The following is a 144179-nucleotide window of genomic DNA, read 5'->3' on the forward strand; positions in this document are numbered from 1 at the left end:
ATCTCACATTGAATTGAGATTTGAGAAGCAGTCGTCAGTAAAATGACATTTAAGGGCAGGTCAAGTTGTTTAAGGCCGGACAACGTACAACATAGGCATTATGCAAACGTTTTTTCTAGTGATGTAGAACCGAAAGTTTCTCACTGTCAGAAGGGGAGGGAATATCACATACTTTAGAGATGTTTCTGAGGTGATAATAGCTTTTAGTAACAAAGCTAAACTGTCACTGTCAAAAATGATTCCTAAGTTCTTGGCCTGATTACTGGCTTTTAGTGATAGTCTAAATGTGGAGCATGATGTTCTCTGTGCGTTGTTACCGATAACAAGTACCTCTGTCTTTATCTTTCGCTGAAGAAAGTTCTGAGACATGGATAATTTTATGCTCTCTATGCAGTCCAGTAGGGTGGAAATTTAATTGTGGGCATCTGGTGCAAGTGAGAGATCGAGTTGAGTATCATCTGCATACTGGTGAAATGAAATATTGTACTGATAAATTACACCAGCTAAAGGAAGCATGTATAGGTTAAATAATAGAGGACCCAAAACTGAGCCTTAAGGAACACCACAAGAAATGACATAACCAACCAAATCTCACGGCAATTCATACATATTTTACGAGGTGGCTAATTCGTACGAATTTGTACGACCTCACTCGTACGAATGTGTACGATTTTTGCTAATTCGTACGTATTTGACGAGTTGCCAAGAGTTGACAAATTCGTATGAATTCTTACGAATTACCTCAAACCCCGCCCCTAAACCTACCCGTCACTGGGGTTTAGACAAAACGTACAAATTTGTACGAGTGAGGTCGTACAAATTCGTACGAATTAGCCACCTCGTAAAATATGTACGAATTGGTCGTGAGATAGCGTTGACATAACACCTGGAGATGTAGATAGCCAGTGTAAAATAGTATTCCCTGTTGCTGAAGTAGGATCTGAACCAGTCTAAGATAGCACCGGCACCTTATAGACAGACCCAGGTCTGAAGTCGGTTGTGTACGCTCTAAAAAACCTGTAAAAATAGGGCACAATATACTATATTAATTTAACAGAATTTTTCTTTTTTTACAGGTGTTTTCCCTGCATTTAGAATTTCAAACTTCATTGTGTTGTGTTTTAGGGTTAACTGAAATGTCTGTAAAATGACTGGTCCAGGTAATAAGCTTCTAGTACTTTTTCTGTTATTTTACAGATTTATTTTTTACAGTGTAGAATCTCATGATCAACGATGTCAAAAGAAGCACTCAGATCTAAAAGAACAAGGATTGTCAAGTCCCAAATAACTCAGGAATGTCTCATTGAGTGTAATGGCATTGAGATAGTTATTGAGCAGTATGGATACTGTTTTTTCAATTGTTTTACCAAGAAATTGCAGATTAGAGATTGGTCTGTAGTTACCGTAGACTGTAAAAAAAGGTTACTGAGCACAGAATAATCAAGATTACTGGAGGCCTAATGAAGGAATTGAAAATAATTAAAGATATTTGATATTTGAAATCCAACAAAGAAATTTGCTTTACTGTTGTCAACCCACATTCCTTATCAGAAAGGCCATTTGGAAGACAAAAGAAAGGCCTGTATGCCAAATGGGTGCCACATCTTTACAGTGGGGGAAGTTTTGTCTGATTGGTCAGTTTAAATGAATACATTTGGTTTCAGTCACATGGTCAAGGAGTAGATAAAAGAAGATTGGAACTATTGCTTTTTCTCTCTTATTCTCTGGCTCTTGAGGTCATTGGGGCTTCTCTTCTTTGCTCTTCTTCTCTCTCTCCCCACTCTCTCTCTCTCTCTCTCCCCCGCTCTCTCTCCCTCTCCCTCGCTCTCTCTCCCTCTCCCTCCCTCTCTCTTTCTCTATCCCTCAGGTAACATTTTATTCATGTTGTGTACGATTAATGGAATACATTTATCATCTCCTTTTTGAAACTATTTTAAGTGTAATCATAACCATAACATCATTAAATCCTTTCTATTACAAATACTGTATTATTTATTTATTGTAATTTGGTATTGACTTTGAAGTGCTCCCTATTGCAATACAATATAGTCACATTATAGCAACGCTCTCCCACATATTTTGCTATTGTAACCGCACTTATTTCCGTCGTTGGTATAAGTTGCAGTGGGTGGAAATAGACGAGAAATGTACAGTTTTCTTCCATCTTTCTGATAACGTTTCTTTAGTCGTTCGGTAACCCTCCACCCTGAACACCTGGAGGAGTCCACTCTTACACTAACAATTTGCAGTTTTTTTTTTTTTTTTTCTTGCTGTAGGATTTCTGGTAACAAGCAGTTCATAACAGTTTTGAGAAATTTAGTGGGTAATAGGTTTAGAAAGCATCTAGAGGATTTCATATGTGATATGACCTGTGTAAGTTTACTGGGGCTAACAGCTGAGGAGGAGGATATTAAAGGATTAGCTTGGAGACCAAGTAGGGCAAGTGCTGGCAATGTTTTGTCTTATGAAAATAATTTTGTCATTCTTAAAATTCTGCAAACTCCTTGCACTTTACAACTTGTGAGAAGTTCTGATGATATTTGAGCTGAGGGGTTAAGTAGCCTATCGATAGTGGAGAATAAGAATCTAGGGTTGTCTTTGTTGCGGTCAATTCAACTTCAAAAATAAGATTTTCTTGCGGACTCTTATTGCATTATTTAACATTTTCAGATGAGTCTTATTATAGATATCATGGTTAACTATAAGACTTGTGTGCTTCCATTGCCTTTCTGCTCTTCTGGAGTCTCTTTTATAATTTTACGATGGATGTATTTCTCCATAGGCTTTAATTATCCCAGAGACATGAACTCCATGAAGGTCGCAGGCAGCAGAATCAGCAGCGAGATAGCGCTTATTGACAGTTCTCTTATCATTCACAGTTTTGGAACAAATTTCAAAATATAGTGCACATATGGCAACATCTACAATCTGTGGGTGGCTGACAGTCAAGCCACATGAGATCACCAGATCTAGTGTGTGACCAGGTTTGTGCGAGGGGCCAGTTATATGCTGCATTAGGCCAAATGAGTTTAGTAACTCTGTGAAATTAACAGTCGATGGATCCGGAATTACATCCATCTGGATATTGAAATCACCAGAGATTAAGACATATTCAAAGTCGGTTAAAATCTTAGAAAGCAGTTCTCCAAGATCATCAAGAAAGCCTTTTTTGTGGCAAGGAGGATAATAGAGAACTAATAAAATAACAGAATGTTCAATCTTTAGATGCACTGCAAGGTATTCAAATGCTTCAAAATCCCCTAGAGAAATATGTTGACAACTTGACAGCACAAAGTAGTTGCAGAACAGGCAGGCAACTCCACCACCCTTCTTATTAAGTCTACACTATACTACACTCATAGCCTATTTGTTTATAATATACTTACAATATCGGAATTAAAATGGTTGTGTAGTTTAAAAGATCATTCTAATAAATGTTTATTAACTTAAATGGTTTCTATTTAATGATGCACATACTAACGAACGTCTTCCGCTAGTTGACTCGACACCACCATCTAGCGTTTTGGCTGCGTAGTGAATACTCGCTGAACGACAGAATATGTTGAGGCTACGGCGTCCACAAACGGTCAATAGCCACCTTTGTCATACGAATTTCCTTGTTAGGTACAACAGAGTTGCAGGAAAATACAACATGGACTCATAAAGGGAATATTTCTTCTAAATGAGTAGGATGGGTTGCTTTACACTACTTTTATATACTAGCCATAGTTCTCTGTGGTTCTTTTAATTGGTCTCGATATTTAAAATAAACTAGTCATAAAGAAAAGGCAAACATAATTGAAATGTAAGTTGACAAACTGGATTTTAAAACTGAATTCTTTTTAAAAACGTTTTAACCTGAATTCTAAAGAACGAGTTATTCAGGTTGGACAGAATATGGGTTAGATGCCGAAGTACATACCTTTGCGCTGCCATTAGTCAGCCGAGTCTAAAGTCTAGAGTAACCGTATTAAATTAGTTCGGCTGTGGCAAGGACACCAGGTCAGATTTTTTTTTTTAAGATAGAAAGTGATCAAATGATAGATTGCTGATGTGGTGTTCTGAATAACAATAATATTTTTCTACACATTCCTAGGGATCTACAGCTTCTGTGAGGAGAGCCGAACATACGATTTCAGTCATGATATACTTTAGAAGAGGTGGGTTTTGCTTCTCTTCTCTGTCTCTCCCCGTCTCTCTCTCATGTTTCATGTTTATGTTGACATTTTTATTTCTAGTTGGTCCCCTTATGGTACACAGGAGACAGAGAGACAAAAGTAAGTTATGCTTTTGAAGACATGCTAGGTGTCTCGTTCAGTGCAGTGTTTACTTTCCTGGTTACAATGTATTCTAATTACAATGCTTAGAAGCATTTGGAAAGTGACTGTGAATGCAAATGTTTCTTTACTTTGCATAGTTGGCAGACTATAAAAGCTTTATATTCTCAGCCTTTAAAAGGTTTTGTGATGCCACAGCCCTTTCTTGACTTTATAGCAATGTTCCTACTGATAAAAACATGTCATGTCTGCTTAAAGAGGTCAAACGGGGTTTGCACCGTGATAGCTGCTGTTTTGTTACTGGTCCAAGGTGGTCTACAAGATCTAAACAGCTTAATCAACCAGGGCGATTTCTTCCCCCAATGACCATAAATGATCAAAATGGTCCAGAAAATATGAAAAACCAGCTACCATCTGAAAAGTATCTTAATACATTTTGAAACTTTCTGCGCAAACATAAAATCTACTTACAAAGAAGGATATTACAAGAATTATTTTTAATCACAATTGTTTTCACAGAAAAATTGAAATTAGTTTTTGTGCTGGCTGCCCTCATAATATCCGTAAGCCTTGTCCTCAAGCTCCTGCAGATGAATCCTGAATTAACAGTATCAAATTTAGTGGGTGAGTTACTGAAATAAGGAATATTTTATTTCATTTATTTTATTTTTTTAATCAATTTAGCTTCTATACAATTTCTACTGATATATACAGTGTATATATATATATATATATATATATATATATATATATATATATATATATATATATATATATATATATATATATATATATATATATATATATATATATATATATATATATATATACACACACACACACACACACACACACACACACACACACACACACACACACACACACACACACACAATACATACAATGTATGTTTTATAATAATTTGTTTTTCTCTCAACCAGAAAGGTCAATGCAGGGAGCAGTCCAGTTGAAACCTGATCACAAAGATGATGGTAAGCAATTACCGAACAATCTAGTCTGGTACAGTGTACAAAAGGCACACATTTACATGTCTATTTCTTTATATTTTATCAGGTCCTAAAAACAAATGTGGCCTCCCAGAACCATGTCCTGGAAAAGATTTTGCCTTTAAAATTCACAGCGGTGCAACAAACAGCGTTGGGCCACAAATATGCTTTGAGGGGAAAATGTAAAGGCTTTGGAGTTGTCAAATTTACGATCAAACGATCTATACTTTTACTGAATATTTAAACCAACACCAAAAGTGCTATATGACAGAATTTAAACCAGTTCTACCATTTTGTTTTAGGATAATAAAGAAAGAAACACGCGGTAATTGGCTAGGAATTAATATTGCTGTTATCAATGGTAAGTGTGTTGTGCTCTTTAAAAAAGAATAATAATAATTCTATAATTGAATATGATTTTTAATTTAGTTCAATATTATTTTATATTTAATATTATTAATATTTGGAAATATATTAGCAATATTTATAAATATTAATGTACATATATATCATTAAAAATTCAGGAAAAACAGGTGAACACATCAAGACTGGCAGCTTCAATATGTGGACCGGAAGTATGTTGTATCTTGACTTCACTGAACCATGTTGTTCAGTATTTCTGCATTATAAATACTTATTTGCATTTTCAGTTCACATGTATGTAATAAATAAATATTTTGTTGTTGACAGAGGTTGAGGATTTGATAGAGTTTCTGAAGTCAATTGAGGATGGTTCTCTTGTGTTGATAGCAACTTTTGATGACCCAGCCACAAAGTAGAGTTTCTTTCTCTAGTTTCATCATATACTACATGCACAGCTTGTGATGGCATTGTCTCATCGTGTCATGATTTGTATGATTCCTTTATTATAGACTTAATGATGAAGCAAGGGCACTAATTGCAGAGCTTGGTAGTTCATATATTTCCAAAATCCAGTTCAGAGATAACTGGCTCTTTGTGGGAGGGAAGAAAACCATGACCCAAGTCTCTTTTGAGCAGGTAACGGCATTCCCAAATTCACCCATTCATGTGCTTAAGTTTATGCAATGAAAATACTTTAATAATGTATGTCTCTCTATTGTCTGTCTTTTTCAGCACATGAAGAATGACAGGAAAACTAATAAATATGAAGCCTGGCCAGAAATGATTGAGATGCAAGGTTGCATACCAAGAACAGACTAATATTATTTTTAGTTGCCAGTCATTTTTAAACCAGGCATCGGAAGCATTACTTGTCTTCGACAATGCAACAAGCTGAACCACAATGCGTTTCTGATGTAATTTTTTTTTTAGTCCACTTTTGTGGGCATATGTTTATGTTACTATCATAACTATGGAGTCATTTTTTACCAGGTTATCCTGAATTTCATAATGTAATACAATATAATTTAGATGTAATAAATATTATTATTAGGGTAAAACATTTTTTTTAAATATCATTGTAAATTTAATAATTATAGTTAACGTTTATATTGTGGTATTCATATGGTTTATTTATGATGTTGCAGTGTTTTTGTTTGTCTGTATCCTATATAAAACATTACTGTTGTGTTCAGTTTTGGGTGTTTTTGCTTTTAACACTACTTTTGCTGATTGGTTAGGTCAGGGGTTTTCAAACTTTATGACGCCAAGGACCCCCAAATATCATGAACCTTTTATGAGGGACCCCCTTCCTAAAATCCATCTATATATTTTTATGTATGAAAAAACATTTAAACTGTTAGATAAATAGTAAGAGTGACATTATAAATATAACATATTGTTTCCAAACTTAAATTGGCTTTACTTGATGTTGGATGTATAAACCTGAGAAGAAAAAAAAAATATTTGTATAAAGAATATTTTAAATAAAAAAATGATTTGTATAAACAACTTTCAAAATAAATGTATGTAAGCCGCTTAAATCCTGCGTTAACAATACTGCCTTACAACACCAGTGAGCTAGATAAAGGGGATTATAGTGAGAAAAACTCACTAGAAAGAAGCAAACATACAATTCTGGAAATATAGGCCTACGGCAATAAAGAAGAGAAAAATGTAGAAATGAAACAATATTCAGTAGACTTGAAAAATTTTAGTTTGAACTTTTTATTGTCTGCAATTTTCTGGGGATCCCTTAGAACCTTCTGGAGGACACCTGGTTTGAAAACCCCTATCTTAGGTAAAACGCAATTTAAATCGCAGTATAACGAGAGAGAGAAAACAAGCAAAACAACATATGCGTAAATTGTGCGCATCGTTGAACTCCAAACCACACGAAGCCACTCCCATCACCTCATCGCAGATTCGCAGTATGAACAACGTCAAGTCATGGACCAAAATGGTGAGCTACAAGCTAATGTAACGAAGTATTTTACTGCAGCTTCACGTTTTAAACACCCCATATGCTTTCGAGTGAAAGGTAGTCACGTGCCAGTAAAGCAGCGAGGCCTGGTGCTATTTATACGACGCTGTGTGTTGACAGTAACGCATTAATGGATGTATCCAGCTAGCCGCTGACATGAGCAACTAGAGCTGCGCGCGGGTCCAGCAAGTGCCAGATTCAGATACACACAGGAGAAATTAACATTGGACTTCCAATTATCTTTTTAAACACAGTTAAACTCAGTTACTATGTAAAGTTGTATATAAGCTTTATAGTAAGACTAACTCTCTCTTCCTTTTAAAGTCACTGCCCCTACTAGAGTTTAGTTTACAGGTCTCTATTCCTTTATTTCATAAATTACATCACAATACTAATATCTGTCTGCTTGAGTAAATTTGTCCATTTCATCTTTTTATGAAGTGTTCATTTCTAATGTAAATGTTGTGTGATTAATGTAATATTATGTATCAGTTTTAGCATTGTGCTTGCTGGTGTGTGTTTTCTTATTAATGATGTCTTGTATGTTTCCTCAGATAATGACCTTCAAGGAACTGATGGTTCGGGATCCCTTGGAGGTCTTGATGTTCGCAGACAGATCCCAATTAAGTTACTGTCTAAACAGACGATAAGAGGCAAGCCGCCCACCCGCCCTCAGCGTCCCACCACCAGACTGCCCTCGAAAAGCGAAGAAGGTTGGTCTTACTAAGTGGATGCAGTACAGTGCAAAAGAGTGTGTTATCACCTTGTTCACACTACATATAAATCTGATGTGTGATCGTCTACGTGCAAGTGATAAAATTATATGTAGGTTAAGGCAGTTTTTTAAATATCTGGTATATTTACATATTGGATAGTTATTAGTGCATGTTCATTTATCATATTTTACATTTACAGGATCTTTGTCTAATGCTCACTTAAAATGATTTTTTAAAACATCTGTAATTTAATAACAGTTAAATGTATATTGAGCCAATCTCAAAACGAATACATTATTACATTGTGATGCCTTCATTCAATTGAAGCATTTACAATTATTTATTACTTTAGTTTTCAGGGTTTTGTTTTTAATTTGTTTATACATAATAATGGTAATTTGTCAATTAGTCATAACATGAAAATATCGGCTTATCGCATCAGAAAGAATTTTAATAGCAGTGCGTCCCTGTTCATGTGTTTTTTACTTTTTTGGACTATAAAAAAGTTGTGGATTTGAGTTGGATAAACCAATAAATCATAATTTTGCTTGGTCTGAATAAAACGGTGGTGCTGACTGAACAAAAATAGATTTGAGTTTTTCTTCATTTATAAACTTAATTGTAATCTTCAGAGCCTTTCAGCTATAACCAAGAGGAAAGATTTGAGTGTAAATCTGGAGATGCTTATGGAAACCAGCGCAGATTCCCTCAGCCGATTTTCTGGGATTATAAGGTTACACATTTCTCATAAATTATTTAAAAACATTTTTTTTATATTTTTTGTAATGAAGGAAATATTGAATGATGTGCTTATTTCCTTAGCTCAACTTGGTAGGAGTAAAAGATGACACTCCAGTTCATTTCTGTGACAAGTGTGGCCTGCCCATAAAGCTCTATGGGCGAATGGTAAGAAAGATGTCCAAGTCCCTAAAACACACTTTATACTGCTGGATATCTTGTTTTGACACGTTCTTCTTTCAGATTCCCTGTAAGCATGTTTTCTGCTATGACTGTGCAGTGCACTATGAGAAGAAATGCGACAAGATGTGCCCGGGGTGAGTTTCTCCATACAACAGTTTGTTTAGGTGGATTGTATCTCGTTTTTGGGATGTTTGAGGTTCAAGTGATGCTTTTAAAAACACACCATGTCCTTCCATGGTATATAAAGTTTGGAGATAGTGTTCCAGTCTAAATGTTGCCTGTAGGGTGCAAGCAAATCAGAAAAATGTAGCATGTTTTGTTTCCTTGGAAACATCTGTAGGCTTAAGAATTGGAGTATGTCAGCTGACTTTATGTGGTTCAGATGCACATGCTTGTCTTAAACGTCCAGTGTTGTTGTGGGAGTTATGCTATGAAGAGTATCTATTTCTATACTTAAGAGTGGACAGATGTTCACTCTAGCAAGGAAAATTGGAAAACCAGACGTATTCATTTTTCATTAGAGACTGTATAGTCATATACATTTTAATTTATATTATTAATATGTAACCCTGGACCACAAAACCAGTCATAAGTCGCACGGGTATATTTGTGGCAATTGCCAACAATACATTGAATGGGATAGGGTAGATTTCTCAAAAGGATAGATTTTTCTTTTATGCCAAAATAGGATATTAAGTAAAGATGTTCCATGAAGATGTTTTGTAAATTTCTTACCGTAACTATATCAAAAATGTATTATTATTAGTAATATGCCTTGCTAAGGACTTCATTTGGACAACTTTAAAGGCTAATTTTTAATTTCCAGTGTTAGTTGATAATATTGAGAGCAATTTAGTTTTGGTGCACCACTCGCGTCTAGGGTTGGGCATCGTTTTGATTTGAACGATTCTGATTCCGATTCCGATTCTTAGTTTCGATTACGGTTCTTTTCGATTCTCGATTCCGATTCTTTGAGGGGTGGAGTCACAACATGTCACAGGCTCATTTCACAGAGGAAAATTGTATTTTGATTCAATAATGAGTTTTAGTTTTGGGACTTTCTCCGCTGGCATTTCCACTTGCTTTGCTGCAAAGGTGAATGGAGTTTCACACAGAGTCCCGACTTAACAATAGCATTAACAGCAGTCAGGACTGCTACTAGCGTGGGCAATTTATATCTACATTTATCTACGAGGGGGGAAAATAATTTCGGTAACGTTGTTGTTCACCACAATTCGCAATTTGGTCAAGGGCTTTGTTATTACACTACAATCACTTACCTGATTATGACGAGGTGGGATAATGTTAGTTCACCCTGAAATGAAAATAAAGCCATCTTTTACTCACCCAGCTGTTGTTCAAATGCGCGTGTTCCTGTGTGTGCGCACTCCAAGCCGCAGTAGCCTCGTGCAATATTGTCATGACAACCGGTACACAATATTCACTTAAGGAGGTTATATTATTAGTATTATTTCTTATCATATACGTTATAGAAAAGACGAGAATCGCGTTTTTTTCTATTGAGCTTGATTTCTCAAAATGGTTATGTGTGTGTGTGTGTGTGTGTGTGTGTGTGTGTGTGTGTGTGTGTGTGTGTGTGTGTGTGTGTGTGTGTGTGTGTGTGTGTGTGTGTGTGTGTGTGTGTGTGTGTGTGTGTGTGTGTGTGTGTGTGTGTGTGTGTGTGTGTGTGTGTGTGTGTGTGTGTGTGTGTGTGTGTGTGTGTGTGTGTGTGTGTGTGTGTGTGTGTGTGCTTATCGTGGGTGCAATGACAACAGTGCGAGTTATTATAGTAGGCATGAGCGCCTCATAGTGCACACAGAGGAGCGCGCTCAGAATAACGGCCGAGCTCAGTGTTTTGACTGAATAATACGGGTTCGTTCCCGCAAAACCTTATAGTGTGCCCCTGAACACTTTCCATATGGCACGCGTCTCCCTGTATCGTTGCGTGATACATTTGTTTAGTTTTTGTAATGTTTTAGCTGATCGCCATTCACTGCCATAATAGGAAAGAGCGCGTGCAGGAACATTATTTTAAATGTCATAGGACATAGGGCACTGGGACAACATCAGGGTAAGTAAAAGAAGGCTTTATTTTCATTTCAGGGTGAACTCTCCCTTTAATAACGTTGGTTAGCGCAGGGTTGCCCGAGGAGGACAGACCTGCGCAGCATTTCAAATACGCTACACTCGTTAATTTATACACCACATATTTGTAGTGCATCCTCCCGTGCAAGAAATAAGTTTGTCATATGTGTTGCACTGTGCCGACCCAGGCTTTTTTTTTTTAAAGTGAAATAAAGCCACACTTTTGAGCGCCGCTTACCGTGTTCCATGGCTGCAACAGAACAAACGGGCGCGGCAAGCACTTCCGAAAACTTGCGCGTTTGGAACCGATGATCGGAATCGAAAACAAAATTTCTAAACGATTCCAATGGCATCGTTATTTTTTAAACGGTTCCAAGTTGGAACCGGTTCTCGATGCCCAACCCTACTCGCGTCTTAGGGGCTGTTTACAGCACACGTTTCAACTAAAAATAGGAAATGTCCATTCATTTACACAACAACAGCGTTTTGGGGGCCTGAAAACACAAACTTTTGAAAATGGATTTTAAAGTGCAAGTTATTGAAAACGATATCGTTATAATCTCTGTGTAAACTACAAAATTGCGATTTTGTCAAAACTGTATTAAGTGTTCAGTCTACAGGCGAGTAGTTTTTATTCGTTTTTGCGGATCCATGTGAACGGGTATCATGAATGTGGCTCATCCAGTTTTCAATGTCCATTACATAATGTAAAGCTGTTTTTGTACTGATGCCAGACATCTCATTTATTTGTGGTTTAATGTTATTTTGGGTTTTATTCACTGGATTATTAAAAAACAGGCATTATTATGTGTTTATGTATATAATATTATATAATATAATACACTTTTAGATAACATTTCCAGGGAAGATGTCATGATATTTACCATTTCTGAGATTTTTTTTCCAGGCCATGATTTTATCATTCAATTTCTTTTGGTCATAATAGAGTTTTGGACAATATCAACATAGATCTTTTTTTTTTTGTGATGACTTTAACAAAACAAAAATCTGTGAAATCAGAACATGCTAAAATATTATAGTATCCCTAAACTGTGTTTTATTTGGTCTGTTGTGTACTGATCTTAATTGTCCATCAATCAGTAAAGTTATGTACAGTCATGGCCAAAAGTGTTGACAGTTGACACCCCTGGTAAAAATGATCAAAGATGGCTGTAAAAATGAATCTGCATTGTTTATCCTTTTGATCTATCATTCAAAAAAAATGCCAAAACCTAACCTTTCATTGAAGTAAAAGAATTGGAAGTGGGGGGTAAATCACGTTATAAAATAAATTTATTTTCTCCAAAACACGTCCGCCATAATTATTGGCACCCATTTATTAAATACTTTTTGCAACCTCCTTTCCTCAAGATAACAGCTCTGAGTCTTGTTCTATAATGCCTGAAGAGTTTGGAGAACACCTGACAAGAGGGGTGTTGATTAGGTTTTGATTTTTTTATCTTTTGGTATTTGTTAGAATCCATGAAACCATGTATCTGAACAAGATGTCCGACCTCCAGCAAAAACATAGGCCCACAACATTAAAGATCCAGCAGTATTTTTAACCGTTGGCATGGGGTACTTTTTATCCCTGTTTACACCAAACCCCTCTGGTGTGTTAGCTGCTAAAAAGCTCTTTTTATAGTTTCATCTGACCACAGAACCAGGTCCCATTTTAATTTCCAGTTGTGTCTGACAACTGAATATGCTGGAGTTCGTTTTTGGATGAGCGAGGAGGATTTTTCTTGAAACCATCAAACATTTGGCCTTTGTGTTTCCTCATATTTATAATCCTGTGGAACAGGAAGTCATAGCTAGACAATGACAATGTATTGCTAGATAATGATTCTAGTCACCCTGGTGTGCTAAAAAATGTAAATATTAATGGGAATATACTTCAGAGATATTTTACTCATAAATAATTCTAGGGGTGCCAATAATTGTGGCCAACGTGTTTTGGAGAAAAACATTTATTTCATAATGTGAGTTTCCCCGCACTTTCAATTCTTTTACATCAATGAAAGGTTAGGTTTTTGCGAATTGTTTGAATGATAGATCAAAAGGATAACCAATGCAGATTTTTTTTTTTTTACAGCCATCTTTGCAGTCAAACCAAAAATTATTCAGACACCAGATATAATTGTTTTACTATTGGGTGCAGGACACTATAGTTCATTTATGTAAGTGAGGATAGCAAAATAAATTTAACTGTGACATATTATACCCAAAAATTCTTAATTTTACCAGTAAAATTGATATTTGGACCAAAATTATTCTGACACTTGACCATGTTTTGCTTAAGTGTTTTTCTTTTGCTAATGCGATCTTTTACACCACAGACAAAACAAAATGAAACATTGCTTGGTAATTGAGCTAAATTGGTATTATCTAATTATGTACTTAAGTTTAACAGCTGATTGGTTGATTGTAATCCATTACATTAATTTCTATCAAAGTTATCAAGACATTATCTAGATTGATTTGTTCTGATGCCGTTTAACTCTGAGTTCTTGTCATATTTTATTTCCATTTTCTATTATACAATAATAATCTGTGATAATCAAAAAGAAGTCATTATTGCTGGTCTTGTGATAATTATGGCAATAAATAATAAGGATTTATGTTGAGATCGTCCAAAATTTTGCCTAGGGTGTTCCTAAACTTTTAGAGGGCAATGTAAATAGCAGACCCTTTGTTCGTTCTTGATATAAATGTCCTCAAATAGAAATAGAAATCAGAGTAATGTTTATGTGTATCTGAGTCCACTTCCCCTACTAAATCCTAAGTTCAGTTTGTCCCTCTACAGCTGCACAGACCCTGTCCAGCGCATCGAGCAGTGCCAGCGTGGCTCCCTCTACATGTGCAACATTGTGCAAGGCTGCAAACGCACCTACCTCTCACAGCGAGACCTGCAGGCCCACGTCAACCATCGCCACATAAGGGCCAGCAAGGCCGGAAGCTCTCGCCCGGATCCACCACACCCGACGCTGGCCTCCGACCCACCAGACCGCTTCCGGTTGCCACCACCTCCCCACCTGTCTAAATCACACCCTCACATTCCTTCCCCACTGCAAGGCCACGATAACTACAGCCATCCACCTCCATCCTCGCCCTCCGATCTGGGGCCTTCCCCACGGCCCCTCCCCCCGGAGACCTTCCGGATTTCCACAGTGACCACACGGAAACATAGCAACCTCATCACAGTGCCCATTCAAGATGATTCGGGGAGCTTGGGCCCCTCTCCCCGTGAGACCCACCCACAGACACCTCCCGGCCTGCCTCCACACCATCTTCCTGGTGATTACTCCAGCCAACCAGTGGTGTCCCACCCGCATCACATAATGCCTCCACCACAACAACCACATTACAGGCCTCCGCCGCCCCCACCCCCCCCTCTCAGCATCCCCATGCAACACCCGCCGCAAGGCTCGGCCACACCTCACATGGTATATAACCAGGCACCTCCCATGTCAACACCCCCTCCACCTGGACACATCATCAGCCAGATGCCCCCCTACATGAATCACCCTCCACCAGGGCTGATTCCCCCAGTCAGTGCCCCACCTCCACACCACTACAACCCAAACTCAGTGCCACAGGACCAAGGCACTCTTAGCCCACCTTTTACCCAACCAGGTGGCATGAGCCCGGGGATGTGGCCCAATCCACGAGGACCCCATCCGCCTCGTATGCAGGGGCCACCACCACAGGGACAGATGCCAGGGCCTCACCACCCCGATCAGTCACGATATAGACCTTATTACCAGTAACACCATGCCTGTGTTGGCTCTATCAGACAGTTTGAGCATAGATAGCATCATTTCCAACTGGATACGGTTGACCAAGCTGTGTGGGCGGTTTGTTTTCTGATATAATCATCCCCATTGCTGGCCATTTTTGTACTAATGTTCCTCATTCAGGTTGGTTCTGTGGAATTATAAAGATGTTTTTGGTTGGAAGAATTTAACAGTTTTGTTTGAAACGTTTACATAATGTTGTACCCAGCAACTGCAATAAATTAAACTTGAACACATGAATTTTATATAGATTTTTAGTTTAGTTCACTTTTGGGCACAAAGATTGAAGCTAGTTAGAGGGATACACCCTCATGTCATTCCAAACCTGTGTGGCTGACTTTCTTGTGTAGAACACAAAATAAGATATTTGGAAAATATTTTGACAGAATTGTTGGTGAAATACTCCTTCAACAATTGTCATTTGGATTTGTAAGTCAGTATTTATTAAAAAATAAGCACTATGTAAAGAAATATATTGTTTGTGTGTGTTTACCGAATATACTACTAGTTACACTGAGAAAAAAAAAAATCACTTTGTGAAAGTCTATTTTTTTCATTTAAACTAAAGGCCGTTTTAATTGTTCTAATTCTATGAGAATGGAAGCCCAACAGTGGAATGATATTGTTGGAATCATTTTAAGAATGATTTTTTTTCAACTGATGAACAACAATAAAACCATTGACAACCAATCAGAATCCACCCACTGCATGTGCTTATAATCAACAGAACGTTATCTTGGTGTGAATGGGCCTTAATATTTAAAGATTGTGGGGTTTTTTATGTTCAGAGAACGTGTATTCTAAATCACCTTTTCTTTCAACCTTGATTTGATTGGCCACTAATAGCAAATCAATAATTCTAGACCTTTTCTCCGAATTAATTTTATTTAGCCAGTTTCCCCCAATTACTCTTACTTAACTTTTTTTTTGTGTGTGTGTGTGTTTTAAGACATGAAACGCTTTTGAGCAATGTTATGCTTAAAGTGCTTTTAATATTTTTCTTTACAATAATTGCTGTAGCAAATACTTTTTGTGGCTGCTTTATTCAGACCAGAAGATGTACTAAATAACTTGTTTCCACAAGGGGGCGTACTCAACCAAGATCTGCCCTACATCACTACTGTCAAAGGAAATAATGTTTTATCTTCTTTGGATGTAGATATAAACTAAATTCCATTTCATGCAGTTTTATATTGTGGAACGATAAAGAAGAGTGGAACATGCATTTCCTTGGGATAGACAACAGGTATTTCAGCACTTTTTATTTTTTCAAGAAATCATATTTTAATAATTTGAGGAAACATGTTATTGGTGTTCATTTATGGTTGAGATGTTTAATGTATGTAATAATGTACGGTGAAAAAGGTACATAGAATGAACAGACTAAGGCCTACAGCTAAAAGTGTTTAAATAGATTATGGAAATTTTAAGAATAACCCAGGCCTGTGTGTGTATATATTACATAAAAAAAATTTAATTATTATTTTTAAATGTATAATTGAAACTTTAAATTATTTTAAAATGTGAAATTAAAGAATTATAACGCAAACTTACATTTTGGAACCAAGAAAAAAAAATGTTTTAATCAATTTTTAACTTTAATCTTGTGTCTCAGTATTTAAAAATACATATCCTTTATCATACACATTATCCTTTATCATCCTTTACATTAACGGGGAAAAAATTACAACGTGAAAATTTGGATTGATTCAATGTCTAATGGTTACATTTAAGTTTAAAACTTTGTTCTTTAATAGCCACGAAAGCTGAGCTCATTGGATATTTCCAAAGCACAATGCACGAGCAGGTCCATGCAAATTGTTATGGGAGGGGAGGGAGAAGAGCCGTCTTACTCATTTAAACTTATCAGTGCAGCTCTCTGGTCCCGGCTGCTCTGCACACAGAAACATGCCTTGACCCAATGTGCACTTTCAAGTTACAGGAATGGTTGGAATTTTGCAGACTGCAACCGTTCTGGATCGTTTGGACTAATTTTCTCAATGAGATGCGCGTGAGCCATGGAATTACCAGTGGTGTGGATGTGCTTTGGATTACTTATTCATCTCCCACCGTTCGGATGCTTGGATTTACATCTATCGGAAGCCCTTCAGCCTGGTGCAACACTGGCAAATGTATCAATCGGACCAGAGTGGACGTACAAAATCGACAGAGGTCTCACAGATAAGTCTTTACGGCACTTTCTAAAGATCAGGAGAAGTGATGGGCTGGTGTCACTCGCGCGCAAAGTTGACTGCACTCGTTTACCGAGAAATCCCGTGCCACTGTATTTGCGGATTCAATCTCTGCTTTCTGAAAACTTCATTCTGCTTCATTTCAATACATTCGTTCATGGGCATAACTGCTTTAACAAAAACAAAAGAAAACATTATAACCCAGATGCCTATGTTTATCTATTGACTGGTTATGAGACATGTTTTTCTTTGGATTCCTTACCCATACACATTTACGAACGTTTACCTGTCTCCATGCGCAATTCTCAAATGTTTCGTGGTAGGTGCGTGGAGAAAGTCCAGCGGCATGATATTCCCCTCGCGAGCGCGAACCTCTGTTTACCTCATAAGCAACGAGGTGACGCGAATTTGCTTTGTTTAATGCCTAACTCACTGAATAGCTCTTTGTTTGTCAATGTTAAGCTACATTTAAGCAGAAAACACACTGGAGGTGAATTAGACCCGTGGGCTAAACGTCAAAAAAGAAACGTGAACTCTGCTCCTCAGTTCCAACTGCCAAACTACCAGGTATCAGTGCCCGAGAACGAGCCCTCGGGAACGCGCGTTATTACCCTCAAAGCCTTCGACGCCGATGATGGAGACGCTGGTGTTGTTCAGTACGATATGGAAGCATTTTTTGACAGCAGATCTAACAATTTATTTCAAATAAACCCTGAAACTGGCGGCATAACTACTCTGCAACCTTTAGACCGGGAAGTTAAAGACACTCATGTGTTCAAAGTGACTGCTACAGATAGGGGAACCCCTAAAAGATCAGCTATCGCGTACCTCACGATCACAGTCAGCGACACTAACGACCACGCGCCAGTTTTTGAACAGAATGAGTACAGGGTTAGTATTCGAGAAAATGTTGAAGTAGGCTTTGAAGTGATGACTATTAGGGCTACAGATGGAGATGCCCCTTCTAATGCCAATATGATTTATAAGATTGTGAATAATGATGAGGTGAACACTTGCTTTGAAATTGATCCAAGGAATGGCTTGGTCAAAACCAGAGTCAGACCAGACAGAGAAGTCAAATCTCAGTACAGGATTATTGTCGAAGCCAACGACCAGGGCAGAGAGCCGGGTCCACGTACCGCAACAGCCACAGTGCACATCTTCATAGAGGATGAGAATGATAACTACCCTCAGTTTAGTGAGAAGAGATATGTAGTTCAGGTTCCTGAAAACATAGCTGTGAATTCACAAGTAGCCGAGGTGAAGGCTACAGATAAAGATGCCGGGAATAATGCAAAAGTGCATTACAGCATCATAAATGGGAATATAAAAGGCCAGTTTTACATACACTCCCCTACGGGGGTCATTGATGTTACCAGCCCACTAGATTATGAGATGATAAGAGAGTACACACTGCGAGTGAAAGCACAAGATGGAGGGCGACCACCTCTTATTAATGTCACAGGTATGGTTGTAATCCAAGTGATGGATATTAACGATAATGCTCCCATGTTTGTCAGCACACCCTTTCAGGCCTCAGTGTTAGAAAATGTTCCTGTAGGTTACTCAGTGATACACATTCAAGCTATCGATGCTGATTCAGGTGACAATGCTCATTTGGAATACAAGCTGACTGACACATCACCTGGTTTTCCGTTCACTATCAATAACAACACTGGATGGATTACGGTTAGTTTCGAGCTGGACAGGGAAACTACAGAGTTTTACAGTTTTGGTGTTGAGGCCAGAGACTGCGGGGTTCCTACAATGTCATCTTCAGCTAGTGTAAGTGTCACTATACTAGATGTAAATGACAATGTCCCCACCTTCACGCAGCACATGTATAACCTAAAGGTCAATGAGGATGCAGCTGTGGGCACGAGTGTGCTTACCGTCACAGCTGTAGACAGGGATGTAAACAGTGCAGTAACATACCAAATATCTAGTGGGAACACACGGAACAGGTTCGCCATCACCAGCCAGAGTGGAGGGGGACTTATTACTTTAGCACTACCTCTGGACTACAAGCAAGAAAGGCAGTATCTCCTAACAATCACCGCCTCAGATGGTACTCGCCATGACACAGCTCAAGTCTTCATTAATGTGACTGACGCAAACACCCATCGACCAGTATTTCAAAGTGCGAACTACCAGGTTTTAGTGAGCGAGGACCGGCCCGTAGGCTCAACTGTTGTGGTCATCAGTGCCACCGATGAGGACACTGGTGAAAATTCCCGTATCACTTATGTAATGGAGGACAATGTGCCACAGTTCAAGATTGATCCTGACACTGGTGCCATCACGACTCAGATTGAGATCGACTACGAAGATCAGGCCTCCTACACGCTTGCCATCATTGCCCGTGACAACGGCATTCCCCAAAAGTCAGACACCACCTACGTAGAGATTATCATTCTTGATGCCAATGACAACGCACCCCAGTTCCTCCGGGACATATACCAGGGAACAGTGTTCGAGGATGCAGCGATATACACTAGCGTACTCCAGGTATCCGCTTCAGACAGAGACTCAGGATCTAACGGTCGACTGAGCTACACCTTCCAGGGAGGGGATGACGGCGAGGGGGACTTTTTTATTGAGCCTTACTCTGGGATTATCAGAACGGCCCGCAAGCTTGACAGGGAAAATGTTGCTGTGTATAACCTCAAGGCGTTTGCAGTGGACAAAGGAGTGCCCCCTCTCAAAGCAGCCGTAGACATTCATATATCCGTGTTGGACATCAACGACAATGCCCCTGTGTTCGAGAAGGACGAGTTGTATATATACATAGAGGAAAACAGTTCCGTAGGGTCCACTCTTGCCCGTATAAGTGCCACAGATCCAGATGAAGGTACCAATGCCCAGATCCTCTACCAGATTGTTGAGGGCAATATTCCTGAGGTCTTCCAGCTTGACATCTTCAGCGGAGATCTAATTGCCCTTACTGACCTAGACTACGAGACCAAGATGGAGTACATAATAGTGGTCCAGGCCACTTCCGCACCACTTGTCAGTCGGGCCACTGTACATGTCCTCCTAGTAGATGTCAATGACAATGACCCCGTTCTACAGGATTTTGAGATTATTTTTAACAACTACATTACCAATAAATCCAGCAGCTTCCCCACAGGAGTTATCGGGAAGGTGCCTGCTCGTGATCCAGATGTGTCTGACAAGCTCCTCTACACATTTGTTGAGGGAAATGAACTCAGCATGCTGATTCTCAATCAAGACACAGGGGAGTTAAAGCTGAGCAAGGACTTGGATAACAACAGGCCACTTGAGGCAACAATGAGGGTAACGGTTTCAGGTGAGACTCACATAATACTACATTATTTGGGAACAATTTCTGTTTCAAAAAGTTAAAAGCATTATGTGGCGAATTATTGTGTGCAGTGGTTTGAGGATTTCCTAAATCTGCTTTGTGAGTTGCCTTGTCATTATAGAAGTGGATTTGTGCAAGCTTTATTCTTTTCACGGTGTGTTAATTGGTTTTCTTTTATGCTCTTGGTGATAGTGATCTTCCTCCTTGTGTGCTCTTCACTTCTGGTGGTTTCTCCGTCCCTGAATATCTAAATTATTTTTTACAGCCTTACTGTTTCTCTGCTTCTGCCCTATTGTGAGCAACTGAGCATATCCATAACAACTATTATGCATTTTTATTTGCAGCAATTCTGAAGCGGCCATCCATTTATAAGTTTCTTGTTTGCAATATATTATTCATTGAATATGAGATTGTTTTTAAAGCCTGTTTAAACCTCAGAGTCAAAAAGGTACTTGCAACATTAGCTCATAATCACAAATTTATTTATCCGAATTTGCCTTATATCTACCACAATTGCAACTTTATAATTCATAATGTGACTTCAAATATAATCATTTAACTTTATTTCTTATTTTATTTCAATTCATGCTGCATATCACATTAATGTCACATAGTTATCTCTCTTTTTAAAAACTGTTGTACCTGGGCCTATGAGTGATTCTATAATTGAAGATGCATTTTGACTTTCAAAAAGTTAAGGAAAAAAACTGTTCAGTAACAGAAATTCTTTCCAGTATCTTATCGAAAACATATTCAATTTTAATAATTTGGTGCTTGCCAAACACAAAATACTTCCTTTTTTTGTTTTGTTTTAGGCAATGTGAAGAAATAACATTGGTAACAGAGTTTGACGGTAAAAGGATTGACCATTTAAAACTTTTTAGACAAAAACTTGCTAGCATAAATGCTTAGAGCACATGGCACTAATGAAATCATGATTAAAAGACTTTTAAACAACCCACTGTGTGATCAGTGATAAATTCTGTTTTCCTTTTGATATTGTGGACAATTTTGACGTTTTACAAAATAATTCTTGGCGTAAGAACTTTTTAGATTCAAATATTTTTTCAGAGAGAGCACCCATACCTTTCAGTGCTTTAGATCTGATCAGTGAGGGAAAGTGACATCATTTCCTGTATCTTACATAGTTATAATTCCACCAATTTAAAGGCACAGTGACTAACAGAATTGACGCAAGATATGGACACACATTTTTATAAGATAAAGGTTATTTTTATACTATTTTTAATGTTGTAGAATTAGGAAAATTACTATTTAAGGCTTTCATAAATAAAATAAATGAAATATTACCAAAGGAATACATGATGATGATAGGCTACATGATGGAAAAAATACACTGACTAATTCGGACAAGAAGAAATCATGGTTTTCAGCTATGTAAGACACTTTATTACAGAAAATATTATATTGTTATGGCCTGTAACATCCTGTGATCCATGACAATGAGTAAAAAATTATTACCATCCATCATCTTCCCCTTATCCGGGGCTGGATCTTAGTATGTTTTACTTTTGACTTTTTGTGACAAATTATTATAAGTAAAAATATAGCCATTTGAAAAAAGCAACCAAAAAAAATGACATTTTGGACACCAAATGTACTTGCAATTCTAGAATCACCCAAATGCCACACTCACACTCTATCTAAGTCTCTTCCACTCGGTACAGCAATTGTGGTTTTATAGTGAGATGTAATTGTTTCTAAATTTGGTACTCTCCAACAATTTTCAAATGAACTTTTGTGGATCTTCCCCCAAATTCCTCAGATCCATCCTAGAACATATTCCTAACAACTATCATGCACTAACATGAATAAAAGTTAGTGAACCCTTCTCCCTTTGAATCTTGTAGAAATCAAATGTCATTCTTTCTTGTCAGGTTTGTACATTTCATGTACATTTTCCCAGGAGCCAAAGCTCACAGAATATCCTGCCTATTAGACAGTGACTGATTATGTGTCAAAGGAGGTTTTGACTTGACTTAGGATTTTAAGTCTTTATTCGCATTCTGCACCCCTAGGTTGTATCATGCCCCAAGATTAATTTAAGAAAAATGAAACAAAACAAAAAAAGCTAAATTAACTGAAATCCATCCATAAGCTGAAAACCATGTTGCATGTCCCTACAAGATATCACGTGATATCAGGATTAGAACTGATGTCCATGGAGTGATAGCTTTTCATAGATTCACAGAGATAAAACTTGTTTGTCTCGTTGAAGATGTCACATTTGACAAGAAAATTTTGGGGGATTAATTGAAGAGGCTTTAAGAGCACTCCTATGTTGGCAGGGTACAACTAGAGTTTGCTTTGTGTTGTTTTGATTACTTCTGTTTAATTGTTGTCACAGCTTACAGAGGATCAGGATCAGCCAGTTAGTAGAGATGCCCCTCTAACATGTAGTTCTAGTGACACATTGCCACTTAATTTGATTCTGAGGAATGCCATGTGCCGCTGTTTAGTGGTCAGGAAAATATCTTCCTAGTACACAATAAGAGTGGAGGGAGAACACAAACATCCTGCTTATGATGCATAAAATCCTGCTTTTGTTCATTATAAACATTATGCATATACTTTTTTTAAGCATGTTTTCTTTGTAATATACATTTTATAAATTTCATTTAGTACAGTCGGGCAGTGGAAATATAAATATGAGGAAATATGTTTGTAATGAACTGGAAAGAAATGTTCCTTCCATAAATGTGTCCATTTTCAATTCCTTTTTAAAATTTGGGTTAATTTTGAATAAATTGACACTTTATTAAATGTGCAAAAAAGAAAGAAATCAAGAGCAGTATCATGTTAATCTTATTATTATTCCCTGAAATTGTTCTCTAAAATGAATGCAGCTTTAAGCAAGTACACTGTAAAGTTTTTAAATCTTAAGTATTTATATGAATCATTGCAGCATCTGCATTCATGTTGAGTCAGTGGATCTTCTCTTTCCTATCATAACGCCTCATCTCTAGTGTTATTTTGCATCATTTTACATTCAGTCAATAAACTTGACTCAACCCCAGCGGTGCATTCCATTCGTAACAGTGCATCATGATAACTTCATAAGCCTTATCTAGAGCGCTTTTGGATTTTGAGTGATAATTCGATATCTAATTCGAGGGAGTGAGCTGCCAGGGAAGGACCATCTGTGGTTAATTCTTCAGTCAACTTTTGATCTACAGTTTTACTTTAAAGGTAGGACACTTCTCATAATCTTTGATCTTTTCATCTTTATCTTTTGAACCTTTGATGTATTTCATCCATCCCCTTTTCGTCTAAGTGAAATCTCACGCAGCGGCTGATGCAAAGCGTGTGGTGCACACATTTCTTCCATTGATGCCAGTGCATACGTCTTTATCTTTATTTCAGCACGTTCTAAATCATCTTATGTATGAAATCTTTATCTCATATCAGCGCTTCGAAGCATCTAAACCATGCATGGAATTTGTGAACTTTTCAGGGATCAAGCTGTTGGTCAGGTCACTTTTAATGCTGACATAGACCAGCATTGTAGGTCCAGGCTGGTTTATGTAGGTTAGTGCTGGTCTTGGTGGTGCACCAAAACATGTTGCTCAACTAAGAAAGTCTTGGATAAAAAACTAAATATGAGGCAAAGAACAATTCCAATTTGGCCATTTGTCAATTCCTTTAAATTTTGGGGGGTTGATTTGGAAGGAATTGATAGCTTCTCTAGACCAGAAAGAACAAGAAAGTCTTGCTGGTTAATCTAGTTAAGAAGCCTGGTGGGGACCAACATCCAAAACACAACATATGCTGATCTTTTCAGCCGGGTAACTTGCGCTAAGCAAGCTGATCTCCTTCTTAATCCTCTGGTAATGGAACGAAGCATCCCATTGGGTTCCCTCACGGACGTCCTCTGAAGGGAGTCTGGGAAAAAGAGTTTTGAAAAGCTCTGGCTCTCCGTTGTTGTTACCATGGAGAATGGGGGAGCATTGTGAAGCGTTTTGCGCCAAGCTGGGGGTTGAAGCACGGGCCCCTTTTGTGAAGTGGGGTGAGAAGGAGGGTAGGGGGTGAAATGTGGGGGGCTTCTTAAATTCGAAGAGGAGAGAGGCATTGTCCACATGCAGATTTCTCTCATTGAAGACAAAGCTGTTTGTGTGTCGAAACCTTAAAGGAAGGACACAGCTGAAAGAAGAGAGTTTTTTGCTCTCACTTGGTGTCTGTCTGGTGAAAGAGCAGGGATCGGACATGGATCAGAACAAAACTTGTCAGTCAGGCACAGTCTGTTGTGACTGGTGTACCTGCGTGACAGTAAAACAATATTCCCGATCACATCACTTGCCTGAAGTAGATTTTTTATATCAAAAGACAATGCGTGGTAATGATTACAGAGCTTGTGTTACTCATAAAAAGAGCTTAGGAGTGCTGTTCTTCAAGAGCTGTTCTTAATTTCAAGACACAAGCCGTTGCCATTGGACACCAAAGACTATCTGACAAAGAGTCAGGAATGGTGTATGGAGGTTTTTCATTGGACTGCACGAGTACAAAGGGCAAACTGGGCATTATCTTCTCTAACGCTAAGGCTTTGCTACTGAATTCCTTCCTTAACAATGAAATGAAATGATGATGCAATCGAGGCAAATTCTTTGTTTAATCTTAAGAATTTTATACAGCTATTACAGTTCTTTCAAATCAAAGTTTTAAAGCTTTTTTTTTTTGGAGTAGAAAAGGAGAAGTTCAGAAGAACATAGAAGCTGCATTTTTACAAGCACACAGTGACCAGGATATGGCTCCTAAGCTCTAAAAAGGCCAAGAAGCATTATAAAAGTGGTCTATGACTTGCACTACTGTTGAAAATGTTGAGGTCAGTAAGTTGAATGAGCTCATCTAATGCAGAGTGATGAAGGCGGAAGCTTCCAAGTTCTCAGTATTTGGTGGTATCTGCATTTTGCTGCATTTTTAAATAAAGGCTTTTAAAGCATATAAGGTATTAATATTTGATATAAGTGCTTCAGTCCTCGATACAGATGCTAATGCGTAACCAAGTAGAAGCACCTTCATGTGCCTCTTGGCCTTGGGCAACGTTAACAGTTCTACCCATAAAATCCACACCTTGCAGGGCTCCTTTTCACTATGCACCCCTCTGTTTTATGTATGTGTTTGGAGGGATCAAAGCAGACCTGCCACCGATGATGTTAACAAGAATCACTACAGATTCATGAGGGAGGCTGGCCGAGGTGTGGTCTCCATTATCAGGCACTTAGACCATGCACTCTCTAGAAAGAAGCTTTGTTCATTAACTTCTCAAAGTGCAACTTATCACATTCCGCACAAGCCATGCCAGGGCAAAAGCTTTTAATAGGCCTTAAGAAGGAATGTAGGGCTTGAATGGAGGATAGATGTGTTGAACAAGCAAGAGACAAAAAAAACTGTAAACTGAAAAGTTTTAAGCGACGTAGAATGTTGATGTAGCATGCTGTCATTGATGACCACAGAAAAAAAAAATTCTGTATAAAGTAACAAATAGCTATACAGTACATGATGAATATACATGAACACCCATGAATATGTTCATGGGACCATATCAGTTATCAAATAATATGTTTTTTTAATTGGTTATCAGTTGATATTGAAATTTACATTGTATATGTGTCATAATTTCATTTTTATATTTCTTAATCATGACGTGGTATGTCTTACTTTTGACTTTTTGTGATCATTTCAACTGTAATCAATTATTAAATCATTGTATATCATAATTATAGCTTAATATGTCATTATTTTTATGTCATAACATAATCTTGTCCTTTCTCATAAATATAACTTGGTATGTTATCATTTTGACTTTGATCTGATGCATTTGTCTGTTTATCTTCTGATTATAACTTATGTCATAATTTGACTTTATCTCATAATTATGATTTACCAAAGCATTATGTGGTTGACTTCCATATGAAGTCCTCTCAAAAACTTTGGTGAATATTCAAAAGGGGACCGAGCCCTGCCCTCACTGTCTTGTGCACTCAGTAGCCCCTCTCTCAGCTGTGCCTATTGTGCGATGGGCACCAGTTGGCTCGGCTTTGCAAATATTTAGGTCAGCCATTAGCCGTGATGTTGCTGTGGCCACTGCCAGTGAAGCAGGACATGTGTCTTGGCGTTGGCTAACTGATGCTTTGGCAGGAGTTTTTTGTCAGTCCCTGCTACTGTTGCACCAGCCAACTGCCAATCAGCTGTCCAACTGAATGTTCCCACATGCTTTTTGAGAAGCATTTTAGGACAGATGACTGAAAAGAAACAATTCAGTCTGATGTGTTTGCATTCTGTATTTTGTATTCTCACACCATGACACTCCATATTTAAAGCATTAGATCATCCAGATATGACAATGCATGCCATCCATACCCGTATGGCTTCCTATCATCCGTTTAGCAGAATGTTCACATTGGTCTTTTCCATACCATCAACCATATATTTAGTCCGTATGACTTTTAAGACTTTTAAGAGTTATTTGCTGAAAAACTTTCGGTTACCCTTTATGGTCACACTTTAGCTTAGGGTCCAATTCTCACATAACTAAATAAATAAATAACAAACTATTAACTATGACTTTTGCCTCAATAAACTCCTAATTACTGCTTATTAATAGTTAGTAAGGTAGTTGTTAAGAGTAGGTACTGGGTATGATTGAGGGATGTAGAATATGGCTCCTCTCAAGCATTAATATGTGCTTTATAAGTACTAATAAACAGCCAATATCCTAGTAATATGCATGCTTATAAGCAACTTGTTAATAGTGAGAATTGGACCCTAAACTAAAGTGTTACCCACTTTATTTTAAGATGACGTAGTTACATTGCATTTACTCAAATAAGTACTGAGTAATATTATTGAACTGCATGTACTTAGTATAGAGTTATGTTTAGGGTTTGGTTTAGAATGAGTTATTTGTAATTATGCATAATTTATTGTTATTGCTATTTTAAGTACATGTACGTCACCTTAATCTCAAAATCTCAAATCTCATTCACATTCAGACGTGACATACTAGGGGTTAAGCACATCGTAGTTCATCCGTGATCCATACGGACCAGGCCCCACGGTTCGGCGTGCATGTGTTTCGCTGATTCATTTCTAAGTTTCACCATCGATTCGGTACTTGCGCTCTGTTATCTGTGTGCACAATGATTCCTCTTTCTTATCTCCATGTGCTTGAACAGACACATACACATCAAATTGTCAAAATACCAGTCTCTGCAAGTATTCTCGATAACTTGGTCTTAAAGGGATAGTTCACCCAAAAATGAAAATTACTCCATGATTTACTCACCCTCAAGCAATCCTAGGTGTATATGACATTCTTCTTTCAGACAAATACAATCAGAGTTATTAAAACATTTCCCGGCTTTATAATGGCAGTGAATGGCAGCCCAAAATTTGAAGCCTAAAAAGTGCATCCATCCATTATAAAAGTAATCCATACGGATCCAGGGCTTATGTTAATAAAGGCCTTCTGTAGCAAAGCAATACGTTTGTGCTTTTTTCGTAAATTGAATACAGAAGGCAGTCTAGTATAAGCTAGATATCTTTACATTATAAAGTTTTAAATATGGATATTTTTCTTACAGAAAAGCATCAATTTGCCTTTATTAACCCCTGGAGCCATGTGGATTACTTTTATAATGGATGGCTTCAAATTTTGGGCTGCCATTTCCTGCCATAATAATGCTTGGATTAGCTAATATGGTTTCTTTATAGTTATATTCAAAGTTATCGTTCTATTGTAAACGGATCAGATTAATGTTAATCAAATAACAAAACAGAGATTAAATAAATCTATATTTAATGTATACAGTTAACAATATAGGGTTATTTTACATTTAGGACTAATTATTACATGTCTGTACCTGAATACATACACAGTTACACTATAGTTACCATGATTGTAATAAAAAAAGTTGTACTTATCATTAAGAGCCAAGTTTCATGATATCATACAATATTGCAATCTCATACAAATTATTAAAAGCTGTCATGAGTGTGCATGGAAATTGGCCTTTCGACTCATGCCATCCGCATAGTAGTTGGTAACCAGGAAACCGAGGTTGACATTAGCTGTAGAACAGTTTAAAAGTCAGGTGATAACCTCTAAACTTCCCACTGTGTTCGTTTGCAGGTCATCTCCTGCGAGTAAGTGTCTTTAGAGTGCGTGTTTAAACTACACTGAAGTATTATCTTTGCACAGACGGTTTGGCCTTTTCCCTCGGAAAACACAGTGCCGAAAAGCTGCTCTGTGTGTTTGCCTTCATTCTCAGACTGTTCGAAAAGAAAACTGAACATGACACTTGCTCTTTACAGAGGCTGTAAACACTGTCGCAGCTCAGTGGTCTTGCAAAGGAGTTTGTTGCCAAGTGAAATTGTGAGTTTACTTTGCTAGTGTCATAATCTCCGCAGTCAATTTCGAGGGATTAGTTGAACCTGGATTTCCTGTGACGTGGTGCTATCTAAGTTTTTCCATTTAAGCGAATGATCGTGCAGTGTTTTGCTTTGATTTCTTGTTCTGCAAACTCTGGAATCAGTTGGTACAGTTTCTGCTCTGGACCACCCAGACTTGTGTATGATATTTATATTAACACAGTGATTCCTATTTGATTGTATAGACAGATTTTATAGACGTATCATTCTTTTGTACAAGCTTTTTCATGGAGAGGATCCAAGATTATATCTGTGGGCCTATTTAGTATGTGTGTGACAATTTTAAGAACGATCTGCTTCACTTTTTCTGGTGGGAATAACTAGGTTTTGATGTTTGTTTCATCAGATATTTGATGACTATGAAGCTTTAAGGTTTGATTTCAATGACATTTTCACTTTTGTATGATTCACATTTTAGTAGTGATGATAACTGCAGATTTAAAAATGAGCTACTGGAGTGCTTTCTGCAAATTTAAAGTGCTTGGATCACTTTTCATCTGTACTATGGTTTAATGTAAAGTGTCTCTGTAATATTTTATTATATGCCAGAGTGTTTGTTATGTATAGCAATTACTGGTAAGGGAGTCAACAGAGAGAGAGAGAGAGAGAGAGAGAGAGAGAGAGAGAGAGAGAGAGAGAGAGAGAGAGAGAGAGAGAGAGAGAGAGAGAGAGAGAGAGAGAGAGAGAGAGAGAGAGAGAGAGAGAGAGAGAGAGAGAGAGAGAGAGAGAGAGAGAGAGAGAGAGAGAGAGAGAGAGAGAGAGAGAGAGAGAGAGAGAGAGAGACTTAATGCATTTCAGAGTGGCCAAAGTTGGGATTTATTGCACACCTCATTAAAGAAAAGACAAAAAAAAAACAGGAAACCACTTAGCATGTACATTACTGCCTTCGCCATATGAGGATCAAGTTTCTGACATGATTTTGCAAAGTTTACTAAGCATATTAAAAAGAAACTTAGTTAAGTAGTTTATGGGATTATTGAGTATTATGAACACAATGGCGCAGGATGTGACCTGTTATAAGCCGTTCCCCTCACAGAAACTTATGGGAAAACTGTGCGGTTAGTATGTGACACATTTGTGATTTGCCAAGATTGCAAGCTTGGCAGAACACCACATATGTAATAATGCATAAAGATAGGAGGAAATTATTTTTAGGCTGTCAATCGATAATCAAAATCATTAGTGACAAAATATTTTCTACAGTAAAAAGGGAATATATTTTTAAAATTAACAATGCCTAGTATGATCACTAATATTGCAAATTTTTATTTGCAATGATATTTAAAAATTATTTTATCTCCTCAGTTATAATATATAATGGGAATAAGAAAGGTGACATTTTTTAAACTTTAGTGCATGCAAATTATGAATAAATATAATTTAATGTGTATGCGTGGCATTTTTGTGCGCATGTGTAAATGCGTGTGCGTGCAGAGAGGGAAACTCCTTGTTGTGTCTGCAACTGCGTGTCTGGCTTAGCTTGACAGTATGTGAAAAGACAGTGTAACAGAGTGGAAACATGTCCTTATTGTCCTGCAATTATAGCTCTCTCCATTCACATGGCATAGGGGCCCTTTACACTAGGAGCCCGCAATTGGTACTAGAGAATACACTGGGCCATGAACAATGCTTGTCAAACAAAAGGGCAGAGCAAATGTGACACAGTGGCCAGATGTACAACACAACGCTTAGACACTTTTGCTCTTAAATATTTTGTAATGATAAAGGGAGGATGAATGAAAAGGAAGGTGGATTTTTTTTTCCCCTGCTGGCCCAGTCGGCGAAGTAGTTCAGTTTTTTTTTTATTTGCTCTGCCCACATTTTCAATGGCCCCACCACAGACACCACACCACAAAAAAAATCAAAATAATAATATTAACAACAATTATATACATTTTTATTTTTTTAATTATTTATTATAATTAAATTTTCATAATATTATATATATATATATACGGTAGTAATAATAATAGTGTACTTTATTTGTTGCTATTTTTATAATATCAGATATATAAAAGTAAGTATCAATAAATAAGTATCAGAAGTTATTCATATTTTTCTTGTAAAAATAGATATAATATTTACAACATTAGCAATCATAGAATTCATTCATTTGTTTATTTATCATAACATTATTATTATTATTATTGTTAATACTACTACTATTACTAATAATAATAATATTAATAATAAATATACAATCAGTATTAAATATAATTTTTGTAGTATCAGATACACTATATTTCCAAAAGTTTTGGGACGTTTTGCATCAAATTTTTGACCGTTCTTCTAGAAGCGCATTTGTGAGGTCAGACACTGATGTTGGATGAGAAGGCCTGGCTCGCAGTCTCCGCTCTAATTCATCCCAAAGGTGTTCAATCAGGTTGAGGTCAGGACTCTGTACAGGCCAGTCAAGTTCCTCCACACCAAACTCGCTCATCCATGTCTTTATGGACCTTGATTTGTGCACTGGTGCGCAGTCATTTTGGAAAAGGAAGGGGGCCATCCCCAAACTGTTCCCACAAAGTTAGAAAATGACAAAATGAAATTGTCCAAAATGTCTTGGTATGCTGAAGCACTAAAGAACTAAGGGGCCGAGCCCTTCCTCTTAAAAAAAAATAAAATAAAAAAAACTCACACCATAATCCCCCCTCCAACAAACTTTACACTTGGCACAATGCAGTCAGGCAAGTCCCGTTCTCCTGGCAACCGGCAAACGCAGACTCGTCCATCGGATTGCCTGACAGACAAGCATGATCCTTCACTCCAGAGAACACATCTCCACTGCTCTAGAGTCCAGTGGCGGCATGCTTTACACCACTGCTTCCAACGCTTTGCATTGCACTTGGTGATGTAAGGCTTGGATGCAGCTGCTCGGCCATGGAAACCCATTCCATGAAGCTCTCTTCACACTGTTCTTGAGCTAATCTGAAGGCCACACAAAGTTTGGAGGTCTGTAGCTATTGACTCTGCAGAAAGTTGTTGACTTCTGCGCACTGTGCGCCTCAGCATGCGCTGACCCCTCTCTGTGATTTTACATGGCCTACCACTTCATGGTTGATTTTCTGTTGTTCCCAATTGCTTCCACTTTTTTATAATACCACTAACAGTTGACTGGGGAATATTTAGTAGTGAGGAAGTTTCACGAATGGACTTATTGCACAGGTGGCAAGACTGGCAACCTGTCACGGTACCACGCTTGAATTCACTGAGCTCCTGAGAGCGACCCATTCTTTCACAAATGTTTTTGTAGAAGCGTCTGTATGCCTAGGTGCTTGATTGTATACACCTGTGGCCATGGAAGTGATTAGAACACCTGAATTCAATGATTTGGAGGGGTGTCCCAATACTTTTGGCAATATAGTGTAGCTATATTCTATTATTGTATTCAAATAAGTAACAGAATAATATATTTATATTTTTCCTTGTAAAAAAAAATAAATCCACAAACCTTCCACTTTTTGAGGTCACCACTAATGTATTGCTTTTCTTGACAGGAAGCTGAATATATTGCTGTTCAAACAGCGTGAATAGTGATCATAAAACAAGGTAGAAATGTTTGGTGAACAATCACATTGGAACATGAATTGAGCTCCATGTTCAAGCATGTTCTCAAAGTGCATCTCACTCACAAGAATGTAAACTTACCACCTGCCAGCTCCCGCTATGGCATTCATTTCGGGTTAAACATTAATCGAGGCCCTTTGTGTCTTCACAGATGGACTCCACCAGGTCTCAGCCTTCTGCACCCTACGTGTGACCATCATTACGGATGACATGTTGACAAACAGCATCACCGTTCGTCTGGAGAACATGTCTCAGGAGCGTTTCCTCTCCCCTCTGCTCTCACTCTTTACTGAAGGTGTAGCCGCAGTCCTGTCCACCAGCCCCGATGGCGTCTTTGTCTTCAATGTCCAAAATGATACGGACGTTAATGGCAGCATTCTCAACGTCACTTTCTCGGCCCTGCTCCCGGGTGGAGCTCCGGGACGTTATTTCCCATCAGAGGAGCTGCAGGAACAGCTGTACCTTAACCGCACCTTGTTGACGTTAATCTCAACTCAGCGCGTCCTGCCGTTTGATGATAATATCTGTCTGCGTGAGCCCTGTGAGAACTACATGAAGTGTGTAGCCGTTCTGAAGTTTGACAGTACAGCTCCCTTCGTGGCATCCAACACGGTTCTCTTCAGGCCCATACACCCCGTGAACGGGTTACGGTGTCGATGTCCAGATGGTTTCACTGGAGACTACTGTGAGACAGAGGTGGACCTTTGTTACTCAGGCCCGTGCCAGAACAACGGGAAGTGCCGCAGCCGAGAGGGGGGATACACGTGTGAGTGCCCGCAAGATTTTACAGGTCAGTATCTGTTAATTATGCTCTTTTTTTTAGATTATTTGATAAAGTGTTCAAGAATAAATGTCAGATTCTATTTTCTAACTGGATTTGTTATATTTTAGAAGAAAATCTGAGTGGTGCCACAATGCTAAAGTGTTGTGGGGGGTTGCTAGGTTGATGTTATGTGGTTGCTAAGGTATTCTGAGTGGTTGCTAGCTGGTTGCTAGAGGGTTCTGGTAGTTGTTCAGTTTGTCTATCTATCTATCTGTCTGTCTGTTTGTCTGTCAAGTCAAGTCAAGTCAAGTCAAGTCAACCTTATTTATATAGCGCTTTTAACAATGCAGATTTTTTCAAAGCAGCTTTACAGTGTTAAACAGGAAAATAATGCAACGTAATTTTATTCAGCCGTCTAGCCATTCTGGAGGAAACGGTGATGTCATCAGTTCATTTCAATTATCATACAGTGACAGTGTGGGCTTTAGATCAGTAATTATATCAGTAATTCAGTTTATATGGTTAATTTAGTTTAATAATTTGATTTATTTGGATATTTAGCTGAAAAATTTAGTGTCCCCAACTGAGCACGCCAAGCCAGAGGCAACAGTGGCAAGGAAACCAAAACCCCATCAGGTGACCTAATGGAAAAAAATAAACCTTGGGAGAAACCAGGCTCAGTCGGGGTGCCAGTTCTCCTCTGGCCAATTAACAAACAGCGTATGATTATTATTCTGGCAACTTTACAGGTCAGAGGTCATAATAGATTATTCGAAGGATCGGAGGCAACACGGCGGAGACGGGTTTATTGAGGATGATGTGTTGATTAAATAATTATTAAAGTGCAATATTCGAAAGATCGGAGGCAACATGCTGGAGACGGGTTTATTGAGGATGATATATCGATTTAAGAATTATTAAATTGTAATATTCGAACAATCGGAGTCTATCCGTCTGTTTGTCTATCTGTCTGTCTGTCTCTCTATCTATCTATCTATCTATCTATCTATCTATCTATCTATCTATCTATCTATCTATCTATCTATCTATCTATCTATCTATCTATCTATCTATCTATCTATCTATCTATCTATCTATCTATCTATCTATCTATCATCTGACTGTCTGTCTGTCTATCTATCTATCTATCCGTCTGTCTATCCATCTGTTTGTCTATCTGTCTCTCTATCTATCTATCTGTCTGTCTGTCTGTCTATCTATCTATCTATCTATCTATCTATCTATCTATCTATCTATCTATCTATCTATCTATCTATCTATCTATCTATCTATCTATCTATCTATCTATCTATCTATCTATCTATCTATCTATCTATCTATCTATCTATCTATCTATTCATTTAAAATATTTTTTACATTCAAATTCGAACTGTATCCGGTTGGCTACTTATATTCAAATTAAATTCAAATTCAGGAATTTAATTCAGAAATAAAAGTCTTTGTCAAATAAATTCTGAATAATATACACTTTTTTACCCATTTCATTTCAAGTGAAAATTGCAAGTCTGATTGCCCCGAAAAGTAATACCACACATCTTCTCAACAAACGGCATGATTTGAGGTATTATTCATGTCAAAAGTTGCTTGCTGAAGTTTAATGCTTAGGGCTAGGGGTTTGGCCCTAACCCAAATCCAAGCAGTAATTGGGCTAAAAGTGATGTGTGCCTTTTGTTTTGATATAGTATGGATGATTCCAAATTGGTTGCAAATTGTCGTCTTCTCAGTTCCTCAGACTGGTGGGAGCGTCATTACTTTTGCTTCTGTCATAACTTGAATGGAGATACACTCTTGTTGGAAGGAATTATCCTGTGTAAGTCTGACAGCAGGAATTGTATCCAGACCCTTAGTCCCGAGGTTCGGAGTTCCCGCACTGGATCATTCACTTTGACAGCTTCTTTCTGTTTGCCAGCTCAGGTTTCTGAACTACAGTAAAGAGTAGTGAACCTCTGCCCTCTCAAGCCCTCAGGTAGTATGTGGTCATAACTAGAGGTGTTGACAGTGGCCTCTGTAGTTCCTCTCATGGGTTTCTTTCATTACAGAGTAATGTATCCCTGTAATTCCTCCGAAATGAGGGATTATCTGACCGACATTTGGATCATTACCTCTTTGGAACCTCTTTTGTTAGTCCCAGTAGACATAGTTCCTCTGGGCCCAGATCTTGTCAAGGTAATGGCAGGTACACAATAGTGTGCACATCGAGCTGGCCTGGAATCAGAGATACAGGATTACAAGCGCAACAAGGTAAAGTCCTCCAAGCAAACCTCAGATGTTTGTTCCGCAGCTCCTGCATTTGTCAGGATAGTGATGGATTTTTGGAAAGATTGTTATCGGCTTGTTTCTGTGTCCTGTGCTACGGGTGTGTCTATCTCAGGTGAAAAGATAGCTTAGAAACAAAATTGTTAGGTTCAGTTGACTTTTATTGCAATATAGAGTTAAGCAGTCTTATCTTTCAGCTGCTTGTTTTTCATGAATGTAATCTTAATATGATGCCCCTAAAACAATCTCAGAATCACTTATTGTGATCAACATCAAAGGAACCCTCTGGCAAACATCTACCTGCAACAATGTGAATGATGTCACTTTTGCTTGCAGCATCTTCCAATAGCGAGCCGTCATCGGTTCACCCCAGATCTCATGTCACTTTATGAAGCTAGTGGAGCATAACAGGTGTCTTACAGACCACCAGGGCTCTTTCATTGTTCTTCTGTTGCTTGGCTGTGGTCCTGTTTCTTTAGAGTATGAACAAAGGTTAGTCAGGGTCAGTGAGCACAGCGGCCTGCCTGGAATCACTAAGCAAAGAGGACGCGGTGCTCAATGCTCTCTCTGATGCCTTCTCGTTTGGACAGAACTGGAAGCCTTTGTCCTGTTGGAACTAAAACTAAGCTTACTCAAGTGAATGGGTTAGAAGGTTGGGTTAAGGGAACAAGTTTCCAATTAATATTTGAAATTGAGTTTCATGGCTGCATTGCACTTAGTATGTGTCAGTGGACGTATGAAATGTGGGTTTGTTACCTCATTTAGCATTAATGGAATGACCAATCAGCATCCAGGACCTGAACTGTCTATTTTAATAAAGAATTCGTTCAGCCAAAAATGAAAAGATTCACCATTTTGCAAACCATAATGTGGAATATTTCAGAATTTAACAACTTGAAATTTTGTCTGCAAATTCTGTCACAGTAGAGTCTTGTACATTCTGTATATGATCAATAAGTTGTGACAACACATGATTCAACTAATTTTTTAAGTCAGTTTCATGTCATTTATGTTGAAATGATTTAAACATCCAAGTTGATTGTACTTAAAAATGTACAGTGTCCTTTATTGGCATCTATGGTTCCACGAAGAACCTTTTACACCCATGGAATCTTTTCAATGCACAAAAGGTTCTTTATTGTGGAAAAAGTTTCTTTACACTAAGAAAAAAATGCTTCTTTTAAGAACTGATCCCGAAAGGTCTTTGGGGAACCCAAAATGGTTCTTCTGTTGTATCACAATGAAAACCTTTATTATTAAAAATGTGACCCCACAAATAATTTTAAGGTTGAAATTCAACAAAGAATTTTTGCTACTTTCACCTGCCACATTGACAGACTTATGCTCACACAGCAACACCTTGGCAACAAAACCCTAGAGTCTTGACAATCAACTTTCACACCACTCATATTTTCTTCAGAAAACATAAAAAGTAGTTTGCTGTAGTAATGTTCCTCGGGTATTTTCTTTTCAGGAGAGCGCTGTGAGGTGAACACGCGCTCAGGCCGCTGTGTCCCAGGTGTATGTAAGAACGGAGGCAGATGTGTGGACCTGCTGGTGGGGGGGTTCCTCTGCCAGTGTCCTGACGCCGAGTACGAGAAGCCCTATTGTGAGATGACCACACGCAGCTTCCCTGGCCAGTCCTTCGTCACCTTCAGAGGCCTGAGGCAGAGATTCCACTTCACCCTCTCCTTCATGTCAGTAAACCCTCTAGAGTTCATCTATCACTTCATCCACCTACCCATCCATCCATGCACTTACTTCTCTAGTCAATTATTTTATTATTACTATTAAATACTGTTAAAATAAAGATCTGATAATAAATAATATGGTAACACTTTACAATAAGGTTCATTAGTTAACATTAGTTAACATGAACGAATAATGAACTGCACTTATAAAGCAGTTATATATCTTTGTTACTGTTAATTTCAACATTTACTAATGCATTATTCAAATCTTGCTAACATTAGTTAATGCACTGTGAACTAACATGAACGAAACATGAACAGCTGGATTTTTATGAACTAATGTTAACAAAGATTAACTAATGCTGAACAGAGGTGTTTTTCATGGTTAGTTCATGTTAACTAATGCATTAACTAATGTTAACCAAAACAACCTTATTGTAAAGTGTTACCAATAATATTAATGTTATTAATAAAATAATATTATCTAAATACTATTCAAATAAAAAGATATTATAATAAATAAAACAAGGATAAACGTTATAAATAACATAATATTTTAATACTTTTAAAATGAAATATCTTATAATAATTAATAATACATAAAACACTTTTGTTTAATACAAATATTTTTATTTTAATACTATTAAAATATCCCATAATAAACAATAAAATTATACTTTTAATAATCTAAAAATAAACATATCTTATAATAAATAAAAAATAAAATACATGTTATTACAGTTTTTCTCAGTCGCTTTGGTACATTTCTCAGATCAGAATTGAAATTCTCAAAACTACCTGTTCAATCTTCACATCATTGTGTCACTTGTGCACATCAAAAAAGCAGTTTCTCATTTCTTTGAACAAGTTGCAAATGTTTTGGTACATCCATGCAAATGATTATGTACAATTCTCTGCTGTTTCCTACATTATCAATTGCTTATGTCATGTTGATCAAAATGTATTATAATGGGTCTCTGTTGAATAGTCTTACCCCCCACAACATTTAGCCATTAGTTCATAGCATAAGTCTTTTCATGCAAAATGGTTGAACAAGTTGTCATAATATATCAAGCATATTTCTATACATTTCCATTAGGCGTTCACATTTCTACTTTTGTTTTTTTTTGTTTTTTTCCCCTTGTGCTATAGTGCTGTCTTTTCCTTTCTGTTTCGCAATGAAATGGTCTGTCAACAAATTACAGTACAAACAGTAAAAGCGTAAATGTGAATCTTGTCCAGTCTCTTGCAATCAAACTCCCACATACACTAAGGTTTAACCAGCAATTTACATTAATTGTCATCAAAACTTTAGCCATATTTACATCAGAACATCCCTCCAGTGTACACGGTTATATTGACAACATGACTAAGCAATTTGACTGTCTTATCCGCACACAATGACACAAGGCCTTGTCATTCTGATGGCACTGACATGTTCATTGACACAGATATTTACTTTTGAGAGATGAACTAAGGATTTTGAGCAAGAGACTGGCTTTTGCAGGTAATCCATGGTGTTTTGCTATTTGTACGAATCGTTTTGAGAAATGCTCTTACTATTTTGCAAATGTCGAGGATGATTCGAGAAATGTACCAAAGCGACTGAGAAAAACTGTAATATGAACAATAAAAAATAAATCTATTAAAATAAAAAATCTTATAATAAATAAAATTATACATTTTATTAATAACATTTTTAATACTATATTCAAATTAATTGTACATTTTAGTTCAGTTTTAGTTATTTGGTTTCAGTTTAGTTTTTATTATTCTGACAAATTTCTATTTCGTTTTATATGTATTTTTATGTCACGTTCAGTTTATTACGCCTTATACGCGTGCGAATCTTGTGCAGTTGTGTCCTGGGAAAATGTTCTGCAGGGAAAATGTTCTAAGGGTAAACACCTGTTTAACCTCTACCACGTCACCTCACTTTCCCATTATGGCATTTATTAATTACCATGTAACCGATCTAGCAAATTAAGCAGCGATGCATACCAACCAAACAAGTTCTTCTCATGCCAAACATGAAAAAACAGGATGCCGCGTGCGGTGAGGCATCTTTGTTCATACTTCCTGTGAGTCTGCCCCTTTGCCATGTGCTATCTGACACCTCTCCCTGCATAAATCCCAGGTGCCCTCACCACAGGGCCAACTCAGATACCAGAGGTTGGCAAACATCAGAGTATCAGTTTCCCCCGTCCATTACAGCGTCATTACCTCTAGCTGTGTCTCTTGGCAGCTTTTATCACTTCCTTTTCCTCCACTCCCTATCTTTTTTTATTCCTCTGTCAAGCATGCATGTTTTTGTTGTGAGTGATCTTAGGATGTTCCTGGGCTCTTGATCTGTGGAACTGAAAGGAATATTCATGTCTGATAAAAAATATAATACATTTGGTGTAGTTTAAACCTACTTAAGAAACTTTTTGAAATAGCCTGTGGATCTTACTTTACACTTTGAATTGAACAAGCTAATTGTTATGCATTAAGGGTTGAATTGAACAAGCTAATTATGATGCATTAAGGTTCTGAATATAATTTTTTTATTATTATTATTCATAGGTTTGCTACCAGGGAGAGAAACGCCCTGCTGCTGTACAATGGCAGGTTTAATGAAAGGCATGATTTCATTGCGATTGAAATTGTCGAAGAGCAAATCCAGCTGACCTTCTCTGCTGGTAAGTAATTGACTTTCATCTCTAAACAGCACCATTCAATGACTTTGTATTTTCCCTCTAATTTATTTAGTTTCAATATAACATTTATTTAAAAGAATTTATTTTCGCTTGTTATGTTTGTTTTGTTTTGTTAAAGGTGCACTATGTAAAAACAAATTCAGTAAAATAGCCAAAAACCACTAGGCCAGTGTTATATATTTTGTTCAGTTGAGTACTTACAATATCTCAAATGTTTCCAACTATTTGTAAATTGTGAGAAATTTGCTATTTTAACAAAGGAACCGGGACGTGTGAGGGAGTCGCCTGCCGATGGCGTCATATCTGCGTTCCCCTCGGTTTCCGGATTTATTTTGCAGAAACGCTTTACTCTCACTGCAGTGTGCAACAAGTGTTATAGCAGCCGCTGAGCGAACGCACAGAGTAACGTCATAACATCATTTTCAACACACTAAGATGTATCTAATATGATAAACAGAGCTGCGTTACCTCATACTCATGACCGGAAAAGCAGAAGTGGCGCCGGCGACCGTGTCATAATAAAAGTCCCACTGCTCGGCGTGTGTTGTGTTCATCTTATTAACAATCGCTCCAGCGGCCTTGCTCAGCTCCACAGCACTCTGTCCTGCTCTGCTTCATACTACAGTTACGTTAATAATCACATCCATGAACATGATTTCTGCCCGAGTCCTATCCCGATTCTTTTCCACCGGCTGTGAGGTGAAGACCACAAGCGGACGGAAAAATTACATACTGCACCTTTAATGAAAACAGATGAAATGAAAGTACCCAAGAAACCAATGCATGTTTAAAAATAATTATATGTTTGTTTGTTTTTATTTGTGATATTAAACTTGTGATATTAAATTACAAAAAAATTTCTATTACATCGAGTTTGTAAAAATCTGCTTTGTTTTGTTGCTCAAACTACAAACAACTAACTGGTTTTCAATCGATTTGAATCTCAACATGCCCTGGATATCTACTTTTTTTTTTGAGTGTCAAATCTCAAACATTAGTGCGTATTTGTGCATCCAGAGCTGTGCCAAAGGAAGCAGGTGGCCAAAGAGCATTAAAACACACTTCCTCTGTCTACCTGTTCCTTTGTTTTGTTAAATCTCACACATCAACAACAGTTACTGTCTAGTCAGTGTGCGTGAAATACCATGTCCCGTCTTTTTAACAGGTCAGAATTGTTTCCAAAGGAAACACGATAGTGGAATTCATCCCTAGAGTGTCCTAGTATGAGCAGATGCTTGTTACGTCTTACTGCAACATTGAGGGTCACCCGTCCACATGAGCTGAGAATAAAGACAGTGAAAGGCATTTCCTCCACTGTCCTGGAATGTAACACATCAAACAACACAGTGATTCTGGTAAATTATGAACCCTCATCGGTCAAAGGTCCGTCCCGGCTTACTAGCCATCACTCAACTTAATTAATTTAGAGGGAGATATAAACAAGTAAGATATTTAACAGTGTATATGCTCTGAGGGAAAGCGCTGTCATGGGAGGTCCTGACATGCCATTATCTCCTTGATAATGATTTACTTATTTTGTCCACTAGACTGGAAAAAATGCCACACATATTAAAATACTCAAGGTGCTTTGGAGCCATTTAGTTAGTTTGGAATTTAGTTATTTGGGAATTGTATTGTATTGCATATTGTGTTAAATGCGATTAACACTAGCAGAATTACTGAAAAAAAAAACGGTTTCCTCTTCCCTGTTATTTCTGTTTAGGAGAATCTAAAACCACAGTGACTCCATTTGTAGCTGGTGGGGTTAGCAATGGACAATGGCACACAGTACATCTACATTACTACAACAAGGTAAGTCATTTGTACTGAACACAATGAGAATGGGCGGTAGTACATGTAGTTCATGTTTGGAAAGTCAATGGACCTAATTGATGAAGCAATAGCAAGATAAATTGCTGTTTACTTCATTTTTAAATGCATTATTAAGTACATAATTGCACTGATTGTGCAATGCATTATGTAAGAATGGTTTTACGAAGAACAGTATGAATTTTTTGGTCTTCTGCCAGAGAAAGTCAAAGTCTCAGAAGTCGCGTGTTTCTTGATGAGATCATTGCTTCTGTGTCCATATTTCATGAAAGAAGACACATGATATCAGCGGCATCTCTAGCTGTATCAAAGTTCACAGCATCTCCTAAGAACTCCGGTCAAAAGAAACATCTTGTATTTCTATGTCTTTTATCCTGTTCAGTTTTTAGACCCTCATATTTCATTCATCACTGAAATGCAGCTTTTATGAAGTTTGGTGCGTGTGTAACACGTCATGTGTCATGTTTCACGGCCAAAAGCTATTTGTGTCTTCTCTTTTACCTGGGTGTCTTATTGCACAGCGTCTCGTTTTTTAAGAGTATTTTGTAACCCATAGTGTTAGTATTATTTAATAAGGTATGCCATTCTTGTTCATGTATTGAATCAAGTAGTTCTCAAGTTTTTTTGTTATTGTTTGTTGTTCCTGAATACCTCAATATATTGTAGTTACACGCGCAATTAATTCTGCTTGAATGCATTAAGCTCTCATTAACCCCTTCTTATGTTCCTAAGTGACCTTAGTAACCTTATTTACATGCTGCCTTGGTAATGAGTATCTACATCTAATTGAGTCTGTGTTTCAGTATTCCTGGATTGAATCATAATGAAGCTTTAGAGAATCCCACTGAAGTCTCTTCAAAAAGCAACATCCGTCCCTTAATCAATATGCAATGTTTCTCTTTTTGATGGTCCATCATTTCTTCGTTTTTTTTTTTTTTACCTCAACCCAAGTTGCACTAAACGGATGAAAGGCCGACACAAGTTTGAAATCTCACTGAGACCAATGGTTGCATCAATATAATATGCAGTATGCAGGTTAGCGAGTGTATTATTGGATTGGAGCACCATTTATCAGACTCTATAGCCGTCTATTTAGATTCAATGCCCTTTTTCCCCCATGCGTATGTCGTGTTTGCTCCATTGTGGCTATATCTCCCCCTTAACCTTGTCATTTAACAAGTCCAAGTTCAATATAGACTGATCAGGAACGTAGACAATAGCAGACCCCCTGTTGAGTTAATCTGGGACTACAATGACACACTTGGAGTTTCTAAAAGCGCCAGATGGCACACGTTTTTCTCTGCGGCACATAAAAACACCCGGCATATTATTGTAAATTTCCAGAATGCCAAAAATAAAACCATGAAAGATAACCTTACCATATGATAAGGTTGTGGTGAAGTAAACTGTGGTAAAAGTACTTGATATAACAGAGTTTGTGTTGACCCTTGATACTGACATCTGTTTCTTTTTTGATGTCCGAAGGTTTCTAACAAGATTTGGTTGAATTGTCTGCCACACCATATTGTGAAATGGTGTCTCAAAAACTATGTAAATCACTTCTGTTTGACCCAATTGGTCTTTGCTTTTCAAAGTTCAACCTATGTGTTATTTTGTCTATAGACTCGAGTTGTCTTTGAAGACACTTTCAGATATTTACCTTGAGTAATAATAAGCAAACACGACAGGGCGCAGCTGTAATGCAGTGATGCTTTGAAGTCTCTTCATTTTAAAGTGTCTCGGCTAGTGACTGCCTACTGCGATTTTTACAAACAATTACAATTTTTGAATGGTTTTTAATGGTTCTCACCAAGACTGCATTTATTGTATCAACATTTGAATATATCTATTTTCTGCATCATTACTCTAGTCTTTAGTGTCACATAATCCTTCAGAAAACATTCTAATATGCTGATTTGCTGCTCAAGAAACATTTCTTATTATTATCAATGTTGAAAGCAGTTGTGCTGCTTAATATTTTTGTGGAAACCGCAATAAATTTTTACAGGATTTTTTGATAAATAGAAAGAAAAAAAGAATTGGGTTAAATGTTTGGGTTAAATTTGACCTTGGTAAATGCTCATGGTAGATAACCAAATCAATTGGCATCAGTGTATTTCTACACTTTGTACACCAGTAATAAAAGTTTAGCATTTAAAAATCCACTGCCATTATACATATTTTGTAAATGGAGGACATTTGACGCGTGATAATCAGATGACATTTGTTTTATAGTCCTCATACTATTAAGAAGAATCATAAAATACCTAACTGTATTTAAAAAGTATATTTTTTGAACTATTACAGTTGCTTTAGGTTTTCACTGACCCCAAACAGAACTTATTGTTGCCTAACCTTTTTTTACTTATAATACATCTGTTTTTTTTTAAACTGAATAGCACATTTGGAGGGAAAATCTCACGTTTAGGCCCCCGGAATCCATTAACCATTGTTTTGAACTTTGAAACAAAAAGGCTGATGAGTTACAAGGGTGGAGGTTAATAACCGTTGTCAGGATTTGTGTGCATGTGTGTTCCTGAGGGCATTGAGCTTGTCATTGAGTTCATTTTCGTCGTTGGACTCAAGACAGGATTTCGGGATCATCAAGACATTACAATGGAAGCGGATCCTTATTATGAGTGGCAGACGGTTGAGCTGCGGTGACTACCTAAGGGTCGTCGACACTCTGATCCTGAATCAGTTTTCTTTTCGTCATGTTTTTTTTCTTACAGATTGGCGTGCACCTGATAAAAACTGTAATAGAGACGTACGTCCACTTCAATAGCAGTAGAAACATGATATGTGAATGGTATTCGGTCTGTTAAAGGTGTCTCAAACTGTTTTTTTCAGCAGGTTTTCACACCGTTTCTAAAGCTAATTGAGAGCTGTTGACTGAGCAGTCAGCTTTAGGCAATGAACAGTTGGATTTATTCCATGACACTTGCGTCACAGCGTAGGAATTCTCCCATTGACGGATTTCCTTGTTGACCAGTTTACCAGTCCAATAATTTGTAGCAAATTTATCATCGTTGTTGTTCTGGTTACATAGACAAATACTTTAGAAATGTTACTCTGTTTTTGCTCTCTTTCATCAGCTACACAGATAACTAGAGAGACAGCTTGAATGGTGAAACGCAGCGCTCTAATGAACTGTCTTCAGGAGCGAGTGATGTTCATATCACACCAAATGTCGCTTGGACATTTTTTAACACCATAGGGCAGACATCAAAGATCAGCTCAGCACATCATACGCACCACAAAATCAATTTTAATGAGCTGAGAAAATGTCAAAAAAAAAAACTCCTGCATGGGGGAAGGGTGTTGCCAGATGATAGTACAATTTTTTGCTGTTTTGTGGAAACCGTTTGGGTCTCTGGGGAGGTTTTACATGAGCTGATGTACTCTCTTTGTCTGGTATCTCGTCTGTGCCAGCATCTCGTTGGCATAATCCAATTAGATGAGCTGAGAAGGCCAGAATGTCACTGAGGGGTAAACAATCATTGCATGCTGTGTGTTAGAGATTACAGACAAACAAGACCTATTATCTGCAAATTCACAAAGGTGTGAATGGAAAAGTTGCTCAGATCCACCAACTTTGGAATTCTATTCCAGGATTTTAGACAAAGATTTAAGACAAATGTTTAATGAGACGTGTGATCTTCATTACATCAGATGATGGGTTTTTAATTTACAGATTTACTTGCGAGGGATCCCCATTCATTAAATATGAATATGAAAAATAGCAATACTGTAAATATACACTCACCTAAAGGATTATTAGGAACACCTGTTAAATTTCTCATTAATGCAATTATCTAATCAACCAATCACATGGCAGTTGCTTCAATGCATTTAGGGGTGTGGTCCTGGTCAAGACAATCTCCTGAACTCCAAACTGAATGTCAGAATGTGAAAGAAAGGTGATTTAAGCAATTTTGAGCTTGGCATGATTGTTGGTGCCAGACGGGCCGGTCTGAGTATTTCACAATCTGCTCAGTTACTGGGATTTTCACACACAACCATTTCTAGGGTTTACAAAGAAAGGTGTGAAAAGGGAAAAACATACAGTATGCAGCAGTCCTGTGGGCGAAAATGCCTTGTTGATGCTAGAGGTCAGAGGAGAATGGGCCGACTGATTCAAGCTGATAGAAGAGCAACTTTGACTGAAATAACCACTCGTTACAACTGAGGTATGCAACAAAGCATTTGTGAAGCCACAACACGCACAACCTTGAGGCGGATGGGCTACAACAGCAGAAGACCCCACCGGGTACCACTCAATTCCACTACAAATAGGAAAAAGAGGCTACAATTTGCACGAGCTCACCAAAATTGGACAGTTGAAGACTGGAAAAATGTTGCCTGGTCTGATGAGTCTCGATTTCTGTTGAGACATTTGGATGGTAGAGTCAGAATTTGGCGTGAACAGAATGAGAATATGGATCCATCATGCCTTGTTACCACTGTGCAGGCTGGTGCTGGTGGTGGTGGTGTAATGGTGTGGGGGATGTTTTCTTGGCACACTTTAGGCCCCTTAGTGCCAATTGGGCATTGTTTAAATGCCACGGCCTACCTGAGCATTGTTTCTGACCATGTCCATCCCTTTATGACCACCATGTACCCATCCTCTTATCATTTCAAATTAGTTTCTTGAACATGACAATGAGTTCACTGTACTAAAATGGCCCCCACAGTCACCAGATCTCAACCCAATAGAGCATCTTTAGGGTGTGGTGGAACTTCGTGCCCTGGATGTGCATCCCACAAATCTCCATCAACTGCAAGATGCTATCCTATCAATATGGGCCAACATTTCTAAAGAATGCTTTCAGCACCTTGTGAATCAATGCCACGTAGAATTAAGGCAGTTCTGAAGGCGAAAGGGGGTCAAACACAGTATTAGTATGGTGTTCCTAATAATCCTTTAGGTGAGTGTATTTAACATAATTACTCTAGACATTCTAGAAGTGTTTTTTTTTTCTGGCATTACAATAAAATAATATGTGATCTCTTGAATTTCAATAATGTTGGGTCCCACAAATGAACTTTGTATGACAATTGAATTTTAACTTAAAATTTAAAGACAAATTTTTTTTTATTCAAGCCCAATATAGGCCATCTTGGCATCCCTCATGGCCCCTCTGAGGAAAAGGTTGCAGTGGTTGCCATTGACGACTGTGATGTGGCCATGGCTCTGCGTTTCGGGGGACAGATTGGGAACTACAGCTGTGCGGCCCATGGTACCCAAACAGGCCAAAAGAAGTAAGTGTTTTCGTAAAGTAAACATGAAACTGCTTTTACAACCCATTTTACTTCCAGAGTGTGGCATATTTAGTGAATCAAAATATTTTAATAAATTAAAAAAAAAATTTTAATTATGTTATTAAATTATTTTAATAATATTATTTTATTTTTAGATTATTGTTATGCTACTTTGCTATAGAAGCTTGTTTCCACCATGGAACAAAAAAGGTCATTGCGACTTGCAAACTCGCATTTGCATAAATAAAGTCAGAATTGCTATATCTCGCAATTGTGACATTATAACTTGCAAATGTGACTTTATATCACACAATTCTTAGAAAAAAAGTTGTGGCATACATTGCTTTATTGACAGCAGCAGTCTAATGATAGTAATGATCATTGTGCCCATCAAAAATACATTCAGTGCTGCACCTGGACACATTTTGACAACATAGATAAATATTTTCTTAAAATCAACATGAAACTTACACAATACTTACGTAGTGTGGCGTATTCAGGGTTTTCATCAAGAAAAAAAATATTATATATATACTAATAATACTTTATTATTGATACTAATAATATTTGTTTTGTTTTTTTTTTTTAAGTACATGTCGAGTGCAATTTCTTTTCTTGGTTGGCGTATTTTCTTTTGAAATAGAAAATCTAGTCTGGCCAATACCTACATTCTTGTTTAACATGCTGTTTTGGAAATATGTGACATTGCAGAAGTGAAATGGGTTGCAGAAGCCACAAAACATTGAGTTTTTAAGGAACTGTGATTTCATGTAGAGTTTTCATGTTTGTTGTGATCCCTCCCTTATAAGTTGCGCTCTCCCTGTTTCTCTCCTTCTTCTCACACTCCCTCTGTCTCTCACATTCATTCATGTTTCCACCATCTAAAGTCCTCAGGGCATGATATTGTGTGCTGAAAGGGAGAGTGTGACGGGACAGAGGAACTTGAGTACACGAAGGCATGCTAACCACCGACGGGTGTTGAATAGCTGATCATTATAGCAGATTACACAGCATTCTGCTTCTCCCGTTACACTCCATTTTTTCCCCCCTAATCTCCATCAATCTGCACTCTGTCGCATGTCAAACAAGTTTTATGGGCTCTACAATGGAAACACACTCCCGGCTTATCTGCGGCTGGGATTTGCCATTGTAGGCTAATTGTCTCTCTGTGAGGAGAACAGAGAAGTAGGAGATGGTGGAGCTCCATCGGAGATTAGTGGAGATATGGTCCGTAAAGCCTCTGAAATGCAACTGCTAGGGTCAGACCATATGCTTGCAGTAAGTGCTGACCCATAAACCTACAGATCTATGTGGATTTATGGGTCACAATATGAATTGTAGATTAAATGCACTACAGTCTACTACAATGTGAAGCCCAGATGCTGTAATGCAAAACCACAGCATATCTGGCGACAATAAAACAGAAAAACAGTCAAATAAAACTAAATGATGTTCTGAATAAAAAACATGTAAACACACTCCTAGCTATGCACTTTGGTTCTTTTTTTTTTTTTTTTGTTCCTTTGAAAACACAAGATTATTTCCATAATCTGATAGCCTTTCTTGATAGATTAAGATGGATATGATCATTGCTGCCAGATGTTGACGTGATATAATACTGGATAAATATCTATTTTAAAAGAAAAAAAGGCTATGAAGGGCATTAAACGCAATTTGCTTCTGTCGAATATTGCAAAAACCTGTGTGTGTGTATATATATATATATATATATATATATATATATATATATATATATATATATATATATATATATATATATATATATATATATATATATATACATATATATATATATATACATACATACATTAGTGGTGTCCAGCCTAGGAGAAACGTATTCACCCTTTATTCAAATATTATTAACATTTGTTAAAGATTTTCCAAGCATATTTTGTAGTTGTGCTTGGAGTCACTTGTTTTACTTGTGTTAATGCAATGAAACATAATTTTTGGCCAGACTGTCATAAAAAGAACACATGCAAAACAAGAGAGAACCAACAAAATATTAATAACTAATAATGTTGTAGTAAATGTATGCTTTTTCTTGTTTGCCGTTTTTGCCAAATACATTTGTCAGATAAATACTTTAACCAAGGCAAATCTTATTTAAAAATTATAAAATGTAATTAATATATATATATTGTGTGAACAATACCGAAGCAATAGCTCACCCAAAAAAGCAAATTCTGTCATCAACTTGTCCATATTTTTATCCAAACCAAAAGGCTTTTTGTTTTCTTTAAAATTAGATGAATGAGGGTTGAAAGGATGGGGACAAAAAAAAAGTGCAAAAAAAATAGCCACTGAACTCATTGTCGTCTATTTTTTGCCTAATGAGAAGGTCTATATCTCAGGTTTGAGCGCCCATAAACATAATTAAATTTTCAAATGTTTGGAATAATCCCTGTAATTTTTATGAATTAATTTTTAATGCAACTGTATTATTCCATAATGGAGAATGTTTGAGACTGTTTTTTCTATGCTTGGTTTCAGGAATATTTCTGTTTGTGTGCAGGTCACTGGATCTTACCGGACCTTTGCTCCTGGGTGGAGTTCCAAACCTCCCTGAGGATTTTCCCATACAGAACCGAGACTTTGTGGGTTGCATTAGGAACCTGACTGTTGACAGCAAGCCCATAGACATGGCTGGCTTCATTGCCAACAATGGCACCTCAGCAGGTTAGAAACTATATAACAAGGGTTCATATCATGACAAATCATATCTACGGTACTTAGATTTTTTTTTTGTACATTTAAGAGTACTATAAAACAAACTCAAAACTTCTTCCTCAACTCTCCAAAAATTTAACGTTAGAAAAATGACAAAAAAAAGTGCATATGACCTCTTTATTTTTATTTTTTTTACAACACTTTTTTTTTAAAGAATGTTTTTCTTTAGCTTTTCTAAAGTGGTCCATTAAGTTGTCAAACTCCAACCCTTAATATTTAAAGTGCATTTTCCCTTTCTATTCAGGTTGTGCAGCAAAACATGACTTCTGTAGCCAGATTGTTTGTCACAATGGAGGCGTATGTGTGAATAGATGGAACACCCACACCTGTAACTGCCCATTAGGCTATGGAGGAAAGAATTGTGAACATGGTAAGATAATCCTCTCTTTACTAGTCTTTTCTATATATCATTCTTCAGACTTGATTTTGCTTAATGGACACAAACACACAGACACGCCTCCCATCTTTTGCCTGGATTTGCCCTTCGCCTTTATAACATACCAATGTGTACACAAATCCAGTGACTCATACCTATCTATCTATCTATCTATCTATCTATCTATCTATCTATCTATCTATCTATCTATCTATCTATCTATCTATCTATCTATCTATCTATCTATCTATCTATCTATCTATCTATCTATCTATCTATCTATCTATCTATCTATCTATCTATCTATCTATCTATCTATCTATCTATCTATCTATCTATCTATCTATCTATCTATCTATCTATCTATCTATCTATCTATCTATCTATCTATCTATCTATCAATCTATTATGTCTGTCTATCTCTCTGTCTATCTGTCTATCTGTCTATCTATCTATCTATCTATCTATCTATCTATCTATCTATCTATCTATCTATCTATCTATCGTCTGTCTGTCTGTCTGTCTGTCTGTCTGTCTGTCTGTCTGTCTGTCTGTCTGTCTATCTATTGTCTGTCTGTCTGTCTGTCTGTCTGTCTATCTATATCTATCTGTCTGTCTATATCTATCTATCTATCAGTCTGTCTCTCTGTCTATTTGTCTGTCCATCTATCCTTCTCTCCATCTATTCATTCAAGTTTTTTACATTGTAAACCCATTTGAGTAAGTGCATTATAATCACAAAGAGTCCCCCTTAACAACGAATGAATATTTGAAAGCGAATGGGGTTGCAAATGGCTTAACATTTTCAGTGAGCTTAGTTTGACCTAATTTCTTGGAAGGAAACCCGGTTGAACCCGCATTTTCTATTTATTTTTGCTTATCAATTGGATGGAGGGATCACACCATGTAATGAGCCTTCAAAAGAACATAAAAGTCATAATACCGCCAATGGAAGTAGATCTAAATCCCTCATGTCACCCCAAACCTGAATCACTTTCTTTCTTCTGTGGAACACGAAAGCAGATGTTTTGAAGAACAACCAGGCGACTCTTTAACACACAATGAAAGAGATCAGGGGCTCTCAAACTCCATAAAGGACACTGAAAATCTTCTTCCCCGCTGTAGGTCTAAAATCTCAATTGAGGAAAACTGAAGAGAAGGCCCAAATATGAGTATCACTAATATTATTGTCACACTCCCAGGGTTGGGTCTATGATATACTACTTTTATTTCCATAAGTTCAGCCCTCACATAGAGAAAGTAAAATATTTGCCCTGAGGAAACTGGTATGAAAGAACGTTTCACATTCCTGATTAAGAAATCTCCTGAATGACTGGGAAACATTCCTCCCTGAATGATAGTTATTATTTGTGCTTCAGGACAGGAGGGAATGTCTGAGCGTTTCCCCAAGTGTGTGTTTGTTTAATTGAACAGATTTCAGTTAATAAAACAACTTTGTCTAGTCTGGATGTCATCTAAACTGTTGTCTAATGTTCTTCTTTCCGCAGTTATGCCCGCCCCCCTGCAATTCGATGGCCACGCTCTGGTGTCATGGAGCGAGACCGATATTACCATTGCCATTCCCTGGTACGTGGGTCTTATGTTTCGCACCCGAAAAAGCACAGGCGTTCTGCTACAGGCCACTGCAGGAGAGTTTTCCAAGATTAATCTTATGGTGAGTATTGTGTTTCAGTAATCCACCATGTTCAATCTTGTTTCCCATGATATATCTGTTTTAATAAAGCAGATAAATCAGATAAATGCTCTCATCCTTGTTTGTCTTAAGTTTCTCAACTTCTTACTTTGTTTTCCAGGTGAGCAACAGACACCTTCGGTTCCAGGTGTTTCTGGGTGTTAGACGTGTGGCCCTCTTAGATTTTCCTCAGGTTTGCGTAGACAACGGTGAATGGCACCATGTGCTTGTCGAGCTCAAGAGTGGAAAAGATGGCAAAGACATCAAATATATGGCTCTCGTGTCTTTGGATTATGGCATGTTTCAGGTATATTATCTCGATATTTATTTATAGACCACCTAAGTCTGGTTCAAACACAAATTATGTTTATTCAACTATGGGAACATGGTGCTCTGTGGACATAGATAAATTAAATTCAAACTGTTCATACTCCCACTAGTTTTTTTAATTTGTCTATTCCCATTCTTCAACATTGGATATACATGCATTGTGTGGGAATTTTTGTCATTTTTGTTTCTAAAGAGTAATTCACTAATCATGTCCATCAAATCTTAAATTATTTAATTAGTTTGACCACTTTCTGTGGTGGAAAAGGTGGTGATGGTAATTATATTTTTAAAATTTTTTGGAACAGGGTTATTATACTTAACTAAAACTAAAACCATGAAAAAAAAACTTGGTACTTGAAATAAAATCAACCTTAACTGAAATAAAATGCAATACAAAAATATATATATATTTTTAATTTAATCTAATTTCCAAAGCAGCATTTCTCATTATCATTTAGATTCACATGATGTACTATTATAACTTCAACTTTTTTTAACAGTAACTAATAAAAATGACAAAAAACTATATAAATTACTAAAATGATAACTAAAATGAAAATGAAAAAAAATTATAATAATAAAAATACTAAATAACTACATACAAAAAACTATAATAGTATCTCAATGACACTAAAAACATTATTTTGGAATAAAACAACTTTTAATTGTATTAAATACTAAATACAAGCAATAATATAATATTTTCACACACTTTACATTAATTTGACAAATTATTATAAATGATGCACCCTAACAAAATGACAAAAAAAATCATGCATAGAAAATATTGCACACACAACTCTTAGTTTGTGTATATAAAGGAAGTTCATGCTATGAAGAACTATGTTTGAATAAAAATGCTTTTGTGTATTTTATTATTTGTTATTATATTTTTATGATATATTTTCTATGCATTTGCTGCAAATGTAAGTGATGAAAGAATGGGATTGTTTTTTAATGTGACCTTCACAATACAAATAAGAAAGGGAAAAAAGTGTGAAATCAAATCACCTTAAATGAGTGTCTCTAGTTGAAGAAACACCAATAAAGGCATGTGGTTGGAGCTCTGTTTGCATGAGTTTAAGATATGTATGATATTGTTTTGATGTATAGAGGACAGTGGAGATCGGTAATGAGCTGCCCGGGCTTAAACTGAGGAACTTGTTTATCGGTGGACTGCTTAAGAAAGACGGCACTGTGCAGGGAGGATTTACTGGCTGCATGCAGGTAAATCTCACATACAAGACACATTTACATTGTTTAAAGGTGTGTATTGTCTTATTTATATGGTTATTATATGTGGTTATCTCAAAGGGTCTGCGAATGGGTGAGACCTCCACCAACAGTGCCAACATTAACATGCGACATGCGACACGAGTCCGGGCTAAAGACGGATGTAACGTACCTGATGCCTGTCTATCCAACCTGTGTCCAACACACAGCCACTGCAGAGACAACTGGGCGTCTCACACGTGTGTCTGTGAGCCAGGTAACACCAACAGTGCTACAAAGGGACTAAAATATGTTTTAGAGTAGTCATATAGTCGGGTCTGAAAGGTTGAGACCACATTTAATTTGGAATTAAATTCTCTCAGTTTATCATTACAGCAAAAGGAAGACATACACTATTTTGCCAAAAGTTTTGGGACGCCTGCCTTTACATGCACATGAACTTTAATGACATCCCATTCTTAATTCGTAGGGTTTAATATGGAGTTGGCCCGTTCTTTGCCGCTAAAACAGCTTCAACTCTCCTGGGAAGTTTTTCCACAAGGTTTAGGAGTGTGTTTATGGGAATTTTTGACCATTCTTCTTGAAGCGCATTTGTGAGGTCAGCCACTGATGTTGGACGAAAAGGCCTGGCTCGCAGTCTCTGCTCTAATTCATCCCAAAGCTGTTCTATCGGGTTGAGGTCAGGACTCTGTGCATACCCGATAGAACACCTTTGGGATGAATTAGAGCAGAGACCTCACAAATGCGCTTCTAGAAGAATGGTCAAAAATTCTTTAAGTTCCTCCACACCAAACTCGCTCACCCATGTCTTTATGGACCTTGCTTTGTGCACTGGTGTGCAGTCATGTTGGAACAGGAAGGGGCCATCCCCAAGTTGGGAGCATGAAATTGTCCAAAATGTATTGGTATGCTGAAGCATTAAGAGTTCCTTTCACTGGAACTAAAGGGCCAAGTCCAACCCCTGAAAAACAACCCCCACACCATAATCCCCCCTCCACCAAACTTTACACTTGGCACAATGCAGTCAGGCAAGTACTGTTCTCCTGACAACCGCCAAACCCAGACTCATCCATCGGATTGCCAGACAGAGAAGCGTGATTCGTCACTCCAGAGAACAGCTCTAGAGTCCAGTCGTGGCGTGCTTTACACCACTGCATCTGACGCTTTGCATTGCACTTGGTGATGTAAGGCTTGGATGCAGCTACTCGGCCATGGAAACCCATTCCATGAAGCTCTCTACGCACTGTTCTTGAGCTAATCTGAAGGCCACACGAAGTTTGGTAGTTTATAGTTTGTAGCTATTGACTCGCACTGTGCACCTCAACATGCGCTGACCCCGCTCTGTGATTTTACGTGGCCTACCACTTCGTGGCTGAGTTGCTGTTGTTCCACTTTGTTATAATACCACTAAAAGTTGACCGTAGAATATTTAGTAGTAAGCAAACGTCCCGAATGGACTTATTGCACAGGTGGCAACCTGTCACGGTACCATGCTTGAATTCACTGAGCTCCTGAGAGCGACCCATTCTTTCACAAATGTTTGTAGAAGCGTCTGCATGCCTAGTGCTTGATTTTATATCCATGGAAGTGATTGGAACACCTGAATTCAAGGATTTGTCCCAATACTTTTAGCAATATAGTGTACATAAGATATTCCTAAATTCATGTACATTTTTAATTAGACTTTTATAGCCTTGTGTATATAAGTTAAGATTTGAGTGTCTAGTTTTATGAATCTGACACAGACCCATTTTCTCAGTCTTTCTCTCTTTTCCTTTCCCCAGGTCACTTCGGCAGGGACTGTGTGGATGCGTGCCTATTGAACCCCTGCGAACACACTTCCTCCTGTGTTCGTAGGCCCAGCACCAAACATGGCTACAGCTGCGAGTGTGGACACAATTACTACGGCCAATACTGTGAGCACAAGTGAGTATCTCTCCTTCTCTTTGGTTCATTCATTCATTCCTTGCTTATGGTTTAGGGCTCAAAACAAATCCCTAACCCTAAAAAATTGCATGTAACTTGTTTGTCGGACATGAATGATGTCTCAAATTATGCATGTTATTAAGCAGACGTGTGCTAGTACTTTTATAAATGATCAGATGTACCAATTTTGTCTGATTGATGATAAAAAGGGGTCCTGTTAGTATTTGAATATACTGTATGGTTCACCCAAAAATGAAATTTGTATAATCATTTATTCACCCTCATATTATTCCAAACCTGTATGACTTTCTTTCTTCTGTGGGAAGTGGAATATAAAAGATATTTTGAAGAATGTTTCAACTGTTTTTGTCCATACAATATAAGTCAGTGGGGTTTAAAACAACATTGAACCCCATTGACTTTCATTGCACGGACAAAAAAAATAAAAACACTGGGACATTGTTTAAAATATCTTTGTTTGTGTTCTGCAGAAAAAGGAATGTCATGCAGGCTTGGAAATAATTGCAGAACATTAATTTTGGGTGAACTATCCCTTTAATGTTTAGATTTGGTTAGGATTAAGAAAATCGGTGGACTTTTAGTTAAAGCTCGGTACATGCTTTAACACGCTGACTGACAACAGCTTTATTGTCTGATGGTCTGTTTCATGAACTGCCAAGGTTTTATAAGTGGCGAAAGCTGTGATAGCAGATGCTGTCAGTATTTGTGATGGTATTGTTATGATGATCCTTTAAATCTGGTCTTTCCTTTAATTCTGGTAATTCCACATGTCCTTGACGCCCACACTGTAACGCTTTTATTTGTAATGCACTAAAGTAAAGTAAAACTCCAACTGCTGGAATAATCCAGTACCTGGTGAGTCTTTTATCCATTAAAGATAAACTGTTCTTTAGCAGAATCTTTTTTTTTTTTAAGAATCAGAGTTTTGAAAAAGTTAATTTTAACTTTTTCTTTTATCAAAGTCTTTTTATTGTCATATCCTCTATCCCTCTGCATCATTATTTTCACATCATTTTATACACATTCTTAATCATTCTTAAAAACTCCACACAAAAAAAAATAGATAAAAGAATTTCCTTGAGAGGAGAAAAGAGACTAAAATAATAGGATCAAATATGTTCAAAATGATTTTGTTTCTGTTCCTTTCTTTAACCATGAAAATATTCTCTTTTAAATGATCACAAAGGAAGCGAGCTTAGAATGATGTATTGCTTTCACACAAGCAATTTTGTGTTTGCCTCGCAGTCAGAATCCACTGCTTTGATTTTACAGCGAAATTGCATGTCCAATTTCAAAGCAAATTCTTTTTTCCCCACTCTTCCAATCAGTCTCATCCCCAATTTATGCTGTTTTGAGTCTCATTCGGTATAGTTTGTAGTTTAAACTGCACTATTGCATTATTTTATTTTTCTCTGTCTTCTTTTTCACTCTTACTTTGACATGTGCGCACACACACAGAGGAGATCAACCTTGTGCCCACGGCTGGTGGGGATACCCGACCTGTGGGCCCTGTAACTGCGATGTCAGCAAAGGCTTCAAAAGGGACTGTAATAAAACCACAGGAGAGTGTAGCTGCAAGGTAAGCTGCAAGTGATCGCATGCTCCAGATTTTCAATATAATGCGCAGGAACTGAAGGGAAACCACTGACTTCTAGTTTTTGTACAACAATATGAATATAAACTGGACCATGTGGCTTTTATTGTATTAAGCAGACTATGTACAAAATTTTGGAATCTGTAAGATTTTTTGTTTTATACTCACCAAGGCTGCATAATACAGTAAAAACAGTAATACTGTGAAATATTATTACAATTTAAAATAGCTGTTTTCAATTTTATTATATTTTCTCATTTAATTTATTCCTGTGATGCAAAACAGAATTTTCAGCATCATTACTCCAGTCTTCATTGTCACATGATTCTTCAGAAATCATTATAATATGTTGATTTGCTACAAAAGAAACATTTCAATGTTGAAAACAGCTTAATATTTTTTTTGTTCAAAAGAACAGAATTTATTTGAAATACAAATCTGTTGTAACATTTAACGGTGTGTTCACACAGTTCAGTTTGCTTGGTTTGTTTGGTCTGCTTAGCATTCACATGGGCATTTTAACACAGAACCGAACCTAAAGACATAGGGATATGTTCACAACCTGATTGGTTGGCTTTTATAACGTATATTTTGAGATGGGAATTGCCGAACATCCAAAACAATGCTGTGTGCTGGGCTAAATGCACTCGTTGTATGTGTGTAGCCTGAATTTCATGGTATTTTGACTAGATGAGAACTCGTGAAGAGCTTATGAAATGTGTGAAAGAGTCAAAACAGCGACAGGAATCCCTTGGTCACACACACAAACAAAGATCTGCTGCGAGAGAGACACGGAGACACGGTTCTGATGCCTGTATCGAACTGTGATGGGTAACATTGCGGCTATGATGAGAAAAAACTGGGCATTCTGTCCTTTGTAGGGTCGCATCTTGTGACATCAGGTCCTGTTTGCATTGTTTTGGTCCGTGATGCATTTATATTTAATTTGATTTGCATAGTATGTTTAGAAGTGGACCGAGACCGCTGAAAAGATGGGTCTCGGTCCACTTCTAAACATACTATGCAAATCAAATTAAATATAAATGCATCACGGACCAAAACAATGCACCAACGCTTGTTTGGTGCGCTCCAGGGTTCGGATGGCATTTATTCAAATAAACCGCACTAACAGAGCAATCTCACTGGGGTTAAATGGACCAAACATGCCAAGTTTGAACACTCTCTAAATGTCTTTAATGTCACTTTTGATCAATTTAATACATTCTTGCTGAATAAAAGTATTAACTTCTTTTAAAAAAAAAGTATCTTAGTGTACATTATTATACTTTGATCTCAGGTCCATGCTCACAAGATACTTTCCTCCTCAATGTTTCAGGACAATTACTTTCGCCATCTTGGTGGGGACACTTGCTACCCGTGCGATTGTTTTCACCTTGGAGCGCATTCGCGGACATGTGATCCTGTAACGGGCCAGTGTGCCTGTAAGATGGGTGTGGTGGGCCGTCAGTGCAACCGCTGTGACAACCCCTTCGCAGAGGTGACAGTCGGGGGATGTGTGGGTATGTGTGCTGTCACCTGAACAGGGTAGTAGTCAAAACTGGTTACAAAATGCTTGACAATGTCACGGATAATTGAATAAATATGAAAGCTGTTTACGCTTTTAGCTTACATATGCATGCACAGTATGATGAAATGTAAGTGTAATACACTCTAATCATAAGCAGTCGGCATGAAGTACCTGGTCCTGTACTGACTGTGGGATTTATTGGAGCAGAAATAATAGGCATTTGTGGCACCTTAAAGGGATAGTTCACCCAAAAATGAAAGTTCTGTCATCATTTACTCAACCTTAAGTTGTTCCAAACCTATATGAATATGAAAAAATATCTTCTTTTGTGTTCAGCAGAAGAAAGAAACTCATACAGGTTTGGAACACCTTAAGGGTGTTTCAATTTTGGGTGAACTATCCCTTTAAAAATCCTTATCATTAACACATAACCTTGTTAGTGACACTAAATGGCATCTGTTTTGCCATATTGTCCTTTCTCTCTCACACTCACACTCACATTTTTTTGTTATCTAGTGGTTTATGACGGTTGTCCTAAAGCGTTTGAAGGCAGTATCTGGTGGCCCCATACCACGTTTGGTGGCCCTGCAGCCACAAACTGCCCCAAAGGATCCAGCGGTGAGTCTAGATTATTTATACTGTCCTTAACTAAATCAAGAAGTTACATAAACAATCAAAAGTTTGGACACACTTCAATGAATCTGAAACTTTTGATTTTTGTAGAGAACTACAGTTATATTTAAATAATTTACTGTATATAATTTAAGATATAATTGTGTTTATAAGTTAAATTACAAAAGTAAAATATTTGTTAAAAATATATTATATATTTCATTTAAAATGTTTTAATTATTTTCTATAAAAAAATAAATAGATAGTTTTGGTTGATACATAAATCCCATACTTTCATTTGTGTTATTTATTTATTAATTTGAATGATTTTACTATAATTTGGAAAATAGTATTTACAATAACGAAGAAGATGTCTGCAAACTTTTGACTGGTTGTATATGTAAGAATTTTCATAATTTTATTTATTTATTGTTGAACGATTTATCGATATATCTTTGATATGTTGTTTGACAGGCACAGCTATCCGACATTGCAGCGATGATAAAGGTTGGCTTCCACCTGAGCTCTTCAACTGCACTTCCCTCAGCTTCTCAAAGCTAAAGAAAGAGGTTTGTGACTCTTTTGTCGGTTAATTCAAGCTGGAATTGTAGTACTAAATTATGGACTGGAATATTAAACATTCTACGACAGCTTCCACAATCCTAGAAGTGACCAGTGTTTCCTCTTTCATTTGTAACTTAGAGTGAGGATCTTCATGCTAATGCTTCTCGAATGGATGGAGAAAGATCAAGAAGCCTTGCGGGGGCGCTGTACACCGCCACCAACCACACGGATAATCTCTTTGGAAATGATGTGAGGACTGCCTACCATCTGCTGGCCAGTGTGTTAGAGCATGAGAGTCTGCAGCAGGGCTTTGAGCTCACCGCCACTCATGATACCGATTTCCACAAGGTATAGACCTCGAAGCCTTCACACACACTTCCAGAATTTCACAGTATCTTTCAGCGTCTTCAAATTCTAGCTCAATCTAATGGGTTCTGCACCTCAGAGTCCTTAATTTATAAGCTCAATTTTTAAAGATAACTTTATTGGAAGCAGATCTTAATAGCTTAAGTTGGTCAAGATGGTTTTTGGAACATTGTAACTGATTTGTTGCTGGTCAAAAGTGACTTACTCAAAATGTTTTAACCAAGATTGGTGGTTGGACCATCTAATGACCATAAATTACCAGCTTTTACTAGTTAGAAGGCATTTAAAACCACTCAAATTGAATATTTGAATTGTATGTCTATATTTTTATTAATTCATGGAGGGTGGTTATTATCCAGTATTAATGGACATTACTCTTGTTTGTTGTGGTAGAACATTATTAAAGCTGGAAGTGCCATTCTTGACCCAGTCAACAAGGAGCACTGGGAGAAGATACAGCGCTCTGATGGTGGGACGGCACTTCTGCTGCACCATTTTGAGGAGTACGCCAACACTTTGGTACAGAACGTGAGGAAGACCTACCTGAGACCCTTCACCATCGTCACTGACAACATGAGTTAGTATTGCGTTCTTGATCCTGTATCTCTGCTCTGCTTAATTTGATACATTTTTAATATTTACCATTTTTCTACACATTCAAGTTGTTGCTTTAGATTACCTGGACTCCACCGCAAACCAAGACAAGCTTCCTCGCTTTCAGGAGGTTAAGGAGGTGTTCTCAAAAGAGCTGGAGTCATCTGTCCTGTTCCCAAACCTGATTTCCATGCCGAAAAAGAGCAAAGGTTCTCACTTCGAAACGTATTTATTCCCCAGTTTCTCAGACAGGGCTTACATCTAGTCCCAGACGAAAATGCATGTTTGAGCTGTTTTGACTGCAAGCAACTTGCACTGACACATCTTAAAATACGTTCGAAGGCACGTATTATAAAAGATACTTAAATACCCTAATTGAACTAAGGCCTAATCCTGGCTTAATCTAAGCCCTGTCTGTGAAACCAGGCCTATGGTTATAAGTGATAGTCATGGAAATGATCTAAACTTTCTTATGTTGTATTACACTATAGATGCTTTTACAACAGAGCCTCCAGCCCAGATTGCACCAACTGAGTCTTTCATCAGCGAGGTTGGATCAGATATTGTTGATCTTACACCGTCCATTAAGAAAAGACGTCATGCAGAACAACTCGATCCACCCACTGTAGTCATGGTGATGATCTACAGGTCTCTGGGTCGGCTCCTTCCGGAGTGTTACGATCCGGACCGCCGCAGTCTTAGGTAGAACTTCATACAAACATCAGGTTTTTCTTGACCAGGACATGCAATGCTATCATATAACAATTCTTGTTGATGTGCTAGCTGATAACTGTTTTCATTCTGATAATTAGCCAATATTAAAATTCTCTTTTTGTTTAAATAGATTAAAAATAAAACACTAAAAACTTAAATCAATCATTTTAAATGCGACTAGTGAGATTAGACATTATAATGTACAGTATGTAAAATGGATTTTCATTTTAAGATTTGCTAAAGATTATATTCAGTGTTATAAAATTCTTCGTGTTTTAAAGATTACCTTTAAGTGAGTGTTAAAAGATGGTAAATGTAATTTGAATGAAAAAAAAAGGAAATGAACATTAACAATTAAATATCAAATATGTATGGAAGCCTGTGTTCCACCACATAGGAAAAAAACAATAATTAATTATATCATAAATAGTCACAATTTAGAGATAAAAAGTTGTATTAGTTTTGTATTGTACTAATTCATAAGATACACAAATCAAGGTTAAGATAAAACAGTTAAGTTAAAAATTGAAATTGTCTCATAATTGTGAGACAAGTCAAAATGACAGATAGTCAAAATTATGAGATAAGAAATCCAAATTATGACAAGTCATAATTATGACACAAAAGGTCAAAATTATGAGAAAAATGTTGAAATTATGCACTGTATTAAGTCATAATTGTGAGACAAGTCAAAATGACGAAAGTCAAAATTTTGAGATAAGAAATCCAAATTCATAATTATAACATAAAAGGCCATAATTATGAGATATAACGTTTAAATGATGTACTGTACTTAGTCCTAATTGTGAGATGTCCAAATTGTGACAGAAAGTCAAAATTATGAGATAAGAAATCCTAATTATGACAAGTCCTAATTATGAAACAAAAGGTTCAAATTATGAGAGAAAAAGTTGAAATTGTGAGTCAAAATTATAAGAAATCATAAGTATGACAAGTAATAATTGTGAGAGAAAAAGTCATAATTGTGACAAGTCAGAAAGAAAAAATTTTTTTGATATTTTTGTCATAATTTTTTTTCATAATTAATAAACCTTTTATCTCATAATTATTTCTTACAGTAGTATATACAATTTTTACTTTTTTATTTGTCATATATGGAAGCATATGGGTAGCAATATATTACATTTGCAATGCAATATGCAAAATGGCAATGCATTTCAGTATTTAAATTTACATTTTCCATACCATGTGTGCAACATTTGGAGCAAAATGATAATTCAAATTGAATAATATAACTTACATTTGCTATTTCCTACACTAGTTTTAACATATAATTTAAACATATATTTTAACGCTTTATAAGTTGCAAAATTGAAATGAAAATGTATTACAGAAATGATTAGATGTGTTTAACATGTTCAAGCTCAAATTGTAGCAAAATTATAATTTAAATGGTATTTTTCTTAATTACATTTACACTCACAGTTAAGATACTTGCGATTGCATTTTCATTAAATGTCCCGCAATGAATGTAGCAAAAGAAAAAAAGAATGTAGGTGTTGAAAACATGCCGCAGGCAGAGCTATTAGAGCGAGGCATTTACTGGCAGATGAAGCAAGTAGATAACCAATATGGAACCAATATAATGTGTGCATCAAGATATTGTTCATCTCAAATTTATTTGATATATTTCTTGCTGTAAATATATCTGGTGCTCTACACATCCCCAGACTGCCCACTCGTCCTGTCATCAACACACCTGTAGTGAGTGTGGTGGTCCATAGGGATGGAGAAGCCCTCCCCACACCCCTCCAAAGACCCATCACCCTGAACTTCAGGCTCCTGGAGACCCAAGAGAGGACAAAACCTGTATGCGTCTACTGGAACCACTCCATCCCGTGAGTCCTTAATGAATGAATAAATTAATACAAAATGTTAGGAAAGCTCTGCTTATGCTGTGATTGCAGAATACTTCATAATTTTGTATTTTTGTGTGTCTTTCCTGCTCTTATTTGATAGGGTTGCTGGTGGAGGCGCCTGGTCTTCTAAAGGCTGTGAGCTGGTCTTCAGGAACTCGACTCACATCAGCTGCCAGTGCAACCACGTGACCAGTTTTGCTGTCCTGATGGACATGTCCAAACGAGAGGTAGGACACAAACAGCTATTTTGATTTATATGAAATCGTGCTAGTATACAGCCAACTAACTCGTTTTTGAATGCTGTTATCTTACCTTAGCATGGTGATGTTCTTCCTCTGAAAGTGGTGACCTACACCACAGTGTCCGCCTCTCTGGTGGCCCTCCTCATCACCTTCCTCCTGCTGGCCATTCTTCGCAAGCTGCGCTCCAACCTACACAGCATCCACAAGAACCTGGTGGCCGCCATCTTCCTCTCTGAGCTCATCTTCCTCACTGGCATCAATCAGACCGACAGTCCGGTGAGCACCAGGCAGAGTTATATTATATATAATATCAATAACATCATTTTATTTGAATCATCTTGTTTCTGTGAGATACTAAACCTGTTTCTTGTCTGCTTTGTAGTTTGTGTGTACAGTTGTGGCCATTCTGCTACATTATTCGTACATGTGCGCATTTGCCTGGATGTTTGTGGAGGGGCTGCACATCTATCGCATGCTGACCGAGATGCGTAACATTAACCAGGGCCACATGCGCTTCTACTACGCCATTGGTTGGGGGATTCCTGCTGTTATCACTGGTATGATACTCAGGTGCTCATTAAAAATGTTTAGTATATGAAACCATCTCCCTAACATTTTGTTTTGAAGTTCTTTTGGATGGTTCAAGTGTTAAAGGTGCAGTAAGTGAAACGCTGTTGAAAGTGGATCGGTTGAAGCACCACAACGCATTTGTAGCCAATCAACAGTAGGGGGCGTGTCCACTTATGATGGGTGAAGAGAAAGAGTGAGCAAGAGGGAGATTTGAAGAAAGACTGTTGAAAGAGAGATGGCTGAGAGACATTACAAACGAGAAAAGGTCTGGAAAAAGAAGGGTTATTATGATCAGGCACGAGCTTTAGAACCCGCGTTAATATTATAAATGCTTTCCAGCACTGCAGAAACCTAAAGGCCCCGATATACTTCAAGTGAAATCGAAAAACGAATTGATGTGACGTCGTTCCGAAAAAAATCAGGCCGAAATAAATTTCAAGTAAAGTTCCCTTCCCTTCCATCGCCTTCCATGGAAAAGTGTTGAAAGTTGAAAGTGAAACTCAAGATGCGTACGTGACGTCATGACGAGCGGACCTGGTCGTGTTAGTCTTTCGATCGGCAGAGGCACTTTCAACACTTTTTCCATAAATTGAACACAGAAGGCGGTCGGCCGAAACTTTACTTTATAAAGTTTTAAATATGGATATTTTTCTTACACAAACGCATCGATTTGCTTCAGAAGGCCTTTATTAACACCCCGGAGCCACGTGGAGCACGTTATTTGACGGACAGATGCATTTTTTATGGACTTCAAAATCAAAACAACTATTACTGCTATAATTACGCTTGGATTAGCCTGGACTTTTGTAATATAACTCTGATTTTATTCGTCTGAAAGAAGAATGTCATATACACCTAGGATGACTTGAGGGTGAGTAAATCATGGGCTAATTTTCATTTTGGGGTGAACTATCCCTTTAAGTGGGAAGGCCTGAAAACTGACACCAAGGTTGCATTGTTTTTGCTCTCCACGTGAGTAACACTGGTTTTGCTGTTGTTGTAACGTCAGCAATAGTAACAGGACAGTTTTGAGTGTTGTTTGTCTGCAGCTGCTGTGCTGCTAGCAACTAACAACAAACTCTTGCTTTTACAGACTCTTGTGTACTGTTCATTTCTTGTTATTCGTCATCTTTGCTTTATTTTTCACGAAGCATTATTTTACTTTGCTTCAGCTATGATAAGGAGACATCCACTCTTGCATTGTGTGTTTGTGCATTTTGGGGGGCGGAGTAATGAAGTGAGGTGTGTGTTTGGGTTGATTTCAAATATCAACAGGGTTTCTCAGAAATCACTTACTCCGCCTAGACCCCCTAAACCCTGTAATTCACATCCTGATTGTACATTGTTGCTTATTATTTGTCTCTTGCCAGGTCTGGCTGTGGGTTTGGATCCTCAGGGTTATGGAAACCCTGACTTCTGCTGGCTCTCTGTCAATGACACTCTTATCTGGAGTATCACTGGACCAATCTCCGTAGTGGTGCTGGTCAGTTTAATCTTATTTAGCACAGTGGAAATTTTCGTTTCATTTTCTTCTCCAAACTTTGGTGTTTGGTTTTGACTAAATAATGAAAAACTATTTCTTAACAGATAAATGTAGTCCTTATTGTGCTGGCAGCCAAAGCCTCATTTGGACGGCGTCAGCGCACAGAAAAGCCAGGAGCAATGTAAGTTCAGTGAGAGTTTGGTCAAAAACTGAACAATACTGAAATACAGAAGGCCTGAAGACCTTTTTTTTTTACATTCTCCTTTGCTCTTGTGCAGCTCTGCTCTTCGAGTGGCCTTCCTCCTCCTGTTGCTCATCAGCGCCACCTGGCTGCTGGGTCTAATGGCAGTCAACAGTGATGTGCTTTCCTTCCACTATCTTTTTGCCACCCTCAGCTGCCTACAGGTACATATGGTCATGTGAATAACGTACACGGTTTGTCAGAACAGTGGGACTTCTTGTCAAAGTTTTTAGAATGCCTCAGTTGTATTTTTAGAAATATAGATTATATTCAGAGCCAAGGTAAAGTAAAAAATGCTGTATTGACACAATTGTCAGAATGTTTAGTAATTAAATAATAATACATACAGTACCATATATTTTTAATGATCTGAAAGGAGTCTCTTCTGCTCACCAAGGCTGCATTTATTTGATCAAAAGTACAGTAAAACAGTAATATTGTGAAATGTTATTGCAATTTAAAATAATGTTATCTGTTTTAAAATGTAAACATTTTTTTTGTGATGGCAAAGCTGAATTTTCAGCATCATTACTCCAGTCTTCAGTGTCACATGATCCTTCAAAAATCATTCTAATATGATGATTTGCTGCTCAAGAAACATTCATTATTATTATCAATGTTGAAAACAGTTGTGCTGCTTAATAAAAAAAATTGTGGAAACCACAATACACTACCATTCAAAGGTTTGGGTAATGTGTATTCCATTCAATATGTATATGTAATATGTATAAATAACATATTTTTTATATTATTATTATTTATATTGTTACAGAAGATTTCAATATTTCAAATAAATGCTGTTCTTTTTACTTTTCTATTCATCAAAGAATCGTGATACAAAAATGTATCATGGTTTCCACCAAAATATTAAGCATGCAAAATTGCTTTTCAATATTGATAAAAATAAGAACCATTATTAATAATTGAGCACCAATAATAATTGATAAAAATCAGCATTTTACTATGATTTCAGAAGGATCATGTGACATTGAAGACTGGACTAATGATGCTGAAACATCACAGAAATAAATTATATTTTGAATTTTATTTAAACAGAAAACAGCTATTTTAAAGTGAAATAATATTTCACAATATTACTGTTTTTCTGTATTTTTTATAAAATAAACAGCCTTGGTGAGTTTGAGAGACTTCTTTCAAAAACAAGGGTAAAAAGCTTAATGATTCCAAACTTTTGACCGATACGGTATATACAGGTACATATTTATGCATACATATAAATGGAATTGAATTGCTCTCTTAAACCAACAGATATGCTTGTGTATTATGACAAATTTCTATCTATGTAATTATTCAGTAATGAATTTTTCATTCCAGGGCATTTGCATCTTCTTTTTCCACTGTATTCTCAATAAAGACGTGAGAAGGAACCTGAAAAGTGTCTTTACAGGGAAGAAAGTACCAGCTGAAGATCCCAGTACAACACGGGCTACTTTACTCACAGTGAGTTTGACACATTAAAAAAAAGTTAATTAAAAATGTAACAATTCACACGCGGGTACAATTTATTTGGTGATGAAACGTTAACAGTGAATTTCGTCTCCTGTCGTTCCAGCGTTCTCTGAATGGTGACGTCTACATGGAGGATGGAGGTCTGTACCGGACCACCATCGGAGAGTCCACTGTATCTCTAGAGAGCTCTGTTAGATCAGGCAAGAGTCAAGGCAACAGCTACCTCGTTTCCACACTCAGGTAAAACACCACGAGTGAATCATGATGAGTTATTTTGGTAATAAAAGTTTCCATTTGTTAACATTTCATTTGAAATACTTATGCGAAAGTTCTCCACACCTCCACCATAACCCCTTAAAAAATGAATCATGTTTCCTTTGAACTTCTGCAGCTCTTGGTTTTTCTCATTAAAGTGTTTGCCTGCAGCTGTGCTGGCAGCTGTTTCACTAACCTATTTGCACCAATTATTACCTGTTATATTGTGCATAAACGTCTCAAAGGAGCATTCGGTTTTTAGGTCACTCCACTGAATATCTTTAGATGAGACTAAGTACATTATGACTATCAATGGGGCCACTTTAGCCATATTTATGATATATTTTTTTTTTATAACCACTGACAGAGCCCTTCAGTATTGTAAAAGGTTTCCTAATTCACAGCACAGTGTTACATGGATCACATGGATCTAATGTTTATTGATTCATGTTTTTGATCTCTCAGACACACATTCTACTTACTGCACCGGTAAAGCATATGACATTTTCAGAGAACATTTTATTAGCTAGTGACTGAAAAAATCCTGGTTGTCATATTTGTCATATTGGCAGCTGCTGCATTTCTGAAGATTTCATGATCAACTTACTGTCATTTAATAACATTAGTGTGACTCCACTTAATGTAATGAAACAATTTCACAATATTCAATACATAGTTTTAATGTTGTTTTCACACAGGGAGAAGAAACACAGCATATCGTCTAACGGTGGAAAAGTGGGACATGATGAAGGAGATTCGTCGCTCTTTTTCCACAAGGGTAAAAAGGCAGAAGGTGAGGGAAAATATTCTTAAAAACACCACATACACAGACCATTGAAGGGTCAACTGGTGTCATAACGGTTTACATTTTGTTCCACGGGTTAAATCAGGAACTTTATAAATCAGCCTTGTTAAAAGCTCTACTGTTAGTTAATAGTCAGTAGGAGAGCATCAGCCAAAAAAAACACTACGAATTATGGGTAAACTAGAGCACTTCTGTAATCAGAGGCTAATTTTTCTGTTTCTATACAGACTCGGATTCGGACAGTGAGCTCTCAGTGGATGAACACAGCAGCTCCTACGCTTCCTCCCACTCCTCGGACAGTGAAGATGAGGCCAGGCACTCCAAGACCAAATGGAATAACGAGAGAACGCCCATCCACAGCACTCCTAAAGGTGCCTGCAGCCTCTTCTGTGACCTCTGACCTGCTTCTCTTTTTCATGGTTTATTCAAGCAAACACTAACAAAAACAAAAATCATTTTTAAATTTGGATGTTAGATAACTGTACCCATGTTGTTCTGCAGTTGATGCCGTGTCTGGTCATGGGAAGCCATACTGGCCTCAGGAGCCGCCCACAGTCAGTGAAAGCGAGGACACGGGTGGTCCAGAGAAACTGCGGGTGGAAACAAAAGTGAATGTGGAACTTCATCAAGGGAATAAACTAAACCAAAATGGAGATGTGTCTCAAAGTGAGAGTTCACCCAGTCAGCCAAACAGCAACCAGCTACCCAGAAGAGGTGAGCAACAACACATGTATACGTATATTTTATATTCATGTAAAACAAGAGAATGAAACCATTTTAGTAATTTATGTCTTCATGCATACATAAGATTGCATTTTATAATATTAAAATCATTTTAACTAATAGGCAACTTATAATCATTTTTATTAGTAATACTGTAAAAATATATACATTTAAATATTTTAATTATGAGGTAAGAACAAAACACTAAACTTGGCAAAAACTGCAAACTACAGCCACAGGAAAAAAGCATACATTGACTACAACATAATTAGTTATTAATATTTTGTTGGTTCTATCTTGTTTTGCATGTGTTCTTTGTATGACAGTCGGGCAAAATATTATGTCCACAAAATGTGCCATGTTTCATTGCGTTAACACAAATAGAACAATTGACTCCAAGCATGAGCACGACTACACAATATTCTTGGAAAACAGAATTGTGCCTATATGTAAATTTCATTACAAAACAAATGTGTATATATATATATATATATATATATATATATATATATATATATATATATATATATATATATACACACACACACACACACACACACACACACACACACACTCACCTAAAGGATTATTAGGAACACCTGTTAAATTTCTCATTAATGCAATTATCTAATCAACCAATCACATGGCAGTTGCTTCAATGCATTTAGGGGTGTGGTCCCGGTCAAGACAATCTCCTGAACTCCAAACTGAATGTCAGAATGGGAAAGAAAGGTGATTTAAGCAATTTTGAGCGTGGCTTGGTTGTTGGTGCCAGACGGGACGGTCTGAGTATTTCACAATCTGCTCAATTACTGGGATTTTCACGCACAACCATTTCTAGGGTTTTCAAAGAATGGTGTGAAAAGGGAAAAACATCCAGTATGCGGCAGTCCTGTGGACGAAAATACCTTGTTGAAGCTAGAGGTCAGAGGAGAATGGGCCGACTGATTCAAGCTGATAGAAGAGCAACTTTGACTGAAATAACCACTCGTTACAACTGAGGTATGCAGCAAAGCATTTGTGAAGCCACAACACGCACAACCTTGAGGCGGATGGGCTACAACAGCAGAAGACCCCACCGGGTACCACTCATCTCCACTACAAATAGGAAAAAGAGGCTTCAATTTGCACGAGCTCACCAAAATTGGACAGTTGAAGACTTGGAAATGTTGCCTGGTCTGATGAGTCTCGATTTCTGTTGAGACATTCAGATGGTAGAGTCAGAATTTGGCGTAAACAGAATGAGGACATGGATCCATCATGCCTTGTTACCACTGTGCAGGCTGGTGGTGGTGGTGGAATGGTGTGGGGGATGTTTTCTTGGCACACTTTAGCCCCCTTAGTGCCAATTGGGCATCGTTTAAATGCCACGGCCTACCTGAGCATTGTTTCTGAGCATGTCCATCCCTTTATGACCACCATGTACCCATCCTCTGATGGCTACTTCCAGCAGGATAATGCACCATGTCACAAAGCTCGAATCATTTCAAATTGGTTTCTTGAACATGACAATGAGTTCACTGTACTAAAATGCCCCCCACAGTCACCAGATCTCAACTCAATAGAGCATCTTTGGGATGTGGTGGAACGGGAGCTTCGTGCCCTGGATGTGCATCCCACAAATCTCCATCAACTGCAAGATGCTATCCTATCAATATGGGCCAACATTTCTAAAGAATGCTTTCAGCACCTTGTTGAATCAATGCCACATAGACTTAAGGCAGTTCTGAAGGCGAAAGGGGGTCAAACACAGTATTAGTATGGTGTTCCTAATAATCCTTTAGGTGAGTGTATATATACACATAAAAATGCAAAAAAAAAATATATGACCCTATATGATACATAGTTTGTGTATATATACATTATATTGTATTATTTATATTATATTATTGCTTCACTTTTATTAGGCATTTTAAAGAACAAGATCACGTATCCACCCCCACTGACGGACAAGAACATGAAGAACCGCTTGAGAGAGAAGCTCAGTGACTACCACCCACCCCAGATCCCCCGTAAGACTCCATCGGTGGGGTCAAACGAGGGCGTTCGCTCAGGAACCGAGGCCAACAGCATTGTCATCAAGCCACCTCCATTAACGCCCCAGCCTGCACCAAACGGGATCACTGTGGAGCTCGGCACGAGCCCCGTCACCCTGGCGGACCAAGACTTTGATTCCGAGTGAGTTGGATGTCAAATGCTGATCACTCAAATGTATTTATTTATGGTCTGAATGTAACACCACTCTGTGTTTCTCTTGTTAGTGGCAGCAATGAAACTTCAATCTGAGTCTTCATCGTGAAGGACATTTAATGAACTGGAAAGGGCTTGAAAAATCAGCGTCTGTTTCCCTACTAGTATTAAAGCACAACATGGTCCTGCTCTGAAGTAGTATTTCTATAGGATCATTTAATACAAATGGAGTCTGGGTGCTCGCTATCCCAGCATTCCAAAGCACTACGTTGCCCAAGTTCTACTGGATGAGGACAGAAAACGTTTCTGCCGTCGAAATGGATAAAGTTGATCTGGAGCTACAAAATGAAAGACTGATATTAATGAGCTTTTGTACAGTTAATTCCAGAATTCATCAGTCATAAACATATGACTTATGATGTGTAAGTAATGTTTATAGTAACATTTTGTATTTTAGGCGTAATAGGGTTATTTGTAAAATTGTAAATTAGGGTTTCATTGTGATGCCAATACTGAATATTTATGTTTACGGCTTTTGTTTACTGTGGTATTTTTTTACAGCACTGTTTTGAATGTCTATATGTTTTTTTATATTGTGCATTTTTAAGAGCTACCAGTTGTAGCTTAATTTGTAAATTTGTTGAAGTTTTCTTTTCCCCCCAGTCATGTTTCATGAATTATTAGTATGAAAATGCCCATTATACACATTGTCTGTCATTGGGTTCTGTATTGGGTTCAGTGGGCAGTGATTTTTACAGTGATTACCTCTGACAGTATTTTACAGCTTATGTTCAGCATGTCTTAATGTCTCTGCCATTGCTGTACATAGAAAAACAGTGTTTTATTACGTTTTGCTCTGCATCTAAATTACCAACAGAGAATCAAAGGATTCCTAAAGTGCCTGTCGTCTATTTTATAGCTCTGCCAAACCTCTTGTGTAAATAATATATAGACTGAGAAATTCAGGGACTAGTTTTTACTCATGTTAAAGGTCAATCTATGTGAAAGCGATGTCAGGTCAGTAATCATGTAATCTGTAATAATTTAGAAGCATTTATTGATCCGTAGTCCTTAAGTGAACACACGTTATCGTCACATTAAATGTGTATCCATGAAATACCTCCATTACTTTTCAAAGCTCGTAGATATTAGATACCAGCATGTAAAATAAGGTATTTATATTTGTACTATTCGCACTGATAATACATTTGAATGTTGTAAATAAATGAATTTAAAAGATTTAATTACAACTTTGTAGGATTTTGCCTTTTTACTTTCTTCTTTTTTGCTATTATGGTATTACCTTCACTTTCCACAGTTCAAAATTTGGGGGTAAGTATTGTTCAAAATAAATTAATACTTTTATTCAGCAAAGATGCATTAAATTGATCAAAAGTGACAGTAAAGGAATTTATAATGTGACACAAACATTTTAATAAATGCTGTTGTTGTGTCACTTTTGTGTGTGTGTGTGTGTGTGTGTGTGTGTGTGTGTGTGTGTGTGTGTGTGTGTGTGTGTGTGTGTGTGTGTGTGTGTGTGTGTGTGTGTGTGTGTGTGTGTGTGTGTGTGTGTGTGTGTGTGTGTGTGTGTGTGTGTGTGTGTGTGTGTGTGTGTGTGTGTGTGTGTGTGTGTGTGTGTGTGTGTGTGTGTGTGTGTGTGTGTGTGTGTGTGTGTGTGTGTGTGTGTGTGTGTGTGTGTGTGTGTGTGTGTGTGTGTGTGTGTGTGTGTGTGTGTGTGTGTGTGTGTGTGTGTGTGTGTGTGTGTGTGTGTGTGTGTGTGTGTGTGTGTGTGTGTGTGTGTGTGTGTGTGTGTGTGTGTGTGTGTGTGTGTGTGTGTGTGTGTGTGTGTGTGTGTGTGTGTGTGTGTGTATCATCATATTAGACTGATTTCCGAAGGATCATGTGACACTAAACGCTGGAGTAATGATGCAGAAAAATCAGCTTTGCCATCACATGAATAAACTACACATTAAAATTTATTTTAAAAGTTCTCTCAAAGTTCAAAAAGTTCAATTCTTGTAATAATATTTCAATGTTTGCTTTTTACCAATAGTACCCCCTACCCAAAAAACAATTATAATTCTCATTGTACCATTTGGTGCTTTTGCTAGTATTGTGTGATGAACACTAAAATAAACAAGATATATAAAATACATACGTATTCCCTTTAGAAAAAATATATATAAAATACATACGTATTCCCTTTAGAAAAAATATATAAAGTGTGATTAACTCATAAAATGTACAGTTCAGATGTTCAAATGTGAACACATTGAACTGTCGTTGAGCGCCACCTAGTGGACACACAATCATCCAGCGATGAAGGTTAACTGCAGTGCAAACACCCCAAAAACGAGTCAAACCAGACCTGTTACATATCTGTCTAGACTTATTTTCACGCCAAAACACGTCCACTTTAAAAAAATTAACAGATAAAAAATCCCTCCCGTTTTTTTCACCCTCGTATGCGTATATGACGCATAAACTTTAAGCATGGATTGACTGAGTTATGGGATTAATGTCCACCTCACTTGTTGAGACACAGAAGTCCCTCTGTTGTTGCCCTATTTAAATACTAAATACAACGAATAATTTAAGCACGCTGACTTCATTCACGGAGAAGAAATATCTGAGTGCGTTTTTGTCTGATAAGAAACGACTGTCAATTATCGGCCCCTTTAAGAGCGTCTGTCGCTGTCATTGACGAAATTTCCTGGTGTGAAGTGAGTCTCGCTGGATATCAACAACAGATGGAAACAGACCCCAAATGATGATTTGCAGTTTGAATGCGATTCTAATCCGGAATAACGCTGGGAATAACATCTGACAGCTAAGGGAGTCGCATTTGTAGATCAATGTGTCTGCTCGGGCATTTTACGCCGGATTTCTCATCGAGCTGGTAGCAGGTGGCGACGGAGCGGGACGAAGCTCGAATATTCATGCCTTTCTGTTAATGAAACTTAATTACGGATTACGTGCAAGGTGGGTAAGAAACTTTCTACCCCTTTAGGGTTGTTAATCCCGCGGCGGGCGGGGCGCGTGTTACAATGTATCAGACTGAAGAAGCTTTTGTTACATTGTTGCGTTTCGAATCCTCAAACTCATTACAGCGCGCGCGACTCGCGAGCGAACGTGCCACATTGTTTGTAGTTTTGTGCAGCTGCAGCACGTTTTCTTGACATGTGTTTATTAAATAATACATTATGTGGCTTAATAATGTGACAACCACTCCTTACAGTCAAGACGAGGTAAGAAAACGATTTTAAATATTTTGCACGCACACGAAAGCCGCCATTCTACACGCCATCGATCGGTAAGATGTTTTATAGTGACGAAAGGCTTTTTAGGTCAAGGCATTAATCGGCAATCTATTGATGGTGCAGCTGTGTCAACCCTCGATGTTTTATTAATGGGATCCAACTTGAACTACACGGTGAGGTGATGAAGATGCAAAACCCAGGAGTAGAATGATTGGCATTGTGATAGCGAGTATTTTAATTATTTAACTAGATATAGCAATACACGAGGAATAATGCAAAAGGGCGCTAAACATCGCTGACAGATAGGCTACAGTAATAGGCTGCGGAGGTTGTGACAATAGGGGCGGGTGGTGTTTGGAGAGAGTATGGGGGAATGGAGGTTGCCATAATGCTAGTATAGAATAGTATAGAAGGATGTAACGGAAGCACAGAGGAGCAGCTCGTCTGACCGCTGAACTCACCAGTGTCGGGAGAGTGAAAGGGGAGTCGCCCGGTGGTGTCAGTACAGAGAAAATAGTTCTGGTAGTCATGGTGTTTACCTATGATGTAATTGTGATGGGTGTTAATGTAGAATTACAATAGAATGGCGTCTTGAATAGAATACATTAGTCATAGAACGAATGTTGTTTTCTTTTGTAAAGCATTTCCTCATGCTAATAGTACATGCCAGCTAACGGGGAACATTCTAAAAATGTTGGCTAATGTTCTGGCAAGGTTCTTAGAACGTTGCCTAGGTTTTTCTCAAAGTTATGAACAAAGAATCTTCCTGTAACGTTATTTGAACGTTTGTTATCTAGTCTTTAAAGAGATGGTTCACCCAAAATTACCCTCACCATCACGCTATAGGTGTATTTGACATTCTTCTTTCTGAGGAACACAATCAGAGTTACATTAAAAAATGTCCTGGCTAATCCAAGCATTATAATGGCAGCCCAACATTTGAAGCCCAAAAAGGTCTTCCACCCATTATAAAAGTAATCCACACGGCTTCAGTGGGTTAATTCAGGCCTTCTGAAGCAAATCGGTGGGTTTGTGTAAGGAAAATATCCATATTTAAAACTTATGAAGTCAATATCTAGCTTCCGGCGGACTGGCTTCCGTATTCAACTTACAAAGAAAGTGTAATGCTGCGTTCACACCAAACGCGAATTGAGCGTCTGGCGCGAGTGATTTCAATGTTAAGTCAATGGAAAGGCGCGTTGACGCGCGTCTGGAGGTCCCGAGGCGCGTTAAGGCCTGTACACACCGGGACGAATATCGCGCGCGCTTATCGCCAGCGTTTTTCGTGCCGTTTTTCGGCGCGTCTTGAGTGTTCACACCCAAGCGATTTACACTGGCGTTGCGCTGAGTGAACGTGCACATTCAGTCGATGCGCTCCCGGTACACAAGATGGTGCTGCGGCACTTTAAGCCTCTGACACTCGCTTGTCACACAGAAGGAGAAGAGAGACAGTATTTACGTGCTTGCCAAAACCATAGACATATTATGTATATGGACAAAACCATTCACACACTTTTTGCTAACTGGCAAGCAGCATTAGCAGTTCATCTTCTTCTTTGTCTACTTACTACTTCTTCTTCGTATCAATGTGTGCTCGGCAAGACCGTTTTGTGCTTGAGCGCCACCAAGTCGTGTCACTTCAGCAGCTCCAGGCACGTGAACAAAAGCGCCGATCTCATTGGTCGGACAGTTTTTTACGCGCCGCGTCAAAATAAAAAAACGAACCCGAGGCGTTTTTTTTAAATGACGCTTTTACGTCTGGCATTTTGCGCGTCGGTGTGAACACTCACATTGGCGCCCATTGTTTAGTCCCGAGGCGTTAAACGTCGGCGATTAAACGCGTGCGAAAATCGCCCCGGTGTGAACAGGCCTTTACGCGCGGCGCGAAGGACGCGAATCCGCCTCATTCGCGCGTCCAGTTCGCGCGAATGGCGCGAATTGGACGCGAATTGAGCGCCTTGCGCGATACGCGCGTTACACGCGAATGGTGCTTTTGTGCATTCACGCGTTTGAAGCGAATTCGCGTCTGACGCCCGAGTTGAAAAATTTGAACTTTGGCGTCAATTCGCGCCGCGTTAACCAATCAGGAGCCTGCTCGCTGCTGTCACGTGGTAAAGTGACGTGTATGAGAAACCCTGCATAAATTAAAAACAGTACTATTGTGTCACAAAATGTAGTTTTAAGACGTTTTCAGGTGGGAATGTAGTTGTTTAAAGCTCAAATCTGTGGTTTATTTATAAAGAGAGCGCCTATTAAAAAAAATAATCTTGTGTTTTTGGAGTTGTGAGATCCAGGCTATCACCGGGCAATCACTGCTCATAACCCCAGCGAAGGCAGCCTTTCCTCGGCCAGTCCTTCTGGCGTCTGCCGCTGGCTCTGATGTCCTGTAGTGGTTCGTCTTGTGTGGATCTAACGGGCGATCTTTGCTCTCATGAATATATATAATTTGTTGTCTGCCAAATCGTTTTGACTGAGGGCAAAGAGAAGTTTCATAACTTTATATTTTAAGGATATTTAATCATACATGCAGTGAAGATAATGTAGGAGTTGCCTGGACCACATTTGTGTGGCTATTAATGCTTAATATATATGTTTAATGAAAATGAAAAGAGGCAGAGTGGTGTTTTATGACATATTTCTCCTGGAGTGCCTTGAACGCGCGTCAATTTCGCTTCCAGCGCTCGATTTCTACGCGCGTCCAATTCTCTGCTGACGCGCGAATGCATTCAAAATGTATGCGCGTGAAACTAGACGCGGTAGACGCGATTTTGACGCTCAATTCGCGTTTGGTGTGAACGCAGCATAACGCCTCTCACAGTTCAAAGGGCTTGCGCTACCGTCCGACGTCATACATTGTGACAGTTAAGCTTTTTTCATAATCTGAATGTGGAATGTGGTCTGGCGGAAGCTACATATTTTTCTTTATGTTAAATATGGATCTTTTTCTCACACAAATGCATAATTCACTTCAGAAGGCCTTTATTAACCTCCCGGAGCCGTGTGGAGTACGTTTATGGATGGATTCGCTTTTTTGGCCTGCCATTATAATGCTAGGATTAGTCAGGACATTTTCAGGATTTACAAAAGGTTGGGACTCCAACGCGCTTTTTCCGGATCTTGTGAAGTCACCATGTCACTCATTTAAATAATCCCCTTCCACGGAATACGCAAAAAAGGGCCAAGGCCTGGTTGAGCTGCGCTAGAGAAGACGAAGAAGACGACTTGCTTTAGGCAAGTGTTGTTGCCGTGTTGTCGAGACACTGTTTGTTTGAAACCCTTTTGTTCGGCCTTCCTAAGGCAGACACATTTTTAAAATGTGTTTTTAACATTACAACCCCAATGTTTATCTGTGTGCTGTTCATTTTATGGATTTCCAGAACCTAAGAGAGTACAATGTCGGCTACGCACAAAAGATTCTCCTGAAAGATGGAGCAGTTCCCACTTTGTCGGACACAGCCACAGACTTCACTTGCTTTATTACTGGATGAATCAGCATTTTTGAATGAATCTCTGGTCTCTTGTCACCACCCTTTGGTGTAATGATGCAATTGATTCAATCTTTATTTGAAGTGTCATTACTTTCAAAAGGTGATTTACTGTATTTTGATTGCTATCATATACATCAGTGTTTATATCCAAACTATAAACGTAACTATTTAATATTTTATAACAGTACTTCTGTGTTCATTTGAATTGTTACAGAAATAATGTTACCGTGTGTGGTTGAAAAGACTGCTTGTGAAGCTTTTTCATATCTATGCATTTCAACTGCTCTCTGTGGCTCAGCGGCAGTGCCAACACAGATCTGAATGTTCGCTGTGATCACACTTGTCAAATGTTTAATAGACACAGGCGAATCGCTATCATCAAGGAATATGTTTGCATGGGTGTTTAGATCACAAACAAAGCATTTCCGTTGCTTCATAAAATTGAAGTAAAACCAATGGAGTCACATGGATTACTTTTTATGATGTCTTTATTAACTTTTTGGGACTTGAAAGTGGTAGTTGTGTAGGCAGTCAATGGAGGAACAAAAAAACTCTCAGATTTCATTAAAAAGATCTACATTTGTGTTCTGAAAATGAACAAAAGCCTTATGGGTTTGGAACAACATGAGGGTGAGTGATTAATGACACAATTTTTATTTTTGAAGGCTAAACTTTAAATGGAAAGATAAAGAGCCCCCAAATTAGTGCTGTTATTGTTAGCTAAAACAAAATCTCTTTGTTTTTCATTCATTTAAAGAAAAATGAAATAAACACATTTTAAATATTAGATGAAAAAAATTATTAAAAGAGAAATCTAATTAGAAATGTCATCTTGGCAACTAACTGAAATAATAATAATTAAGGTCATTCCGAAATCCCAGACTAAAACATTTTATTTCGATCATATATTTTCTGGTGAAAGACCTGCATAAATCAAGAAGAAAGCCAAAATATTAAATGTCATGGATGAATATTTATTATGTAATTCAATATAGATGGGGGTCAAAATTACAATTTTCTCCTGAGATTTGCGGCCTTTAGAAAGATGGCAGACTCATTTTATTTTTACACAGAGATTGGTAGGTCTATTAGCAAAATCCCTTGACTTAAGCAATCCTTGTTGCATTATATGCCAGTTCAAAAATGGGGAAAAAGCACTTTTTCCCCCCTGCAGTTTGCAAGCCTATAACTCAAAGTATTAAATATCTAAATAAAATTTTAGATTTGGGTTCTTAACAAACTTTTCTTTTGGTATCTTAATTTTTAAGGCCCTATGTTGTTCTATTTTTATTTTAGTAATGATAAATTACTAAATTACTTTAGAAGAATAAATTGTTGAAACTAGAAATGTTGCTCATTTCCCTCTATCAAAACAATTGCATGGAATGTGTCTGACTGACTTTAGATTCTGTTTTTTGGCAAACCTTTCTTTTGGAATCTTAATTAAGGCCCTATATTGTTCAATCCCATAGATATAGGAATCTCAATGCAGCTCCATGTCCAAATTGTTGAATATTACCCATTTTCAATGGCCAAAATGTAGGTCTTTTTTTTTTTTTTAGGTGAAAATTTTAATTTGTATCCCCCCCTCTACAAAATAGTGTATTACTCAAATACTAATTTAATAGTTTGGATTTCATCACTATTTATGTTTGTGTTTCTTTGCACCTGGTGTCATTTTTAGGTAAGTTTTTCTTATACTATGAAACAAAAGAGAGCAAAGCTAGTTTTACTTTAGGCCTGATGTAGTACTCTGTCACAAGCAAAACTTTTATAGCAAGAGGCCATGATTAGTTTTGATATTTAACACCGTCATAATTTCTCATAAAATGCTGCGTTCTAATGAGTTTAAACAACTGACAAATCTAGATGTTTGATACCATACGCAGATCTTTCCGTTTCCCTCATGAGAGCTGCATGAAACGTCTGCTTATTGTCAAAAAAGCCCCTTTCTAATTCACAGGAAGCCAATTTCAGTCTGCTGAAGAACAAGACGGTTGGTGTTAAACCTCAGTCCTGTCATTATCATGTACAGCATGTTGTCTGAGCTCTGGAAGTGAAATTAGAACTCGGTTGGAGGTTTTGAGTGTCTAGGCACGCATACGGCCGCTTTGTTTCCAGGCCTGCTTTGTTTGCTGTAAGGTCAACTAACTGCAGGGAATGCAGAGTTTGGAACACCAATCGCTTTATTTTGTGCCCCAATGTGGGCCTTTGGTTCCTGGAGAGATTTTTTTTTGTATATATAATCCAGTCACATGTTGCAAAGCTGTGTTGGTGTTTTAGCCTCAATATTTTGGGAAATTTTGTTGATGCACAGACGTTTAAGACATTGCCTGAGGAAGAGCACAATAGATCATGACCTGCTTCTTTCCATGAGTCTAACAGCTGAAATGTCCTGTTTCCATCAGGTAGCAATTAGCACATATTCAGATTAAAGATTAATAATTAATATTATGTCATTATTTACTCACACTGTCATTCTAAACCTGTATGACTTGCTTTCTTCAGTGGAACACAAAAGGAAACATTTTGAATAATGTGCTGGTTGCTTTTTTCTATACAGTTACAGTCAAAAAGGATGCAAAAGCCCCATACATTATCATAAGTGTTTTTCCTCACAATTAAAAAAATATTTTCCATAATTCCGTAAAAGGGCCGCTACAACCTTGACATTATCATTCTGAAATAAAACAAGTTTAAGTTGAAGTACTAAAAAGGCTAAAACTATAATATAAAATATATATATTTTTATTTATAACTTTATTTTGATATAAAAATAAGTTAAAGCTAAATAGAAATATAAAAAAACTAATAACATCAAAATTACTAAAAATAAAATGAAAACTGAATTCAAATAAAAATAATTTATAATATTAATAAATACTATAATTTATCAATAATAAATGACTCTGTTGAGGAATATTCAATTGTTATATTAACGCTTCACCTATGTTCAAATTCGGAACTGTACAAATAAGCCAATAATTTCCTTAATTTTATGGCTAATTGATCAATGTTTGTTGTTTTATTTAACACCATTTTGTCTAAATGAATAAAAAATAAAACAAACATTTTTAAATGCTACAAGTGAATTTAGGCATCACATTATAATGCAGATTATGAGAATTAATGAGAAGTACATTTTAACAGTGTAATAAAAATTGTTTTTAAAGATTATTTTTAGTTTTAAAGTAGGCATGTGCCGGTATCAAGTTTTCATGTTGCGATTAATTGCTGAAGCTTTTATCACGGTATACGGTATTATCACGATATTGAAATAAGTTGCAAAAAAGTGTTGTCATACTATAACGGGTTTAATAACTTTCTTATAACAAAATAACCAAACATTTAAATACAATAAAGCAATACACACAAATTTATAAAGTAAACAATATTTAAAACCGATTAAAGTGCAAAAGAATTATAAAGAACAATAGGTAACACAATAAGGTCTCACTAGTTAATGCATTAACATTAACAAAGAATGAATAGCTACATTTTTATAGAAGTTATTCTTCTTTGATAACGTTAGTTAAAAAAGCAACTGTTAGTTAGTGTTAGCTCAGGTCCATTAAATAATACGGTTTTGATTTTAATAATGTTATTAAATGCTGAAATTTAAATTTTAACTAAGATTAATAAATGTTTTAGAAGTATTTGTCATTGTCAATTTGTTAAATAATAGACCCTTATTGTGTGTGACTGAACAACAAAGAATCAGAACATATTCAAACAATATCTAGGGCATGTAGTCCAGATTAAAATATAAAATGTTTAAGTTTGAAAATGAATAGCCTTAAGTCTTTAAGTATTAAGTATTTGGTTATGTGACGAGCACCGTAGCGAATACAGAAAACTCTTTTGTTTACGAGGATTACCGGGGAAATGGCTGAATTTCTGCTGTTCCGTCAGCGCCCTCTGCTGTCAGAGAGTGAATGCGTGTGTCCTACACGCATTCCGCCATGTGCTCATGCACGTTGAGTTTGTTTACGTCAGTGCACGTTCCTCTTTGACGTGCTGTTCATTTTAAACGGTTGATGGGGAAAGTATTCTTAAAATGCATTCTAAGAAATCTAAATAATTCGTAATAAATAATTATTCACAGTATTTTGAAGTGCCCACAGTAACCATATCGTGCATGTTCATTATTGTTATAATATATCGTATTACCGTGTACCGGCACATGTCTATTTTAAAGTACCTTTGCCATCTTCTTACGCTCACTTAAAGTTGGTGGAAATGAGCGTGTATGTTAAATATCCAATACTGACCTATATGTACAAATATTTAAGTCAAATCTTTTCGAATCAGTTCGCAAATCCTGTCTGAATGATTTGTTTACAAGTCATACGGATTTGTAATGGCATGAAGGTGAGTATCTTTTACTTATAACTTTTAGGTAGACTTGAAATGTCCTCACACTTCAAACCTCTACATTTAAAACTGGACACGGGTCTCACTTTGGGCCAAAACGACAGTGAGGATCATGGGGCCTCTACCTCTGACCCACATACTGTACAGAACAGGGTGCTGGCCCACACTAGTCCCACATCAGCTGATCTCTTTCAGATTGTAGTATTTTCTCTCAGCGAGTTCAAGCGGCCCAGTTCACAGACCTCAATACCCAGTGCAGAAAGACTATTATTATTGTGTAAGCGAGTGAATGTCAGTTGCACATTATTCCTGAGCTAAGAATGGCTGGCTTTGTCTAACTCCGCTTCTGGATTTCACTTGGACAATGAGATGAAGTATGTTTTACGTTCTTAATGAGTGAATATTCATATGGGACTTTCCATATTCCGTATGTGCAATGATGAACATATGAAAAGCCAGGACTTGGTCTAAATGAGAATGAAATTTATCAAGATAGTATTGTGCAATTACATTTCTTCATCGCTGCACAGTTTCATGTCACGATGACTTAGAAGCTGCTTTTGTCCCTACAGGGTTGCCAGCCGCCATGTTAAGATAAAGACACAGATCTCTGTGTTGAACATGCTAAAGCGATTGGATAAGATAAGGTTCAGAGGACCAAAGCGAGATGAGTTCCTGGACCTTGCCGAGTCCCCCAACGCATCTGACAGCGAATGTAATGACGACATCCCAGTAAAACACAGAAGCTCCATCAAAGACACGGAAGAGCAGCGAGACCCTGTAAGTGACATTCCTTCCGTTGTGGGAATATCAAGGGAGAATCTGTCAGAAAGTGCTGAACACATTTCTCTGTAGAAAACTGTAGAGATGCGATATGATTGTGAATCAGGCGTTTCAAAATGGTGTAGACCTCTATGTTGAAGATTTCCTAACACCAGTCATAGAAAACCATTCATATCAAACACAAAAACAAAACAAAAATCCAAATTTATTTGAATTTCTTTACTCCCATTCTGTTTTTTTTATTTTTTATTTATTTTTATAAATATCTCATTTGTGCATGTTATTCTAAATCAAAAGTGGTTTCTTAATCTTTACATATAAAGATTAATATTTACATATCATCGCTGTTGAACGGAAACCTTGTATCTCAAAATGCTACTTTTCAGGAAATAGAAAAAACATTGTATTTTTATTTATATAGTTAAACACTGTGTTGTTTATGGCCAGACACTTGCATGAGGCTTTTATATTATTAACATTTCACCAAAATCAAGCATAAATGGAGTTATGAGGTTTTTGACCAGCGAATTAGAGATTGTTTTGTCCTTCATTATAACGTTCGCATCTGAGGCAGTAAGTGCATCTCATTACATTTTCATCAACTTATTTATAATGTTTATTGTAGCGCTCAGTTTTTTTGTTATTTGGACAATCTCATATTACAAAAGATAAACAAAAGGCACTCTTCTCCGCTCCTCGAATACATAAAACATTAGTCCATATAAATATATATATATATATATATAATGTGTGTGTGTGTGTGTTTCCTAAATAAACACTGTATTTATTCAAATAACCTGTTCTTTATTTACCCTTGCACTGCAAACAAGCAGAGATGGTTCAAACTATGTGCGGCACTTCGTTCACGATTGAGGCAGGCGGTGTTATGAGGCTTTACTGACAGTTTGAGGGTCCAATAGAGTTGAGGTTTAGTCGCAAGCTCTTTTTAATAATTTTCATTGGTTAAATATTTGCTAAACCCACAGACATGCATAATTATCAATAGTAATGATTTATGAAAATGCAATATTCATGTAAACGCCACTCTCAGCAGAGTGGAATCTAGGGATATTCGCTAACAGTATAACGCTGGTCATGTATTTTGAACTTAGTTTTACCCCCTAAGCAAAGAATGAAAAAGAAATGTGTATTTGCATAGTATTTGCATAGTATTTAGGCAGTTACAGTAGAAGTCTATGTACAAAAAATTTATTTTTTATTTTTTGTTATTTATGTAGAAATGTATTGGCTAAATGTTTTAACTGAATATTTAACAAATATTCCTTTTGCGTTTCATGAACAGATACTTGTAGAATAGCATTCTTAATAATGGTAATAAAAAAAAACACGTATTCCCCGTCACTTGCTTCCAGCCTGTATTTAGTTCCTGTACTTTGCATTGCATGAAGAGGCTGTCGGCCAAATTCCCAAAGGACTTTCAGCCCAAACATCCATTTGCTTTACTGTATTTCTTTCTGTATAAATTACCTCTTCCTGTTGTTGCTGCGAAGATTTCCCACCATCATAGGCAGGGTTTCACTTTTGTGCTTGGTGGGGCACCTTGGGGTAGAATTTATTATTATAATAAAAAATAATAAAGAATTTAATAATTAAAGCATTAAAAGGGGTTTAAGGGAATAAATAAATAAGAATGGTAAAATAAGTTCCAGGTCTAATTTTAGTAGTCTAATAAAGTAATCAATTTAAACTATTTGCAAATAATATTTTATTTTGAAATGTACACAAATAGAAAATGCAACTTTTTTTGCCTCGTCGTCACATTCATTTATGAATTACACGAATCATGATTTCATAAAAGGTTGAGTAGTTTGCTTGCATCACTAGATAGCAGAGGTGGACAAATAGTCCATAACTCTATTACTTGAGTTAAAGTAAAAGTACCACTGGTCAAATATGACTCAATTACAAGTGAAAGTTGTAAAGATAGATTTTTACATAAGTAAAAGTAAAGAATGACTTGCTTTTTAAAAAGTACTTAAGTATCAAAAGTAAAAGTAAACACATTATTTTATTGTTGCATTGTTTTATGTATCACGCTGTGCCATCATGGTGGTTTAAGCCAGTCATGCTCCATCTGACATGCTAGCATACGACTACCTTGAACTCATTTAAATACTTGTTTAAAAGTTACTCTTATCAAAGTCGAAATCGTACTAGAGTAGAAAGGAAAGGTTTCTACATTGTTTTTTTGACAAGATTATGTAAAAACATATTTTTGAAAGGACTTAAGTTAATATTAGTCCAACTACGTTATTGCATGCTAACTAACATCATTGTCAAACTTTACCTATGCGTTAGCATTGTATTGCCAAGGCTATGGCAACTTGGCGGGCAAATCCATTAAAAAAATGTTTTGACCGACAGTCAGTGTTAAATTTAACAGCAAATTTTGATTTAGTTTTAGTCAGTCTTTTTACTAACATGTCATTTCGTTTTTGGCATCATTTTGGCAATTTTAGGCATCTGTTTTTGTTTTAGTCGACTAAATATAATAAGATTTTATACATTTTAAAATTCAGTACTTTTGCTCTGGCATCTGAGAGGCAGCTTTCTGTGTGCGCTTCCGGATTGAATTGAGCTCTTTCTCTTTCGTGTCGTTGTCTTTTTCAGACTTTCTCTTTCTCTTTCTCCCAGACATTCACATTTTTGAGCAATTCAAATGTTCAGTTCTGACTGGATCTCTAACTCATCCCTCCCTAACATTTGTCTCATATGTATTCGTTGACAAAAAAGTAAATCGATTTGTCATAGTGTTTGTCATTCACGTTTTAAAGAAGAAAAAAATAATAATCCACTGACTTTCAAAGCGGCTACATTGAAATTACTTTCCACTTCGAGGACCTTGATAGAAATGTAGTTGAGTAAAAAGTACAATATTTGTCTTTCAAATTTAGTGAAGTAAAAGTCATAAGTTTCCAGAAAAAATACTACTCAAGTAAAATACAGATACTCCAAAAGTGTCCTTAAGTACAGTACTCAAGTAAATGTACTTTGTTACTGTCCGCCTCTGCTAGATAGTCTATTACTGTTGGTAGCTGAACATTTCTACCATAAAACAGTTGTCTAATACTTGTTGCATCTACTTGCATCTTTCCACAAACTCTCGTTGCGTTGTCACCATAAACGGCTGTGACAGTGCCAGACTGAACAGTATTGACAGTAAGACCCGCCACCTTTTGATTTTGATTGGCCTTCTCGATCCTTTTTGACATGACCCGTCGTTCACACCGCTGGATCGTTCACACCCAGACTTCTAAATACTTCTAAGGCCCTAGTCTTAGAAAAAAAATCTAAAAAGTTTCTTTGTAAAGCTGCAGTAACTTTTCTTGTGGACGTTCGTTACTGATGCCGCCCTGTGTTCAGAACTGACCTTTGGTGTTTCACATGCAATTTTACAAGAAAAGAACTGATCGGAAAGCACAATTTGAGAAAATGATGTTATTAAGGGCTTTCGTATTGGTCGGCCTCGTCTAAGCACGTTTTCAAAGAAATTGCATTTGCTTCTTATAATTTGATAAGCACAGGAAATCTCACCTAAGAGATCTGCTGTGTCTCTGCAAGCTTATGAGCTGGTCACCATGGTTACAGCTGCCGCACTGGCGTCCGGTCGGTGACTAGAACCGTGATTTGTAGAATCCTGGTTATGCTGAACTTCTATGAAGACGATGCTGTAACATCTCTGGCAGGCTGGAGCACACATCTGTAAAATGTCTTTTACGGGAATCCTAATGGACACTCATTAGACCGTAACGTGGCCATATTATGTGTTGTTCTGGCAAAAACATAGGGTTTTTTCTTTAATGCGCTGATCAGTTTGGAGATTTTGGGCTATTTGGCTTTTCAAAACATGTTGGCTCAGACTAGTTGAAAGAAAACATCCAAAATATTTATTTTATTATTTTTTGCACTTTATCTATTTGTGTCTGTATCTGTATCTAATAATTTCTAGTTATGTATGGCCGATTAAAAACTGCTGATGATCACAGCTGATTATATCCTGTCAATCAAAAGGAGGCGGAAAAACATGTCATACTCATATTGTCTGTGAAGAAAATGTTATGTTGAATTTAGGGCAAGTTAACGCTACAATAAAGCATTAACAGTTATTAAAAAAAAATAGCGACACAAAAGCAGGCTCTATTGACACTATAAAGTTATATGATAAGACTAGTCGGTTGCAAAATTAGTCGTTGCGAACATTATTAATTATGTGTTTGAATAAATTTGTCATGAACACATGCGGTAATGCAAACTACCTTAGTTTGAGTTGTATACAAACATACAATTTTTTATTTGAGTGTAATTTTATTATATATGAAAATAAATAGCAGTTGAATATAATAGTTTGAGCTCTGTTAATTTTTTATATTAAAGTAATGTACCAAATTTTTCTGAATGATAGGCTATTGGTATCGGCGGAGAAACGTAGTATTGGTGCATCTCTAATCATTTCTGATGCGCATATTTATAACATTTCAGAAAATAAATAAAAAATGTTTGCAATTTCTAAACTGGGAAAAAAAATGTTTTCCTATTAACCTGGAGCCTTAATTGAGAGTGAGCCTTCATGAACTTTTGAGCTTCTCATCATTTCTCTTACTGATTTTCTCCAGGCTGGTTCAGGGACTCTCACCATGTCTGCTGCTCCCATCCAGGACTACAAAATGTGTGATTCAGACCGACTCAATGAGGTCAAAGGTCACCTGGAGATAGCCTTACTGGAAAAGCACTTTCTTCGTGAGTAACCCAGAAAATGTCTCTATTTTACATGGTTACATCATTCTAAATTCTCATCGCTGTTCCCCCGAAAAATATACTCTCTACTCTCTCTTTGGGATATCATACTTTGTCATTTTTAAGCCTGAAGTCTGTTATAAAACCTTGCAAGTTGTATCGCTGCCTACTATCTGCATAGTCAGCAGTCTTTAAGGAAGCTGTCATGGGACTGGCTGCATTGACAGTCGACTCATTGAAAGTGGAAGTGGTGAACAGTAATCCTAATATGGCTAGCACCCACTTTCAGCAAATCAGTTAGGACTGTACATTACCTAATTAATATTCATGAGCCATGCTCTGGGATTTTTATATTTAATACAAATATAATAACATAGTATATGCATTTGAATAAATTCTATTTTTTGTAAATGGTTGCTTTTAATACAAATTTAATATTTAAGTACTTATTGTATTTAAATATTCTATAATAATACAATGATATACTTTTAATGCAATTATAGTCTGTTATAATTATACATATTTAAAGATTATTAATTTTATTAAAGTATATTATTGTTATAAATATTTACTCTCTTAATACAATTCATTTTAAATTATTTAATAAAATTTGTTTTCAAGTCTGTTTGTAATCAACATTTCATTCAACACAGTTCATCTATCATGGATTTTTTTTTTCCACTGAGCTTGCTGCAATGCATTTAGGGATTGCATACTTTCAACCACACCTATGATACCTTCATTTATGTTATATATTTTTTAACGTATTCTCAGATGTTTAAAAGTGGAGTTTTTAACCTGGATATCCAGAATTTGTTAGAAACGGCTTTTCAGGGGAAAAGTGATTTGTCCTCACAGGCCTCCAGATCGGCAATATATCTCAAGCTAAATGGGCAATGGCTCACTGTGTCTGTGGATTTATCACCCTGGGCAGTGGAGTGAGATCATTCTCATTAGGACGGGAGCTGCCTGCACCTTACAGCGATTAAACCCACCATGTATACTGCTGATCCCGCTCACCTGTAGCACTTTTCAATTAGTGAGACTCTCAGAAGCAGAGATTAGCCCTCCACTGGGGTTCATACACACACACACAAAGTCTTGCATACAACAGACGTTTTCTGGAGTAGAATCATCTTTTTCTTGTTTCTCATCTGGTTTCCCATATGATAATTCAGTTTCCCTGTTCATTATATTGGCTTAAACGGAACATTAGTTGTGTATTATAAGGTTGGGAGTGTCTGGTCTATTTTTAGACCGCGTGTGTGTGTGTGTACGCATGCAAAATGCCCCCGAGCACTGCAGTACTGGAAAGCAGCAAAAGGTCAGACCTGTGCCCCCAAACCGTTGCTGCCCAAAAAAAGCAGACTGGACTTATTAATAGTTTGTTACACAACAGAAGCCTCTGCACTCAAAAAAGGCAAAACCTAATGAATGACTGGCTTTGACTTAGTAACACAGTGTAGAGGGGATTTAAAACTGTGCATGATGCTGTTATATGAGGTGATGTCAAAGATTTGGATGCTTTTTGTGCCTCTTTACATCTGGACTGGATTTAATTGTAGAATATAAAGAAATATAAAAACAACAAAAAAATATATATTTTTATTATACAGTATATCTAAAAAAAAAAATATATATATATATATATATATATTTTGAATAATGCTATTAACTATTTAAATAAAAAAGATATAACATTAGGGCTGCAACTAATGATTATTTTGATGATTTATTAATCTGTAAAAAAATTATTTTAGTCAATTTAAAAATCTTTTTAATTTGTCCTCCAAACAATATGTAATGTATATGTAATATAAAGCCTATGAAAACCAATATAGTGACTGTATCTATGTAGGCTATGCTGTACATTTATAAGCAAAAAGGTGTTAAAATACATTCTAAACCTAAAAACAACTGATTGCTTACTATTTTAAAGCGAAATTAAAACGACTAAATTTAAAATGATAAACAATTAAATCACAATGTTAACTTATACGGGGCAGGAAGAACACGCACACATTACTGTTCTCATAAATATCATTACTCATGTTACATGTATATTTTTAAACCTATTCATAACTTCGAACAAAAATATTTTAGCAAAATGTGAATTTTAGTCAGAATTATTGGGTATTATTGTATATGTATATACAGTATGTATATGTCAATTTAGCGCCCAAATATTTCACTGCTCCGTGACAAGTTCATGACCAATCAGAAGCATTACATAACAGTGTAGTACTATTAATATTTATGACCGTGAAATAAATAAGTCCAGAGCTTTTGACCAGTTTACTTGAGTAGCATAAGTCCTGTGATGTTGGTAGTTGCCAGTGGCCAGTAACAAACGGTCAAAAGATCATAAGATAAATCTTCGTATACTTCTATCCCCAATGTCACTGGTCTTGGACCATATGATGTGACCTCTTTGGAAGCTACAGCTGTCTCAGGTTTACAATAGAGTTGTGCTAACTGCTAATGACTCCTACAGTCAGAACACACCATGCAAACATGCACACTGTCAACATGAAAGACCTTCATTGCTAATGTTCAAACATATCATACTTATTATAATTTTTTCCCCATTCAACTTTCTGGAGGAAAACGGTGCTCTAGTTTAACATGAGTCCTTCACGTATTCATTATATCAGATGGCTCTATGATGAGCTAGCATTGGACTGTGGTTTTGTGTAGCCTTCACCATTGTGTCCATGGTCTTTTTGGCAGAGAGAGACACGGCTGATTGTGTGAACTATGTGAAAGGATGCTGTCAGTCAGAAAGGCTTTCATATGCTTAATTGCTTTGGTGTAAATGGACCATTAGATGCTATCTCTTTTTTTTTCCTAGCTTTTTTTTTTGCTCTTGCAAGTTAGTGTGAGCTGAGGCGGAAGTTTGTATGTCAGACAGCGCAGGGGAAGGACAGTGGGCCAAGATCCAATCTGGTAAACACATCCAAAGTCCTTATCAAGCCATAAAAAAAGTGGTTTACATTTCAAATTCCTTCCGCATAGTTGCGGTCTTAACAATGTCCTGATATCTTCTGGGTTAACTTTGCAATCCCTTTATCATATTCTTCTTCTTTTCCCCATTCTATTTGGTGCTGCTAGTGGCACAGAAAGGACAGTAAATGAGTGTAAAAGTAACCTAAGTACATTGTGACTAAGCAACTCAATGTTTAAACACTATTTTGTTGCACTGAGATTCTATTACATTCACCTTTTGACTTACAGGTCTTGGTTTACAGTTAGTTACCATTACGTTTACAGTAAGTGGTGTTTGAGTTCAGGGTCTCATCTCAACATTGCAACATTTCAGCAAAAATATTGTTCCAAGACTGTAAGTGCTTCTAGCGTGGCAAGGATTAATATCTGCTTGCAAGATTATTTCTGCCACTGTAACCAAAAGGAGGTTGAGTTTGCATACCAGAACATGAAAAAAGCTCATACAATAGCACAAATCTAGCAAATGTTCCCAAAAGGATTATTCATGTAAAGCTGCAAAACATTTCCTTTGCACGACATGTAACGGGATTAGGATATTTGTAAGTATTCTGTGGTTTGCTCTTATTCTTATTAACCGTAATATGATTTGTTATTATTTATAATTTTGTACAATTCGATCTAAATTTGCTTGTCTTCTAGTGGCTTTACACTCTGAACACGCTGTAAAGTGAAGAATAGCATCATGGGGGATTAGATCAGGCTATAAATATTCATTTCGATCCATTGTTTTATCATTGTGAACAGCTTGTTCAGTCCCTCTGTCCACTAGCTCCGGGTTTAGCGACGGCCCCTGGGGTCTGCACTGATCATCTGGATTCAGATGTCTTCTCTTTAGCACACCTGCCCTTGAGTCAGCGGCAGGGGGTCTTTATCATGACTATAGCGCCTCTGTGGGAGATTCAGGAACTGCTGAATTATAGATGAAGATGGGCTTGTGTTCCAGGCAACCTTGAAGCAGGCATTGTGTGAAATAGAGGGCAGGTGGAACAAACTACTCTGCTGCATGAGAGTCTAGGCTAGAGGCAAAAAGTTTTCAGTAAACATGCTCTGAAGGTGTTTGTTAGAATCGTGACTATGTATTTTTTCCTTTTGTTAGATCAAGGACGATCTGCCTCTGCAAGCGGCTACATGTTTGTTTGACTCGAGAATCAGAAATTGATGCATGTCTCAAATCTTCCACTGGTTCCTCTGCTGATCATCCTTTCCTGTGAGCGTGCTTAATTTAGTGTCGTCTTTTAAGATTTAGGATGACTTCATTGGTCATGTGTAGGCCTGAATCAGAGTTTCCACAGAATTCGAATTATGTCATTCACACAATGGTACACAAATCTGTAACTGACATGTTTAGTCATTTTCTTTTTATTACAGCATATTGAAAGGGTTTTGATTAAATGTCATATAAAGCAGCAGTGAGCCACCTCAATCTTTTCTGATTGGCGCTCTGTTTTTTTTTATTTTTTACTGTGCATAGAGCCTATAGTGATTTCTCAGGACATCTATTTCTATGATATTTGTCAGGTGCTATGGAAGTTGTATACCTTGTATGATGTTTGAAAATATACTTTCAACAGCTTTAAATAGTATTGTAATTTAAATAGTACAGTTATAGTATTTTTTTTTTTGGTTTTATTTTAACTTTCTTTTTCATTGAAACGTTGCCGTTTTGTTTAGCAAATAAAGAGAATAGTTAAACAGTGTTTAAACTGTGACTGTTGTTTATTTTCATATCTTTTGTTTTGATCCTGCAGATAATTTGGATGTGCATACTTAACATATTTTACCATGACCTCTATTTTCCTACTTTTGGCACAGGAAATATAGAAAAAGTGTGCAGATTATATGTAGGCATGGTCCTTAATGTATTCATTTTCAGCTTATTTAGGTACATTTTAGATTAACTGAAGTATTGTACACATCTCTCTTAATTACAGAAATACTTATACATTTTAAATATAATATTACTTTTAGATATGTTTGTATAAGGGCACTAAAAAGCTGTTACTTTCATCTCTCATCACTTTGCTGTGTGTGTGAGACATCTCTCTGATCATAAATAAAATATTGATTTTAAATGTATTTTATGTATTTGCTAAGCTATAATAAACAGTCAAGTCACCTTTATTTTTATAGTCCTTTTATACAATAGAAATGGTTTCAAAGCAGCTTCACAATAATAATCAGGAAAGTAAAAGAACTAAGATGCAAACTTTATCAAATAAGAGTTTCAGATTCTGCTGTAAAACAACTGTAGCAAGGAAATAATGTCATTATTCAGCTCAGTTCAGTCTTGATTCAATTCAAAGTTCATTCATTATGAAACGAGTTCAATTCAGCTATAAAGCTCTACAGAAGACAAAGTGTCATTATTCAGCTCAGTTCAGTTCAAGTTTTGTTCTCATCCGATAGTATCAGTGCAGTCAAATCAGTTTTACTGAATATTAAGTGCCCCCAAATAAGCAAGCCAAAGGAACTCAAACTCCATCAGGTGACCGAAATGGAGAAAAGAACCTTGGGGGGAAAACCAGGCTCAGTCTGGGAGGCAGTTCTACTCTTGCCTAGATGAACATTTAGCCAGTCTTTATTGCAAAATAAACCTCAAGAGAGTGATACAAGATCCCGATCATGCTGTCAGGGTTTATTTTGCAACAATGTCCAGCTGACTCCTCTTTGTATTACTTGGATATTTGATGTCTGTGGCCAAATAGACCTGAAGCTTGCTGAAGGTTTCCAGTAAAACCACACCACTGCTTTTCCTGATGTCAACAACAATCTCCTCAGTCCTTCAAGCATGCAGTTGAACTGTTTTCTTTGTGCATTGCTCACAGAGGAGGAGTTGAGGAAGCTCAGAGAGGAGACAAATGTTGACACCCTGAAGCAGGAGCTGGAGAAGGAGAAATCGAAAAGAGTCGATCTCGAGCAGAAAATGAATGATATTCTCAGATCCAGGTATGGGAGGTGATTCCACAGTATACAAGTTTCCCACAACAGCATTTGGCACGTCTATTGTATATAGCTTAATAATTATATGTTCCATTTGAGTTTTTTCTATATTTGTTGTTAATACTTCTAAACAATAAGTGTGCTTGATCCAGACTAGAAGATTCACCACCTCCACCTCCAAAGCCACAAGTCACTTCAGTCAATGGAACAGGTAAAGCTTAGATTGTCCTTCTTATAGATCTGTAGAAATCTTGAGACCCACTTACTTATGCATTGAAATTTTGACATCTATAAAAGCAATACATCATATTCACTTATGCATTATTGTTAGAAGATTAATAACTACAGCATACTTCGATACTTCGATGTCCGTGTGCAGCCCAAATTTTTTCACACACAAAGTTTTCACACGGACAGTGGGCGTATAACACCGCATGTGCGAGTAACTTGAGCGATTGAAAACAAAGTCCACTAAATAGTGCACACGCACCGAACACGTCTTTCCACATTCACAGCCAAATGAGTATACTTTGAAAGTGAAGTATTCCCGGTTCTTAAGTGACCCTACAATATATTCATTCTAAAAGACAAGATATGTGTTATAGCGCACATCTGGGATGTGTTCTGCACAAAAATGCAGCCTTTATTGGTGAATGCAAAGTAATGACTACATGCAGTCTCGACCTAAATAAAATGTTATTGTGTTTTATCTGGTTTTGAGAATGACACATTTGGCTTTATTCTTGCTATTTGTGTTCTCATATGGAGATAGTTTGGATGTGCGTTGTGTAATTACTAGTTGGGGGCACACAGTCCCTCATTTAGAATAATCCGGATTCATCAACATTAGAACGAGAAGAATACATTTAATTGCATGCGCACCTGTCCTGCCTGAAATTTTGCAGTTTTGTTCTGTGCGCTTAACAACACTTTACACACCAGTGCCCTTATTTTGAAGCATGATTATAGTTTATCCATCGCTTCAGCTGATTGATATTTGATTTTGGCTTGTGACAATCACTTTCTTTCATGCTTCAGATGTTTTATTATATCACAGTTCATTTTTTTCCCCCCAACTTTGTTTTCATTTCACGTATAATTAAACATCCCTTGAAATTGCCCAAAAAAGGCCAAACAAGGCTTCTTCCTCATTTCACACTGTACTTTTTGTATCTCTGCACTATGAGTATCACTTTCTATGAGCCATTAGTCTGTTTTAAAATAACATTTGTGATGATGCTCAATTGACAGTGTAATTCTGAGAATATTGCAGCCCTTTTTAGGTTGTAGATGTTTATATTGTGACTCAGTTAATGTCTGTAATGCTGCATTGAAGTGTTGTGCTGTTTTTGAACTGATAGGGGACAAACAGAAGGACACCTTAAGCGCTCGGCTGTGGAAATGGCTCTATGAGCGCTTTGGTGTTTATATCGAAGACTTCCGCTTTCAGCCTGAGGAGAATACAGTCGAGACCGAGGAACCACTAAGTGCTAAAAGGTGACCAGCCCAAATAAAGCCTCCTTTGGTTTCTTTAGATTAATAATTTACAGGCTTTGAAGGGAGGTTGAACAGAGAACTGCTCAAGCAATGGGTCATTCCTGTTATGCAGTACCTTTTGAACTCTGTAAACCCTGGTCAGACTCATACTCTGGTCAACTATACTAAAAGATGTATAAGTTATTTACACAGTATCAAATTATACTATTATATATATGTATTCTTACTTTTTCCATCAATATTTATACAGATTTATTTATTTATACAAGAGTTCTTTCTGATTCTCGAATCTGATTGCCTGAGAACCTTTTCCAGCTGTGCGATATTCCCCCAGTATCAGCACTGGAACCGTTTCACTGTTTGTATCAATCCGTTTGCGGCGACTGCCATGGCGGTCGAGCAAATCCACCATATTTAAAAATATATATATATACTACTGTTGTTGTTTAGTTTTAAGAGGGTTTTTTTTAGGTGAGAATGTAGTTATTTATACCTCAAATATGTGACTTGTATATAAACATAGCGCTTCTTTTACAATTTGCTTAGACGCTTTCGCAGATGTGAGTTCCAGGCCTCCAGCGGTTGTTCAGTGCTCATGTACCCACAGAGAACAGCTTCATCTCGGCCAGTCCTTCAGAATTTTCCGCTGGCTTTTATGTAGATAGTGGTTAAACATGAGACATAACTAATTTGGGGTATATCAAACGGCCAATCTTTGGGTTTATTTAACTCAAATCCTGTACTAGAGCGCTGCTTTTGTACGTTTGACTGAATTGTTTGCTTGTATTTATTTCCTATTGTATTTTATAATGGCTATTGTTAATTTAAAACTGAATAAGTTTCATATTTTTATCCAATATACTCAAATGTATGTAATGAAAACAACATATGAATGACCTGGATGTACTTTTGATTCTAGGTGTGATTTAAAACCCATTTAGGTTTTTCTGTGTTTTTATACTTTTTTTTTGTTTATTATTGTATATTTTATATATCTTAAATTGTTGTAATGTTGAGCTGGATAGGACGTTCAACTGACGTCTTTACATACTGTCTCAATTTCCATGCTATTTCTGGCTTTATGATTTCACCCGCCTAACGGATCTCATTAAATAATTAATTGTCTTTTCTCCTCTTTGCAGATTAACTGAAAATATGAGACGACTCAGTAAGTGTTTTCGTACTGCAGCCCAAAAAACACCCCTCCAAGCCATAACGCTAAATATTTGAATGGATTGCAGCCCCATTTTAATTCCCAATCAGCCTGTTTAATTCCCATCACCTCTGCTGTGTCACAGGCATGAAACTGACTGTGTTCTGGTCTCTGTGTTGCGTGTGTGTTTTCAGAACGGGGTGCTAAACCTGTAACTAACTTCATGAGGAACCTTTCTGCCTTATCCAGCTGGTACTCTGTCTACACGTCAGCCATCGCCTTTATTGTGAGCACGGCCCACCACCCACACAAACCCCCACAAAACACTATTCATCACTGTTTATCATGTGTATGAGCCACCCGGTCCAAAGTGTCTGTTTTACTACCATAATTAAAATAAATAAAATGTGTCGCCAAGCTCATTGTTGTCTGTACATCACCAGATTTGGAAAAGCCCCGCCTCAGGTTAAACTAATCTGTTACACTGTTTAATGTTTATTAGGTCAGTGTGATAAAAGTTGGCTTATCTTAAGATACAAAAATGTTGATAAATAGTGCCGCCACATGTTTCTGTTTGGTGGCTAACATGGTTTCAACACAGCCAGAGACACGCCTGACATGCCATCCTTCATTTTAATGTCTTCTTCCCTCTCATCTTTTCCACAGATCTATATGAATGCTGCCTGGCATGGCTGGGTTATCCCCATGTTTCTATTTTTAGCCATTCTGCGGTTGTCCTTGAATTACCTCATAGCAAAGTACGTCTGACATAATCTATCACTGGTTCAATTCACAACTAGTTCACAAACCCATGTGCTGGTTGCATGGCATGGGATCTGATCAATAATTATAAATCCCTTTAAACATTATTTAGCATAGAAAACATTCAACATTTTAAATTAATTAATTATTTTTAAATCTTTTATTACATTTAAAAAAATATATATATATATAATTTAAATATGGGCTCTTATTTATACTAAAACTATTCTGTCTGTATATTTTTCTAGGGGTTGGAGGATACAGTGGAGCATTGTGCCTGAGGTGTCTGAATCAGTGGTAAATATTAGCATAATTTCGATTTATTAACATCATTAAATTTGCTTGATTTAAAGCCTTAATGCTTAATTTTGTACCCTTCTTTTTATTAGGAACCTCCAAAGGAAGATCTTACAGTCTCAGAGAAGTTCCAGTTAGTGTTGGATGTTGCACAGAAAGCACAGGTAAATGATTTGTAATTTTGTTCTAGCTGTGGTGGTGTAATGCAGACACCTTTCATTTTGCTTCACACATAAATCTGTTGATGCTCAAGTGATGTCTCTGTACAGAATCTATTTGGAAAGATGTCAGACGTATTGGAAAAGATCAAAAAGTGAGTATGTTAGATATTAAACTGTGGGGATGGGCGGTACGACAGTATATACTGTGTAATTGTTCAGATGTCATTTGGTTCTGCTTTTTTAGCCTAAAATGTTATAATCTTTGGGTGTTTTTGAAAAACCTCATTTTGCGAACTAGTCCTAGGTTTTTGGACCGATTGCAAACCAGTGCAGCAAGATTCTCTGGAGTCTGATTGTCAGTAATTTGCATACAAAAGTTGAAATTTCGATTCATGGTCTCTAAGGGACACCAAAACGTTAGAAGAGGGTGGAGCCACTTGGAGGCTACAACTTGTGAACGTAATGAGATATTTTCACCAAACTCGGCACAAGCTCAAAGATCTCATTCTGTGGTCGCATCAAAAAGCATGCAGAGACTGGCCACTTGGTGGTGCTATAACATGGAAAAAACATTAAATGGCTATAAATGAGCAACCCAAAAGGCCAAAGTATACGTCACTTTTTACGCATACGTGAGGGTCAGCGTACAGTGCGCGTGACGCAATTTCGTCATAAGATGAGGACGCACATACTGAACGCGCACCACCGGATGCGCCATTTTTGCGCATTTATTTTTTTTTGCAGTATTTACATGGGTTGTAACCAAGCCTGTAGCACTCCACTCAGAAACTGAAGCTTATGCGCCTCGATCGCCCCCAGGTGGCCGTCCCAGTATAGCTCATAAACCCCACCTCTCCATGTATTACAATGGACGTGAGACAAACTAAAAAATGTAATTACACTTAAAATAATTGTTTCCTAAAGATGGTTTCTGTCATTTTAGGCAGTTTTTAACACGATTTCATTTCAAGTGTTCGTTTTTTTAAAATAAGTTTTAGTTAGTTATTTGATACTATAAAAACGGGAGGTGTGACGTCATGATTGAAGGCTTCTCTGAGTGAAGTTGTCACTGAGGCACTAACTGACTATTTTTGGGAGGAGATTGGATATTTAGCTTTAATTCCATAACTGTTTATTTCACACCAACATAATGAATTGTTCTGCATCTGTAAGAGTGTGGGCGGGCTTTTGATAATCGCACCTCTACTCCCTGCTCTCTACTGCGCAACTCCGGTCCCGAGATCACTACTGCGCAGACTCAGTTCCAAATCTGCGCAAGATGTCAGCGCCAGGTGCGGGCCTCCCAAAGCTTCAACTCTCGTCAGCGGAAGTCAATGAAGTCGCGTCGTCCATATTTTTTTACGGTCTATGGTTGTAACTCGTGGCGAGAGATTGCTCAAAACTGCGCATGCGCCGAATGTCCGTGTAAGCGTACGAGTCAAAAGAAGCATACTTTGCAAGGCTGTGCATTCGACTGTGCACATTCGCTCGCATATTTTTGCACATGCCCACGACATTCATACCACATGGTAGAACTCCTCATTCTGAGCAACTTTGGACCGCCACTGTCAGTCAAATCGTTCATTAAATATCGGAGATTATTAAAAAAAACTATTTTTGTGAACTAGTCCTAGTTCTGGACTCTCTTTTTTTTTACTTTGGCCTTTAGATAGCTGTAGGTCATTTAGAAAATGGGTGTGGCCAAATATACTTAAGCTTATAAATCCTAAACGAAAGCAAATAACTTCATGAAACTAGATGAGCACATGCAACATATTCTAAACAGGCGTGCAAACTTTTATGGAGATCAGACCATGGGTGGCGCTATAACTGTTAAAAAGCATTATACAGTGCATCTTTTTTTTTTTTTTTTTTTATAAATTTGCAAAGATTTCAAACAAACTTCTTTCATGTTGTCATTATGGGGTATTGTTTGTAGAATTGAGGGAAAAAATATAAATTTAATCAATTTTGGAATAAGGCTGTAACAACAAAATGTGGAAAAAGTCATGCGCTGTGAATACTTTCGGGATGCACTGTAAACCATATATTTCCTATGGTAAATTCCCTGTATTGGCTGTAAATGGTATTTTCCATCTATGATCAAAGTGGTTACAGGCTTGCTAAAGGCCTTAAAGCACTTGAAACCCTGTTAATTGCTGCATGCAGCTATATTTAATATTTATAAAAAAGTATTATTGTGAGAGCATGATGATGATGATAAAATTACTCGTACTATGATATTGATAAGATTTTGGTAGTACTACCCATTAAGTATGTTTTATTGTATAAATGTACATTTACATATGTATGATATGTACTGTATATATTGCATTGCAGTCTGTTCATGTGGGTGCAGCCTGAAATCACACAGAAACTGTATGTTGGTTTGTGGATGGCCTTCATCGTTTCCTGTTTGCTGCCATATAAACTTATGGGATTCATGATTGGTAAGAAATTCAGTTTGACGTGCAACAATAATTTATTAATTTTTTTCTCAAGTCTCTAATTTTCATGTATTTGTGGTTATTTCAGGGGTCTATGCCGGCATCAAATTCTTCATCATCGACTTCATCTTCAAAAGCTGCCCGAAATTGAGGGACAAGTATGACACACCCTACATTGTATGGGCCAACTTACCCACAGACCCGCAGCTCAAAGAACGTAACAACGCCACACTGAACAGACGGGTGAGTGGAACTGTTCACATGCGCAACCTCATTGTTCCAGTTTCAAAAGGCTTGTAAAATATTAATCCTGATTCCTTTTTGTCTCTTTGTGAGGAGGAACTCGTCAGTTATGACTGAAAATGAACGATAGCTTCCTCCCTTAGTAGCATTAATCTAACCAAGATACAACTCTTGATGGCAAAAATAATACATAGTAATATAATACAATATGTGTAATTCAAGAGTGACCTGGCCAAGCTGTCCAAAAAAAAAAAAAAAAAAATTATATATATATATATATATATAATTTTTTTTTTTTTTTTTTTTTTTTTTTTTGGACAGCTTGGCCAGGTCACTCTTGAATTACACATATTGTATATATAATTATAATAAAGTCATTATATTACAAGCCTTACATAAGAGTTGTATCTTGGTGCTTGTAACATCTCAAAATGTAATTAAATGTAATTTCAAATGAGATTTTAAAAGAAATAAACTAAAAGAAATCAATAAAGTGGTTAAACATGAATTCAGCCGATGGAGGATGTGTAATTCCTCTTTTTCATTAATAAATGGCAGGATTTTGGTGTGTGTGATGGTCAGTCACATGTTTATTCTGTTATTTTTCCTCTCTCAGCTGTCTGGGTTTGAAAAGGTAGGGATCTAGTGTGGCCTTTGGTTTGACAACAGTGCCTGTGTTTGCCACCAATGGCTGGTCCTGCGTGTGTGTGTTTTATATATTATATATATATATGTGTGTGTGTTGTCAGGAATATGCAGTATAACACTGACAATGTCTGTTGGCAATTGGATCAAAAACTGTCCATTTCAAAATGCATCTTCTCACTAATTTGCACAAAACGTATGAAAAAGACTAAAAAGTACCAGGATGTTTTTGATCCATCGCCATCAGACAAGGTGATAGTGTAGAATCCTGTGTGTGTGTGACATGCAGGGTTTATATCTGAGAGTTTCTCTATGCTATAGTTTAGTGTAGAATAATAGGCCTAATAGTATTTTGAGGCAGTGACTACATTGGAGCAGTCAAGCTTTTACATATTTTAACAACAAATGACACTTTATGGAGACATTTGTTGAGAATTAAAAGGAAACTATCATCCTTTTCTATTTATGCACCACTTGCCAAAAAAAAAAAATAATGTTACCGTGATTACATAAATGTCTTGTGTAGGTGGCTTGAAACTCTGAAAAGCTTGGCTCTTCTGGTGTTGCCACTTTGTAGTGTTTACTTTTCAAAGCTAATTACCTCTCAGAAAACGGAGAGGTAAAGTGGTGATCAGATGAATTATTTTAGAAAAAATGCATATATTTACTTTCAAAATGGTTGTTGTTTGAATCATGTTGCATATTATGCGCTTGAATGACTATAGGATCCAGGTTTTTGTCATGTTTCAGCAGTGGCCTCGAATTGGCTACATTTAGTCAGTTGTATGAGAATTAGTCAACATTTCTTTTGCGGATATGTTGTATTTGCAGACGTACTCTCTGTGCACGATGAAGAGGTTTTCTGCAAATATAAGGTTTCTTCAACTGTGGCCACTTGTCCTGTAGACTTTTCGAAAATAAAGTCCCTTTACATACACTTTTCTCACTCTCAAAAGTTTTGTCTACTAACAAAGTCAAAAGTAGACATACATTATTTGCATGAGGAAAAATATTGAGAATTAATAAATGGTTGTCACACAACTGATGGTTTAATTTTACTGTTCATAATATTATAGTTCTATTATTATTATTATTATTTTATAGATGTATATATTTAATTTCTTTAAATTATAAATCTCTATTACAACAATAATAATAATTAATAACAATAAAATAATAAACTGAGTATAAACAGAGTGAAATAAACTATTTTAACATCTAGTTGAATTATGTATAGATTTAGTTATTTTAAATTATAAACAAGATAATTCAATGTTAGTATGTGTGTATGTTTAATTATAAAAACCTGTTACAGTAACAATAAATATTTGTTATTATTAATCATCATGTATATGTTTTATTTGAATCTATAGTATTATTATTTTAAAATTAAATAAGCTATATAAAACTGATTGCATAAAAGAGTGAAAAAACATGTAGCATGGATCATGCGTATGGATTAAAACAAATATATTATTCTATAAAAATTACAATTAGATGTTTTATCAGTTTTAACAATAATATTTATTATTATTATAGATTTGTTTAACTTAAACAATAAAATCTATTCATAAGACAATTAGAAAGTAGCAAAAATAAATCATGATGGCATTGAAAAGTTACCAAATTGTATTGTGAATACAGTATTAATTATTAATTGTATTAATATTAAAATGTAATCAATTTTATAGTGTATATTATTTATAACAAACTTCTGTTATTTTTAATATAAATCAACTCCTACGGCTTAAAAGTGCCCGTAGTTGAAGAAATGCCCATAAACATTTATCAGATGACATCTGTCTTGCTCAGCCCCAAACTCTAACACATACTGTAAAGAAACTAATACCTTGGTCATATGGTAGTATGTTGGTGAGTGCTAATACCTATGATAAGTGGCTGTTTAACTCTGGCTTTGAGCTTTGCACTAGTCCTCAGCACCCTCCAGGCATCCCTTGCTACTGTTTGGCATCCAACCCAGAGAACTGAGTCTGTCACCAGGAGCCCACATGCAGTTGAGCCACTGACCCATCATTCACTATGCTATAGGTCAACACTGCTGCTTGGCTCAATGACATTCACTGGTTTTATAACGATTGACAAGCTTCCCCCACATGGGTGCTGTTCTCAGGGCCCTAAAGTGCTGATCTAGGATCAATTCTGTTCTTTATCTGGTGAGGAGTTCAAAGATAGCATTGATCCTTCATTGACACACAGGAACCTTGGGTTCTGGGGCTTTATTTACACGTCCTGCTCCTAAATCAATCATTTTGCTTGTTCCTCACAGCAGATCCAGCCGACGGTAGCACGTGGCGCTCAATCGGCTGGAATGTCATGCGGGATTGGCCGTGAGGAGGAAGGCGGACGGGCCTTCAACACCAAGAGAGGCCCGTTTCATGAAGTCTTCAACTTGTCTGAAAACGAGCGCCCCCTGTCAGGTAGGAACGGAAACTGCGGTAGCTTTGAACATTTCATATGTACCTGCTGTGTTAAAGAATGTGTGATTTGATTCACAGTGTGCGAGAACGGATGGCGATGTTGCTTGATCAACAGGGACAGGAAAATGCCAACTGACTACATCCGCAATGGTGTCCTCTACGTCACAGAAAAGTATGCATGTTCAGATGCACCAGTACTGCAGGATCTTCGTTTACTGTTTTGCAGATTATCAGTTTTTGGGGCTTTTTCAGAATTTACTCCAAGCAAAGGTGTAAATGTTTTGTTATATTTAAACAATAAGGCACAAGAGTTTGTATAAGAGCATTGTTAGGCCCACTGTAGTCCCTCATGATAATACAATGCTTTTGTATTTTTAGTTACCTGTGTTTCGAGAGCTCCAGTTCCCGGGCGACCTCCTCGAAAAAGAACAAAGTCATCAAGCTCCACGACATCACAGATATTCAGAAGGTCTGCCAGATGTTTTGTGGATGTTTAACTTGTTTATATTGAGTGCTTGGTTTCTAACTGGATTCTTTACGCATGTTAACAGTACAAGGTGTTGTCAGTATTGCCTGGGTCTGGGATGGGGATCTCAATTACAACGCCATCCACTCTAAAGGTAAGTGGGCAGCAACCAATGTACAGAAAATCAGAGAGCACGTGTCTCCACCGATACCACTAGCCGATTATTCAGAATGATATCTGCTGATACCGATAGTTCGATTTTTCTAAAGAAAAAAAAATCTTTCCCAAATAATGCTGCAAACTATATAGGGAAGCCTCTCATTTGGTACTTTACTATAATATCTTAGGTTAAAATGAACAACAGAAGTTGAATATAATAGTTTGAGCTCTAATTACACTCCAATAAAAACTGAAATGTTTGTTGCACATAAGGTAGTTTTCATAAACGCTTGTCTTCATGGCAAGTTTATTGAAGCATACATAGTCAAGTCACCTTTATTTTTATTTCTATAGCGCTTTTCATAACAATGATTGCTTCAAAGCAGCTTTACAGTGATGATAGGAAATTAATTTTGTTTTAGATGAAAAGCTAAGTAAGTTTTTGATTGATTAAGTTCTGTTGTAAAAACTGATTTCAAAATGTAAAAACGCATGTAAAAAATATATTGCACAAAATGAAAACAATAATGTAAATATCATTATAAGTGTGAATCAAAAAATGAAAAGCACATTTAAAAAAAAAAACAAGCATGATTTCATCTCTTAATTGTCTTAGTGTGTGCTTTTTTAAAATCTAATTTCAGCTTTTAATCTCCTAATTAGTACTTTTAATCATAATTTAGATTGTCATAATTTTGACTTTAAATCCAAAATTTAGAATTTTTAAAGTCCTAATTTCAACTGTTCATCTCACAATGACTTGGCATGTCATATTTTTGACTTTTTATCTAATAATTAGAACTTTTAAAATCATATTTTCAACATTTTATCTTATAATTGTGACTTATCATGTCGTATTTTCGACTTCTCACTATTATGAATTTTAAAATCATATTTTTGAATTTTATCTAACAATGAGGACATTTAAAAATCATATTTTCAACATTTTCTCTCTTAATTATGACTTTATGATAATTGAAATGAGCTGTTCAGTAATACAGTTGAGTATTTAGTGTCCCCAACATATACAATTAACAGTAAATAAGCTCTTCTCTAGTGATCTTTTATAGCTAACTAATGAACATCGGACAACTTTCCTGAGGTAAATGCAAGGTTAAGTGACATTGTTCACAAGCTGTTTTATTGACACCTTTCTGCGACACAGATTGATCGATTACATGAGACACGATTAATTTCGGTAAGATGTACTGTATCTTTCAACATACCGTCTAATATTCATGCATGTTTTTTCATGCTATAACTTGTATTAAAGCTGCCGCCTAAACTGAGGCGCTACAACGATCTGCCATACCACATTTAAGAGCATTAAAAGTAAATAAATGTGTAAATAAAACATAAGTGCCATGTCGGATGCAGCGTGCGTGCATGCGTGCGTGCGTGCGCGTGTGTGTGTGCGTGTGTGTGTGTGTGCGTGCGTGCGTGTGTGTGTGTACATATGTACAGTATATATGTATGCAAGCTGCATCCGACATGCCACTTATGTTTATTTTCTGCTCGAAGGTGACATAAGTGACAAAACATTGCATAATGTAATAGATTACATTTAAAAACGTTTTTGTATTTGGGGGAATGGGACATCATGTTCTGGCTACACAGAACAGGCTAAGAGCATTTTATTAGTTAAGATTTTGTTTATTTATTTTAGCAGCATAAAAATTTATTCAAACTGGGTATAAATTCTATACAGAAAGTGAGCACTGAAGCGCTCCATGACTGAAAAACTGAAGCACTCTACACTACAAAATGAATCTCCTTCGTACATCGTATCTGAACATTGTTTTTTATGATGAGAGAATTTGCGAGAGTGCAGAATTCAGTCACAACTAAACTCTGATATTTTCACGTGTGAACAATAAAATGCCTCTGATTGGCCATAGCATTCACAAGCTTAACAGAAGCGTGTGTGATTTGGTTATAATGCTCAATGCAGCCTAAAATATGTTCAAAGAAATCTGATGCAACATGAGCAGCTCTAAATGTAATGCCGGAATCTCTGCTTTTTCATTAAATGTATTGCGTCCGTCGCAATAAATGTGACATGAAAATTGGTGACATTGTGCCGGGGCATATTTTGCCCCCTTATCTTGAATTTGTAGGGGCATTTTTGTTATTTTTAGTGGTATTTTTGCCCAAATGTTTTTGTGTTGCATACATTTTTTCACGTTGTTGATGTATAGAAAGTTCAAACAAACAGCATATATTTGGAATGGATTTTTTTCTTGTGTATATGTATACATTATATTATATACATATATTGTTTATATACTGTACCTACTGTGCATTTATAGGCTAAATATTGTAATGAGTACCGTTGCACACCTAGGTTTAATTATAAATAAATTAAATTGAAAAGCTACCTGTGCAACTTCTTTTCTGTATTATTACTTGCTCTCTGTAGTAGGATATTAAGGTGATATTTTTCAAGGTTGTTTACACAGTTCAATTCCACCCTTTCACCCCGCCAGGTTTCTTTGCACATTGTTTTTTCTGGCTCCAACCAAGGCACCACAGTGAGCACCAGAGGCAGCTGTTTACCACTGTAGCTAGGTAACAAAGAAGGTGCCAAAAAAGGAAAAGCTAGTAGGCTAATTGTTCAGCTTGCACACTAACTGAAATAACTGTATGTGAAATGCTCACTGTATTCATAGCATTGGTTAAATTATATGAAATGTGATCTAAAAGACACCATAAAGCGATTCTGCTGGATTTCTAATCAGGCACCAAACTGAGTGTCCATGACATGTTCTTTCAGCCAGTAGAATCGCTTCTACACCGGATCGCTTTCATACCAACTGCGATTCATACTGGAGTCCATGCGAACGTTATTGTGACATCAAAACCACTCTAACTTTTTTGTCTCTTCCGCAGCCTCTTGTGTTTGGTGCCATGATTCATCGGGACGAGGCCTTCGATGCCATCAATACTCAGTACATGAAGATCATAAATTCTACAGCAGCTCCCACAGTTCCAAACCCAGAGACATAGCTGGATCAACATATGACATGAGGTAGTCCATAAGGCAGCCCTAACCTTACTGTAGCACTAACCTAACCGCTATAAGGAGAAGATGGCGTCCGGAAGTTGTCCACCCAATCTCCAACCCAAAACAATGGATTTGAGGAGGAGAAACTGCAAAAAAAAAACAAGTTTTTCATATTCTCTTTTAGACTACATGTGAGTATTAGGAAGGGGTGTTTTATATAATGTTCTCTCCAATGGCGTACTATAATCTTACACAAGTGTTTGTCAGGATGGGTGTTATTTTATAAGGTTAGGGGATGGTTGTGCTACTTACTTGTTTGTCCCGTGTCCTACAACCGCGAAATGCCACTTCAAAACAGGAGCTGGTACTCCTTTGTGTGTAGTCAGACCATATAACCGTCTCTCAGAGCTTACCGCCATTTTCACTTAATTGCATCACCGCTGGCCTTGCACAAAGAAGCAGCACTTAGTGTTGCTGAGAGCTTTTAGATGTGATTTAGGAGGGAAAGGAACCGACTTAACCGTCAACCGAAATCCATACGCGCAAAGCAGCTCGCAACTGCCGAACACACCGTTCCTTGGGACGCGCCAACTTTCTCTTCATTATTTGTGATGCTTGTATTAACTTGACATAAATACATCCTCACATTTTAAAGGAGTAGTTCACATAAAAATGAAAATGTTTACTCTCGTTGTTTTAAACTCATATATTATTACGTAAAATACAAAAGGAGATATTTAGGCAGAATGTCCAAGCTGCTCTTTTCACCCCAAAACGAAATCAACATTTACTCGAACTCATGTTGTTTCAAACCCATATGATTATCTTCTGCGTGTTGCAAAAGAAGACATTTTCTCCATACAATGAAAGTCAATGGGGTTCAGAACCACACACCCAAACAATTCCACATAACACGGGTTTGAAACAACATTAGGTTGTTTAAATATTCAAATACTTCTTGGTATTTTATCCTCGTACTGGTTTGGATAAACATCAGGGTGCATAAAAAAAAACTTTTATTGTTATTTTTACCTAAAGCACAAAATAACTTTAGTAATTCTTACTCATTAAATGAATGTGCACAAATAAAAGACAAACTAAGCCAGAATTAGCTGGTCATGTTAATATATTAATTCTCATTCCCCGTCATTGAGCCCTGAGATTATTGAAGTATTGCCTTTTTGAATATGGTTAGTTAAATGTATTAGTTTGCTAATATTGTGCCCCAAAATAAGATCTGATTACTGAAAAAAAAACACATTTTCTCCATGTACGTATTATGTTCTGATTCTTCTAAAGGTGTGCGTAGGGGAACTCCAAATTAATACATAAAAAGTGCTACTTTGTTTTACTCATTCATAACATTTCTATTTGTAACTTTTGACTATGCATATTTGAACAGCTCCTTTTGGATTAAAAGCAGGTCTTTTCTTTCTTAAGAGAGAAGAAACTTACAGCATGTCATGATTTTCTGGTTCGTTTGTCCCCGACACTTTCCTTTATTTTTTCTCTTCTAATGTTTATGCATTTCAAAATGTGCTGTGCTAAATTGCACTTTAGACAGTCACTTCTTTTGTTTAATCCATTTCAAGCCTTGTTTCTCACCTGCCTTATTCTGCCTTATTTTCTTTCTTTCTTTCTTTCTTTCTTTTAGAGCCATTTTCTACTTGAAATTGTCTTTCTTCAAATCATTTTGAGTCAGTATATGCCTGTTGGAGTTCAACTCCTTGGATGCTGTTTACCATAGATTTTTAAATGGCACTTTTGGACTTAATATATGGCCACTTAAATAGTGGAAGATCGTTTAGTTAGAATAAATATGACGGTAATATTGTCTGTGCAGATGTATTCGTGAAAGCACATGAATAGTGCACCTCGGTTTTATTAATTTCACCTTTTAACATTGTTCTAAAATCAAATTCCATTCATTATTGATTCTTGAAGTGGAGAAATTTACCACCGATAATTGTCATTTGCCAAATAAATGTGTATTGTTGTTTGCACTCTGTTTCTGTCCCAGAACAGTTTCGTTTACAGACATTTGTGTTCCACAATAGGCTAGTTTGATCCCTGGAGTGACAGGGGCATGAAAAATAGCCTTTTTTGCCTGTGAGGAATGTTGAAGGAGCTGGAAAATCTTAGTTTTTAAATGCCTTGTTGAAACATTTTCTTCTTTTATTTTGCATTATAACACATTTCTTCTTCCAGCTTTAAGAATTTGATTATTGTTCCCTGGAAGTTGTTGGCTATAGCATGAAAGGCTGTTGTTTTTGTATTATTTCACTCAGTGTATTACTCTGTTCAAGTCGTTTTACGTTTCAGTCAAGTATCCATTTAGTTGGTTGTATAGCACACAGTTTTCACAAATCGCATTTGCATTGGTACGGCCACTCAGCGACTGGGTTTAATAGACTTTGCAGAGGAAAAAACACCATAAATTGGAGTCATAAGTACTCAGAGACTTGAGTAAATCTGATGTGCTGAATGTGACTGGATGTTTGTTTATCAAACATTGGTATTTACACTGGATGTACATGTCTGGTAAACTTTCCTGCTTTCCTCTGATTAGTCTTCATTTGGAGAAGAAATAAACTCGGAGTTCTTTGTAACCTGTATTGTTTGTTTTCTTTATTTTCACCTGTTGAGATGCCAAACAGCATTATACAATGAAATAAAGGCACACAAATGTCATTTTGAATATATCAGAGTGCCCACAGATAGTGTGATGTTTCACTAGAGGGCACCAAATGAAGCTCGCCACAACTGTATCTGTTTCTAATGCTGATGGGGAAGCTTGAGATTTCAAGTGCCCCTTTAATGCCATTTTAAATGTTCCTCGTTTTGTTTTGAAGGTCTCCTACAAGGTTCACATTAAGGTCTTAATTTTCTCATAATGTACATTTCGCATCACCTCATTTCTCAAAGAGGCTGAAACGGTTTGTTCGAGGATTCAGTCTCTCTAAACCCCTTCTTTCTGAGAGCATACTCTTGAGTGGTCAGATTGCCCAGTCTTTTATGATTGGTCTATCGCTAACAGTGTGTCGAAAATGAAACCACTAATACCGTATCTGAATTTTAGCTCTGGAGGCTCCCTCATTTCTTGTATACACAGTGATGCAGACAGTAACGATGGCATTGGTTTTACCGTATCTATTCGAGCGTGTGTCCTTATCCTTTGGAAGTGCATGCAAAGTGGATTTGACGGCGTCTTCTCGACATGTCAACAGCACGAACCAAACTCTTCCAGGCCTCCGCTACAACTACAGTTGAGGGTCAAAGTATAGGCGTTTTTTGCAAGTAGCCAATGAAGACCATAGACTGGCATTGTGCAAATTTGTACTATTTAAAAGCATACTATAAAGCAAATGATATTTAATAGCTTTTTTTCCCCTGAAATGCAGTGTTGGGAAAAGTTACTTTGGGAATTACTGTGAAGTAATGCATTACAATATTGCGTTACTCCCTTAAAAAGTAACTTGTGTCACTTTTTAAGAAAAGTAATGCGTTACGTTACCTGGGCTGGGCTTGTTTGTTTTTTTTTATAAGAAAAAAAGTTGGAAAATGTAACATTTACCACCAAAATTTAAATAAAAATGCAAATTTACACGCGGCTCAAACAAACCTTTCAGCTGTGCTGCCATTCTGGATTGCAGAAGAATAGGATGCAAGAGAAGAATGTTCAACACTTCAAAATTCTAAAGTCATTTTTGCTTATGGTTTAACTGAATCATCGAAGGTCAGTAGCAAGTACATTGGTCAATAAAGTGAGATTAAATGCAGATGAAATTAATTAAATATTTTCTTTTCGTGCTAGTGAGATGAGTAAATGCATTATTAAATTTAGTCTTAAACTACATAACTATTATGTTTTCACACAACTCATCTGCACTTACTCCTGATTTTTCTCAATGGGGATAGGAGAGCTCAGTCAATAAATGGAAAAACAGAGTAACTTCCATTACTTATTTATTTCAAAAAGTAACCCAGATAATTTGTTGTAAATTTAAAAGTAATGCATTACTTCACTAGTTACTGGAAAAAAAGTAATCTGATTACGTAACTCAAGTTACTTGTAATGCGTTACCACCAACACTGCTGAAAGATGACATCTCACTACTAAATTCTTTGGTAACACTTTACAATAAGGTGCATTAGTTAACTACATTAGTTAACATGAACTAATAATGAACTGCCCTTATAAAGCATTTATTTATCTTTGTTAATTTCAACATTTACTAATACTTTATTAAAATCTTGTTAACATTAGTTAATGCACTGTGAACTAACATGAACAAACCATGAACAGCTGGATTTTTATTAACTAAAGTTAACAAAGATTAACTAATGATGAACAGAGGTGTTGTTCATGGTTAGTTAATGTTAACTAATGCATTAACTAATGTTTACTAATACAACCTTATTGTAAAGTGTTACCAATTCTTTAATTTAATTAGGAAAATTAGTTAATCTATATCTTTATCATTGCATTAAATGCCTACTACAGTCTGATTTAGGTGGTCGAAAATGGGTGAGCGTGAATTTCACAGTTCTACACAAACATCGGACATGTGGTCTGTTTTGGTCATAAAACTCGAAGTGCGTAACTTCTAAATGTAATGATATAAAGCACCTAAAACCATCTAAAGCTCTTAAAGGGGAACTTCAGCGCTGGGAAGATGAATGTGTCTTTAAACTGGGACATTTATGTAGTAGAAATGTGAAGTTATTTTTGAATTTGGTGCCTTCTAGACTGAGAAAAGACAGAAAATGTCTCGTGGATGAAAGACAACAACTCCCAGAATGCACTTGCTTCGCAAGGCCACTCCCAAAGCCACGGCTACTGGTTATCACTTGCCCACTGCGGCACTGCCCCCAATGTTGTTTTGATATTCATAGTAATAAAATAATTTCGTTCAGTACGAGAATAGACACTACAATTAAAAACTGAACGTGTCTTTTCAATAAAGTGTGAGTGAGGCTCAGCTCAGCTCTCCCGTCTCTGCAGGACATCTACACCAAACGCTGCAGAGGTAGAGCTACTAAAATCATCAGAGACATTAATCACCCTGCAAACTCTCACTTCACCCTGCTGCCATCTGGTAAGCGCTTCCGTAGCCTGATGGCAAAAACTGAAAGACTCAGGAGGAGTTTCTTCCCCCAGGCCATCAGACTCCTGAACTCAGTCACGTGACTTCACTTCACCCCCGCACACGCATAAACATACGGTTTTTTAACATTAACATCCACATACTGCAATTGCACTGCACTTTACTTTCCTATTGTTACTGCGTAACAACCTGTAATAAACCTTGCACATTATACTTCTTTATATATACATATATATATATTTTATGTTAACCACTTATTTTTAAGTCTACAGTTTATCTCACTTATCATATCCACATATTTTTTATATTTTTATTTATCTTATTTCCTATTTTTATCTTTTACTTGATTTATTTATAATTCTACTTATGTTAATACTTTTTATTCTAATTTTATTCTATTTCTATTTTAATTTCTTGTAACTGTTATTTGCACTGTCCATGGAGCGGACCTGTTTACATTTCACTGCCAGTTGTATATTGTGTATATAACTGTGTATGTGACAAATAAAACTCTTGAATCTTGAATCTTGAGTGAGCTGAACGAAAGTCACGACACCGACGCAGCAGAAGTCAGATTTCATTCATCACGAGAGCGAAGAGTTGAGCAAAGCTGAGGTAAGTGCGGCAGTCATTCTCGGCGCGTGTCCAGTCTGCCGCGTTATCAGATTGCATATGGAAGCTTAACTTTCATAGGAATTCATTGAAAAGTTGAAACACTCACTTTGCTCCGTACCGCTCCGTTATGAATGCCCGAACCCAGCGGGATCCATCCCCTGTGGGCGGGTTGAAAACATGCGGAACTAGCTCCTGTAGTCTCTAGCATCTGGCCAAAATCCTCTGATGATGCAAATTGACGATATTTGCATCATCAGAGGACTTTTTCCAGAAATAAAATGCTTAATTCTCTCGTCTCAGGGGAATATGAGGGGGGGGGAAGTACCATAATTTGAATATACTACAGGGTTCCCGCGGGGTCTTAAAAAGTCTTAAAATGTCTAAAATTAAATTTTTTAAATTTAAGGCCTTAAAACGTCTTAAAAACGGCCAGATTTTCACCCGAGGTCTTACATTTAATTTAGTTAGGTCTTAAAAAAAGTGTTATCCTCGTTCATTTCCAGAAATGCTGGCTGCAGAAAGTTATTGACGTTACACTGTAGCAAAAAAGTATCGAATCGCGAAAGCGGAGCTCAAAGCGGCGCTCTAGAGTCTTTGCTGCGCCGCCCTCAGAGCGTTCGTTCGGTGTGTTGTAGTTCTTTCTGGGGGTGTTGGTACACGTACTCGGTGATAAAACTACAAATCCCGTGATAAATGCAATTACCTGCCCGCAAAATACGTCTACGTCTAACGTTGTATTTTCTGGACAGAATGAGGCAGACATGCATTGATTTATATTATTCTAAACAGTGATAAAGTCTGCACTCAATCAGCACTGCATACCTTATTATTATGACAATAGTGAAGGTTTGAAGAACTCAAATACACCATAGCTTGATGCAGTCGTGTTTATTGTCTTCGTTTCATCAGTCAAAGCGTTTCTATCTTCAGTTTATCCTACATCGCTAGCTTCACATTAGGGCTTATGATTACTTCTCTGAGGCAAATGTGGAGTTTCTGCTCGAGGGCGCCCTCTGGCGTCCAGTATGAATGAAAGTTTGGGTAACAAATATGAAAAATAATATTTCTCTCTAAATAAATTTATATGACAACCCATATGTTTTTCTCCAATGTACAGTTTTTCCCCCACAGTGGATGCATAAGAGGCTCATATTTCATATTAAATACATAGACTTTAAGAAATTTATATCACAGATAAAAAGTACAGAATTTCTTTATTTTTTTATTTTATTTTTTACAATAAATATTTAGACATTTCTAATGATTTTTAGTCATAGGCTGTCTGCATATTAACAGGTAACCCAGCAGGTTTTTTTTGTAAAATAAGTTTTCTGTAAAATATAAATGTTATTTTATTATTATTATTATTATTATTATTATTATTATTATTATTATTATTATTATTATTATATTGTTATATGTATTCTTAAATACTCTATTTTTAATTTTTTAATAATTAAAATGTTATTGTAATAGTAATATTTCTAATTTTGTTAAATATTTGTATTTATTGAATATAATCATTATTATTAGTCTCGTTAATATATAAACATTAATATATAAAATGTCATATGCATACACTTTTCATTTGTAAAAAAAAATACAAATAAAACTATTGTATTTTAACCAGAATAATCGCAATTAGATATCTTCCCCAAATCGTGCATCCCTAGTTTATCCTATCTCCCTAGAGCATCCCCTGTTCAATCTCTATTAGGCTATTAATATGCTGTTTTGTAATCTATTCTATTTGAGGGCAAGTTTGTTTTAGCCTATTTTCATTTTGGGCCTAAGGTTTTGGGCATTTGGCACGTTGTTGGCTGTGGAGGGTTACTAATGTCATTGCTTTATTGCTTTTTTGTATTATTTCTTTGATTTAAATAATTTTGGTAATGCGTCGTATAGGTCTTAAATTTCAATCTTTATGGTCTTAAAATGTCTTAAAAAGGTCTTAAATTGGACTCTGAAACCTGCAAGAACCCTGATACTACCGGGTTTCTACTGATACAAAGCTTAATGCTAAATCGCTGAAGTAACCCTTTAAGGTGTGGCCACATTTAACATTGATAAATTGTTCATTACAATAGTAATCTACACAATCGGGAAATCTGTTTGTGAGCATTTCCCCATGCAGATTTCGCAATGGGCTCTGGTTGGTTAACTGTGTAACAAACTGAAAGCTGATTGGTTTGAAAGTGATTTCTGTGTTAGCTGTGTTTTTTCATATATCGCCATTGACAATAGACAGTGAACTATATGTGTGACGTGCAGATCTTATTGAGTCTGTGAAAGGGTTTTTAGTGGCATTCAAGCAATTTGTCATTTAATAAATAATCAGAGTCTAAGAGAACATTTCCAACCACTTTCTGTCTCACCAGTTTGCCTGTTATAAATGCATGAATCAGCTGAATGAGAGAGGAGAACTCCAGTCATAGATCGATTGTTTTATAGCTCTTCATTAAAACTTGCTATTGATTGATCCAATGCAGACTAATTGCATGTATTAGGGGAGGTTTTCCAATATGGTTCTTTAGAAAGTGCTGGAGAGCTATTAATACTAGCTGTAGTTCCTGGCAGTCCAGAGGGATACTTGTGAGGCTGGATACAGTTTCAGCTGCATCTGAGGGTCAAACATCTGTGTCTCCCAGTACAGTATTACTGAGAAGATTGAGAAATGATGCACACAATGTTCAGCTGTATCGCGTGCGTCAACATTCCAGCTACAGTATCAGTTTTATTACAGAGGTACTTAATGGTTTATGGCCGCTCGCTCTGCTGTTTGGAAATTGTCAAGAAATGACACGTGCGCGCATGGGTTTTTGTGAATTGTGGGGACATTCCATAGGTGTAATGGTTTTTATACCGTACAAACCGTATTTTCTATCCCACTGCCCCTGCCCATCACAGGAAACTGCACAGTTTACTTTCTGTGAAAAAAACCTTGTTCTGTGTGATTTATAAGCATTTTGAAAAGTGAGGACATGGGGAACGTCCTCATATTTCACCCTCTTTTTGTAATACCTGTCATACCCATGTCACTATACACATTTGTGTCCTGATATTTCACAAAAACATGCCCACACACACACGCACACACACGCATATAAACACAAACACACACACACACACACACCCCTATACATATAAACACACACACACACACACACACACACACACACACACACACACACACACACACCTATACATATAAACACACACACACACGCATATAAACACAAACACACACACACCTATACATATAAACACACACACACACGCATATAAACACAAACACACACACACACATGTTTGTTTTTGTGAAATGTGAGGACATTCCATAGGCGTAATGGTTTTTATACCGTACAAACCGTATTTTCTATCCCCTTACACTGCCCCTGTCCCTAAACCTAACCCTCACAGGAGACTGTGCAGTTCACTTTCTGTGAAAAAAACCTTGTTCTGTGTGATTTATAAGCATTTTGAAAAGTGAGGACATGGGGAACATCCTCATATTTCACCCTCTTTTTGTAATACCTATGTCATACCCATGTCACTATACACATTTGTGTCCTGATATTTCACAAAAACATGCCCACCCCTATACATATAAACACACACACACACACACACACACAAACACACACACCTATACATATAAATACACACACACCTATACATATAAATACACACACACACACACACACACACACACACACACACAACAATACATATAAATACACACACACCTATACATATAAATACACACACACACACACACACACCTATACTTATAAATACACACACACCTATACATATAAATACACACACACACACACACACACACACACACACACACACACACACACAACAATACATATAAATACACACACACCTATACATATAAATACACACACACACACACACACACACACACCTATACATATAAATACACACACACACACCTATACTTATAAATACACACACACACACCAATACATATAAATACACACACACCTATACATATAAATACACACACACCTATACATATAAATGCACACACACGCACACACCTATATACATATAAACACACACACACACACACACACACATCAATACATATAAATACACACACACCTATACATATAAATACACACACACACACACACACACACACACCTATATACATATAAACACACACACACCTATACATATAAATACACACACACACCTATACATATAAACACACACACACATATAAATACACACACACACACACACACACACACACACACACACACACACCTATACATATAAATACACACACACCTATACATATAAATACACACACACACACACACACACAACAATACATATAAATACACACACACCTATACATATAAATACACACACACACACCTATACATATAAATACACACACACACACCTATACTTATAAATACACACACACCAATACATCTAAATAAACACACACCTATACATATAAATACACACACACCTATACATATAAATACACACACACGCACACACCTATATACATATAAACACACACACACACACACCAATACATATAAATACACACACACCTATACATATAAATACACACACACGCACACACCTATATACATATAAACACACACACACACACACCAATACATATAAATACACACACACCTATACATATAAATACACACACACACACACCTATATACATATAAACACACACACACACCTATACATATAAATACACACACACACCTATACATATAAACACACACACACACACGCACACCTATACATATAAATACACACACACACACCTATACATATAACTACATACACACACACACACAGACCTATATATACATATATTATACTATCATTGATATTATACATAATATATTATATACGTGTGTGTGGTATTTATTTATATATTTTTTATTATTATTATTTTATTATTATTTTATAATATAATATATAATTTTATAATATATATATATATATATATATATATATATATATATATATATATATATATATATATATATATATATATATATATATATATATATATATATATATATATATATATATATATATAATATTAGTGTGTGTATATATATAATATTAGTGCTGGGGGAAAATTAATTGTGATAATCACATCCAAAATAAAAGTTTGTGTTTACATAATATATGTGTTTGTATTGTGTATAATTAATATGTATATATAAATACACACACATGCATGTTTAAGAAATATGTTATATAAAAATTATATTTATATAAGATGAATTATATATACAGTATATGCATGCACATATTTCTTAAATATATACATGCGTGTGTATTTATATATACATAATAATTATACACATTACACACACACATTATATATATATATATATATTGTTGTTGTTTTTTATAATATATTATTATGTATATAAATGTTATGTACATAAATAGCCTTGTTGCTTGCTTATATCTCGCATAAATAATACATTATTTATTATTATATATTATATTATTAAAAGCTATTATAAGCGTATATAATATTATATTATATATTTTAATTATGTTTAATTTATTTTTAAAAAAAAATTAAACCTGTTTCTGCATAATGCTTCATCCACACCACTAGGTGCCACTGTGAGCCCAAGACGACTGCATAGTGCAACAAAAATACTGAATGTCATTTTAAGGGTCACCTTTTTTTTGTATGTAAAGAAACAAGCAACATATTAGGATGGCTCATTTTCACTATAAAAATAAACAGAAATAAGAGGAATGCAAACCTCCAATAATCCACAAATAAAATGACATTACAGAAGATGTCCTTTGTCCATTCACATTCAAAACCAACACTTTCCCACCGGAGCTGCAGACAACCAGACGTGTGTCTGAGAGTAAAAAGGGCAAGTCTTAATCAAGGACTGTAATCATAATCCGGGAAGAGTCAGGAGGGGAACAGGGCATGCAGAAGAAACCTTCCAACCTTCCGGATCTCCAATCTCGGGTTTCACCCCTCCTTGCTCCATGCCATGGTTGTCTATCAGCAAAAACATGGTCATCACACTCAACTGACACCCTGCTAAAACTGGTGACCATCAAACCCCAAGAACTGGCGCAATGCCTTGCAGTCGTATTCACTTTCTTTGGAGGAAGCCTTGATCTGCAGCAGCCTAAGGTGTTGAAGTCAGCAGCAACTTAGCACTGTCTCACATTATAAACCTGCTGAGCTTCAGTAGCAGGTGTTTCTTGACAAACACATTTTTCACCCTAAATGTAGTAATTAGGTGTTGTTGCAAACAATCTATCATGCTCCTTTTAGGTCACAGTAGAATAACTACATGAAAATGGGCTAAGACTGTTTAAGAGGATGATCATTTCAAAGAAAATCTCTCAAATCAACCATCATATCACTGTCACGTCTGACAAAGAGGACATATCTATAGAAGCTGCTAGTTAAGTCTTATAGTTACTAAAAATAAAAGATTTAATATTTTAATGGGATATTTTATTTAGAAATCAAAATAAGTATAAAATATATATTAAATACGTTTTTTTATATTTTATTTTATTTCAGTTTTACTTAAATTAACGAAAACTGTTAAATGTTTACACTGTAAAAAATATAGTTACAACATTTTTTCTTTTGTCAAATCAACTTAGATAATTCATGGTTCAGATAACAATATTTTGAGTTTCTGTGATTAAACCAATCTCTTTCATTGTATTAGCTCAAAATTTTAAGGCAACCAGGTTACTTTTTTTAAGTTAAACCAACAGTGTAATTACAATATCAAAACTGCTTATTTGTCATGTGTGGAACTCAATTTTCCTTCACTTTGGTTGTCCAGAAGAAGAAAAAAAGAAGCCTGGACATTGACTTAATGACATGAGGGTGAGTAAACTAAATAATTTTAGAATGACCTATCCCTTTTAATAAGGTGTTACCTCGCATGCAAATCAACTGAGCCAAAACATACTTGTTGTGAATGAGTACAAATGTGTCCCACTATACACGCACACGCAAGTGTTTTTTAAGGTACTATCACACACGGGGGATGGTGAAAGCTCGCTGTTGGACAAGGGTGTGTAATATGAGTTAATAAACTAAACAGAGACGTTCTCCGAGTTCATCCGAGCTTTATTTAGACACGGGAGAGACTCTTATACTAGTAAACACAACTGCACAGAAGTACAGAGAAACTTTCATTGAAGATTATCAGCACCACATTAAGATCTTTGAAACTTAGCGGTTGTCATACCTGAAAACATGAGACATTTCTTGGATGTACCATTACACCATTACACACACCGCAAGATGGAACGTGAGCTCAGATTCCTCGGGGAGCCTGACGGCATCTGAACATTACAGGAATTCCATGCTGACGTTGAATGGGTGTGAATTGAATGATGGTATCTCGTCCCATAGGGCTGTCCTTCGCTTACATGACCAGTGCTGGTGCCATTTATTAAGGGGGCATACTGTCAGCATTTTCCTCTCATGTGAATCCCTGGCCTTTCTGCCATGGCTAGAGAGATTTTCCTGTTTATCTGGTATCTCCAAGATCCAATCTACTGTTACTGATTGCTTGGAAAACGCCGCACTGATTTATCATGTCTGTTTATATCCATATGCAGAGTTATTTTTAATGTCGGGAGCGGTAACAGTGTTGTGTAAGTTATTAATAAAGACAGAAGAACAACAGCAGCTATAACCAAGTTACAATCATAGTGTTACTCAATAAAATGGGTCACAGACTTCTAACAAATATGCCTGAAAGAAGGAAAATATAAAGCTAAATAGAATTTCTTTTAAGATGAAGGTCTAATTAAACGTTTGGTAACTTTTTGGTCTTACTTGGTAATATTCTGATACAATAGTTTGTCCAGTGTTTGTTGCATGTCTTAAAGGGGCCATGAATTGAGAAATCAAATTCTCCTTGAGCTTTTGACATAGGTCATCATACACACAAAAAAAAGGTTCTATATGGCACCAAAAATGGTTCTTGGCTCGTAATCATAGGGGAACCTTTTTAAGTGCAATATAGCACCAATTTTGGTGCTTCAGTGGTTGTTCAGCGTTTCTTCAGAGGTGCTAAAAAGCACCTTTGACAAAAAAAACGGTGAAGAACCGCTGAAGAACCACTGAAGCACCAAAATTGGTGCTATACAGCACTTAAAAAGGTTCCCCTATGATTACGAGCCAAGAACCATTTTTGGTGCCATATAGAACCTTTTCTTTTTAAGCCGCGTTTCCACCGAAGGAACTTTCCCCAGGAACTAGGAACTTTGGGGTGGTACTCGGTGTGTTTCGACTGCAGGAACCAGGGTCTAAATGAAGTTCCGGGTAAATATTTCCCCCTCCGAACGGCCCTGCTCCCGAGGTGGTACTTTTTCAAAGTTCGGGAACTTTCGGGGGTGGGACTTGGGCGCTGAACATGCTGATTGGTTGAGCTCACGCAGCATTTTATTTCAACCAGCATTTTTAAAAGTCTTTTGCGAGGATCGTTCTGCGTTCAGCAAATATCAGCCTTGCTCTTTCTGTCCGATGGCGCGCGTTTGTCTCAGCAATTGTAATAGCTGATAATAACATACTTTGTCTTATTTTAAATCTAGCTTTACGAGCTTTCAGAATATGCTTTAGTATCAGTGCTCGTCTCTTTTCCGCCGTTTTGTTATTGTTGCAGACAGTGTCACACAAAAATTATTACTGTCCATCGCTGACTGGGAGGAGCAGTCGCGCCGCGCGCAGTCCTACATCACCGGACTAATTTGCCTAATCTTCACGGTACTTTAGACCGCAGTGGAATCGCAGACAGCAGCAGGTCTGGGGGAAAAAAGTTCCTGTAAAAAAAGTTCCTGGTACAAATTGTTCCGGGTTATTTCGGTGGAAACGGGGCTTTAGAGTGTACTATAAGATTATCCTGTTTCAGAACTGAAGAAAATCAATGCCTACTTCATCATTGCAACTTTGGCCCCGCCCACTGGCGTGTTAGTGAGATGACGAGGAGAGAGTGATACAGGATTACTGGAATAAAAATAACATTACCTTCCAAACGATCCTAATGCTAGGAATGTGGTTATTTATTATCAACAATGTGAATGTCTCAGTTGAGCATTATTTATTTGTATTTGGTACATTTCACCGTGGATTCTTTTGTAAATCAGTCGCAATTTCGGCGCAGGCTTTGCAAACAGACTTTTACAATATGGACTCGAAAATAATGCGACAACATGTAAGTAACCGTGTTAAGTCTAATGCCTGATCTGTGACCAGTGATTTCTGATATATGATGATTCATGTATGGTCAGATGTCCTTTGTCTATGTGTGAGTAAATCAAACCAGTGACTAAACTAAACGGTCAACTTCATAATAGCCGCTTTTCCACTGTTGGGCCGAATGATTCTTAGAATGGTAAGGAACGGTTCCAGTTGTGTTTCCACTTCAGCCTGGCACGGCACTGCACGTTTACAAACCGTTCTCGACCCGGAATTCTCTGCACCATGCTGAATCGAGCTTGTAGTGACGTCGCCACTCAGGATTGGACACTTGTCTGTTGCCTGGCTAGCAGTTTCTCTGTAGGTGGCTAAGCGCTCTATTTGAGCGACGTAAACACAAATTAAAGGGTTACTTCACCCAAAAATGAAAATTCTGTCATTAATTACTTACCCTCATGTCGTTCGACACCCGTAAGACCTCAATTCATCTTCGGAACAGAAATGAAGATATTTTAGTTGAAATCTGATGGCTCTGAAAGGCCTCCATTGGCACAATGGCACGGTTCACTCTCAAGACCCTTAAAAAGGTACTAAAAACGTCGTTACAAAGTCCATCTCACTACAGTGGTTCTAAAATAACTTTATGAATCGACGATAATAGTTTTTGTGCGCAAAAAAACCCTAAATAACGACTTACATAGTGATGACGATTTCAAAACAAGGCATCATGAAGCTTCGAATCGTTATGAATCAGCGAGCCGATTCATGATTCGGATCGTGTGTCAAACCGCCAAACTGCTGAAATTTGGCGATTCAAACTGCTGAATTGACTCGCTGATTCATAACGCTTCGAAGCTTCATGATGCCTTGTTTTGAAATCGTCATCACTATATAAGTCGTTATTTAGGGTTTTTTTGCGCACAAAAACTATTATCGCCGATTCATAAAGTTATTTTAGAACCACTGTAGTGAGATGGACTTTGTAACGACGTCTTTAGTACCTTTTAAGGGTCTTGAGAGTGAACCGTTCCATTGTGCCAATGGAGGCCTTTCAGAGCCATCAGATTTCAACTAAAATATCTTCATTTCTGTTCCGAAGTTGAACGGAGGTCTTACGGGTGTCGAACGACATGAGGGTAAGTAATTAAATGACAGAATTTTCATTTTTGGGTGAACTAACCCTTTAATAATAAAATTAAACAAAATATCTAATCATCCTCCATAATGCGGCCGTTATTTACATCTCATATCATCAGTATGCTGTTGTGTTACCAAGGCAACGACTGACGCTTTTGTATTACATTCCAAAGAGCAGCTGCTATCAGCCCCACAGTGGAAAATGAAACCATATCTGCAACAGCTGGCATGGATCAGCACGGAATGGAACGGTTACGCAATGAGAACTGTTCGTCCCGATGGTGGAAAAGCGGCTACAGATTTTTTTTTTAGTAGGATGAAAATAATCTGTTATTTAAACTGTGATTAAATTATATATAGAAAGCGATCAATCGCTGGAGCTGTCAATCAAGCAGCTTGAGTTTATCAATGACTGAGTTCTGGACTCTCGCCAAAACTCCCATTATAACGGCATAGATTCAAATATAATGCTATAATCAACACTTTTCACAATTAGTTAATGCTGTAATTGTAAAAACGTGCTAAAAGTTTCACGTGTAATACTTACTGTAGCTATTTCATATGCAAAGATGTCAGCCAATCACAGCAGTGGGCGTTTACACTGAAGTCTCACAGCAGACACGCCCCTTCAAACAGAGCGTTCAGAGGAGAGGGCTAAAATCAGGGTAGGAAATATGCCTTTTATTTCTAAATTATGACCATTTTTGATGTAAAAATCATACTAACATTATAAGTGCACCACAGGAAACATTATAAAACAATAAAACAATGCAGTCATGACCCCTTCAAAGGGATAGTTCACCCAAAAATGAAAATAGTTTGTTTATCTGCTTACCCCCAGGGCATCCATGAAGTGACGTCGCCACTCAAGATTGGTCACTTGTCTGTTGCCTGGCCAGCAGTTTCTCTGTAGGTGGCTAAGTGCTCTATTTGAGCATCGTAAACACAAATTAATAATAAAATTAAACAAAATATCTGATCATCCTCCATAATGCGGCCGTTATTTACGTCTCATATCATCAGTAAACCGGTGTTACCAAGGCAATGACTGTAGCTTGTATGAGAGTGTTGGTTGGCCATCTTTGCACAACCGCAGGCTGCACTGTAAAAAATCCAACTCACAAAAAATTTTACTAATGATAATATTTTAGTTAACTGGACAATTAAATGCAAAAAAGTTGGCTTAACTGGTCAAAATAAGTTGGTTCAACAATTGTTGGACCAACCTAGTATTAAGTGTAAATTCGATTTGTAAATGCAAGTTAACACGCATACAAGTTGCAACAAGTTAACAATGCATTCTGGGTGCATCATGCAAAACTCATACATGGCTCCCAGAATGCATTGCGGTATGAAGCATGTCACCATTGTTGAGATTCATAGGCTGATTCTTGATGTCTGTGTGAGAAAATCTCATAGGAGGTCAAAGTGCTTAGTTTACAATCGGGTTTAAACCTATAGTCAACTATTTTGATTCAAACCATGTTTGATCTTTTCTATAATCACAATTTAAAATAAGCTAATAATATATTGCTCATATTAAACTCAGTCATAAAATCAGTGATTTAAGCCACTACACAATGATTATATTCTTATCATCGAGCAACTGACAGCATTTGATTGTGTTTTCTTGCCAAACATTGAAAAGTTGTCAAACTGCCCAACTAAAGAAAATACTCATCACCATGATGGTAACATAAAAAAAAAATTATATATATATAACTTATTCAGCTGAACAAAAGATCTTAAATTGGGAGACATGTGACCTTACTCAGAGTTACTATTGAGTTAAGTGAACTACTTTGTTTAAAAGTTGAGTAAACTCAAAAAAGCTTTGCAGCAAGTTGCCTTACAATTTTAAGTTATGTCAACTTTTTTTTTTTTTTTACAGTGTGGAGCACTGGTATATTTTTCATACTTTGTAAACTGCCTCCTTACTTATGTTCTCTTCTGACTCCAAAAGTCACTTCCAGGAAATGTAATCTTAGATCATATGGGCAAATCATGTATGATATCCCATGAACGCGAATTGTTTTCGGTGAAAGTGCCTTTAAAGTTTTTGCACCCTTTTCCTGGTACAAATTGCAGAAACAGCTCAAAATTGAGTATCTACCGACAATGACACAGTTTAAAACTAGGATAAAGGACTATTTGAGTACTAAATGGACATGTGATGTTACTGAGCGCTGCTGGTGATTATGTTGAGATGATGTTAAATTGCTAAATGTCTTCTTCGGTTAATTGTGTGTATATGTAAAAATCTTAATTTGTGTTCTACTGAAGAAACAAAGTCACCTATATCTTGGATGCCCTGGGGGTAAGCAGATAAACATACATTTTTCTTTTTTGGGTGCACTATACCTTAACGAACCGTTCACATCTAGAACGATAACTACGGTATTAGTGTCCACACCAGCAGACGATATCGTTCTGTTTATTTTTAAGCGTGCTGTGGTTTTTTCGTCGGCCACTTTAAATGCTCAAGCTCTTTAAATTTTATTATTTTTACTGTCAAAGCTTCATTATTCATCATCTGGGTAAAAAAAATTGTTCTGAAAGTGATTCCAACAATTTCGTTCCTCTTTGTCGTTATTGGTTAAGCATAAGCTGTCTCTATTCTCACAGAATTAGAGTGATCATTAAAACGTTATCGTTACAGTTATCATCCTTGGTGTGAACAGGCCTTTAGGCTTTTTTTTTAACCCAAATTTGTCAATTTTGTTATTTGGCCTATGTTAGTAATTTTGCATATTGATGATGAGAACCACTAATATAGATCGAGGTCCATGGCTGGCTCTGCTGAAAATAAAGTTCACGAGTTCACACGTACATCAAATTAAATGGAGTAAAGATTATGCGTATTTGGCGTGCTGTCCGGGGGAGGGCTCCGGGCTCGGAATTTGGCCCGAACCCAGAGTATCCCCCCCATGATGAAGATAGTCTAGAACTAGACTGTATTTTATTATGGATTGTGTTGACGTCTAATGACTTTATTAAATCAAAGTGAGGAGATGGGGTGGTGGAGGGATGCTAAAAATAAAAACGGTCAACGAAAGAAGGTAAATATGCTGTATATATACACACACCTCTTATTGTTGATTAAATCGATTGGCTTGATATGCTCCACATGTGTTTAATTAGGTTTAATTATCTGAGGGTGCTCTACTTGGGTTTAATTAGGTTACATTATCTGGCGTGCTCCATTGTTTAGATAGGTTTAATTATCTGGACGTGCTCCTCCCGAAATTAGTTACTAAAACTTCACATATCAAAAGCACAGGTCTAACAAACTAGCACGAGCACAGAATATGGCTGCGTCCGAAACCTGGAAAATGCTGCCTTCGGAGGACACATTTCAAGGCACCAAGGCATGTCCGAATCTAATGTTAGCTTCACTTCCTGTCTCCTGAGATACCTTCATCTGATCGATTTTTGAAGGCTGCATATTTGTATCCTTCGCTGCCTTTGATATCCCACAATCCTGTGCTTTTCATTCTGTGACAGTTAAGCTGGGGGAAAAAAGATGGTGTCCGAAAGTTGCGTTTGCTGGTCAGTTTGTGTGTAAATGTACGTTTTTTTACCAACATTTTCTACTTCGGATGTCATTTCTCGCTAGATGTAGTAATTAAATATTTGTTTAGTTCTCACCAAAGCTCTCTCTATTTTGCTGTAGATCATTAAACGGTTACACTGCCTAAGAAGTCTGTCCGAAATTAGTTTTGCGAGGTGCCTCCATGCACAAACGCTGCCTTACAGGTCATTGTCTGATAAGGCAGCAAGGCAACGAGTCAGCTGCCTAGGTTTTCGGACGCAGCCTATATGAACCCAGACAGCTGATCCAACTTCCAGCACACAGGTGTTGGAGGTGTTGCGATTCACTCTATCTCTCTCCATATCAATCAGCACCAATGAACCTGAGGCATGATCACATTTCTATTTGGGGCCTCATGGTGTTAGTTGTAAAGTCATACAGTGTAACTGCTGTAATGCTTCATCCTCGGCGGAAGCTCAGGTGTCAGTCAAGCCAGCACTTTTACCTCTCAGTTCAAGAGGGCCCAGGCCTGAGGAGCACTGAAAAGATTTTTCGTGTGAAGTAAATTGTTTGGAAACATTTCAGAATCTGAAAACGATTTTTCACGAGTTCACACTTACATCAAATTAAATAGAGTAAAGATTATGCGTATTTGGCATGCTGTCTGGAGGATGGGCTCCGGGGGAGGAATTTTGGCCCGAACTCAGAGTACCCCCCCCCCCCCCCCCCCTTGATAGAGATAGAACTAGACTGCATTGTATTATGGATTGTGTTGACGTCTAATAAGAGTTTATTAAATCAAAGTGAGGAGGGATGCTAAAAAAACACTGTCAACGAAAGGAGGTAAATCTGCTGTTTATATACACCTCTTATCATTGATTAAATGATTAGCTTAATGTGCTCCACTCGTGTTTAATTAGGTTTAATTATCTGAATGTGCTCCTCCCGAGATTTGTTAATAAAACCACGTAAATTGATCATAAATGGGGGTCAGTTGTTCAACAAATACTGACTATATAGGCTATTTTATGCAGACCTAGCCTATATATTTATAATTAAAATGCACTTGATAAATACAATGAACTAAAACAACATCAGTCTCTTCAGTCTTCTAATTACGGGTTCAAACTTCGTGCCAGTAAAGTTCAAAACAGCCAACGCGCATTGCTTCAGTGTGCCAATCAAAGTCAGCCCACCCTTTGCTGTCTCAAGCAGTCTGAGTGCTACTATATCTGTTTAAGCTCTCGACTGAGCATGTTGTGAGAATGACTTCTATTCCCCTACGCCAATAAAGCAGTTTTAAAAAGTAGTCAAGTTTTAGAAGTTAGTTTAGGACTCGACCTCCGTCAGGCTGGAGCTATCGGATCCCAACAACTGGTGGAGCGGCGGCAAGTCGCGGAGGAACAACAGGCAACACTCTCGGGGGGCAAAGATGTCCCGAGAGAACCACGATGAGAGCGTGGACCACGCTGCCCCCTTCCAGGACGTCTGCGAAGTGGAGCGTCCTGAGCAGGAGTGCTGCGAGCTCGTCACCATCAACATTTCAGGTCTGCGTTTCGAAACGCAACTCAAAACGCTCGCAAGATTCCCGAACACGTTGCTAGGCGACCCGATTAAAAGGATGCGGTTCTTCGATCCGTTAAGGAACGAGTTCTTCTTCGACAGAAACAGACCTAGTTTTGATGCGATCCTGTATTACTATCAGTCAGGTGGGAGGCTTCGAAGACCCATCAACGTGCCGGTGGAGATTTTTATGGATGAAATCACATTTTACGAGATCGGCGATGACGCCATCCAACATCTCCGAGAGGACGAGGGTTTGTCGAAAGAAGACGAGCGGCCCATGCCATCCAGTGAGTTAAAGCGTCAAATCTGGCTGCTGTTCGAGTATCCCGACAGCTCGGGGCCAGCCCGAATCATCGCTATAATATCTGTGATGATCATCCTGATATCAATTGTTATCTTCTGTCTAGAAACTTTGCCGGAATTTAGAGAGGATGATCGTGTGTTTATTAACCACCTTGCGCCGAACGAAACGACTTCAGGAAAAAGAAAGAGTACATTCACGGATCCGTTCTTCTTGTTGGAGACAATCTGCGTCGTTTGGTTTTCCTTTGAATTGTTTGTAAGGTTTATTGCGTGCCCAAGCAAAGCTGCCTTCTTCAAAGACATAATGAACACCATAGATATTGTGGCTATTATTCCATATTTCGTCACTTTGGGGTTAGACCTTTCTGAGGCCGAGGCAAGCTCTCAACAGACCACGTCTCTCGCCATACTGAGAGTTATCCGCTTGGTGCGCGTCTTCAGGATTTTCAAACTCTCACGGCACTCCAAGGGTCTCCAAATTCTCGGTCAGACCCTGCGAGCGAGTATGCGAGAACTTGGACTACTGATATTTTTCCTTATAATCGGCATTATATTGTTTTCCAGCGCGGTTTACTTCGCCGAAGTGGACGACCCAGAAACGTCTTTTACTAGCATCCCTGACGCGTTCTGGTGGGCGGTTGTTACCATGACTACCGTTGGATATGGCGATATGTATCCCGTCACCATTGGAGGCAAAGTTGTTGGATCGATGTGTGCCATTGCAGGAGTTCTGACAATCGCCCTGCCGGTACCAGTAATCGTGTCAAATTTTAATTACTTCTATCACCGAGAGAACAAGGAGGAGGAGCAAGTGGAATACACACACGTAACTTGTGGCCGCACGTTACCGTTGCTATGTGACCGGCATAAAAGTGATAGTAAACCCTCTCTCATGATATCAGAAAATTCAAATGATGACGACTGGAATTCATCGAGCGTATCAAATTTGAATCCATCAGAGGAAAATACAATTAAACTTTCAGATGTATAAGAAATCCAAAAGGAGCTTTTATGTGAGTATTACATTAGTCTTGCTGTGCGTATTTGGGAGTTATTGTTTCTTGAGTTCCAACTCTAGATAATGACTGTAGACAAGTCAATATATGTGACATCACATTAGTTGAATTTTTAATTAGTGTGCTAATTTCCTATGTTGAGAGAAGGAGTTTTATAAAATTTGTTGCCCAGTTTTTCAAACTTAACTCTTTCCCCGCTATTGTTATTGAGTAGGGGGCACTATGACATTTTTTGCTTTGAAAGAGTACAGAATCTCCTCAACAAACACAGGAAAGAAGCAGCAGAAACAAGCGATAGCACATGTAAGCATATGGGTGTTTAAAAAAAATAATCCGCTTTTTTCAAATCAAGGCTCGAAATTGTGACCATTTTGGTCACATATGCACCCGAAATTTGATCTGTGTGACCTCAAAAAATATTTGGGAGCATTTGTGCGAGTTCTGCAAATATTTGTTGAGGTGCGACCGGTTTTCCTTTCTCTACAAAACGTTCGCTAGTTACTGCACAGTATGTATACAGTAACCGTTTCACCGTTCCACCGTTCCACCGTTCTACCACATAACCAATTAAACTTCATCTTTACGCTCTTAACTTTAAATCACCAAAAACGAATGATTCTGATTTTATTTCATTTTGTGTAAGTGACGATTGCGCTGTTGAGGCTCGCACAGCCTTTTGAGGAGAAATAAAAAAAATCCACACAGGAGCACACACAAAGATTGAAAATGTGATATTTATTATATACAACAGTTCAAATAACAGTTAAAACCAAGTCACTTACATTTTAGACGGAATATTGACTGTTTTTGTTCTATTTCAGCAGCGAAAATAGTTCCAAACAAAGATCACAGCACAGCAACACTCTTCCATAACTGAAAGAATGAATGATTCAGCGTTTTGAACGAATCGGTTGAGTCAAAGATTCATTAAGACGGTCACCTGACGCCACCTACTGGCGGTTTAATTTCATGTTTAATAGCATCATTCTTTCTAACATTTCATATTTGTATATTCAAAATATATTTAAAACAATCTCATAACATTTATTCAATGCAATTGTAATTTTTCAGTGTAAATTATTTAATTTGATTGCCAACAGCCCTATAGTGTCTTATTCAAATTTAATTTATTGATCAAATTTAAAATGAAAGATGAAGCAATCTATAAAGGGGGGGCTATAAAAGGTAAAAAAAAAATGCCCTCGGGGTAAATATCACAAATATGCAGATTTAAATAGGCTATGATAGAGATGATAGAACGTTCAGCTTTATTTTTTATTATCTCATCCTTTCTTCTTGTCATTTTGACCAAAATTTTGACTTTTAAAAATTGAGTGTTCATCTGAGTGGTCCAAGACCAAGAGTTTTGTGCTTGACATTTAAAAAAGTAACAAATCCTACCCAAATCCTACCCTTTTTTATTTAAAAATAAATAAAAAACACTGAATTATTAAAATAATTATTCAAATTGAATATGGTTTCAATAAGATACTGCAAAGAACTTCTGTTAGTGAAGTTTTTTTCCCCTTCACTTTTTGAAATGCAAAATGTATCTCCAATTATAGAATCAAAAACATGCAACATGTAAAATAATGCGATCATAAACATTAAACAGCATATAAATCAAAATTGCCTAATGTTCCTGAATAAAATGTCAACCCAGGACGAGGTAGGCCGATAGGACTCTGTGCAAGCTTTAGGGGTGTTGATGTTTTGATCATGATTCTGAATCCCATCCAGACGAGCTATTGGACAAAAACTTGATTTTCTCATCATTTTGCTCAAAATGTTGCTTTTTTATGAAACTCACCCATATTCAAGTGTTTATAAAAAAGGAATGCCTGATGCTAGAATAAAGCAGAGGGTCTGTTCTTTCTTTTGATATTGCATATCCATATATTCACACAACAAAATATTCTGGGGGCCATGAAATGTTTGTGAAAATGATCAAAAATGCTGGCGGTGGCTGGCAACTCTTTTCAAAAACGCTTGCGGGGAAAGAGTTAAAAGGACCAACGTGGTATTATGGGTATCGATTTCCCCCTTGCGGCGGGGTTAGGGATCTGTCCTACAGTCTGTAACCTGAAGGCATATGTCACATTCACTGATGGGTGCATGTCTCATTATCTGTCACCACCTTGATGTTACTTCTACTTGCAGGATGCAGCAGATGTATGAAGGCATTTCTTCTCTATAAAGAAGACAGAAGTACATATTATCTTCAAAAACATGCAATATGTGGTCCGTCAGAGGAAACATTTATGTATTTGAAAGGAATGTAACGGCAAAGCTGATACAGTTCACTTTTTCCATTTACTCATTGATGTGCATAACGCAAATACATAGCCTATGTGATAATATTATATATCAGTATGACGTTAGTGCGTCATCAAACCTGCTTGTTGTCAGTCGACAAGAAGAGAAGCTTTCAAATTTAGCCAAAATATCAATGAAATACAAAATGAACGAAGGACATCAAAACAAGTGAATGTAAAAAATGTTTACTCACAGGCCGCCACTGCTTTTTGTAATATATTGTATATTTGTAATCTAGAACTGATTTACATATTATGTATAAATCGATTTAAGCTTTGTCACTGCCTTATGAGATATTGCTCTTAAAATCTTTGCCATGTGTAACCTGTGTGCTTTAAAAATACAAGAGTTGCTCTTTGCACATGTTGCCTTTGCTCAGGATGAAATGGTCTGACACTTGTTACCTTAACATTTGTTTTGGTTAGTTAAACTGCCCACATGACAGCATCAGACCAACAAACTATTTTTCTAACACATTGATGAGGTATAATTAACTTATTTTTGGTAAATAAATATTTTGTCACATTGATAATCAAAGTTTGTTTGAATTATTTCTCTTGATAAATTGCGTTTCTTTTCCCCCCACTGTAAAGTCATACTAAAACAATAGACTACCCATGTGATTAATAGTAAATGTGACGAGTAATCAAAAATATTATCCTGTGAAAGATATGTGCATTACCAGTTTTAATGTGTATTTGTTGGGTATTTATACCAACATGATGTTGATGATGCAAAAATGACAGTTTTTTAGCATTGTAGCATGTTACCTTGCTGACTAAACATAAAAGAATATATAAACATACAGTCAAACCAAAAATTATTCAGACACCAGATATCATTTTTTTTTTTACTATGTGGGTGTAGGACACTAGTTCATTTATGTAAGTGAGGATAGCAAAATAAAGTACTGTGACATATTATACCCAAAAAATCATACAGTGGACTACCAGTAAAACTGATAAAAAATTGGGACCAAAATTATTCAGACACTTTGACCTGACCAAGTGAATTGTCTTTGATTGCTAATGCGATCTTGTCATATTTTATTACCATTTTCTATTGTGAATAAACTGTGATAATGTGAGAAAATGTTCAAGGTGTCTGAATACATTTTGGTATGACTGTATACAGCAATGGTCCAAGAAACACTTGCAGTTTAACTATAGGTGTCCTCTTTAAAGAAACTTTTGAAATGAAGTGGAGGCATAAATATTATGTCTCCAAAATCAAGATAAAGTAATTTAGTCATGGTCAGTTTAAACAGAGAGATGAAACACTTACAAAACTGCACAATTACTCCATCAATAATGTATAACAGGTGGGATCTATGACACTTCAGACAGCTCTGATTAATGACTACCGATGCATTTATGTTGATTGAACTAATCACTGCTCACTGAAAGTAGGCCTACATGTATCGAGGGGAAGTCATTGAGAGGAGGAAAGGGCTGGCCATTTCTTATTCATGATATTTAGCCAGTTAAGAGCTCACTGCTGCTGCTGCTGTTCTAACAGTGCCTGTCTGATAATGAAAACTGTTGTGCTTGTACTCTGGACGGCTGGTGGACATGTTCATGATTTTTCTCAAACAAATTAGTACATCAACTCAGATCAACTGGATATACTGTCTAAGTTTCATAAGTCATCTTATATATTTTAGCCCATATGTTATGTATATTTTTATTCAAGCTTTTCCCTCTCTTAATTAAATAACGTGTTGTGTGTATGACTCGAATGGGAAGATGTCATGCACAGATCAATCGTTCCTGTTGTGTTTACATCGTTTGATGATGTTTGTATGCCACCTACTGGTGAATTGGAGGAATCACCGTCTACAGACGTGGAGTTGTGTTCATTTAACTAAGGAAATTATAAATATATCTTTTTTTTTTAAATCAGTTTTAGGGGTGCTTAAAGTTAACATGTCTTGGTTACGTAACTATACAGAGATTGTATTCAAAAAGGAACTGTTGAAGTAAATAAAATAAAAAGCATTTTAGATCGTTTAAAAATATTTTATTAATATTACAATATTATAAGTAGGCCTATAATTACTAAGGACCCCAGAAAAGCAATATCTGAGGAATATCCATTGCTCAAAACGAAAATAGTTGGCGGCTTGAAGTACAAACAAATATTACTTTTTTTTATTAATGGATAAACCAGGTTTTTGTTTTGTTTTTTGTAGAAAATTGCACAATATTTTTCCAAACGTGAATATAAATATTATATTTAGGCTATAATAACTGGCACATGTCAACTGCATCTTAAAATGATACATTTGTTTCCAAATGACCAAAATGTTCAAACAAGTGACACAAATTCAAACATTTCAAGAGGGGGAAAAAATCCAGTTAATTATTGAGAGAAATGTGTGGCATTTTCGGGGGAAATGCCTATAATTGGCATATGCTGGAAAGAGCTCTAACCGAGGTGCTGCAAAAATCGCCGTCCGTCCAAGTACATACACCCACGTTATTCTATAAATATTCCAGCCCCCGCACGAACACGCATGGAGCTGCTCGGCTTTATAACTCTTTTGGGTGGGAAAAAAGTCGCAGTATTGCACGAAGAAGAGCACTTTAGAGAAGTCGTCTTTTTATTGTGGTTATTGGTTAGTGTGGTCAGTTAAAGTATCTGTGCACATTAGTGCTCGGCGAATCAGATACTGCGCCAGTGTTGGCACATAAATGCTCTCGCGCATTGCGTGGACAAGCACTTGTGGCCACGCGCGGTCTGCATTGCGTCGAACCCCTCCCCCATACTGTCCTACCCCCCTCTCCCGCTCCTCGTTCTCCCATGTGCAATACAGTGCAACAATATGTTGGGCATGATTAAGGAATTATTCCCTCTCCCCTTATTGATCCCCGCTTTAAGAAGCCTTTCGCTTCAATACCCCCCTGTCAGTGTGTCCAGATAAAACAGACCGCTCGTCATCTTGTCTACTCGTAAGAGGGAAATTTTGCTGATGCAGTAATGTCTGGAAATGGTATGGTTCGCTTTTGCCCCCTTAATGTATCTCCCGCCTGAGCTGCAGCATTACAATTTCTCATGCAGTATAAGCCATTTACACCAAGGTGCCGCCGCACGAGCAGAAGCGGAGGGAGGACGTTGCGGCTTCATGTTTTCTTTTAGCTTTTTCCCCGCTTCTTGTCTTTTAGCCCTCGTTTAAATTGAATGTGAAGCTTTGTCATACACGTCAAAGCCATATTTATTTCATTAAAGCATCGCGTGCGAGGGTCGTGAATCATTTCCATTATGGATGTGACATTTATGGACCGCAACCGAGCATATTGAAAGTGAGAAGATGTGAAGAACCTTTTGCAAGGGCATTTTCTACAACAAAAGGGAATCGAGGGTGCATTACTGACAGGAGACTGCCGGCAGAAGACGCATTCCTTCAGTAGCAAGGTGAGCACTATAACTGCCTGTATATCAGCATGAAGTGAAAGTCATTTTCATGTTTTTCAAACCTATCAATTGATTTACTCAGTCTTACATCTAAGCTATTCAATCGTATGTTTCCCTGTGTAGTGAGAAGTAGACTGCATGTATGTGGTGATGGAGCAAAATTGACAGTGTCCTGTCACATCTTTTCAATAACCTAAATGAGCATAATGATTCAAAATTGTGCCCTTAAGGCTGTGCACTTCTGTGATGTATACATACAATAACAAGTAAATAAATAAATAAATAAATAAATAAGTAGTGTGAACTTGCTGAGCTAGCAAATATCGCCGCTGTTCGATCCATTTTTCTCTGACTCGGTGACAGAGGCAGCCGTAGTGGATGCAGCGGAAAGGAGCGATGGTCGAATCAGTGACAACCGCAGTGGGGCCACACTGAGGAAAGAGCAAGTTATACCCTATACCCGGGGGTCGAGATAGATTTAAGGGTCTGGAATCGGAGAAAAGTAAGGAAAGCGACGCCTCAGCAGGGCGATTGGATGTCTACTCAATTAAATTAACTCCTGCGGAGCTCCAACTTTGACCTGCAGGATGACAGTTGTGGCTGGGGACAACATGGACGAGACCTCTGCCGTGCCGGGACATCCGCAGGACACGTACCCCCCTGACCACGACGATCATGAATGCTGCGAACGGGTGGTCATCAATATAGCGGGGCTGCGCTTCGAGACCCAGCTCAAAACTCTCGCCCAGTTTCCAGAGACTCTCTTAGGTAACCCAAAGAAACGGATGCGGTATTTTGATCCCTTGAGAAACGAGTACTTCTTTGACAGGAATCGTCCGAGCTTCGATGCCATCCTCTACTACTATCAGTCCGGTGGAAGACTGAGAAGGCCGGCAAACGTCCCATTGGATATGTTCTCGGAAGAAATTAAGTTCTATGAACTTGGGGTCGAGGCGATGGAGAAGTTTCGTGAAGATGAGGGCTTCATCCGTGAGGAAGAGCGGCCCTTACCAGATAAAGAGTTTCAGCGGCAAATCTGGCTTCTGTTCGAGCACCCCGAGAGCTCGGGGCCGGCCAGAGGAATTGCTATCGTATCCGTTATGGTCATTTTAATTTCCATTGTCATTTTCTGTTTGGAGACTTTACCTGAACTGAAAGAGGACCCTGCAGGGCGGATACAGACTATAGGCAACACCACCTTCTTCTACAAACCAAACATCCTGACCGATCCCTTCTTCATCGTAGAGACCCTCTGCATCATCTGGTTTTCATTTGAGTTGATAGTGCGCTTCTTTGCTTGCCCGAGCAAAGCAGCTTTCTTTAAGAATATGATGAACACCATTGACATAGTGGCCATCATCCCCTACTTCATCACGCTGGGCACAGAGTTAGCAGATGAACCGGATGGAAAGGAGGGAAAGGGCGAGCAGGCAACATCACTGGCCATCCTCAGGGTGATCCGTCTGGTCAGGGTGTTCAGGATCTTTAAGCTATCCAGGCACTCCAAAGGCCTTCAGATTTTGGGGCAGACCCTCAAAGCCAGTATGCGAGAGCTCGGACTGCTTATTTTCTTCCTCTTCATTGGCGTCATATTGTTCTCCAGTGCAGTGTATTTTGCAGAGGCCGAGGAACATATGTCGCACTTCACTAGCATCCCAGACGCATTCTGGTGGGCGGTTGTGTCGATGACCACCGTAGGCTATGGGGACATGGTGCCGGTGACTATAGGGGGCAAGATCGTGGGTTCCCTGTGCGCCATCGCCGGTGTGCTGACCATCGCCCTCCCCGTGCCTGTCATCGTGTCCAACTTCAACTATTTCTACCATAGAGAAACCGAAGGAGAGGAGCAGGCCCAACTCCTCAACGTGAGCAACCCCAACATCGCCTCTGATTCCAACTCCAGTCGCCGCAGCTCCTCAACCGCCAGCAAGTCCGAGTACATGGAGATAGACGGAGACATAAACAACAGCATCGACAACTTCAGAGAGGCCAACCTCAGAACTGGCAACTGCACTCTCCCCAATCAGAACTGTGTGAACAAAAGTAAGCTGCTAACTGACGTCTAGAGACACCGTCGAGAACTCAGTCGTGAACTGACCGGTCACATATGAATGCTTACTTTACCTCCTCTCGTGAGCCCTTGCAATGCGAATATCTTTACAATGCAGACGAAAGAAAAATACTACACCAAAACATATAGAACACCAGGCAGACGATTCAGTATACACTTAGTCTAATACATTTCCAAAGAGGATGATTCCGAAAAAAGCCTCCACGAGCACCTAGCTAACGTCCACGGGCATCGAAGGACTCTCGACGACGGATTACTACAAAATCACGCATGGACTGCAGACTACATTTCAGCAAGCTGCACACTGCATCCGGGAAAGTGCATACAAGACCAAGTGCAGTGTTTTCCGTAGGTGGTCTTCCCCGACTGACCAGCAAAGCACCTTATATGAACAAGACTTATCTTCTGCTGGGATGCTACGGAGGCCAAGGTCATCGCCTCATGGACATCCGCATTGCTGCTATTTTCCAGCAGATGCTGTAATTTAGATATCACCAAGTGATTAAATGCCATGCCCTTTAGATATAAGACAGCACAATGCCGAAAGAGGAGCCTCATAGTTAGCATGTTTAGATTATCCTCGTTTTGATATTGGCATGCGTCGGACATTACCTCATGACGATAGGACATCTGTTCCTGTTTTGCTTTTCTTTTGCATTCGGTTCCATCAGCTCCCCCTCTCCATCCACCTCCTTATTTGTCGCCATGAAAAGTGCACTAGTGTGTCATGATTTGAGATGCTTATCATTTAGATGTATTTAAAGACTGAATGTTTAACCTTACGGGAAACAGAATCTTAATGATATCATAGCATGTCAAAAGAACCTGCATTATGGCCTACTCAACTAAGGTACTGTGTATCCTAGTATATTTAATGCATGACATCGGTATAACAGCTTGTTGCAATTGAGATACCTCATAAGGGTGTCGTTGTTACAATCAGGGAAACCAGGGACGTCGATTCCTTGACATTTTCTGAAATGTGACAAAATATATATGCAAGCCCCAACGCTGGGATGCAAACTTTTCAATCTAAAAAGTAGTCAAAGACACAGAAAAAGAACTATCAAGATACTATCAAATGCATATACTCATACTAAGCGCACATGTAATAAAAAAAAACAAGTAATATAACTTAAATAATGCAGTGCATGGGCATTCTCTCTCTCTCTCTTTGAGAAGAAAAAAAAACACGAAGAAAACTATGGGCAATTATACTTCACGCTTCCATTTTGCGATCAAATTTAGGATTTACGATATATATCGAGAAAAAAATCGCTTAATTTATCTTCGCAGGATGCAAAAGAGAACACAGCAGAATTACTCATATTAGTTGCTAGTGCCTTTGACCCTCTCAGCAACCGGACAGGTGAAAGTGCCTCAGAGTAACTGGAGTTTTAGGCAGGGCAAGGGAACAATATCTGCTCTGGAACTGTCATAATGTATGTTGAGGCTGGTCATTACAGTGTATTCGGAGTGCTTTTCATTTGCGTTGTTGTTTTGTTGAACATGGCACGTGGTTGTCAGGCACAAACTCCAACATTTTCTATGTTTTCATGTGACAGCTGAGCTTGAGTATGACTTTCACGTGATGGGACCTTTTAGAGTTTTTCGATCTGCCTTTCGTTGTGGTTTTGATTATGTTGTGCCATAATAAAGAGTCTACCTCAGTGAGGTCGCCGCACAGCTCACTGCAGAGCAGAACATGACATGCATAACAGCCTGTGGAGTGTGATGATATACTTAGTGTGCCCTAGAATTAGCCTTTTTTCCAAGCACTTATCACAAACGCAACAATGCGACTGTCCCTGACCCCTCGTATCTGTAAGGCTCCATTGCTAAGCACAATCAACATTCACTTTTGGTTCTGTTTTAGTCCTTTTTTTAAAAAAAAGAGAGAGATCTGGGAAGAGACAGCAGCACAGGCTTTCCTATACCACAGGGTGTAAAGTCAATTTGAATGTTTATGTCTACTTAATGTTTAAAAGTCATGTTTAGCCCATTAGTACAGCAACCTCAAAGGAAGGCTGGCGTACGCACACAGGTACTGTAAATGACCAATTTGATTTATCAAGTGTTCTAATGTGAAATCTTGTGTTCATGCTAACGAGGGCTATTTCAGTGCGTTTTTCATTTCCCTTGATAATTAAAAAATGGCCACAATTAAATTAGTCTTTTTGGGTGTAATTTCATTGAACAAACACAAGCAAGTCTGCTAGAACGGCTCGTAAACAAGTTGCCTGATCATGTGACCTTTATTGATCCTTGAGGTGTGATTGTAATGAAAGGCAAACAGCAGTATTTTACCACGGGCAGTTTCCTATGGGTTTAGTCACCTCTGCTGTAGCTCCGTATCAGGAAGAAGTGTTCAGGGTTTTATTAATGTGTTTGGAATTCATTCAGAAATGGGCTTAGCAAACCAAACAAATCATGGTGTTACTTTTTATCTAGAATTACCAGGCTGCAAATCATGCGAAATATTTGAACATGGTAAATGAAATAAGGACGAACTGTTTCTACTGGGCGTGTGAGTGGTGATCAAACCCTATGGTGCTATGCATAATCCTATATTTAATAACTACACCATAAATCATAGCAATAGGGATTAAGTGTATTGCGGGACTGTCCAGAATGCTTATTTTGATATTTACCAAGGGCTGTGGCGAACAAACTTTTGATAAGAATAGAGATTTAAACAAGCAAGAGGGCAAACGATTTCCACCGATGATCATTCTTCATGTACTTTATGTTGAGAGACTATAACAGAAAATAAGGAAATGCTTCCTTTTCCCTACTGAAGCAAATGATGTTAGTACCGTAGTTCTAAGAAGTTTGAAATAAAGTATGGCTTAAGAGGTATAGGGCTTTTATCAGTTGAGTCTGTAAAGGTGTAAATCCATAACATACTACATGTTTTTTTTTCTTTTTTTACTTATTTATTTGGTTGTTTTGCATCGCTCAGAATTTCCTAACATCAAGCTGAAACCTTATTTCAAGAAGGGATAAAAGGTCAAATACACTGTAGTGGAGTAAAACAAAACAAAACAAAACAACATAAACGACTGACGTGCCGTCATAACTAATACTTAATATGGAGTTACCCGATGTGAAAGCTAGTTGTGGAAAGATGAGGAACCCTATAGGTTGTGGCCTTTTGGAGGATGTTGCAGACATACTTATTTTCTTCACCTGCGTGGCCTCGTCTAGCTATATTACCATGTTACGTCCATGTGGCACTATAGTTAACTGTGCTATAACAAACCCATGCCCTTGATAAAACTACAGTAGACTCACAGACAAGCCATTACAAATATATAGGAAGATTATAGCTTGTATTGTCGATATCATGAAATAACTCAAATAATGGCATTAGCATCGAAAATGTACTGTACATTGTACTTTTTTTGTAATAACCTTAACTCCATAGCGCCATACCAAACCAAAACTCAACAGCAACCTAGCAATTGCAAAAATCTGCATGGTGTATGGAAGACTGCATGAGCTTAGCCTTTCAAAACTGAGGATCAACTATATTCTGGTTGCATCATTTTTTTAAGCCCTTGCTGTCATTTGTTCCTGAAGCCATCTTCATTATTTATACGCCAGTGTTATTTTTGTTCCCTTTTGTTTGGGAGAAATTCTTTAATCCGTCAAACTCCACTGATCAGATTTCCGTATTTGGTTGATTTCTTTTGGCTTTTTGCTGTTTGCTTTCAGGATGCTGAATGATACAAGTCGTGGATTATAATGTCACGGAATGATGCATTTGACAAAACATTCATTTCCGCCAAAAAAAACGAAAGGATACCCAGTCATTACTGACCATCTCAGTTACATGTTTATGTTAGACAGATGATGACTCCATGTTAATGGTTGTTCCATGTACATCTGGTCAAACTGTTCATGTCGTCTTAACATGTTTCTGTACGTTGATTTTTTTATTTATTTATCTTTATGCTAAATTATTTTTTAATGTACATTGACAAAGGCATGGTCTGTGATCTATGCAAGGGTCTTTTGTTTCTTATGTCAAATATGATTTGATCATACATCCAAATCAATAAATTTTTAATTATCAGCTGTCAGGTGTATGTTACTGGTTTTTGGAGACAGTGGCTTTGGTATATTTTGAAATGCTATCGCTTTGATAAATATCTTTTCATGAACTTTTCACGAATGCGCTACAATTTTGTGTCCCATAACTTTTTTTTTTTTTCGTTTTGTTGTACTGACAACTAAACATGTTTGATAAACTATCTAACTTAAACTTGAAAAGTAGCTAAAATTAAAATGGTGATTTAAAAAAAAATATATATATCTAATATCAAAATTTTAACAATCTGTTTAAATTATATTCAATGCTTAGCAAAAAAAAAAGATCAGTTGAGTCTGTAAAAGTGTATTTTTACTTATTTATTTGGTTCTTTTTTTAATCTTGCATAGATTTAATATAATAATTGTATCATAAACTGTTTGAATGATATTCAATGCTCAGCAGTAACAACTATTTTAATTGAAACTATTTTAATGACCAAAATGTATTTATTTTTATTTAGTTTTCGTTTATCACTAATAACAGATATTTTATGACCAACCCTGTTGCTGCATGATTACCGGCATTAATATTACATAAACACATGCAGGAAGTGACATCATTCAAATACCTTCTACTGCATGACTGGATGACAAGTATATAGTTTTATTTCAGTAATTTTCCAGTTGACGGCATTTGCCAAGATCAAACATCTACCTTTGTAACCCAAATTATTGTAAGATTTATGATTATAAAATGACACAAATAAGGGTTTTAAAGGGATAGTTCACCCAAAAAAAAAGAAAAAAAAAGAAAATCATCATTTACTCACCCTCATGTCGTTCCAAACCTGTAAGACTTTCATTCATCTTTGAAGCACAATTGAAGAGATTTTAAATGAAATCTGAGAGATTTCTGTCCCTCTGTTGACAGTCTACGCAACTACCACAACAAAAAGTTCACAAAAAGAACATAAAACTAATCCAAATGATTTGAGCGGTTTAGTCCAAATTTTCAGAAGAGTTCGCAATCGCTTTAAATGATGAACAGGTTGAATTTAGGGTTTTCTTCACATATAAACACTGATCGGTCAACATACACAGAAGCCCATTGGTTCTCGCACGTCAAGCAAACATGCTTGAGCTTCCGCTTAGTGGATGTTTGCATTGATGATTTAATTTTCCAATTGATGAAAAAGAAGAGTTGAACCCTGTTTGTAGAAAGTGACAAATATTCAGTCAGGATGAAGGACTTGATGAATATCCTGCAGTGCAGAGCTGAACACTGTGTCCTTAACTCAAACTTATCAAAAACATCCTTAAGCAAGGTGACAAAAAAGTGATCGTAATGATAATGAGGACGGCCTATGGGGCTTTCTGTGTGGTTATGTGTATTGTAACAGAAAGCCCTAGTCATCCAGCTCACACCGAACAGACATGACAACAAAAGGATGTGAACGGGCAGTTTACATCGTCAACAAGATGCCTATCTCCTGCTTTCAATCCACCTACCGCCCGCTTTCCTTTATATACACGCACATCAGACACATTTGGTTTCCCTTGAGGGTTCAAAACATGATATTGGAGTGGCTTGTGCTTGGAGTACCCTTGCTCTCTCCTCTTCTGCATTGCCCTCTGGAGCTGCAGCAGTCCTCTGCAGGCTGGAGCTGGGGTGGGGTGAGCTGGCGTCAGGCCCAGTGCAGTTCCTGAGGCAGAGACACACACGAGCAGCGAGCTCTGGCCTCCTGTGTCTCACGCTTCTGTCCTGTCCTGTCCTGACCGACCACATGCGTCCTAGTGCTCAGGATCTGAGAGTGATCTGCATGTGTTCCCTGTCATAAAATGGTTTTATCTTGTGATAAAATCATTCACATGGATCCTCCAGCTGTGCCATGATGGAGCTGGAAACTCTTCCTCGCAATTAACAGCAGCTTCAGTCTGGGTAATCTCTGCCGTCTGCTGCGCTGATTGAGGATTTCTCAGTCACAAAAACAGGCCGCCCTAATGGAAGCCCCGAGATACAATATATGCTATCTGAGGTCAGACAATGTTATTGGCTTGAGTGCAAAGTCAGTGTCCTTCGATCATTTCGAGAAAACTTTCTAACAGGGTAAAGCACTGCATTTTTTATTTTTTTATTCGAAAGAATATACTTTCTAAAAAATTATATATTAAATATATACATATGTAAAATAGGTATATTTATGTAGTATTTATATAAAATTATAATTATTATAGTCTAATTAATAGAATTATACATGAAACAAAATTAGCAATATAAATATATATTAAATGTACGCATTAGTTATGTATATATAATGTATACATTTAATATATATTTATATTACTCATTTTTATTCATATATAATTTAATAATATAAAATTGTACTAATTATATATATATAGTCCTAAATATACAATATACAAATACCATATACCAAACCAATACTATATATAATATATAATATTATATGAATATTATACTAGATAATTATATATGAATAAAAATTAGCAATATAAATATATAATAAATGTACTAATTTGAAATATATATATATATATATATATATATATATATATATATA

The 144179-nt window shown here is 37.2% G+C and overlaps 6 protein-coding genes across 19 annotated transcripts; all 6 read left to right on the forward strand.

The window, feature by feature from the left end:
* The first annotated feature begins 3544 nt into the window (after positions 1-3544).
* On the forward strand, positions 3545-7185 carry LOC307121513 (protein FAM3C). Of its 7 annotated transcripts, none has more exons than XM_079809118.1 (11): positions 3603-3686; positions 4097-4160; positions 4239-4277; positions 4797-4901; positions 5219-5269; positions 5352-5466; positions 5587-5645; positions 5809-5859; positions 5975-6059; positions 6157-6283; positions 6380-6838. In XM_079809118.1, exons 2-11 carry the CDS (start codon positions 4142-4144, stop codon positions 6464-6466), a joined length of 738 nt encoding a protein of 245 aa, XP_079665244.1. In that variant the 5' UTR covers positions 3603-3686; positions 4097-4141; the 3' UTR covers positions 6467-6838. The 7 variants fall into 7 exon arrangements, with proteins under 7 accessions (XP_079665248.1, XP_079665243.1, XP_079665244.1 ...); XM_079809119.1 differs by lacking the exon at positions 3603-3686 and adding an exon at positions 3917-4002; XM_079809120.1 differs by lacking the exon at positions 3603-3686 and adding an exon at positions 3946-4002 and having other exon boundaries at positions 4107-4160.
* Positions 7186-7543: 358 nt separating this feature from the next.
* On the forward strand, positions 7544-15839 carry LOC307121675 (E3 ubiquitin-protein ligase Hakai). Of its 3 annotated transcripts, none has more exons than XM_079809370.1 (6): positions 7544-7607; positions 8183-8341; positions 8977-9077; positions 9167-9250; positions 9326-9399; positions 14142-15833. In XM_079809370.1, exons 1-6 carry the CDS (start codon positions 7595-7597, stop codon positions 15118-15120), a joined length of 1410 nt encoding a protein of 469 aa, XP_079665496.1. In that variant the 5' UTR covers positions 7544-7594; the 3' UTR covers positions 15121-15833. The 3 variants fall into 3 exon arrangements, with proteins under 3 accessions (XP_079665496.1, XP_079665497.1, XP_079665495.1); XM_079809371.1 differs by having other exon boundaries at positions 7545-7607; positions 14157-15839; XM_079809369.1 differs by having other exon boundaries at positions 7545-7607; positions 9167-9399.
* A 1326-nt stretch (positions 15840-17165) lies between these two features.
* Positions 17166-72610, forward strand: celsr1b (cadherin EGF LAG seven-pass G-type receptor 1b; the record flags this gene model as incomplete). Its single annotated transcript, XM_079809184.1, has 35 exons — positions 17166-20649; positions 32831-33469; positions 37194-37416; positions 39976-40091; positions 41833-41921; positions 47044-47201; positions 49738-49901; positions 50197-50322; positions 51837-52003; positions 52143-52328; positions 53465-53578; positions 53666-53840; positions 55369-55510; positions 56990-57110; positions 58462-58645; positions 59170-59271; positions 59740-59834; positions 59968-60177; positions 60589-60772; positions 60858-60998; positions 61281-61491; positions 63195-63362; positions 63484-63610; positions 63701-63901; positions 64008-64182; positions 65566-65678; positions 65783-65859; positions 65957-66083; positions 67255-67380; positions 67493-67629; positions 68343-68437; positions 68677-68820; positions 68951-69163; positions 71080-71350; positions 71434-72610. The coding sequence occupies 35 exons, from the start codon at positions 17166-17168 to the stop codon at positions 71456-71458; spliced, it is 9030 nt and encodes a 3009-aa protein (XP_079665310.1). The 3' UTR covers positions 71459-72610.
* A 1165-nt stretch (positions 72611-73775) lies between these two features.
* Positions 73776-109853, forward strand: gramd4b (GRAM domain containing 4b). Of its 6 annotated transcripts, XM_079810366.1 has the most exons (21): positions 73776-74344; positions 83057-83264; positions 87902-88025; positions 93854-93974; positions 94121-94179; positions 95330-95465; positions 96608-96633; positions 96813-96904; positions 97285-97376; positions 97629-97677; positions 97770-97841; positions 97947-97990; positions 100179-100288; positions 100374-100528; positions 101145-101162; positions 103461-103611; positions 103690-103783; positions 103990-104080; positions 104163-104231; positions 107126-107264; positions 108895-109847. In XM_079810366.1, the coding sequence occupies exons 1-20, from the start codon at positions 74316-74318 to the stop codon at positions 107240-107242; spliced, it is 1857 nt and encodes a 618-aa protein (XP_079666492.1). In that variant the 5' UTR covers positions 73776-74315; the 3' UTR covers positions 107243-107264; positions 108895-109847. The 6 variants fall into 6 exon arrangements, with proteins under 6 accessions (XP_079666492.1, XP_079666491.1, XP_079666494.1 ...); XM_079810365.1 differs by having other exon boundaries at positions 107126-109852; XM_079810368.1 differs by lacking the exon at positions 101145-101162 and having other exon boundaries at positions 108895-109846.
* Positions 109854-128089: 18236 nt separating this feature from the next.
* kcna6a (potassium voltage-gated channel, shaker-related, subfamily, member 6 a) lies at positions 128090-132607 on the forward strand. The gene is made up of 2 exons (XM_079810396.1): positions 128090-129758; positions 131922-132607. The coding sequence occupies exon 1, from the start codon at positions 128309-128311 to the stop codon at positions 129734-129736; it is 1428 nt and encodes a 475-aa protein (XP_079666522.1). The 5' UTR covers positions 128090-128308; the 3' UTR covers positions 129737-129758; positions 131922-132607.
* Positions 132608-136075: 3468 nt separating this feature from the next.
* On the forward strand, positions 136076-137557 carry kcna1a (potassium voltage-gated channel, shaker-related subfamily, member 1a; the record flags this gene model as incomplete). The annotated part of the gene is made up of 1 exon (XM_079810395.1): positions 136076-137557. Exon 1 carries the CDS (start codon positions 136079-136081, stop codon positions 137555-137557), a length of 1479 nt encoding a protein of 492 aa, XP_079666521.1. The 5' UTR covers positions 136076-136078.
* Positions 137558-144179: the final 6622 nt, after the last annotated feature.

This window comes from Gobio gobio, assembly GCF_949357685.1.
Source record: "Gobio gobio genome assembly, chromosome: 25".
Taxonomy (NCBI): Eukaryota; Metazoa; Chordata; class Actinopteri; order Cypriniformes; family Gobionidae; genus Gobio; species Gobio gobio.

What these genes read in the sequence shown, in the direction of transcription:
- LOC307121675 (XM_079809369.1), top strand. An exon ending in GCCCTCGAAAAGCGAAGAAG is followed by an intron (nt 8,342 to 8,976) that starts GTTGGTCTTACT and finishes TGTAATCTTCAG; the next exon opens with AGCCTTTCAGCTATAACCAA. An exon ending in TGCGACAAGATGTGCCCGGG is followed by an intron (nt 9,400 to 14,141) that starts GTGAGTTTCTCC and finishes TCCTAAGTTCAG; the next exon opens with TTTGTCCCTCTACAGCTGCA.
- kcna6a (XM_079810396.1), top strand. Translation starts at nt 128,309, where the DNA reads ATGTCCCGAGAGAACCACGATGAGAGCGTGGACCACGCTGCCCCCTTC.
- gramd4b (XM_079810365.1), top strand. Translation starts at nt 74,316, where the DNA reads ATGAAACTTAATTACGGATTACGTGCAAG. An exon ending in GTATTGGAAAAGATCAAAAA is followed by an intron (nt 97,991 to 100,178) that starts GTGAGTATGTTA and finishes ATTGCATTGCAG; the next exon opens with TCTGTTCATGTGGGTGCAGC. An exon ending in GTCCTCTACGTCACAGAAAA is followed by an intron (nt 103,784 to 103,989) that starts GTATGCATGTTC and finishes TTGTATTTTTAG; the next exon opens with TTACCTGTGTTTCGAGAGCT.
- LOC307121513 (XM_079809117.1), top strand. An exon ending in AACAGTATCAAATTTAGTGG is followed by an intron (nt 4,902 to 5,218) that starts GTGAGTTACTGA and finishes TCTCTCAACCAG; the next exon opens with AAAGGTCAATGCAGGGAGCA. An exon ending in ATATGCTTTGAGGGGAAAAT is followed by an intron (nt 5,467 to 5,586) that starts GTAAAGGCTTTG and finishes ATTTTGTTTTAG; the next exon opens with GATAATAAAGAAAGAAACAC.